Source organism: Rissa tridactyla, chromosome 2 (genome assembly GCF_028500815.1).
Source record: "Rissa tridactyla isolate bRisTri1 chromosome 2, bRisTri1.patW.cur.20221130, whole genome shotgun sequence".
NCBI classification, from domain to species: Eukaryota; Metazoa; Chordata; class Aves; order Charadriiformes; family Laridae; genus Rissa; species Rissa tridactyla.
The window spans coordinates 81,550,190-81,666,754 of NC_071467.1; the positions used below are offsets into that span (position 1 = coordinate 81,550,190).

Here is a 116,565-nt window from a genome sequence, read left to right on the forward strand (position 1 = left end):
TTCCTAGTTGTACAGATTAGTCTGTCAATTTCCAGAACTTTCACCATATGGAAAGAGTCACTTACAACTTTACAGATGTTGCACAGAGCGCAGATGGCCACACACGCAAAAACGGCGTTTGTAACATTTACATCTCGGGTACTTTAGAAACACCACCGTCTTGCCTTTAACCTTCAAAATGTGCACTCTATTATCACTGTGCAGCTACTAAGAGTGTAATTAAATTTTCTGTGTGTCTTACAGTGCTACAATAAGATTTTTAAATCAGTGATAGCAGAAAATAGGAACACAACAGGTTTTATTTCATAGCTTTTATCCTACAAAATAGTCACAATGCTTACTTACATCCTGTTGCAACAAGGTGAGATGGAAGACATCCCAATTTATCCGAGCATGTACGCGCCTCATCTCTTCCTCATCTTGGTGTGATTCTCTTTAGCAGTGAATTACATGTGAGAACTAATGAACCTGCCCCTACAAGGTTTTAGCAGTATATTCTCAATCCCATTCAAGGGCTCAGACAAAGGGCCTGAATTTCCTCTCATGTTCCCAGCAGAGTTGGAAAATCCTGTTCTCTCAATGGCAGCTGTTATCGTCAGTTCAATGTGCCCCAGTCTGGGAGTAAATGAACCTCATTGTAGCTCCACAGACCTCCACCATCATCAGATTGACTTACTACTGCTAATTAGCTCATTTAGCTGAGTGGTCAGAGCCAAGGCAGGTATAGCACCTTCGTGTCCTAGGACGCATACCAAACTGGCTGATAAAATTTCAGCGCTGTTAAAAATTACCTTTGACAATTTATGGAGAACGTGTAGCATTTCAGGTAATGGGAAGAGTAAACATATTGCAAGCTTTAAAAAGAAAGGAAGAAAATGCAGCCAGTCAGCAAAGCTTCTGTTTCTGGAAACAGAAGTACTGGAACAAGTAACTAGACAGACTTCTTGAAGGATAACAAGGAGAGAGTGAAAAACAATGTCACTTTTTTGTGAGAATAGATTATATCAGAATAATCCACTTTCCTTCTGTGATGGGTAACAGACGCTGCAGACAAAGGAAAAGCAATTGCTATTTCTTGACTTCAGAAAGGCTTTTGATGCGGCTGTTTATGACATTCTCCTTAGCAAATTAGAAAACATAACATAGATGAGTCTAGAAGAGAACAGACACAACCCACGCTGGAAAAGCCATTCTTAGAGACAGAGAGGCTACTGAAGGGCACAGTCAATATGGAAGTTTGTATTCAATGGGTTCCATGAGGTTCAAGCGATATTCTGCAGCAAGATACTGCAAATTAGTTCCTTGGGAAATCTTTCCTGGTAAGGGTAAGGATAAAGATGCTAAATGCCTCTCAAGACAGTGGCATTCTCATTAACAGAACTTTTAAATGACAAACCAGAAAAAAAGTATGTTGAAGAAGACACAGGTAAGAAGCTGAGTATTGTAACCTCTCTTAACATCCCTTTTAACTGGCTGTTTTGGTACTCAGGGATCTCTGCAAATACATCTCAAACCCTCTTAAAGGTTCATTTAGCTTAATTCTCTGACTCTAACCATAAGAAAAAAGGTGCATGTAAACTAATGCATAGTCTCTGTATATGCCTCTGTTGCAGTTTCCCAATTTCTGTCAGCTGTTTAAGGGTTTCTCAGGCTGGAGGTTACAACTACGAGCTGATAGCTTCTAATGCATTCACGGATTTTCCAAGGCTCTCATTGACCTGCTTGTAGTTTTGACCTGACAACACACAGAGTTATTGCAATCTACAGCACAGTCATATGTGAAAAAATATGTCCTTTTGTTTAATTTTAAACCTGCTGCCTGACACTTTCACTGAAGTCATTTAAACCTTATCACACACAGTAAGTAATAGAGGCATGACTTACCCCAGGCAGAGGTGCTGGAGTTACTGCTGGCAAGGAGAGAACATCCCTTGTGTGGTGTCTGTTCAACCTTTCAAGAAATGTTAGGGCACACCTGATGGCAATGTCATAGTATCAGCTAAAATTGTCCCTAATTGTCCCAACCTCATTCTTTGAATTTCTTACTCCTGTGTCTCACAAAATGAGGTGTCTCCCTATCTACAGTGTGAGTGGTTCACCTGCTGACTAGAGCAGCTCATCTAATGGAGTCACGAGCAGCAAGGAGGATCAATTGTTCATTGTCTTTTCCATGGTAGAAATTAGGGAATATCAGATGAGAGTAGTGGGTAACAGTTTCAGAGCAAACAAAAGGCAGTGGTTCTTCACACTAAGTATTTACACTGTCTGTGGAGTGCCTTCCCATGGGATTTTGCAGATGCTAAAGTTTTTACACTGGTTTAAGAGGAAATGAGTCTATTTCATGGAAAAGAAATCCCATGAGGATAACTAAATACACAGGAGACACATTTGGCTTTAGGAGTTCCTGATTCTCAAATGGTTAGAGGCCAAAAGTAATACTAAGAATTATCATATAAGCTTCTCTAGTTCTTACAGCCTTTACAAAGCACCTGCATTTGATCATTAGCAGAGAGGCTACTGGGCTAGATGGACCTTTGGTCTGACCCTTTATGGCTGTTTCTGCTCCTGTAAATTGATACAAAAGTAAAGTATCAAGTAGTGTGAAAATAGGTCTACTGTTGGATTTGTCTAAAGACAATGTCTAATAATGCATTACATATTATTTCTAGAATGGCCTTGCTGTTATATTGATGAGGCGTGTGAGTCCTGCCCCACAGATCCCAGACATGGCCACTGACAGACACAGTGGTCGTTTCTGTGCCTAAGAGGGCAAACGCGCTCTGCAGCGTGCCTCATGGTCTTGGTCTAGTGCTTGTTCAGATCAAGGGGGTTGCTGGTGTGTGCCGCATCTGCCTTCCTGCCTGCACTCCTGGGTCTTTGCAAAGGAAAACAGATGTAACAGATGTGTAAGAGGGGAAAGGGATTGCCCGTGGCTCATCCTGATACGGAATCAGGCTGCTCCTGCGAAGTTCCCCTTGTATATCCACACCACATTGTCAGCACCAGGCTTTGTAAGGTGATGTAACCATTCCTTACCACGTATGACAGTGTGGTCTAGCTGGTTAGAAGCCTCCCATCAGCCAGAAAGTGCAGATATCTTGCAGTGTAGACGTATCCGTGGTTTTTGCTAGCCACACCTATGAGGGTGTTAACATTTCTCTTTGCATTTATTCTGTCTTGGCTTCATTGTACAACTAAATTAAACGTAACCAATTTGTCACACAATTGCACAAATACTTCTGTACATGCCCTGGAAATATACTGTCTTGCAATGCTAAGCTGGTGTACAGAAGAGTGACTATGCTGCTGCATATTATCCTTTCTTGACAGTAATTTCAGCAGGCCTGTACAATGGACTTGGAGACAAGCCTTTTGCTCCTGTGTTGCTCCAAGTGTTTTGCTCCTGTGCCAATCTATTTGAGGTAGCCATTCACATCGGTAATGCTTTGCCAGAGGCTGATATCAATCAATGCACTTTCATAAACTTTGAATTATGACTATACGTGGCAGATGTAGGACTGGGTCTGTTTATGTTTGCCATAGCTTTTAGCTAAAGTACTAACAAACCACCATTGTAACATCAAACTTTTACGTTCCAGAAATTCCTTCCTGCTTGTAAGAATACAGTGTTATAATAATCATAACAACATTCAATAATGCGTTCAATAATCTTTTGAGAAGTCAAATTTTTCCACTATTTCAATGAGTAGCTACTTCTCTAAGAATGGTCCTCTTTGGTTTCATTTTCATGTTTTCGTTTGGAAATACTGACAGAAAAAATATGACTCAACAGCACTGGAATATCGGAATCTGGACCTCTATAATTGATAAGAAAGCTAAGCTTATCAGGAAAAAAAATTATAATCAAGATTCGGTATCAGGATTGACTTTCTCTAAAGCTAATATACATGGAAAATCTAAATGTGACTGACCTTAAGAAAAAAAATGCAGCTTTTGTTGTTCCTGCACCCTTAGACACCACAGTTTTGTGGAAGGGTCCCTTATAGGCACAAGCGCTTTTCCTCCACACGTGGAACACGGCTGCTTGGAGTGCTGTGGATCCTGCGTTGTTGGATGGCCACCCAACTCTTAGGCATTACACCACTGAGTTTCACAACATCATGTATTTCAGCCTAGCGGCCTGAAATCATTAAAAAGACGTTACATTATTGTAATTGTTTTGGATCATCCCTCCTTGTTAATCATCATCTGACTAAACCAGGACTACCCATGTAAGAGTTTGCAGGATCTGCTTTACACAGCTCCTGCAGCACCAACCTTTCGAGGACTGCTGTTGTCAAATGCTGTTCCCAGACAACATGGAATAATTCAGTGAGAAATGATGGAGGAAAGCCAGATGACATAAACATAAAGTATCACTGACTTTTCATTCCAGTCTTTGAACCATGTGTTAATTGCAAAAAGATGTGCAAGATTGGTGAAAATGTGGAAAATGCAGTCTGCTGGGCTATTCTGTACACTGATAAAATCTATATAGAACTAAGACATGTGTCTTCATTTAATCTTATAATTGCCAAAGGCAGATCATGGGCCTTCTCCAGTTCTCTTCACTTCTCTCCCAAAATTCATGGGCTGCAAAACCTGGCATGTTTTCTGTTCTGCCAATCAGAGAAAGACTTGCAGAACCTTCATGTTGTGACTGGCAATATCATCTCATGTTACACCAAAGGTACAACATTTATTAATGCTAGAAGAGTGTTGTATTGTCAAATTACATCCTAATTGAAATACAGATCTTGGTATGTCAAAGTTCAAGGGTGAGTTCTTCCCATTTGGCACATTCGTATCAAGAGAATTGGATATAAAGCTACCAATCTGACATGACAGTTTTACACAGGCAGCAACGACTAAGGTAAGCTTGGTCTGTACTCATAACTCTTCCACCAGGGAAGTTCTCTCCCAATTGTAGTAATACTGGAAATTAGTATGGAAATGAAAATCAAATGTTTTTACCAGACATCTAAGCCTAATCTGAGCAGAATAAGGTGCAAAGCAGTGGAAGTCTGCAGCAAAATGTCTTTTCATATTCCTGACAAAATTTAAAAGCTTCATTTTTATCCTCTCATTTTACCCCTCTTAATCATCTCACTGAAACGGGTCTTCTCATGTGTTTGCAGAACCTTTTTTATGACACCCCTATATCACTGACCCTTTGAAATATGGTGTTGTTAAATATGGTTTCAGATCAGCATGAAACAGCTGCCTTGAAGGGTCCTGGGACTGGATTTGCTTTTTTTATCTTGAGAATAACTAGTGCAACACTCTTTTTTTTTTTTTTAATCAAAAGAAAATCTTGTCTCCCTCATCATGTCTTCAAGGTCTACTATCTTCTGTCACCTTCTCCTTCAAGTACTGCTTCTACAGCATGACCCACAAGTCTTTCCTTTCTCTGGCACTTGCTGGTCCTTTTATTACTCTACCATAATCAACATAGTGAAGAAACGGCAAGTATAAAGGCAGTGACCCCCAGGAGATCACTCAAACGTCAAGGTAGTGCTCTTTGGGAAGGTATAGAGAAGCGGTGTCTGATCTCACTGAACCACCCGCATGAGAGAATATGGTTTAGCAATAGGCCTTGCGGGCAGACTCTACCCAGTTCTTTTTATCTGATCTTTAGAGCTGCTGACAGTTATCATGATCTCTCACAGGATCCTTCTCTTTTCATTCTGACTCCTAGAGCCAGATCATTTAGTGCTCAAACATGTAGACATTCATGCAGTCCTAGATCTCCTCCTCCCTCGCATTCTTCCTCCATCCATGGGCCCTCAAGCAGAAGTCACCTGCTCAAATGAGATGGTAGCCAAGGGGCTGTCTTGGCATTCTAACTGGGTCGGTCTGGCCTGTGATCCTCACAGAATCACAGAATGGCTGAGGTGGGAAAAGACCTCTGGAGGTCGTTTCATCCAACCCCCCTGCTCAAGCAGGGCCACCTAAAGCCAGCTGCCCAGGATTGTGTCCAGATTGTTTTTGAATATCTCCAAGGATGGAGACTCCACAACCTCTCTGGGCAGCCTGTGCCAGTGCTCAGTCACCCTCACAGAGAAAGCGTTTCCTGATGTTCAGAAGGAATGTCCTGTGTTTCAATTTGTGCTTGTTGCCTTTGGTCCCATCACTAGGCACCACTGAAGAGAGAGCCTGGCTCCATCCTTTTTGCATCTTCTCTTCAGGTACTTATATATATTAATAAAATCCCCCCCTGAGCCTTCTCTTTTCCAGGCCAAATAGTCCCATCTCTCTCAGCTTTTTCTCACAGGAGAGATGGTCCAGTCCCTTCATCATATTTGTGGCCCTTCATTGGATTCTCTCCAGTATGCCTATGTACTGAGGAGCCCAGACCTGGACACGGCACGCCAGGTGTCACCTCATCAGTGCTGAGTAGAGGGGAAGAATCACCTCCTTTGACCTGCTGGCGATGCTTTGCCTAACGCAGCCCAGGATACAGTTAGCTGCTTTTGTGGCAAGGGCACGTTGCTGGCTCGTGTTCGACCTGGTGCCCACCAGCACCCCCGGGTCCTTTTCTGCAAAACTGCTTTCCAGCTGGGTGTCCCCAAGCATATGTTGGTGCATGGGATTGGGTCCTTTTTTACTTTACTCTTTTTTCATACAGTTTCCTTAAAATGCATAAAAAGACTTTTAGTAACAAAAATATGGACAGGAACTACGCAAACGTGCTCTCTGAGATATGCAAGGGTAGCTTCTAAAAAGTTAGAAGACAATATTAGGGCCTCTGCTAAATCTCTGCAATTTCAGTATGTATAAGATTACAAGAATAACTGTAGTGATGATGAAAATTAGTAAACCATATAATTATTGCTATTTATTTGCTATATGTCATCCTGCTTAATTCAGTCTAAGAGTAGCACATCTAATTCTGCTAAGCCCAGCCAGAGGGACAGATGCCTAATATTTTTTTCTCAGAACAACGCTTTAGAGAGGGGCTGTGTGTTCCAGAAATGAAAATCAATATTATTAGTTTAAGCTCAGTAACTCTCTCTGCTACCTAGCTTTAAATTGCCGCAACTTACTGAGGAAATAAAAGCCTATATGGCTTCCTCAGCTTTTCTTCCAACTTTTCCTCATCCAAAGGGAGAAACAGAGTCATCACAATCAGTTTACCCACATCCCCAGACGTGGCATCATCCTGCCAGGAAACAAACAATTTCACATGAATTATAACTGATCCCATAGTTCAGATAATAAAATCTCAAGTACTTTAAGGCAGCTACTCCAATAGCAATAGGAAGAAGAAGGAAGCAGTGTGATGAATAATTCTATCTAAATTTGACTCTGATGGAGCTGGTCACTCATAGCCATAGCTTGTTCGTTGTTAGTAATTCTAACAACAGTGTTGGCTTACAAAGTAAGGTGAAATACCACCACAGGGAACTAGTTGCTTTAAGGGATGAGACTAAATTAACCTAGTTTGTAAGTTATCCATTATAAATCATTTTCTCAGCTCAAACCACGTTTTTTATTAGTGCCTCTTGTTAAATCTATTAGAATATTGGGATGATGAGTGCAGCACAGAGAGGAAGCAATATGTCTGGTTTTGTTTGTAAAATAAATGCTTTCCAAAGCTCTGTATGTGAATGCTGGAAAAGAATGCTTTTGATTTTCCCTTGAGAAAAGGGCTGAAGCATTTTTGTCAATAGATGTCCTTTTCAGATAGAAACCTAATTCATTCTGGCCCTGCTGAATGGTTTCAGAGCCATGCACCCTGGCAGCAATAATACTGTCAGCTTTAGTCTCATATTAAATTCACACTTGAGGAGCTGTAAATGATGAATTTCAGATTTCTCTAACCCATGATGCTGTTTTCAGATTTCAAGTAAACTGAAGCAAAAGCTGCTTGCTGAAGCAAGTTGATAAAGAGTCAGTCTGTCAATAAAAGTCTGTCGATAAGGGTCTGAGCCTTGGGGTCATATAGTAAAACATTAAATATATATATATAGAGAGAGTATCATTTAATCTATAGGTAGCACAAAGGCCTTCCTTTAGGCCAGCTTAAATCAGATACTTTAACACCCCCACCCTCTCTCTTTCCTTTTAGGAATATATATGTACTATATTATATATTACATACATTTTATATATACACACATTGAAGACTCCAGGAAGACCTTATAGCAGCCTTCCAGTACCTAAAGGGGACCTACAGGAAAGACAGGCAGGGACTCTTTATCAGGGACTGTAGAGATAGCATAAGCAGTAATGGTTTTAAACTGAAGGAGGGGAGATTTAGATTAAATATTAGGAAGAAATTCTTCACTATGATGGTGGGTGAGGCACTGGCACAGGTTGCCCAGGGAAGTTGCGGATGCCCCATCCCTGGAAGTGTTCAAGGCCAGGCTGGATGGGGCTTTGAGCAGCCTGGTCTAGTGGGAGGTGTCCCTGCCCGGGGCAGGGGGGTTGGAGCTAGATGGTCTTTAAGGTCTCTTACAACCTGAACCATTCTGTGATTCTATGATACGTACAGTTCAGAAATCCTTAAAGAGAACTTATGTTAGGGTCAATTAAATAAACCAAGGAGGGATCTGGTAGTCCTACTCCAAGACAACTAAGACATTGAAGTAAACTTCAGTTTTAATCCTAAACTTTAGAAAAATGGTATTTTTCTCCAGTCTGGTATGCATTGATCTCTGTGGGGGGTGGGAGGGAGGCAATTTCTTTGCCTTGCATATTTATACAATGACTGACTTGAACATTTAAACTAGAAGATGTGCCTATTCAAGATGCAAGAATGATTGCTTTACACAGTGGCCTTGAGCTCTGCATTTACTTTTCAGGAGAGAGCATCAGAATGAAAGCCCAGTGGCCAAAGGTTGGTGAACCGAGTTGGAACTGGCATGCACAGTGTTCAGCTCTGGTGAGGAGTCAGAAAAGTGAGTAAGGGGCAATTCTGGCACAAAGGGCTCAAGCACAGTTCAGAAACAGAGGTTTTCCACAGGAGAATTTGTATCCTGTTTGATGTTTTTTCTTGAGCATATTGGCATGGCTAGTAGCCTGTATACATCTTTCCTAGCTCAGCTGGCATAACTACTTTTTCTTGAGCATAACTAACTTATGAAAACAAAGGTAAGGTTTGGGGTTCTCCCATTCACCAAGGAAAACAGAAAGAAAATACACATTGAGAATATACGGTTACTTTACAGTCCTGCTCAGCAACATGTTTTTTTTCCTTCTCGGTACAAGCCACAGACTCCCCCCAACCTTTACAATGGCCATTCAGCTGATCTTGCCACCAGAGATTTCTTTAGAACCAAACACTGCAATTTATTTCTGGGGAATGAACTTCCCAGCCTTGCCTCACCATAGGAACGTGGCTGGATCTCAAGTGGGTTCCACCTAGAGGTTTTCCTTTCCTCCTTAGGCCTCTTTCTTTTCCTAGAGCTTTACCCTGTTTCTGATTTACTGGCCCCAGCATTTAGGTAGAATACATGTACACCTTAAAGTCATTACGATGAACAGTAACAAAATGTTGGTAGGTTTCAGATTGCCAATTAAGTCTAAATTAATTAATCTTACAATATGCACTATTTAATATGATTTGTTCAAGAGAAGATTAAAATAAATATGACAACATCATTGCAGCATGATCGTGGAGAGAATTATACGATTTGTTTCAGTTTTGAGGAAATTAGACTCAGTGGGAGAAGAAAAAAAATCATCAGCCATAAGAACCAGCTGTAGCACTAAAACATGGACAATAAAATCAACTCCCAATTAAAAAAAGAAATCATAAGTATGTGGGGAGATGTTTCTTTGGAGTTTAGGGCAGGGAGGGTTGTAGATCTGTGAGGACTGCTCTTTTTTTGCACATGAGAAAGATTTTTGAAATGATCCCCTTTGAAACTGAAATAAGCAGAGTAGATGCTTCACGTCAGCTTCTGGGCATCAGTCTTCGTATCTTTCCTTTTACAGTACTCAGTCCAAGCTATGATGCTACCTCACAAATCCAGCCACGAGAGGCACAAACCCAAGGTGTTTCTACTCATTTTAGCCCTAACGTCATAGAATCTGGCTCCTCACCTGTGTGTCAGAAAAACCTGGAAGTAGTGTTGGAAGATACAATGTTTAGCTGTATTACACATTAAAATGGAAAACATTGCAATTCATTCAAGAGAAAGTAGAAAGTACATAGCAAAGGCTTCCCTCAAAGCACCAGATTCAGCTAACGCCAAGTTAACCCCAAGCACTGAAGAAAGCTGAAGCATGCTCGATTGCCTACACCTATGTCTTAAACCTGGTACCAGCCAGGTTTTCTATACACCATAGATGCAAAGATTCTGCAAAGATGTTTCCTATTGTACTACAGGCAACAGGTGAGGGAAGCTCAGAACCCGGCACATGTGCAAATGCTGCACTTGCCAATCCAGTAGGAGTCTTTCCTACTCCCAACAAGGAAAACGTTGCAAGGGAAAGAAATCACAAAATAAACAAACAGCCCATTCACTGAGATGGACCCAAGCAGCATCAAATGTAGGAAACCTTCAGAATAAAGGGCTACAAAGATGATCAAAGGAATGGAGCACCTCTATTATGAGGAGAGGCTGGGAGACCTGTGTCTGTTTAGCCTAGAAAAGGGAAGACTGAGAGGGGGCCTCACCAATGCTTATAAATACCTGAAGGGCGGGTGTCAAGAGGATGGGGCCAGAAGCTCTTCAGTGGTGCCCAGTGACAGGACAAGGGGCAACAGGCACAAACTGGAACACAGGAAATTCCATCTGAACACGAGGAAAAACTTCTTTGAGGTTGCCAGAGCACTGGAACAGGCTGCCCAGAGAGGTTGTGAAGTCTCTGTCTCTGGAGATATTCAAAACCCGCCTGGACGTGTTCCTGTGCAACCTGCTCTAGGTGAACCTGCTTTAGCGGGGGGGGGTTGGACTAGATGGTCTCCAGAGATCCCTTCCAACCCCTACCATTCTGTGATTCTGTGATAAGTTTCCCACTGGAGTGCTCAGGCTTGTCACTGGTATTTGTATCATGTGAACATAAAAAAAAAAAAAGGATTTCCTATTACTGAAATCACTCTCATTCACGGATGTTTGAGGCACTCCTAAAAAGCAAGACGTATAGATATCCTGGGTTAGTTACACTGGTGGAATGCAGCATTCCAGGATTAAACATCACCACTGCACAATAATAAGGAGCACAAAACCTCTGCATCGTCGTTCCTGCTGGGCATTTTACAGTGTGATCGCTCATTCACTTTCCTCAGCCTGACTACAGACAGAAATGGAGCAGCATCAGGACAATACTTACTCAACAGCTGGCTCTTGTTTTGTGGTTTTCTCCCTCTCCACGTTTTAGCAGTGTGTGCCTGTTTCTGTTATTTCCTGATCCAAGTCCTCTCTGTGTGTAGAGATGTTGCTAATGGCTAATTGTATTCATGACATTTTAGCAGGGAATGCTTTTCAGCATGAAATACACTGTATATCCTGCATTTATTCTTAATCAGGAAGCTCAGCTTCTAAGGAAGTGTGCTGATACATCTCCTTTATTTTTATGTCTGGCACCTTACAAAAAAAAAAAAAAAAAATTGGCAAGACCTCAGTCTTTACTAGACTGAGATTTTAACTCCTTCAGAGCTTTGTGTTAGGGAAAGATGAATCAGTTTGAATAAGAAAGGCATCCGCATGCTTCATGCTCTACATATGGTGAAATCTGGTAGCCCTCTGAGGGTACAATTTAAGAGTAATGTTATTTCTGATTTCAAACGCAAGTAGGAATTTGAAAATGCAGATATCACCAACCTACTCGAAACTGAAAGACTATATCCTAAGATTTTCTAATCTGCCAGCAAGATTTCCTGATCGCGAGAACTTCGGTTGCAATGCTGAAGTTGATCTGTGTCTCTACATCTCTTGTGGTTTATGCATTCCTAGAGAGATGTACATGAACTGAGGAAACCTATTTAGCTCCCCTTTCAAGTCAGGCCTTGTGAATCTCTGAAGAGGTACCCAAAGCCCCCAAAAGTCAAAAAAACACTGGATGTTAGCAATTTCACTGGAGCTATGCCATCATATACTGGCTTGGATGTAACTGCTGAGAGAAGCAGTTAACGTTGTTTTTTGGACTTTCTTTAGAATGCCACACAGTTATTGAGAGATTAGAAAAGTATTTTTCTTAATGAAGTGAGTATCGGTGCAACCTGAGAGTCCCTAGCAAAGAATAGGGATCTAACACAGATTCTTCTGAAATCATGGGGAAATTTGCTATTGATTTCTGTGAACTTCACATCAGACCTTCAGTTAGTAAAGAGTTAAAGAAAGCAAAAATGCAGGTTTTCCTTGGTGCGATGCTGTGGTAGATCTCCAGGCATGCTGCATGCACCCACATTTTTATTCCTCTTTTTTTTTTCAGCTGAGAAAATGGAGAAAGGGAACCAAGATTCAGGCTGCCCCGGAAAGACTTCACACAACTTACCTTCAGGTCTTCCAACATTTAGGAAAAACTAATGGGAGCTGTAGGAAGCTACAGCTCCTTACCTCCCTTCCACTTGCTTAGGGCAGCAGCAGATCTGAGCCATTGCCTTTTGATTATCTAATAGTGCTGTTTCCACTGGATGATTTGCCATGCTTCAGTAATACAGTCACCTCAAATATACGTGGTGATGCATTGTCATGAGCTCATCTTAAGGCACAGATTTGGGAGGGGGAAGCTTATAGACAGCGCAAGTGCTTGCACACAGTACAAACCGTTATCCTCATAGCTACTCCCAAAATAAAGCCACAGCTCTAGATATTCTGTGCTTTGGCTGCTAATCTTATCAGTATTTATGGGAATTGCTGTGTAAAGTTACACATGGTGTTCCTTGCCAACAGATCAATTTAATGTTCTGCCCTTAAGGTGCATCAATTGTCTGAATAGTTTCCTCTTTATAGATTTGGGCAATATGAGACTGCATTTTCAGATATTCCTGGCTAGGATCCAGTCCAAGATTCACAAATACATTGATTCAGAGAAGGAAATGAAGGAGATGGGGAGGAACAGGGGAAAGAACAGACCTGATAGTCTGTGTCAGATAGATTGAATCAGTCTTCTGTTACCTGCATTGGAGGGACGATATCAATCAAAGATACGTTTGAGAAATGGCTCTGAATCACCGAGCTCTGTTTCTAAGTAACCAGAAAGCTTGCATTGCTGTGATTTTTATCGACCTTTTAAAATTCTTCTTTAGAAGTGTACTTATGATAGTGTCTACTACTCACCAGATTGGCACCTGTCAAAATGAACCTAGCTTGGGTGTTGAAGCAGGCTCCCTTCTCCCCATCCCATCCTCTTCAAACGTCAGCTTCATTCACTAATATTTTGGATGCGTTAATCTACTCGGTGACTCCTCCTCAGGATCTGGAGTGCCTTTTTTTACAATTTCTGTACCTGAAGTGGCATTGCGTTCACGAATGGTGCCCAGCTTGCATTTCCCCACTGAAGCTGATATACCATCTTCACTTTTGCCCTGTAATTTTTTATTTCAGCTAAGACTGGGAAAGTCCTGATATTTGGTCTGATTTCCCTCATTTGCACAGCGCCCACTGAGGTAAAAAAAGAACAATATAATTACTGACAAATTAATAATAGGAGGAGATATGCTGATACATACAAGATATTTGCAGGGAGTGGAGACTGTTATAAGGCATTAGACCATAAACCAGTCCAGCTAGATCTGCTCAGAAACAGACGTGTTTTCATCAGATTTGCAGAGTCTTTCAGATAGAGATCTTTTCTGCAGATTACATGATTTCATTGGAATTTGTACAGGAAATCTTCTAGAAACACGGGTCAGGGGCAATCCCAAGCACAGATACAGGCTGGGTGGAGAATGGATTGAGAGCAGCCATCAGGAGACTGACTTGGAGGCGTTGGTGTACAAGAAGCTCAACATTACCCAGCAATGTGTGCTTGCAGCCCAGAAAGCCAACCATATCCTGGGCTGCATCAAAAGAAGCATGGCCAGAAAGTTGAGGGAGGTGATTCTGCCCCTCTGCTCTGCTCTGGTGAGACCCTACCTGGAGTACTGTGTCCAGCTCTGGAGTCCCCAACACAAGAAGGACATGGACCTGTTGGAACAGGTCCAGTGGAGGGCCACGAAGATGATCAGAGGGCTGGAGAACCTCTTCTATGAAGACAGGCTGAGAGAGTTGGGATTGTTCAGCCTGGAGAAGAGAAGGCTCCAGGGTGACCTTACAGCAGCCTTCCAGTACCTAAAGGGGACCTACAGGAAAGATGGGGAGGGACTCTTCATTGGGGAGTGGAGGGATAAGAGGAGCAGTAATGATATTAAACTGGAAGAGGAGAGATTTAGATGAGATATTAGGAAGAAATTCTTTACTGTGAGGGTGGTGAGGCACTGGAACAGGTTGCCCAGGGAAGTTGTGGATGCCCCATCCCTGGAGGGGTTTCAAAGCCAGGCTGGATGGGGCTTTGAGCAGCCTGGTCTAGTGGGAGGTGTCCCTGCCCACGGCAGGGGGGTTGGAACTATATGATCTCTAATGTCCTTTCCAACCCAAACCATTCTATGATTCTATGACTCTATGAAACCTGTCTGCTTTACGACTGTTCTTCTGCCAAGCTCTGGGGTCACCCTACTTGTTGATGGACATGACAAATGGAAATGGCATCTGGAGATGCCAGAGTGACTTTTGTGTCTGTGGCTCTGGAGTTTTCTTTCCTTTCATAAAAGCAGAGACATCATTTCATGAAGAGATATCATTGATGTTCATCTCTGCACAGGACAACCCTGGATTTCACCATAACCCAGCTCCGCATCAGATGCAGAAATAAATTCTCTCAGCTTTCAACTGAGTCTCACATCTAGCTCTTCAAAATGGGCAAAAAAGCAGAATTTGGTGCTTCACTGCTTAGAAAGAGGTGAGTGCACTGCCAACCCACTTGAGAACTTTGTATTAGTAAGGGAGTAAAAAAGAAAAAAAAGCATGCCAGCTGTTGCTAAATGATATATGGAAAAATCAAACCTTTAAGATATGTTTGTGAGGTGCAACTGAACTATCTGTAATATATACCACATGCTGCCTGACATGGTGCCAAGGTTTTAAAGAATCCTCTGAAAATTTAAGACGACACTTTTCTTTTTTTCTAGTCCTTCTCTTGCTCATGTTTCATAGTGGATCAGGTAAAAAGGGTTTTCTACCATCTTAATGAATATAATCTGTTGTCCAAACATTTGATGTATTTGGTATTTATATCAAGGGGTAAATTTCATGCCAGATATTTTCTTTCTCCACAGGTATTTGCTCCCTTACATCTGTGTTGATGTTGCCTAGCTAAAAAAATGGTATCTTGTAGATGAATACATGCGTATTTCTCCTCTGACTAATTGTTGCTGCCACCAGAGCTGCATACCCACCCTCTGCTGGAAACTGAACCGTTTCCACCTTCTGGAAATTGAACTATCATTAGGCTTAATCTTGTGGCACTTTATCCACACTGTGCCTCCTGGAAGGAAAGAAATTGTTATAGGATGAAAAGGGCAGGACAATGATAAACAGAAATACTTATAAGCTCAGGGTCTGTCTTCAGCCAGATGAGCTCAAAGCGGAAAATAAGTGTTCTTTCAGAAAATACATTACAGCTTCCTCTCATTGGTCACAAAATGGCATGAGTGCTGTTGTTACCTGTATCTGCAGTCAACTGGAATTAGCAGAATGGGAAGAGCTACTTAAATGCTCTATACCGATTCCACAGCACCCCAGAAGCCACTGGAAAAACTGGCACACAGGGGAGGAAAGAAAGAGTGTGTGTGGGAGGGATGGTAAAGGAGAAAGAGAAGTAGACAAGTTAATTTTGATTTAAAAGTGTTCCTATCCATTGTTGGAGGTTACATTTCTGACCTTTTGTTATTGAATTTCACGAATGTAAATATGGACTTTCAGCTATTGCTGGAAGAGTCTGTCCTGTTTGTCAGTCCAAAGGAACTTGCTCCCTTGATGATGATGGGCAGAGAGTAGCCTCTCACGGAAACTGCAAATATAGCTGTGCTAATTTCTCCATTATGTAAGAAGCTCAGCCCAAGACACTTGAAACATATCTCTGAACTTCATGAAAATTTAGTATTTCACCAAATTGGCCACATCGTCAATGACAGGTCCATCGTCTAAAACATCTGAAAATGTTCTCAGAGTGAACAAGCACTTTGAGGTTATCAATGTTGCCTTCAACTAGCAGCACCATCACACGCAGAAATGCTTTCCGGGCTGTTTCCCTACTCCCAGCCATCTGTCACAATGGCATCCAGGCAGCCCAGAAATCCTTGCATTCGTTTCATTGATGTACACGTGCCAATGTAATAAAAATAATAAGTTGACATGAGCAGGCTATCAGAATCCTGCAAGGACCACTTCTCCTGTTGGAAGTCTCAAGGAAAAGACTGCCAAGTGCCTGCCTTATTTCCCTGTGAGGCATTTTGGTACCATGGTGATGAATGCATGGGGAGGATCAAACATTGCTTTTCTATCAGATGAGAAATCAGAGTCCTTTCAAGCAAGGAAAAAAAAAGGTCCATACCATTAAAACACTTTAAAAGTTCAAGAACATCTTTTCATTGCACAGTCTGACTGTGAAGCCCATTTACCATTATTTCTTGTTTTCATTGCCAGGATAACTACCATAAAAGCTACAGTTGCATTTAAAAAAATTTATTCCTGGAAAGACTGCTCTGCAATGGCAGTACATCAAGAACAATGGTCACGGGAAGAGCATTTAATAAAAGATCAGTCAAACGGCACATGGTGTGTACTGTGTCAGTGAAATGCAGCCTCCTCTGGGGCAGACCATGCATGCTGTTGAGCAGTGCACATTAGGAACGCTGAACAGTGGAGAGAACCACCATCATGCATCCATCTGAACAGATGGCCTGGTTTGAGGTAAAACAGAACCAAGTTTCTGTTCAGTAACTTTACTTTTCAGTTAAGCCTCTTCGAACTAACTGAACTCTCTGAAATTAACAGCGTATTTTTCAGACACTGTCTGCTTCCATACACTGATAGGACCTGATTGTTTCTAATTTATGCCAAGAAATGGTACTTTCAAGAATGGCAAGAGAGACTCTTGCTTATACTTATTGCTGTAACAACCAAGGCCAGCTAACTTCATCATTTGCCCCATTGGAGGCTTGGAAGTGGAAGAGCAGTAGAGGGGTCCCACGTGCAGGGAGGAGCGGACAGGACAGGTGTCCCAAAACTGACCAACAGGGTATTCCATCCCACCTGCCCCATGCACAGAATTGTGATCCTCCCTGCCAGCCCTGCTAAGGGGGACTCTGTCTTAGAAAATAAGATCTCAGAGCACTGGATGAACGCAACCAGCTGGGAAAGAGCCAGCATGGCTTCTGTAATGGGAAACCTCTGCTCCAGCCTGCTGGACCTCTGTGGGGGTGTCAGTAAGTGTGCGGATAAAAGAGATCCAGTTAGCCGCATAAACATAGATTTTGAAAAAGTCTTTTACAAGGTTCCACAGTGAAGCTGTTTAAAGATGATGAGCTGCCTTGAAGGAAAGCTCCTTCTGTGGATTTAAAGGATAGAAAGCAAAGTGTTAGCTTAATGCTGACTTCTTAGGATGGACTACCAAAGGGCTCACCTCAGATCCAGTGCTGGGATCAGGTTTTTTCAATGTCTTCATCAGTTCCCTGGGAAAGGAACAATGAAACCTCCAAAATCATGGAGGTAACGAGAACCTTTCTGGCAGCAAAATGCCAGTCTGATGGTGAGGACCTTGTAAAACTATGTGTGTGGGATGGGAGTAGAGACAGATAAGCCTCAGGGTAGATAAATGTATATTAAGGATCTGGGGTGAAAATAATTTAATCCATACGTACATGATGCTGAACTTGGAACCTGGCGTTATAACTCGAGAAGGATCTTGGAGTCATCACTGACAGGTCTCTGAAGATGGCTTTCGCTGGCTGCTGCACGTTTAGCCACCAAAACGTGGGGAATCATCATGAAGAAACAAGGCAGAAGGTATACTTTTAGCCTTAATAAAGACTTTGCACAACTACAACCATCTTAAGTACTGTGTACAGTCCTGTTCTCTGCATCTCAAGAAAGGGCATAGTAGAGTTGGAGAAGGTTTAGCAAAAATGAAGGGAATAAGCAGCTGCCTCCGTAAGGAGACACTAACAGAGGCTGGGGCTTCAGTTTGGAGGTGGTGGAGGTTGCTCATAGAGAACCTCTGAAACTGACCACAGGCAACAACTGTTGGAGGCACACCGTATCAGTAGGCTCGAAGATCAACTCATGGACCATGAAGAGATGCTAAAGGAAATAAACAGGGATGGCTCTTCAACGCTGCTATTAAAAAAGAATGACTGCTGAGGAAATACAAGGAGAATGGATCATTGAAAATGGCCAGGCTCCCAGGCTCTTGCTAAATAGTGTTTCTTATTGCCTCTGCTGGAGAGAGTATTGGGCTGGATGGGCCATTGGTCTGAATAGACCTTTCACAACATTAGGGTTGCTACCGGAAAGAGGATACTAGACTAAGTGGACTTTTGATCTGACCCAATTCAGATGTTCTCATGTTCCAAGAGAACTAGAAAATCGAAATAAAACCAAAAGCAAAACCAAATATGCAAAAGCCCTTGTCCAGGTAAGGCAGATCTGAACAAACCAAACTATTTCTTACTGGGGACTATCAGAACGAAGCATTGTGACTTGCTGCTCTGAAGAGCTGGGCAACTGAAGAAAAGCTCAGCAGAGGTGAATGTGCACTGTAGCTGTTTGTGAGACTCTAGCCTTACAGCCAGCTTCACTGCGTACGGCTAGTTGGAGGCCTGAGTCAAAAAACAAAGCAGTGGATGAAAACAATAATTGTCCCAACTTTATGAAGGAGCCTGAGAAGACTCAAGCTCAACTTCACCACAGTCAGACAAGGGAGGATGTGACACCTGAGTCACTTGCCTATAAGACAATCATCATTATTCAGCTGCTTCTAAGACAGACATTGGACGCTGATGCAAGGTACTGAGAAGGGGAAGGAGGAACCAGAATTTCAGGTCTCTGACCTGCATTACAAGGTGTGAACTAAAAGACTGTCCTTGCCTTAGGGAGCAGGACACTAAAACAGGACACAACAGGGACCAGCACAGCTGTGGAGGAGTAAAAGAAAACTGTAGTGAGTACAAGCAGTTGTCCTTAGAAACCTAGCCTTAGAAACCTTCAAAAATAGATTTATTTTCATGGTCTTACATCCATGGAGATATGAATTGAAAGCGCTCATAAGACAGAGATTTAACTACTGGGCTGGACAAAGGAAAGTCTGTGGTAAGCAGATTCAGGGGAACCCACTTTCTTGAAAAGATAACAAGAAAAGTGTATGAAGGAAGTGCACTTAAGAAACTGAAGCCAAAGATGACTGGAGCCTAGTGATACTCAAGGCATGCAGGACACTAGGGAAGGAAGGCTGAGAGTCTGGCGAGGTCAGCATTAGCCGAATAGCTCATTTTCAGCCTGAACTGGAAAAAACAGAAGGGAAATAAAAAATTATTTATAGTAAGCTACTTAGATTTTAGTACCCTTGATTTTTCCAAAATACAGGCATTTGACCACCGTCTTCCCAACTTCATGATGGGTATTGACAATATAAATAACAACAATGTGCAACTTGGTATGCTGGGTAGGCTTTTAAGAAGCTAAACTTAGCACCCCACTCAATCAAAAGGGTACCCCCAGGATTTCATCTGCTTACTCTGCAGTTACCAAACAGATGTGGAGGAAGAACAGATGTGAAGGAGAAACTGCGCAGCTGTTGCAGAAAAGAAAATGGTCTTAAGTACAAGTGCAGCAGCAGAGCACTGTGTGAGTTGAGAGGCAGGTGAGGAGCCCGTGTGTCATACTTATTTTGGAGTAGGGTAAGAACACAAGCAGGAGACCTAGGAGGAAAAGACAATCAAGGCTATATACAAAGATACCATGCTGCTTATACAAACTCCTCCTCAGGCTGTTTGTGGAACCCATGGAGCACTGCTGCCACAGTTTAAAGTCTTGAGGCTTTTAAAAGGTTTTCCACTAATTCTGTTCTCTCCTTCAACGTCTTGTGGAGTTTGGCCTTGCCCTAGAAACAATTGACATTTACAGTTAGAAACTTGAGGACTGAGGAGGAAAGCTGGCAAAAACAATGTATTCAGCTGTTACAGCTCTAGGGGGGGGATTATAGCGGTAGGGAGGGAAAAGAGTGGGGGCTGCTCCTTAAAGCTGAAGATTCATGGACGGCTTCGGGTCCAGGAGATCCTCAGTATCTTTGGGCAGTAGGGAGAGAGGGATAGTTAATAAAAGCTCTTGCTCCCTTCTTTGCAGAGAAGCTTAAAAATGCAATCCTATTGTATTTGTGTATACATCCTAGAGGTCCCTACTGGAGGAAGAAGGGGAGGGTTGGATTTGCCTCCTTTTGCTGTAGGGGAGGGTTTGGTATTCCAGGCAGCGGGGATTGAGATAAGACTTATGATTCCTGTGAAAACTTACTTCTGTGACACTGGGGCCTCCTCTGTTCTTCATGGCTTTTTTTCAGTGCCATGTAAAAGGAAAGAAGTTAATCCAACCATGCATGAAAATATTTTAAAGGTTTTTTTCAACTTTTCTGCCGTATTTCCCTTTTCTCCAAATTTAACAAAAAGAAGGGGGAAAAAAAAGGATTTGGAGAGAGTGGAGAAGGTGGTAGAGAGCTGCTATTGCCACCATGCACCTAGAACCAACCGCCACCAAGTCAGGGAACTGCACCAGCTGCATCATCGATCTGTGCAATGTCGACTGACTTCTATTAGTCACTACAGCAAGGTGAGCAAGATGAAGGCAATCTTTTGTAGTCTCTCTTCTGAAAGGACTAAACCTCTTCCAGTGCTGCAGTTATGTATTTTAAAGAATATGAAGTCCAATGGGACGGATTAGTCCATTAAGACAAGAGCATGGAGTTCTTCCCGTTAAAAAGGAAAATAATCAAAACCTGAAGTTTGGACTCATCGTTGAAGCCGCAGTACCAATGCACTTTAAAGTAGACTGTAGTAAGAAAATTAATATTCCTCTCCCTTGCCTTGGCACTGCTCCAATTGCATATTAAGCCTGTGGGCTTGTAAAGAACAGACTTTCCACAGAAATATATGCCACATGTAATTCAGTATGTGAGGCTGACTCTTCTGATTAACATATTAATTTTTGTCCCGTTGATCAATGATCATGTCTCTTGCCGTTCTGCATTATCTGTCACTCTCCCAGGGGTGTTTGCTTGCCAAAAGCAGCCATCAGTAAGCAAAATGCTGCCAAAATGCTGCAAAATATCTTGGGCTTTTGTTCTTGACTTCAGCCCGGATCTCAGAGGAGAAGGCTTTTCAGTGGGGCTGAGGGGATTTCCTGTAGACCCTAGGGATAACCAGGCCCTAGGCTGCATGGAGCCATTTCTCCAGGACCTCTTGGCTTCCCCTCCCCAAAAAGAGTCCCCATACTGTCTTACACCTCTGGAAATGATGCAGAGGAAAAGTTAAGGTAGTGGACAAAGCTCTACGGCTGAGCATGGAGCCTGCTTATCTGCCCAGATAACGGAAGATGCTCTCAAGTATCGCAAGTACAGCATCTATGAAATGGCACTGGCAAAAGGGAACACTGAGTCCACAACATTGTGCCTACTGTGATAAGGTATTTAGCACAATTCCCATTCACAGATAATTCAGGCTGATCAGCTGGATCAGCGTCACTCTTGGTGTTCCGCATGCTGCTCTGTTCCATTCGGTCATTAACTGCTTTAAGCTTGTTTAACCACGCTAATAATATGCCAAAAAGGTTTTGATTTACAGGGCTATCTTCTCAATACGAACATTTTCAAGTTCATTATCACTTCAAGAATGTGGTTCCAAGTGAGATAAAAACTTCAGCTCATGAACATGGTTAATAAAGCTCTGTATGCTGATGAGCTGGGCTTCTGCCTTTAGAAGCCAAATAAAAAGCAAGCCTAGGTGAATCAGCATATGCTATACTACTGAGCCATCTACATCTCATACTGTGACGCTATTGACTCCTATTTAATCATACAAGATGACAGTACTGAAAGGAGATAAAAAGGAAAAAAAAGGGCATTTGCGTGCAGGCGACAAATCTAAAAGCTGCCGCAGTTTGGCTGGGAGGCTGGGGAAGGCGCGCTGGATAGAGAGGCTATATTCCTTTAAGATTACACAGGGTTTACGGCTACTGGCTTTGGCCCATCAGGTCCAGTTGGTTATTTCTCCGACCTTGAAGCAATAAGAAGAAAGAGCCGTGAAGAAATTCACAGCTCTGCTTGGAATGCAAAGGCTGACCCGGTTTTCTTTTGGCTGAAAATCCTCGGGGCTTGACGCTCAGCTAGAGCCTAAGCGTGGCTGTGGACAAGCCGCAGGAGGAGAAGCGGAGTGGGGCAGATGGAGCCCCTGCGCGTGGAACTATGTGGAGAGCTGGGGGAGGCGGCAGCGGGGAGCGCAGCTGCACGGCTGCAACCGCGCTCTGGGACCCTTCCTCACACGGGCGAGTGCCAGAGGGAGCGTGTGAGCCGCCTCGGCACGCTCCTCCGGCTACGGCTCCGTGCAGGAAGCCTCAACGCTTCCCACCCACATGGCGCCTGAGCTAACATTAGAAGCATACGGCTTGCGCGCAGTACCAGCGCAGGGGAACGTAATGAGGCTGCTCCTAACAAATGTGAATCTCTTCATCTACTTGCCCCCGTGTGCCATCTGCCCAACTCATCCCCCGTACGAGGGCAAGCTGGAAGTAGTTCCAGGGCAAACAGCCTGGTGAAAGCAGAGGGGAGACTCTCTGAGACTCCCTCAAGAGTCCTGCTGGCATCCTTTGCCAGGATGGCATCACCACAGGTGTCCGTGTTTTCTGAAACACCCATCTTCATGCTGACTGAATAGTGGCAAAAAGAGTGGCCTGTGAGTCGAGCACTCCTGTGTCCAGAGTGGCGTCGCTATGTCAGCTGAAATGGGCAGTATGACTGGCCCGAAGTCCTGGCTGTGTCTCTCTGCCAGGCAGAAACGCAGTCATGTGGGATGAATAAGGGTGGGGTGGTGTTTATCACAGTTCACAGTAGTTTTTTTCCAGCCACGTGTCTTTCCTTGTACGTTTTGCCCCATTCCCTCTTTTTACCTGCTTACCTCAGGGCTCTCAGGACAAATTCTCCCTTGTCAAAACGTCTGCTCATGCTTCAGTGCTGTTTTCAAGCACAGGTTCAGGAAAATCATATCTTTTACTCTCCGCTTTCAGCACAAAGAACTGAGACCCAAGAGCCCCAGCATTAGGCAGCTGTCTCCACTGGATTCTGCCACTGCGTGTGCAATGCACGTGCCTGGGTCGGAAGCAGAGGTGGGATTTCTTAACGCGAGCCCATTAGCTTCGCAAGATGCACCAGGCTTTCCTGCGAGCTGCAGGAGAGAGTAGTTTCCCTCTCACGCAGACACTCTGCAGCTGTGACAGAAGCTGGATTTTGGTGGAAGCCCTCGAGGTACAGCACAGAAGCTCACAGACTCCCAATAAGCCGGACTGAGCTGCTTCCAGCCAGCTGGCTGCGCTTCCCTTTGTGGTGGTTGACTTCTGGAGACAACTTATCCCTGTGACAGAAACGTTTTTGCTTTTTACTAGCTGCACTACAGACCACCATCGCAAAAGAGGAAGAGTCTGCCCTATCCTCTTGTTGCTAGTGTGAGCTATATTTAACTTCGAGGCAACTTCTGTGTTTGCTACTGGATGTGGACAGAAGTTGGCATTTTCTGTGAGGCTGGTGTGCCTCTGGTCAAAACTGTAACAAATTTTTGGATGTGAGAAAGCAAATTCTGTCTCCAAGTGAGGCGCAGAACTCATATAGAAAAAGCAAGCCATTCTTTGTCCCTTTTGAAGCCGTTCTGAATGTACTGGGTCCTTGCAAAGAGGAGTATCTTCCGTAACCGAATGGATTGGAGACATTGTTGGAAGTAAGCTTGGCGATTGCTGCCCGAGGGACTGATCCAACAACTGAATCAGCAGGGTTTCTCTGCTTCTTCAAATACAGGACTTATGCAGACAACAGACAGCAGGAAGAGGAAAGCAATCAGGTGACGGCACGCCCCATGTTAACCAAAGGTACTGAGCAACTAAAATCTTGTTTGTAAATAATACAAATTATGTTACGCCGACCTCAAAGATCAGCTGGGGTCGGAGCCCTTCCAAAGAGCTGAGCTTTTGGGGAGAACATCCCAGTGTTTTGCGGCCCTCCAGCTGTAGGAGAGACCTTGGTCCCTACTGCAAGATTTATTTTTCCTTCTCTCTGGCTACATTTACCTCTTGCTTGCTGTAACCTTGATCTGTAGCTGTACTCCAGCAAGGGCACGTCAGACAGGAAGACGAACAGGCGTGCAAGATTGCTGAGGCTTTTTGCAATATCATCACCTTGGCCAAGGAGGAAGACAGTCTTTTGAAACCTGCTGGATACTCGTTCATAAATTGATGCTGTTGTATTAATGAAGGAATTCCAGTTTAGTCTTCAACGGCTCCATAAAATAGCTAGTCATAGCACTGTACTGAGAAAAAAAGCAAAAGCCCCAGGTACATGATGACTCAGAAATAAGAGAAGCAACGAAGTTAAAAAGGAACTAAATCAAATAAATTACATCTACCGGAGAACCAGTCACCAATTCCATAGCTGGAAAATGCTGAAGTGGCTACAGTTCATATTTTTCTGAAGCTTTTGGTTAGTTTATAGGAATAGCTCACCTGCATCTTCAACGGACTCTCAGAACATTAAGCACCTACTTTGTAAATATTATCCTCTAAAGATCCATTAGGACTCTTCTCTTGCAGGCTGCAAACCTTTACACATTTGGTACGCAGGGGTCTTGGACTGCAGAAAATCTCCTCCCCTTATCATGCTACTTTTTTCTTTTTGTCCAAACCCTTTAAGCTGTGCTTGCAGATTTCATTTTTCGCTCCGATAACCTTGAGAGGTGCTGTTAGGCAATGAATGAATTAAAACAGGGAAGATAAAGACGTGTGTATTCCTGAGAATATCCTCAAGAGATTCCCTTTGAGATAGTCGCCAAGAGGAATGAATGCTTTGGTCATGCAGACCTCGGGAGCACCCCAGATGTAACTGGTGCACAATAAAACCCTGAGAAGATTTATTAAAGGTGCAAGGTCTCAGCAAGAATGGAATGCTGATGAGGGAGGAAAGCCCATAAACTGCTCTTGTAATGTGGCTTTTAAGCCACAAAAACACAGCGCGGGATCTGATCAAGTATACAAAGGCAACCTTTGCCTTTTAATCTTCTTATGATATTTGTTTGTGTGAAGCTTTGAAAGACCTACAGGAAAACTGTTCACAAGAGCCACTGACCATATGGGCAGGTGGGGCACAGTCAAGCTCCTGCCACACGACCTAATGCATTTGTATGACCTTCAGTCCCAGGCATGGTGATTTCTTGCACTTGCCACTGGACATCAAACAAGACAGCCAGTCAAAACGGGATTATTTCCTCACAATCAATGAGCCAGTAAAATATTATACAGAATAACAGAGGATTTATTTATTCTCTCTGCTTGAGCGATTTGCTGTTAATAGCTGCAGCTGTCACGGACAGGCATATAAATGGGCTTGAAAGTTCAAGAGCCTGCATGCTGGAAAGCCTCGCTTAAGCGAGCATGCGAGAATGGGAGCCGCGATCTGCTCCTGCTGACACAAACTGCAGGAAGAAAAACGTGTAAAAAATTATTTTGCTATTAGATTTCCTTTGGTTGTCTGCTAGAGTTATCAAGGAGCTTCTTTTACTTTACTTGGAGTTCCAACTCTTAGCAGGGCTGGTGTCAAGGAACAAAGCGTAGATCTGGGGGTACTCTACCGAGCTCCGGGAGCCACTAGCCAGCTTGAGATGCCCTAGAGACAAGGAGATATGAGCAGCAGCAAAACAAGCGCACAGTGCAAGGCTACCTAGCCATCGGTAAGAACAGGTGGATTCACAAACTATTCAATGCTTGGTGAGCTCCTAAATCCGGGTGATCTTGCCGTTGAGACATGATAAATGTTTGAAGCGGGCTGACGGCAGTTTCTGGCACCAATTTCCTGTATACAGGATCCTGAGTAACTCAGGTACGCACGTATGGCTTTGGCTGTAATCCCGCCCGAAGTACCTCAGCTATTCTTAATGGCTGTACTGGGATGGCTTATTGGAGACATGCCACAGTACAGAAAAAAATGGATGATTCGTGGGGCCAAAAGACCGAGTCATTTAAAATAAAACTTCAAAGGCATCTGTCCGATTTCTATATTTAGCTGCCTCATAACAAAGAATTTGAACAGCCGGCCAATTAATTCAGAAGTAGGCACCCTCCTGCAAGCACTTAAATGTTCAAATCGGTCCTGGTCAGTTATCTGAAAAGCACCTGCTCTCAGGAGAGGAGCCTCTGCTTCAGATTACAACCGCAGATAGGTGCCCAGACCCTGGGGCAAGGTGAGACGTTGCATTGGGTCCTGTTGATTAGTTCTTGGCAGCTCCTTGCTAGAGAGTTTTGTGGCCACAGCTGAGACACCTAATCCTTTCTCTGTGCCCTGTAAATGGCTATGGGACCAAGCCGTGACTGTACTGCTCCTCCCCTCTCCTATAAAATGCTGGTTTTCTGTCAGGAACCGCATTGCAGGATGAACCATGGTGACTTAGGTGTTGGAAGAGTCAAGGACAAACTTAAGCGTTAACTTGTTCTCTCTCATGCAGCTAGGGCAGGCAGGGCTGAGCTAAGCAGACAAGCAAGCAAACAAAAATAGACTGTACAATGAACTATGGGGCTTCTACTGACACCGGTCAGCCAGCCTCTAAAGCACTCAAGGATGACGGATAGATCTCTGCACCTTACAGGCCGCTATTCTCTTCTCTGTGGGACAATGAACCTTCTACTGGTAGAAAAGCAGATGCAGCTGGCAAGTGTCCTATGTTAAAGATGAAGAAAGACAATGCCATTTACCAGGCACTTACCATACATCATTTGAATAAAGCCAACATTCTGGGTTTATCCTTGGTCTATGGGCAGTTAAAGGTAATTTCAGTTGGTACTGCTTAACACTTAGTGGAAAAAACACCTTGCAACAATTCTTCATCTGCTGTATTTTGAAAGGATGCACTTCACCAGTATAGTTTAGTTAAAATATGGCGACTTGAAGGGCAGGATTTATTGAAACACCATGATTGCAAGTAATTAAGTAGGCTAGGTATGACTGCACCTATGAAAGAAGTCAGAAAATATCTGGATTTTGGAACACTTCACTGAATATTTTATCAAGACTTTCAGTGCGTATAATGTAAGTAAACATATAGTTGCCCTACCTTTCAAAGCGTTAGTGGTGGTTAGTGCAGCAGAATTGTGCGAGACCAAAGGCAGATCTTGCCCAGAGAAAGCCAGATTGCTTTCACGTCTGTAAAGAGGGAAAATTTAAGGATGGAAAGCTACCCAAGCCAGAAAAAAAAAAGAAAAAAAAAGAAGCCAACATATCTATAGATGACGGTATAAACCTTGCCAAATCATTAACAGGCGTTGGCAGGGATAGGAAATGTAAAATCGTTTTTGTGCGGTGGGATTTGGTTGAGGTGGAGCGATGTAAGGCAAACTGGCCTTGAGGTTTACAAGCACTCCCCCTCTTCTAGCTTAAAAGAACCACAAATAACAGAGGAAACTGAGACAAGGACACCACACTCGGGCCTCAGCTGGTATTTGGGGCTGCACCTGTGCGTGTTGCAGAGCCTGACAAGAGCGTGCTGCAGAGGCAGAATCCCCTGGAGCACTGCAGCCCATGTGCCACCGGGCGCGTGCTCAGGAAGGCTCCTTTTTCCTTCCCAGCTTGCTGGAAAACGTCCCCAGCGCTGAGTGCTGGCCTGTCCTGCAGCGCTCTTCTTACACATCTGAGGTGCTTGGTTTACCCCTTTGTTGTAGAAATGCACCTTCCATTGGTCTGGTGACTATTTAATGAGCCACTTAGTTTTGTAAACCTTTATCTGGATCTTCCAGGCATGCTTTAATTACTAAATAATAATAATAAACAAAGTTCTCATTGAGCTGGCAGGACAAAGAAAGAAGTGTTCCAAGGAGAAATGTATCTAGCTACAAATTTCATTTTGTAAAAAACATTACGTTATTCTTTGTGGCCTCTAGAGCTCATAAGAAGTGTAAAGGTTTACTTCCCGCGCCCCCGCCACCTGCCCCCAGCCCTTTAACCAATAGCATTTGCTGCTGCTAATTCTGTTATTCGAGTTATTGACTGTCAGTAGTTCCTCCCCAGACCTGTTTCCTGAAGATCCTTCAAGAAAGGAACGTGAAGATACAAGGTCATCTGATGATGTGATTATGCACTTCTTCCAAGCCCCGGTTCAGGTTCACTTTTGCCTATTAACACGTGACGCAGAAGAAGCAAAACCTCTAACTGCCATACCCAAGGTTATGGAATTTACCACTGTAAATTCTGGGCAAAGAAAAAAGTTGGAAAAATAAATCCAATAACGTGGGAAGCAAGTAAGACTCCAACACAACTAGTGTAATGAATGATAGAAAATATGTCTCCGTGTTAGACCACCCTTCTTCCTGAGGTACAAAGACATAAATGTTTGTTTGGCAATGTCATTATTTAAAAACCTGTTTAATGATCTCTTTTTGCTTTTGGGAAGAGTCACATAAGTTTACACTGGGAAGCGCCGATTACTTTTAGAGGATAGTGATTCAGACTCCCTTCCTGGCTCAGCTAGTATTTATTACTCTGCTTTTAATCTGGTTCCCGAGACTCGTGCAGAAATCCTTAACACAAAGCTGGTTACAGGTCTCCTGTTACTGCTCGTATTGCTCCTGAAGTGCCCGGCTGCTGCACCTCACTCAGGCAGGGTAGTTTGGGATGTAGTGGGAGAGGCAACAGAAATTTCCTCTGTGTCAGGTTCCTGAGAAGAGATGGTTTGGCTTGCTCTGACACACGAAGGGCCATCAGTTGGTCTTCTCAACTATCCAGGCGCTGACGACTGCTGAGGATTCAGGACTTAATGACAGCCTGGTGACTGCCATTCTCCAGCTGCAGTATTGTAGGCAGCTGGACTAAAGCAATTGACCACTAAGATCCAAAGCTTTTAAGATATATTATTAGTTTTCAGTCAGATGTGCCCTAAATTTTCTCTTCAATCTCTTGTCTGTTACAGAACATAATAGTATAAACCCACTTGTGTCTCTGAAGTGCAGTTTTCCACCAGTAGCTTTATGCAGATAGTGTGGAGGAAGATGACCAAACTCCTGCACAGATGAAGCCCATTAGCACAGGATGCCCCAGTTTTGATAGATGAAAAATAACTCTTAAAAGTTGTAGCACAGAATCTCACTCAGATGCTCCTCAAGCATCAAATGTTAGCTGGGCAATGGTCCAATTCCTTTACATCTCAGCCGCTCTACGCTGTAGAAACCAATTAGGGATCGATAATGCACTATTAAAGGGAGTGCTCACTTTAAATAGATCTTTACTTGTTGACATGCAACTGCGCTGTAACAAGCTGTTAAGATGTTTTACATATCTGACTCTCCTGTGTCTCTGTCACTCTACATCCCATATGCTTCTCTCTTTCCTAGCCCCTCCCTTCCACACAATGGGTACATGTTTTTCCTTCTAGTACCACTTGGGTTGCTTTTAGATAACTTAAGTGTACAAAACAGAGGAACTATTTCCAAAAGGAGATGGCAGATGTACTCTGCCAGCTTCGCCAACTCTTTCATTCTGCTGATTCATCTGCAATGCCTGACGCAGCATCGGGACCACTTCAACATTCCGCTATTACTGGATTGACAGGGGAGCAGAACCCCAGCCCTGTCCAAAAGGGGTATACTTTTTCTATGCTTCTTCCCAGCCTTTCCTACTATGGATGCACCAGCTTGAGAAGGAATCATCTCCTCTTCTGGGAGTAGAACGTCCACCGAATTACAATCATACCAGGAAATTCTTGCCCCGGAGTACCCACTATATCCAGGGACTGTCTCAAACACACTTGGTTACCTCTAAACTTTTTTCTCATTCTGGTTGTAAGAGACAGAAAGGTCAGAGCAGGGGAGCAGGCTAGGTCATAGCTGGACACATAGCTTCTTGACATGAACCATCATCATTTGGAATTGGAAACAAAAAACTGCCCTCCGCTATCCTTCGTACATCTTCAGGATTTAGGCTAGGGAGGTAAAAGACTGAATTGTAACACTGTGAAGTATGTTTAATAAAAATACTCTCAGATGCTTTGACATAGCTAGAGTTACCTGCAAGCTGTGCAGAGTGTAGCACTGCTACTGAACACAGTGGAACATCCTTGTTCTAGCTACCCTTTGCTAGCAATGCTCTGCCTGGACCTACACAGAGACACTAACAGCAATTCATCTCACAAGTCTAGTACTAATCTTAACTCACATTAGTGGCGAGCTTGGCCTTCTCACCCTACGGGTACTCCGCATGAATATGTTCTTACCAGACTGTATTTATTTTCATAGTAAACACAATTCTGGGAAAAGCTTTCCTATGCCCTCTGCTGGTTTTCCAAGACACCCGTTTTCAGCTTACATTTAAAACTCTTCCTTTAAAATATGAGTAGGTTTCCATAACTCTCCTCCATTTTCTTCTGAGTAAACTGCAGCAAGACACAGAGGACAGAATCATAGATGCATACTATACAAGTTGCCTCCTTCAGCTTCCCTGTGACTTGACAAACCATTACAAATTTTCATTTTTCGTTACTTGCATTTCTTTCTGAACTAGGCTGTTCAGGAAATTCAGGCAATCCCCACCTTTGCATAAGCAGCAGGCTTCTTTGAGCAAGTCTGCACAGAGAACAGGAGTTTCTTTGGTTGCCTTTTCACATTGGGGAGAGCAGCAAACCCCATGCACCTTCAGCCTGAACCTTACAGCCCCAAAGTCATTTGTCAGTTATCAATTATCTCCTTGTATTTCTGCCTTCACTGCCGAGATTCCTTTAACATCTACCTCTAAGACTTTAGCAACTGTACTAGGTTATGTCCAAGACTCTTTCAGGATAATTGTCCTGTCCTTAACATAAGTTTTGGATATTCCATGAGCGTTTTCCAAAAGCTCCAGACTGAATACTGCCCTGACGCTCACTGATGACTCATACTTGTATTCAAAGCCATTTCAGGAGGCTTCAAGTTAAGATTTTGCCTAAGAAGTGTAACCCATCTATTTCTACATTTTTGTGGCATTTCACTTAGCTCTCTGTGTAAAGACAATGTAGGTCATCCATAAGCGTAAGACCCTTTGATAGTAATCTCTAACTTCAAAGAAAAGGATATGAGCAGTTCCCAATTACCAGATGTCGAGGCTTGACAAATACATGTATGATACACCCTCAGTGCTAGAAATCCATACCATAACTGCAAGTTGGGCCAGGTTACGAGTGTAATAAAGGATACAATGTCTTAAGATTCACATAGCCTGAGTCACATAGCTGAGACTAGATCTCTTACTTCTAATTTTGAGAGTAAAGCCCAATCCAGAGCAAACTCTCTAGAATAAATTCAAATGTGAGCTAGATGCAGCTATGGATACACAATGGCAGTAACTCTGCCTTGCCTGGAAAAAGGAGGTACTCATTTATCTACCCAACTTTAGTTCAAGATTTTGGACGCAAACACAGCCTTTCATTAAAATTCTCTGCTTCAGTTTTCCCTTAACTCAGATCTGTACTGTTTTTAATGTATTAGTCACTTGACTTAGTAAATGCTGCGTCAAATCTACCAACCTCCAATACTGATCAAGTTCTGTCTTCTCAGTAAAACCAGGAACAAGCAAAAAACTTCCAAGGCAGCATAACTTACTAAAAAAAGAAAAAAAGCCCAAACCCAAAACACCATGGACAAATCCACACAATAAAAATACATAGCATGCACCTCCATTGTGAAATGATCACTTTCCTAAGAGTCACATAAATATACCACTCTTTCAAGTGCTAATATACCAACAGTACTACTTTTTCTGAACTTTCTTCTTAGGGAGACTTTAGTGGATTATTTTAAGAAGTCAAAATATAGTGTTAATTGACACTCCCCCTACCACTGCCAGTGATATTATGCACACACTATTCACAGGCGAGGAAGAAAACGTATTAAAATCATGCCAATGAAAGCCACTACCAGGGAATGCAGAGTAATCCTAAAATGCAGAAGCGCAACTTAACTGTAACCAGCTGCAGCTGCCTTCACAATGAAAAGACACGCAAACAAATAGCAATTTTCCTGTGGCATACACTCACAGTGTCCAGCACACTACAGCTCGGGTCTTCATGAGCTAGGCTACACCTTTGTGTCTAAGTGCCCACCTCGTCACATGACGGTCAGAACTGGTACGGTCATGGAAGCTTTTAACATCTACACTACCAGGATCAACACTAGCGCTGCTGCCTCAGCTCTTTTACAAGCAGGTTTTCTCTACACCTGCCTGTAACAGTTCACCTGCTTAAGTGGGAGAGCGTGCCTCCACTCTAACCAATACGTGTCTTGGGTCACTTTCCTCCAAGAAGATCATACGAAACACCAGTACTCAACAGGAACAACAAAAGCTGACATCAATAGCGATTTCAGAGTTCTAATCAGGAAATCTTTAACAGATCATCAGATATTTTGACTGACATTCATCTAAACGTTTTGGTAATTTTCAGCAGCTTTTAGGTAATGAAAATTCATTAAATTCAACATAAAAAACCTGCACTATAAATTATTAATCCAGCCCATAGCTGACAAGTACAGTCAACTTCCAAGGACAATATTAATCCTGCAGTTATGTTTTACACCAGTGCAATTCTTCAAACAATTATCACTTAACCCTCCCAGAATCTCTGATCTCACATTTTCACCTCTACAGTGCCAGCTAGAAGTCCAAAACACCCAGCTAACTTATGCCTGGCATCACAAGTGAACACCTTCAATATATTCCATCTCAGGCTCTTAGATCTTGGACCTCCTCTTGGCCACATGCATTTTGCAGAATTGGAAACTGAGGATATTCAGATAAATGAAAATGCCAACTGCCCCACCGAAATGGACCGCACAGAGATGGGCAGCAAGACTATGCATGCATCTTCATTCATAGCCATGACTACTTTGCCACATTCCATTTAAGATACTTTATTTTTTAAGTTAGGTCAACCATTATTTCACTGGAAGAGACAAGCTCCCTGCTCTCCTCAGACAGGAATGCACACCAGCATACACATCCTCATTTGATAGGTACCAAGTCCATTTTAATAACAGAATCTTCGACCCAGAGACCATCAAATCCCCCTTCCCAAAACCAGTTGCATGCAGCTCTCTTGGGAACTCAAAATCTGACTTGCGCCCGGAAATGCATCTGCTTTGTAGCATTGTTACTCATTCCTGTCTTGAGCATCCACTTTGACTTCATCCTCTGCAGGTACTGCATATCACGCTGCTGAGCAAAGACTGCCCCTTCAGGGAGAGAGGAGGAAGAGAAAGAGGGAAAAATGTTTGTAAGATTACTTACTACTAATATGCAAATCAGTTAATTGTCCATTTAAATCGGCAGTTAGCTGTACGTTTTCCTTCACATACTGGGACACTTCTCACTCTTCTCTTGGGAAAGGCCAGTTCCCTCTATGAACACCCATCACCATTACCCATTACGAGAAAAGGTTGTTTTGCATTCCAGTGCGCGATTCTTTTATTTCAGAAGTGGATATAGATCCCTGCTCCCCAGCTGAAAAAGTATTCTAACTATCAAAGAGTGTTTTACGTTACATTATTAAATAGCGGGAGTAGTGGTTTTGGCAGGCAGAGAAAGGATTATTACCCTAGAAACCAACAAACCTTAGAAAATCAGCAAATATCACAAACACACGTGCTAATGAACTGAAAGGCTTGCACGGAAGCTGCACTGGATTTTAGACACAAACAATTTCCTACTACTTATTCTGCCTGGATATCAGGAATGAAAGGGAACTAACTTGAAGACAAACTACTGCATAAAACCCCACAAACGTGAAACAAACTCGACCTATTTAATTGTAGAGCGATGACGTCCTAGAGCCTCCTTCTCTGCAAAAACCTCAGACTGTCACTTACCTGTCTGACCTGTCCAGCCCAAAGCTCTGTACTGCTGCAACACCCGACCCACTGCTTTCTTATTTTTCGCAACAGCCACTGCTCTTGACAGACCAAATCGTTGCTTGTAGTATCTCATTAAAGAACGATGACCCACTCTTGCACCTGTTCAGAGGAAGGGATATCTTGTTATGCATAATGAAGCAGCTTCTGAAATGCAGTATTCAAGCACATTGTGAAAACTGTGGAAAATCCCTACGCTAAGAAATGCTTTTAAAAGGCCCAGAACCTTAAAAACTTTAGCACTATTAGGAACTCGGTGTTAACTCCTGTAAGAGCTGCTGTACTGCACTCTACCTTGAATAAAAAAAACGCCCAAAGAGTGCTGTTGTTCAAGAGGGCCTAAGCTCAAATAACAACCAGGCAGTTATCAGAAAAAAAAAATTAATTAGGGGAACGAGCAGAGAGGCAATGCTGTTTCAAGTAACCAGCTTCCCCCGGTTACTTACCAGGGAAGTAACTTGCTGACATTCAGGAAATCTGTAACTGCATAGTTGGCAGCACGTTTCAGAACGAAAGGGCTGAGGTCCCCTCATTCAAAAAACACCAAAACAAAAAAAATTGCAAGCAAGCGTGCCAAATACTATACAAGGCAAGAGTAAGGTTCTTTACTAAATTAGTTACCAGCTGACTTTCTGCAAAAACGACACTAGATAACCAAAGTTGCACTAAAGCAAGATATGGAAACTCTTGGAGCACACCGCAAGAGTCACATGTTAATGAAGAGGTAAAGCAGGCAAAGGAACCCCCCGCCCCAGTCCACATATATGTTAATGCTGAAGAAGCCGAACTACTTGGTAGTGAAAATAATGGAAGGTGAGGACAAAACTCCAAAGACACTAAGATGCAAAATCACTTTCTCCCTTGCCAAAGGAAAAACACAACGATGACCTATGCTGCAGGTAACGGCTGCAGCTGTGAGAAAGGCAGAGTAAGTTCCTCATAACACAAATCCTATGCCTACCTGAAGGAAGGATCAGCTCCATGGTGTCATCATCATAATCCAACTCTCTCTCTGCTGGGCGCTCTCCAGGCACCTCCACATCTTCCCCATCCTTGTGATCGGGGTAACTGCTCCTGTGGAAGAGCAGCAGTACATGGTTTATACATGGTGAGCAGCCACAGCTATCCAGACCCATTACACAGAAGAACTGCCATGTGCGGCTACAGCAAGCCACAAACATCATCACGTTTCACCTACCTTGGTTTGAGAGCTCTTCCCAGGAACATCCTGCCCTGAACAGAGGTTGAAGACAAGGGCCACCCTTCCTCCACCCTGTTCTATAACCCACCACGGTTCTGCTGCTGCACACTTAACAGCCACTTATGGTGAAAAGCCACCACTGTGCAGCTCACCAGCTCTGCACAGCTACTGAACGACCCCTCCAAGAAGTGCCTCTAAATCCACGTCACCATAACAGGAGGTATTTCTGACCTAAATAAACACAGCTTAGGATAAGTTACAGAAATCTCAACTGGAGGTCTCTAAATCAGAGCAGTTCTGTTTAGCTCCAGCTACTTTAAAAAAAAAAAAAAAATTTCCATGTAGGACTGGTGTTGTTGGTCACAGCAGAGGACAACAAATCATGTTGTTATGCGTATCTAGAAAAGTGGTGAACCAGCTACGCAAAATAAGCATCAGAACCAGAAACAGGGCTAAATTTTAAGAACAGGTAATAGTTTCTGATTTAATATTTAACTGTCCTTTTGCCTGTCCCCATCTGTGCTCCACTCAAACAAAAGCCTCCTCACCTAAAATCATAGAAGTCTGCAAATTCCAGGGCAGCATCTCCATCTGTGAAGAGTTTGCAGTGGCTTTTATCATTCATGTGAGCCTGTACGGCTTCTGTAGAGTAGAAGGATTTCCCTTTTTCGTTGCACCAGATGCAGATTTTCCCAACACCAATTTTCTCTCCTGTAGAAAACAATGACACTCCTATTGGTCTGAATAGAGCCTCCCTTGTCAATAATTAACATTTCTGTGATGTAGGCTTCCCAGCTTGAAAGCAGAGCCTTGAGCTCTTCATTTCCAGAAAAGCCCTGCTGTTCCTATGCTTTGACCATATGGCTCCAAGTCTGTGCATTTAAAGATTTCATATGACAAGGTATGGATCATTATGTATTCTCAATAACAAATTTCATACTTCAAATACAGCTTTCTACCTCCAAAATTGTTTTAGTCTCATCATTATCTGTAGTATTCAAGGAAGATAAATTTTTTTTCCTAGGTTATAGCTCTCTCACAAATATTGTAAACTGATGAAGGAAATACTTGTGACTTACAAGTACGATAACACAGTTCATACACACACTTTAGCAGTAGAGTTTTGTCCTAAATTTCATATTAGCTGAACAACTTTCTCAACATTAGAAAACCACATGAAACCTACAGGGTAGATGACCACATGTTTGCTCAGGGGGGTTTTCTCTCACTCTCCCTGGAAAGGCGGTGGTCCTGTTCATGATCAACATACTGAAATAGACAGCACTCATATTTTACACCAAAAAAAAAAAACCGAAAACATTTTAAGTCATACACCAGTGAAAATAAGCAATAAGAGTATAGAATTATCCTGATCAAAAATCAGAGGATGTTTACAGGCATACCCAGGTACTTGATTAGTCCTCTGAGATCCACAAGGTACTCTATGTCTGGAATGAAGAAACTGTGAACTTTTGTCATATGGGCCACATTTTTCGTGAGAGATCTTGAATGGTGGGGACAGAACAAGCAGTCCGTGACTGGTATGGCCCCAACAGCAGGAGTGCTTTCAGCTTCTGCCTGCTCCCCCTCTTCTTCTCCCACACTTTCCATCTCTTCTTCAGAGCCAATGTCTTCATCGGAATCCATATCTTCCCAGTCTTTTAAAAAGAAAAATAAATTATTTATATGATTACTTCTCCAAAGCAAAACAAGTCCCCGTTAAGTTAGAAAAAGTTATCATAGAAAATATTGCATTTTCCACTCTTGCAGCTAAGTGCCACACAGTCACTTCAAGGTGCAAAAATATACTATTGCCACTAAAACACATTTCTTTGTGAGATGCACAGCAAATCTCAAGTCTACTCATAAAAAAGTTGGCAGATCCAATATTTCTTTTCCCCTTCATTTTCTCAACTATTAACACTTTATTGCCATTTCAAAGCCTTAAATTTAATTCAGCACAGCACAAGAATGCATGCATGGTTCATTAAAAACAATACAACTCCGTCAGAATCATGAAAATACTCATTTCCAGCAGTGACTCAGCAGTGAGTGAAAACACACTCCTGTTCACACATACATCTTTAACAACAGAGAAGACCAAAGCCAGCTGCCACAGATATACTATGTTACATTATACATTAGTATATACCAAGATATACTAACAATTTTACACATTTGCAAGATTACTGCAGAGCTCATTAATGGACAGACGAACCAGCAATCTGATTGTACTGCTAGACAAGTCCAGAAATCTTTTTTAAGAAGCTCAGATCTGGGGCAGTGAGCACTTCCCAGTACTCTATTCCTACTGGTCCCCTTCCAACTGCCATGAGCACAGAGTGTTTGAGAACAGGGAACATGGTGCTCCCCAGCGTTGTAGTCTGCTAATTAGAGATATTTGCTGTAGGATATAGTTTAATGATTTTAAAAGCCTGACACTGAATTAACAGGACTTGTAGGAAACATTCCTAGACAAACACTTAAAAGGGAAATTGACATTCAGAAACCTACTGAGATTTTAGCATTAGAATTTATGACTAACACATTAATACAAAACTGGTGGAAGCCGGCTCCTTCTTTAGATGTTAAGATACACGTTCAGAGGTGTACGTTTCTTCTCCTATAGAACAGGTTCCCTGAATTGCAACTGAAATTTCACCAGCATAAAACTACTGTAACAGACATAATAACATGACACAACGGGTTCAGTAACGAAGTGGTCCCACTTCATTCATACCTGTCCCCTTGCTGCAGTTTAATCACCCCATTCAATCGCTCCAACAGATGCCTTTGGAGCTGCACTGTAAACTACAGCACTGAAAGCACCCAGGTTAAGAACAACCCTTTTTTGGGAATTCTGTAGCTCTGATCTTTTCAGTTGTCCACTTTTCAGGCTAACCTCCAATGATGAGCTGTACCTGCACAAGCGGCAAGGGTGACGCATCAGGAACAGGCAGTTGGGGCGGCCACCCTTAAACCAGTTTTAATGTAGATGCCAACATGCTGAGAAGCTATGCCACACAGTGTCAGGTTAAGGAGCAAACTTTCTCCTCTGATCTTGGTGGGCAGAGAAAAACAAAACCACCCCCACCTCCCTTCAACAGATCAGTAAAGTGATTGATGGGACAATAAGCAAATGGTCATGACTGGATTTTTGCTCATCTACTTTTCAGAAGTAGTTTTAGGGTAACCTTTTATGTTAGCCTTCCTTAAAGGAAACTTCCCCTGGAGTTTCATGTGGAAAATAACGCTCATATTAGTAAGTGTTAATATTGAACCTTCACAGGCATTAGCGTCTTGCACAGCTGGCAGTTCAGACATTAACCCCGAGTCCTTAACTGCAAGCATGGGCCAACCTTAACTCCACTGTTAACCTGAAAATTGAATCAACAGGAAGACCTTTCATGATGGAAAATGCTGTACTACTGCAGAAACAGAAGGAGGATTTTATACAAAACCAACAATGTACCTTACCCCAAGCTATCTCTTGTCAGTAAGTTTACTGCCTTACCTTCTTCCATATCCTCTTCTTCCTCTGCTTGTTGTTTGGCCAGCTTCTTGGCTTGCTGTTCAAACCACTGTAGCCGTGGAGGTTTTTCCGATCGTTCTCTACTCTGTGATAAGCTGGTGCTTCCCGTTGAAACTGGAGAGCCGCTTGCATTACTAGGAGGTAAAGGTGTCTTCTTTGGAGATGAAGATGGCTGAGCTCTGATGGCCTGCTGAATAGCTGCGTTCATTTCATCTTTGTTTACACTCTCCGGGGCCAGCCCCTTTTCCAGGTTCTTTTCATTTAATATTTTCACCTTCTTGCTGACAGCTTGAACAGCTTTCTTCTCCAACTCCAGGTGCTTCTTGGACTTCAAGTGATTCTCGTAGGCATTGAAGGTAGAGAACCTCTTGCTGCAAACTGTGCAGTAAGTGGCAGTGATTTTGTTCTGCTCCTCTGCTACTGCTCTCTGCGCTAGGACTCTCTCTTGGAAATTCTCTGCAGTGACAGGAGGCATGTCAGCAACCTTACGCTTCAGGTTGTATCTATGCCAGTCAGTTTTGTAATGGGCACGCTGAATGTCAGCATCCTTGAAAGCCACACGGCAAGTGATACAAGTGTAGGTTGCCATCACTAAAAAGTGGGGAAAAAATAATAATTATGCTAACAGAGATAAGTAACAGCCACAAAAAAACTCCAAACACAACATCCTGACAGCACCCATGTAAGGCAGCATCAGAGATACAGTTCTCCTACAGAATTAAATTTATTAAACACCAGCATTAGCAAACAGCATGTTACGTACGAGAAGGAACAAAAAAAATACAAGACTCTGATACAGTTATCAGATATTACTAATACCACAGCAGCACCAGAGCATCCCAGCTCTGGACCCTGCACTCACTGTGATTGTCAGGGCTTGGACACAGAACAAGAGGGTTCCCTAGAAGCAGCACTTTGAAAGCACCGAGCTTTTTACTGGAGATCAGAAACTAAAGGTTCTTATCAAGTTAGTTTTCTGCCAACTATAGGCTTTTGAGGAGACTAGTGATTTCTCCAAAATAAGGGTAAAAAGGGAAAACCTGCTTTCATGTTTATTTTCCATTTTCCACAGCCTTATCAAATGGAAAAAAAAATAAAAAATAAACCCCTCTCAGCTTTTTTGGAGCAGTGCATGTGCCGTTGACAACACTTTATGCCCCAGAATTGTTAACCTGGAGATGTAGCCAGTCATGCCTAGATTTAGCACTTGAAGCCACTGTTGCCACTGGTCTTCCTCCACTTCCCACCATCCAGCTGAGCTGCATTACTGGGGCTGTCAAAGGGCAATTGGAGGGCAGTGACCTGTAACTGATGCTGTCAAAGCCATACATTTCCTTCCTTTAGTTAACGAAACTTTTTTTTTTTTCTAAACAAAGTTGATGGAATCTCTTGAACACTCCAAAAGCAAAAAAGCATTTTCTAGCTGGAGACCACTAAAGTCACCCCGCCACCCCCATCTTTTAACTGATTTAGAAAAAACATAGTTTAACCTGGAAAAAAAAAAAGAAATAATACCTCAGGAGGAGAGGGTCTGAAGGCAGGCAGAGGAACAGCAGCTCCCAGAAACTACAAACAGGGAGAAGCCATGGTGAAAAACACAAATAAGCACAGAGCTGAAAGGTACTTTATGACATACTCATTCCCTGGAAGAACTGGACTCCTAATTTACTGCTTGTGTTATCTGTAATCCTACAGTGATGGAAAATACATAACAGAAAATAAAGGCCATGCTAATTTATTTTAAATACTATAAGCATCTATTATTGTAACACATGCATCTTGTTTCAGGGGAAAATGCACTCTGCCTATTGAGGGATCCCTACTGCTCCCCGATGCATTTCCCTCCCACCTGCAGAACTTTCTACCCCTTTCCTAGCCCATGCAGGTATTTTACTGACATAAAGCAACTGACACAGAATCACATTTGCTGCTACTCACAAAATCTTTGCAGAAACCTCTGGGACAGAACAGTTTGATCCAGTCTATTACAGATAGACAGCAGCTACACACCAGATCACCCTGGGGGTGACTGAAAAAAACCCCAAAAAACGAATCAGAAGAAGAGATATGTAACTGAGACCATCTAAAACCATAAACCTTCACATCTGACTACTAAGTGGAGAAATAACATCTAAAATTCAAGCTGCAAAGAGCAGAAAAAGCACCTACAGAATCCCATGTAGTTACGCCAACACTTCCCACTTCCCATCACCCACCTGAGCTTTCCCGCACCTCTTCAACCTGCAAAACCAAAACGCAGAATTTTCCCCTGTGTGGGGCTCAGGAAAACCAAACTTAAGGCACTCACGAGCCTTCAGCCCAAGGCACAGCCAAGCCCTTCAAGACAAATCTTGTTCCCCCCACAGAGACTTTTGTACAGCTGATTTTAGATACTGTTATTTGAATTTAAATCGAATCAGTGTCTGTAAGACTGACACAAGACACAAAGGCCTGACTAACAGGCAGGTGCCCAGAGAAGCTGTGGATGCCCCATCCCTGGAAGTGTTCAAGGCCAGGCTGGATGTGGCTTTGAGCAGCCTGGTCTGGCGGGAGGTGTCCCTGCCCATGGCTGGGGGGTTGGAACTAGATGGTCTTTAAGACCCCTTCCAACCCGAACCGTTCTACGACTCCACGATTATACGGACACCAGAAGTGACAGCACAACTTAAACCCGAGAGGAAAAAATACAATAAACCAAAACAAAACACGAGAAGGGGCACAGGCGGAAGCCGTGACCCTCCAGACGTGGCCCAGAGGGCGGCTCCGCCATGAGGCGGGCAACCGGCACCCCCAGGACGCGCGTCCCAACGGCCGCGCCCCGGGGCCGGGCCGGGCCGGGCCTCGCCTCACCCTCCCCTCCCCTCCAGCCCCGTCGGGACTAAGCCGCCCCGACCACCGCCAGGCCCTGCTGGGACACGCACCTGCCGCCCGTGGGGCAAAAGATCCCCCCGCGGCCTAGCTGCCGGCACCCGCGGAGAAGAAGGAGGAAGAAGACGCCGCGTAGCGCCGGGCAGGAAGGGCAGGGCCCGTCCGCTTCCGCCCGGCGCCGCCGCCGCTAGCGCCCCCTGTCGGCGCGGAGGCCCCGCAGCGCCGCCTGCCCGCCCCGCCCCTGGGGGAACCGTGGGAGCGGCGGGAACTCGCTGGGTTTTGTGTTGGTTATTGCCCCCCCCCCCCCCCCCCCAATTTTTGGAACAAACATACAATTAGATATGGTGAAAGATAAAAACTAACACATATTTATTAAATGGTTTTTACAAACAATATAATAATTCCATGTTTACAAAATAGTAATCAGGCTAGGTAAAGTGCTGCAAAATATTTTAAATAAAGACATTTTGTAGTTTTCCAGTTTCTGGTTACCCGGACGGGTGGTGTGTTACTGACTGTGACGCTGCTCGTGTGCTGAGAACAGACATGGAGACTACGGGGAGGTTGTTCAGGAGGCTCAAACCACCTGGGAAAAGTGCAAAACGAACAAAAAACAAGTAAAACGAGTATTTCTTCAAATCCTATTCTTTGGGTTAAAATTATTTCCCCTCCTCTGCATAGAATAATTGGGGTTTTTTTCATGAAAAAACTGAAGAAGGGTCAGTAGGTGTGTGGTACATAGATGGAGGAAGCCCCCAGTGCTGAAAGTGGGTGTTTTTACGCTGGATTTGACAGACTTAAGGCCGCTGATCAAATGGCGCCCGCTCCCGTCTGTCACTCTGAGGTACTAAGGCAGGGGGACATTTCCCAATGACGAAGGACCGAGCTGCGTCCCGCAGACCCTGCCGTGACACGGGCCGTTCTCCTCCAGCAGGGATGCTGAAGGCGCCACTGCAGGGCGAGCAGAAATACACCCTCCTGCAAAAATATGCCTCCCCATTCTCGATTTACTACCAGGTAACGCAGGCAGGAATCACCCTACGGCACAGTCGTACCCCGTGTCACCCCGGGGGCACTTGCCACACTCTCTGCTCTCACCCTTGTCACTGACAGCGCTGCCTTTCGACTGGAAACTGCACATAAGCAGGTATCCCGAGGAACAAATGCTTGTTTCGAAGCTCCGTGCTACCCCGTCCTGGCTTGCTTTTCTCCCTGCCCCTCTGTTCCCTTCTGGAAGACGGGAAGGTGATGGCCAGTACTCGGCAGGAAAGATGCTGTGGACCACTGTGATGGGAATTTTTAAGTAACCGGTATTTTGTGGCTGCTGACAGAATACACCAAAATGAAGGGAATACAGCAAAATGAAGGTTTCCTCGGGGGATTTCCAACTGAAGGCAGCGTGGAAGGAAGGGATCTCACCAAGGAGAGAAACATTTTCTTTTTTGTTCTGTGGTCAAACTGCTGGCAGTGGAATGTATTGTGTCCGAGCAAAGTGTTTTGTTTGTGGTTGGCTGGGGGGGAAGAGGTAATTTTCTGCAGAAAACTAAGCATCCTTCCACTACCAAAGGAGGAATATTAAACGTTACAGAATTACCTTCTTCCCATTACACAGTATTTAGGAGCTTGAATGTAATCTACTACCACGAGAACAAAAAAATAAAATTCTAAAGACAAATAAGCAATTATGCCCCTAAACTTTAATGATTCGCTTGTTCAAGTTTTGCTTTGTTTTTCTTTCTGAAAAAAAAAAAGAAATAAAAATTGAGACTCGTACTGGAGAAAAACTGATCTATTTTTCTATCTTGAAACCAGAAAATGGATCATTTACAAAAAGTCTGAGAAACTCCTCCAACTGCTTTTCCTTCTTGATCTAATCTATTATTCTAGAAGAGTGCCCCTGCGTTACGTACTTCTATAACCACAAGTATTCTTCATAAAACAACAATAAAGTGCACGCTGTTGTAATGCTGCCATTGACAGCCAGCTAGTCCGTCCCATCGATCTGCTCCAGAAGAGCCTGTGAAGGATGTGATGGCTCCCTCCCGCCGCTCCCCGGCCCCTAGCCCCTTTCCCCTCCTGGCCCCCAGTGCTCCCGCACAAGGACGCCCACAGTTGTCTGGGTGTCCTGCAAAGCTTCATCAGCAACTTGGAAGTTGTACTCTTCTAACTCTATAGATTGTCCTAATCGTGCAGCAAGGAAACGAGGCTTTGAACTCATCCGAGAAATTTAAACGGCCTTTAAACGGACTGATTTCCCAGCAAAAGCTGCTTTTATTTTTTCTCAAACTGAGAAGAGCAGGCTGGCTGGTGGAAGCTAAAAAGGAAACTTAGCAACCAACGCTTTGGAAAGTGACATGGCCATGGTTTTTTCATCATTTCCAGGAACTTGCTTTTAATGCTAAGATGTTCTAATTTCAAAAGCTGTATCTCGTGGGATCTATATCCAGCATCCACTTTGTAATGGATTTGATAATGAAGGCACAGGCTCACTTTTTTACTGGTAAAGGACAGCAAACACGGTCAATATGCATTACTGACACAAAAGCACAAGCAACGATAAAGCCAGTGTCAAAAATTCTCAGCATCTTTCCTTTCACTACACTCTTTTTGGCCATCTGCCTATTTTTTCACCTCGGAAAGAGAAACAAATTGAAGTGGAGTTAACTTCAAACACAGGTTTACCTACACATACATGTTAGTGGAAGATTTTGTATAATCTGTTGCTGTACTTCCTGAGGGTCCTGGATGACAGCATTCACCTCTTCAAATGCCAGCAAATGGAAAATCACTTGAGTAGTAACAGCAGCTGACATGGTCCCTCAACTTTGCTAACGGTTTACATCACATTAAAAAAACTAGCTTTACTTCTTCCTAATTCTTTGATTACTATTGCTTGTTATTACAATTTAATTTGTCACAGGTGAACAAAAAAGCCCTAGAAAAAGTTAAATAAGTTACCTGCTTAAGATCCCATGCCACTCACTGAGCATGTGTGGAGTTTAAACTGGCAAATAATTTAAACAAGTTATTTTTTGTTTGCTTTAAATTACGTGCCAAGAAGAAGATTCTGAGTGTCTTCTATAGCAAATAACCTCGCCGAATACTTTTCAGTATCTTAAAAGATTCAGCTTGCAACAGAACTTTTGTTGCAAGTAATGGCAGCTGTCCTGGGGAAAAAAAAAAAACAAAACAAACCAAAACCCACAGAATCTTGAATTAAGGAAGTGGCACCTAATAAAGCCTTTTTTTTGTTTTTGTTTTTGTTTTTTTTGTTTACCTCTAACCTCTGTTCCAAACAATAACTACCCTCACCTGCTCCCAAAAAGGTGTTCAGTTTACATGATATTAACTCTTAAATATAAAAATGTGTTGGCTGACTTTACATGGGCAATACTGCCAAGGACCAGACTCTATCAAGGAACACAGCAGGTGGTCAGTCAAACAGCATGCCACTTTACAACTCTACAAGCCTAAAACAGCAAAAAACTTGGAAATGCATCACCATATCCAAAATAATTCAAAGGTTTTAAGTATGAAATCAAATTCTTTGACAGTGTTGCACACATATTTAAACTAGAGTTGTGCCAATTGAAGTGTTTCATATATAGCAGATGCACTACACATAATGCTAACTGCAGGGATTCATACTTTTTGGTACCATTGAAGGAGGTGAGATTTATTTAATCTCATTGCAGTCCTCTGATAACTTACCCTCCCAGTGTGAATCATTAATTGTATTACATGGTTGGCACCCAAGAGTAAATAAACTGCCGATGTTGAAAATTTGGCTCAGGACCCCAAAATACATGGTTAGCAAAAAGACAAAAAAACCCCTCTCCCCCAATTCTTTTGAACAACTGACCTCCAACACTCATCTGCAACCAAACAGTGGATAGATAATTCATTTCCATGCTATTACATTGAGGTATAACTACCAGAAACATTAAACTATCAGTATCAGCTGATATTTATCCAGTTAATTCACTCTGCATAAGGGAAATTATTATAACACATCTAAAGGGACAGTTAAAGCTTACAGCTCAGAATTTTCTTTTTTTTTTTTTTTTTGCATTTGATTTTTTTGTGTGTTTTATGTTTAATTTCTTCTATGTTACCAGCTGCAATTTCCAGGTTAATGACTTCCGAGCAGATTTGAAAGGAAACCTGAAGATTTTTTCTTTTCCTGGGATTCTGCTTCTTGGCCTTGTGAAAGTCCCAATTCTTTCTCAATCTGCTCAAGCTCAGACTGGTCAAGCAGTTCAAAATCATCAGCTTCCTCTGTGTCTGTCTCCTCGCTCAAACTGGGCACTGCATGTGAGGGGGCTTGCTGGGCGGACTGCAACTGGTCTTTGATGGCAGCAGACACTGCGGCTGCGATGACATCCCCAGCAATTCCACTCATTAAATTAAAGGTTTGGTCACTGGTCAAAGGCAAGGAGAGCCCTGCAGTCGACGGTCTCTCTTTACTCTGTCTGGAAGCGTGATCCACCTTGAAATACGTTTGTTCTTTTTTTCGTTTTTGCTGGACGGGCATACCGATGCTTGAGTCATCATCATCATTTGTTCCAGCACCATTTTCTAAAGAAGGAAATTCTGAAAGATCTCTAGCGAAAGCTTCTTCATGATCACTAGGTCGGTCAAAATCTATTACAGGATGAACACAAGGAAACAGTGTTAGCAAACATGACAGGCTTCTTCCAAAAAAAGCAGCCAAATGTAAAAATGCAATTGGTAAATTCTCCTTTGAATACATTTACGAATCCATAGAAGACGACTAATCCACTAGTAGTCTTATGTAGTCTTAATGCAGAGGAGCTTTGTGTTACATCTAAAATAAAACGGTTTTAAGGTCGTAAACCTACTTACCACAAGTCACCTGGTATCAACGTAACTCAGAAAGTTATTTGAGGATAATATCTTTTTTAAATGGTACCCAGCTGTATATGAAACAAGCCATGCAAATCTTTAGCACAGCCAGTCCTAAATACACCAGCCACATAAAGTCCTAAAATTTGTAATGTCACAACAGGTCTTTAAACATTTTTCTTTACAATCTATATAAATTACAAATATGTCTGTATGAATGTATTACAAGCCTTTAAAACACTTGTAGAATAAAAAAGAATGTTTACATGCTTAAATAAAGATATAAAACCAATACAAACAATTAATTTATAAGTTTTTCCTTTCTTGGCCAATGCTTGTATTAAATAGGAAACAGAAAACAGAAACTCTACACATGACTAACATAGTTTCACATTTTAAAGAGGATAAAAAGCAGAATGTGAACAAATAGAAGATTAGATTTTAATGACTGCATTAATAGCATGATATTTCTTACTATAAATGCGTAAAATATACTGACCACAGTACATGGCATGTGGAAGAGACCTGAGGGAATATTTTCATCTAGTGTTTGAATGAGAAGGTAAAAATTAATCAGTTTGAACTTACTTTCTATGAAAACAAGTAATAGCAGCATTCATAAAGGCTAATGAAATGAATCCTAAAAATGCCGGGTACATAATTTTCTCCATTTTCTTTAGGAAAAACAGGCTGGAAAGGTGAGGAGGAAGGGTTGTGCTGAATGCAGAGCAGTGGCTCAAATGCACAGAGCTTTGAGAGGAGATGAGCCAGTCATCGGATGCATCCCATCTGGTCTTGCACTTGCGTGTATGTCCCATTTGCTGAAACGCTCCGTGGGTGGAGAAGAGTGGATTTTGTTTATTTTTCACTTAGCAAGGCCTTTAACGCAGTTTCCCACCTTATTCTTACAGACGAATTGGTGAGCAAACTGGGTAAGTGAACTGTAGGGTAGGTGGAAAATTGGCCTGACTGCCAGGCTCAAAGATGTGTGATCAGTGATACGACGTCCACTGGAGGCCAGTTATTAGTGGTGTCTCTCAAAGGTACTGAAGCCAACACTGTTGAACATTTTTATTAATGACTTGGATGACAGGATGGAGTGCGCTCTCAGCAAGTTCACGGGCAGAAAGGAACTACTCTGGGGCAGGTGTATTTGATATTTTGGAGGGCATGTTGCCCTCAGAGGGACCTCAACAGGCTGAAGAAATGAACAGGATAAAAAAGAACATCATGAAATTCAACAAAAGCAAATGGGAAGTCCTGCATCTAGAATGGAATAACCTGTGCAGCAGTACAGGTTGGGGGCAACAATACTGAAAGCAGCTTTCAAGAAACAGACCTGCGGACAGCAAGTCAGTAGTATACCCTTGCAGCAAGAAAGACCAATCACGTAGTGAGCTATATTAAAACAAAGTCAGAAAGTCAATGGAAGGGATTTTCTCCCTCTATTTGGAACCTGAGAGCACACATTTGGAATACTTTGCCTAGTTCTGACCTCTCCACTACAAGACAGACAATAAAAGACTGGAATGAGTCTCCTGGAGGGTCAGCATGATTATTAGGGGGCTGGAGAACACGACATATGAGGAGATGCTGAGAGAATGGGCTTTGTTCGGCCTTAAGAGAAGGCAGCAAAGGGGGAATCACGTAGTTGTCTTTAACTACCTAATGGGAAGGTATAGAGAAGATGGGGCTTGACTCTTCTTAATGGTGCACAGTGGAAGGATGAGAGTAAATTGATACAAGCTGGAACATGGGAAATTTCGACTCACTATAAGAAAAAACTTTTTCATCATGAGCGTGATCAAATATTGAAAATGGCTGTCCAGAGAGGTTCCTGAATCTCTACCATTGGAGATACTCAAAATTCAACCGGTCACAGCCCTGAGCAACTTGATCAAGTTGAACCTGCTTTGAATAGGAGGTTAGATGAGATGAACAACAATTCCAACTTACGATTCTGTGATTGTACAATGCTGTCTATTTACCACTTGAAATATTAACAAAATAATTTAAATTATTAATTTGGTTTGTAAAATGTTCAGTAATATCACCCTACTTGTCATTTACAGTGTACTTTTCCTAGAAGAGGAGGAATGCAAGATGAACAGAGCAACAAATACATGGCTAAGATGACACCAAACTACTATTGTTCTTAATCTTTGCTCAGGCAATGTGCTAACTGAAAGCTCAGTCTGTAAAAAGTAAGAACTTTAAGATCTCGTCCAGATCAAGACAAGTGCTCGAGAATCTTTTCCTAGTCTTAGTCTTCACATCTCACTTAGGCTCACTGCTGGCTGTCTCCATCAGCATTCTAGTAACCGAAACCTAATAATTCTTTCTTTAATTGGCTGTTTAGCAATTCAAAGTATTCGCTTTTTCTTCCTCAGCCTTTAGCTGTATAGCTCCACAAAACCAGTAGCACGAACTTTGCTTAAAAGGTTTGACAGAAGAGAGCGTTAAATCAGGCACTCACTGAATGTGCTGGTTTTACCCACCACTACTTATCTATTTAGACACATACTAATGTACTTTATTATTTTTAAGATAAGGACAGCTCTTACACAAGATGCATCCAAAACTACATAAAACACTGGAATTAATTTTGAATTGATTGTAGGGGAAGAAAAAAACCAACCCAAAAAACTTTTGTCCTTAAATTCTCTAATAATTTTCAGGTAACTTACATGACTGCAATTCATTGATGAAACAGATGAAGCCATTACATACCATCAGATGTGTCCGTCTGTGGAGAATACCCCTCGGATAAGTTAAAGGTCCCATTATCAGTCCAAGATACTTCTGATACATCTGTGTCCGACACTGACAGCTCTTTGGCAACAACTGCAGGACTAACCTAAACATCAAAAAGTCCCATACGTGGTAGTCTTATACTTAAAAATTCACGCTACAGGAAGCCAATGATTAGATACTGAAAAAGAAGCCTCTTGCACGTCATAGCAATATAAATCATCTCCTATTTAAGCTTTAATTGTAAAAAAAATTAAAATAACAGTATACAATACTTAAAATTGAAGCACCCCTGTTTTTGATAACTGAAAGCTGTATTATACTAAAGCAGCATAGAAAATTCCAATTATTCATTCTGAAAGTAATATCCTACTGTAATGAAAGCAGAATGAGCCTCCAAATAAGAAATATGCATAAATGTAAAGAAATGCATAAACTTGGATTAAAAAAAACAAACCACCATTATCTATAAGACAGTAAAAAATTAGCTAAATTAAAAAATCATTATCCTTTATGAATTTATCCAACAACACTCAATTACATCGGCTAGAAATTTTTATCCTATGGGATAAAATCCTATTTACTTTTAGAATACATAAACACCTTTAAAGCAATCGCTGTCAAAGTCAGGCTCTATACACTACTGATCAAATACTCCGTAAGAATTCCTATAAAACTGAATCCTTTTTATATCAACCAGTGTTCTCAGAACAATGGAAAGTCTTTTGCCAGTTATTTAGAATATTAAGTGAGAAAGGAGGTATTAGAGTGTTCTCATACATGTCTGGAAAGACAGATAATATACTGATTTACACTATCATTTAAAATGATCAGACAAGCGATGACAAAAGTATCTGATAAATTCTGTACTAACATTTCCCTTTTATATTTTAATTTGATAAAAATTAACTGCAATTTCGCTCTTGCAAATAAAAATAGCTGCCTTTGTTATTAAATTCTAGTTTAATCATTCTACAGCCAATACAAAATAAAAACAGTTTAGTAGGCCAAAGAAACCATTACCTTGAAGACCAGAAGTCAAAAATGAAGTAAGTTAATTAGTATAAGCTTAAAGACGGAGACTATGAATCACTTTTAAAGCCTACTGCTTAGTTCAGGAATGGAACACAGCCTCCCGGGCACGTTAGTCTTCCACAGAAAAGAGAGACAGTAGTCTAGATACTCTCCATTATCTATATATATTTTAAAAAAAGATAGGGCTGACTGAAAAAAAGTCACCTTAGGACACAGGGCTGATATGTCTAATTCACTGTCATCTTCTGTGGGTTTTGTTTTTGCTGTTTCTGAAAGAAAAAAAAAAATTTAATCCTACTCATGACAACAGACGTTGAGGTTCAGTGTGCGTTCCCTGTCACATAGGTTGCATAGCACAGTACATTTTCACTTGTTGACAGAGTGCACCATTGATGTAACACGCTACTAAGGTGAGGAAAACAAGTCTGATTGAGAGGCTAGATGTTTATCAAAACATATCCTGCAGCAGCCAAAGCGGGAGAGAGAGTGTCGCTCCGAAATACATTCCATCACATTTACTTACTTAGTTTCAGAAGTCTCTGTTGCTCACCATAACATAACGTTCCCTGGCAGTATATCTATCTTTTAAACTACACTGCTGGTACGATGTATGGTTGTAACATTCTGTTAAAACAGGCAGCGTAGTTATCTGAGCACATTACTTTTACAGGAGAACACGCAATTTTCTGGATAATTGCGTGAAATCTTAATTCACAAAACCTTTCTTCTTTTTTGCACCCCATTTCCCTGCTTTCGCAACATTTATACACAAATATGCATACAAAGCACCCTCTGAAGTCTGACGGAATGCTGCTCCTAACAGTTGAACAGAGACACAGATTTTGCTTCCGCTCTCTCCAAGAATAGCCTCATGAATATTTTAAACCAATATAAGCGGAAAACCACAGTCACGACAGTTGGATCTCTCTGCCAGTTTCACTTAAAAGTAGTACAAGGTGGAATAACACAGGAAAGAAAATTTTCAATGCATTATTCCATATTTCCAACAACTACTGCATTATATGTAAGAGAAGGGGAAAAGGCAGATGGTTCCTTTCATTGTGTCTAGGAACAGCACGTTGTGTGATGAACTGTTAGAAGAAATACACGTTTTAAAGCAGATATAAAATCTACTGATGTAATACTAACTAAAAGGGGCAGGCTACCTGCAAGTCCTATGGCTACATTACAAACGTTTAATTACCAAAAGTGTAGCTCACACAAAACATAAACAAAAGATAACACTTTTCATATAAACATTTTTCTTCAAATAGCTTTATTAGTTAAAATCTAAAAGTTTCCAATGTTATAAATGTTTTCAGGTGAGATAGGCGAAAATTCATTTTGAACCGATTTCTCCCCTTTCTAACTAAAAAACCCGATTAATCTGTAGCTACTATCCTACTGTAATTCTTAAATGCTTATTGAGTATTTGGGGAAGAAAAAAAATTATTCTTGAGAGTGAAAACCAGGCGGATTTAGATACTGGAAGAGAGCTCAGTCTCTTACTGAAAATTCTGTTATGTACTCATTTTGTGTTCTTGAATGAGTCTCTCTCCTGGATAAGTTTGCCTTCTCTAAATAGAGGTAAGCATTGCACACTTTACAGCGAGTAGTTTTTTTCTGAAAATCTGTAAGCAGTACATCTAATCAAGCAGGAAGAGAACCATCAGTCTTGCCTTGTTTCCTTCCATGAAATAACATTTTTTTTACCATACCCAGATGTCTGACATACTTTATCACTCCTTATAAAGCTAAGAATGGTTCAAAGCAAGAAACACCTGTACACTTGGCTTCACAGGACAAACCAAGCTGTCTGCAAGGTTAATAACATTTTCTCTGCATACAGAAATACATAACTTGGGACTATACTTATTACTCACCAGATCTCTCTTTTTTCTTCTGGTTGATATATTCCACTATTCCAAAATCTAGTTTCATCAGAACAGTCTTAATTTTCTTGCACACTTTCTGTCCAAATTCATTGCACTTAAGGAAGGGACATAAAAAGGCACACAATACTGTGATAAAAACGAAGACAGAGAGAAAAATTGTATTGGAATATTGCTTTATAAGAAGTTACTCAATAAAGATTAAACAACGCATTTGCATAAGGTAACTACTCATTTTACATAATGCAATTAATTTTACATAAAAAAGCACTGTGAAATGCCCATGTCAAACCGTTACTCTCGAATCCAGTTTCTAGCAGCCATTCCTACTCGTCGCAGAAAATACCACTGGATTCATATCAACTGACACTTTTTTTACTTCCGGTAAGGCACAATTTACGATCGCTATAACATTTATCATTATCTTGATTTAGTCTTGATTTTGATATCTCTACCTGAGAAACACGACTGTGCAACATTGTGCCAGAATCAAGAAGCTGAAAAAACCTGTAAGCTGACTTCCCCATCACAAATAGCCCTTGTCAGAACCTACATATATATGTGTATGTGTACATACGCGCGCGTGTGTGTATATATATAAAAATAAATAAATACTCCATATACAGAGACGAAGTAATGAACAAACCACATACATAAATCATGATTGAAAAAGAGACTATACTTACACAGGACATAGGAGAGGACAACTCCAGGAATGTAACTTCCCAAGACAGTGAAAAATGTACAGACGCTGCAGACTAGTAGGCAAAACTGGCAAAAAAAAAAACAAACTGGCCATTAACACTTCCACTGTTTAAATATTTAGATCATTTTGCAAAAGAAAAATGTTACACGCTAAATGAAATCTAGAATGCAGTGGAAAATGGAAGATAGTTTTTTTTACATTAGGAAATACTTTAACACATCTCGAGCAAATACCCATTAAGCAGTCCATTCTGGCTAGTTAGGATATATCCCCTCTTCTATTCTAAAAATATGCTACTTTTATTCATTTACCGTAATGGTTTCACAAGGTCATGGCTATTGCTAAAATTACTAGAAATTACTTCATCTTCATTACACAAAAAAGGCTAAAAAACACCCCAAATCGCTGACTGAAATATTATAAAGCATGCTTGCTGCATGCTTACAAACGCAAAAAATTCTGATGAATACAGTTCTCTCCCCTGTTGTGTTGCTTCATGAAACTGTTCTCTCTCACATGCTGGCAAACATTCTCTTGATGCTTGTTGGCTACTCTAGCATCCCTGTAACGACAACACCGAGCTGAATTTTCAGTATGAAACTTGAGATTCAGCCTCTGCTGTGACTGAGACATACAGTGCTTCTTTCACAACTGCACAATACTGAGTACAGAACTGATCTGTTGAAAGTTTACAGAAAGAATCCATTTGCTTGTGGAGTTGAATTGCAATAAAATGGTTAGCTCAAAGAAATTTTGCACACAGCATCAGTGCCTAATTTGCTTGTAATTATTGCAGTAAAATACTGACATGGCTTAGAGAACCAGGTCAGGAAAAAGAAAAGAAAACATGCTGTCAAAATTAGCTTTTCTAAATCAGTATTAAATATATCTTAACATACAGTTACTGTGCCATGTTGCTACATGACAAAATTATGGGACTGTGTATATCCCTTACCTCAAACACACCTACTTCTTTTAAATATAACTTTATTATTCTAAACATATATCTTTCTTTGGTATAATTTATTCATCTTCGAAATGTATTTCATCCTGTTGTTCATCTGTATTTTCAGTTCAAACTACTATTTGACTGTGGTACTACCTACTTCCCATTTGCTGATTCTGAAGGGCCTGTTTTCATGAAAGACTTTTTGGCAAAGTTAACCGAGATCAAAAGAGGGGAAAAAACCTCCTAATCTCCTTTTAAATGTCTGTATTTATCAATAAATATATAAAAAATGAAATCTACTATTGCCACGATATACTTCTACATTATTTAAATTTTTATTTGGAAAAGAAAGCTGCTTCACTTTTGGCTAGAACTACATAATAATATTCCTATTAGGAAAGAAGAAACGTTATTCATGCTTGTCTCTTCATGAACTGGGTTCTCCAGCTCAGTCTTTCCAGTTAAAAAACCCCAAACAACTAAATCTGTAGAGAATAAAAATTATCACAATAAAATATGAAGGATTCTTTTCTATCATATAATATTTGTGCAGCTACTTCTGAAAACTACAATTACTTGGAAAAAAATGGGCATGTTCAGGAACTGCATACTTTTCCTGCTTTTTCAAGTTTTTATTAAATTATTGTGTTTTAAATTTCCTTTCCACACAATGACTGGTGAAATTCCAGGAGCTCTAAGGGGAGGGACTATACTGCTATAGACTTCACAGCGAGCAGCTTTGCTCACTGATGACCTACAGGAAAAAGTTACCAAAAACTCATGACTGAGTATATCATAATGTGTACATTATTTTCCATTTTGTGCTTGCTGGCTTTTTTAAAAATCTATCTCACCTTTTTATTAAACAATATTGAACTGTTAAGTCTTACTTGGGAGTGCTTACCTTGCCAGGGTTTTGTTCCTTGAAGTGAGACATTTCTTGAAGAAATACAAATAAATTCATTAGTGTTTCTGAAATGCACTGATTTATTCTCGGTCTGTAGTCTTGCCTGGAATTGATGACTTTCCAGCTGAGTAAAACAAACAAGAATACCCAACAACGTTGGTTATAGCTCATATGAAAGCTGAAACTGGTTGAAACCATCATGTTGTAAAGCTACAGCCTCCAGCGATCCAATGGTTGCTGCTATGCTACAGAAACTTGTACTTGTTTACACCTATTTTATATTGGGCTAATTTGATCTTTTTTAATCAACCCCCCCCTGCTCAGTAGTAGCAATTCTCAGACCTTACAAGCAATTACAGAAGAAATTACTGCTTATTCATTCTGGCCATATGAAAACATAGCTGTCATCTAAATTAAGCAAGCCCAAACTTGCTTCTTAATATTATTTTTTTCTTAAAAAAATACAACACAGTACTTTTCATTGCCACAGGATGGCCATACATATTAATAAATTCAATTTCATGCACATAATCCTTGTGCTGTTTTTTTCTATTTTTTGTCTTGTTTTGCAAGCCATGATGGTCCACAAGAGTTCAGTCCTTTTAATAAAATTAAAAAAAAATGTACTGAAGAATTTGCTGAAAAACGTGAGAAAGTGTATGTTTCTAATTTGGGGCTGATCAGTTTAGACAATATCCAGTTTAAATGACCACACTGTATACCTTTTTGGAGTACACAAAACATCTACCACAAAGATGTTTCATGACACAACAAATGAAAGGAAAAACACACACAGGCCAGTCAATGTCAAATAAAACTGGCACAAAGTACGGAAGCACCACAATGCAAATATTCAGAATATGAAGTAAATTCTGCACCAGTTTTATGAAGTTATCTTTTGCATAATTCAATGCTCAATACACACACTTTTGATCACAGTGAATGCAAGTTAAGCCATAAACAATCCCACAGTCATTTGACTCAGATACATAATTAAATGCCCGACGCATCACTGCATTAATAGTAACATTTTGTCATAGGTGGCTCAAATTACAGGATAAGTCAAAAACTACAGTATAAACAAAAATGTATTTACCAGGGTTGTGTACAGCAATAAGGATATACACACAGACGGTCAGATCAAACTGTCAACTCTTATTTCCAAATAATTACTCTTCTATTTAGCTACTAAGACACCAGAAGGCCCCTGTTAACAGTTCTCATCGTTATTCAGAATGCAAATGCCCCCTGATAGTTCCCTGGGACAACTTAAATTTTAGCAAGCATCAGTAAGTGACTGATAAGATTTTTGCTGTATGACTGCTGATTTTTACCCTGTATGAACTTAGTGTTCAAAAGTAACATTTAAACATTTGTTTGAGTAACACGACACAAAATTTTAATTTTTTTTGTAGTGAACATAAGACTAAAAAAAATAATTATCTATCATCACTTGTAAAACTACCTGTAGTGATTAAAACCTTCCACGTTAATATTATCCTTGCTCAACAACAGATTGCTTAGTCATTTTTGTTGGCACATATTGTAAAAGTTAAAAGCCATCATGAGCACTCAGACTTTTCTCAGTTGAAAGCTGGTTAGTAGGTTGCTTTTGTCTACCTTCTCTACTGAGGACACACATATGTAATCTACCTTTGCTGTACTGTATCTTATTAGCTATGATTCATTCTTACTAATAAGGCACCATTATGTTTTAGGATATGAACTTGTTGATGTCTCTCATTTCCTGACACAAGGCAAGCCGTGAAGATTGTAAAGTTTTGAATATGTTTGTATTTTTGAGAGCCACCGGCAATATCAATGCACAGGTACCACAGCCCTGATGTCCACCAGCTATTAAGCCTCCTGGCTCAGGTGTTACTTTGGAGTTTGTTCCCGTGAGTGGCAAACAAAACGGTGCATACTTAAAATCAGAGTACTGCTTTTCGGTTTGCTTAACGCCTAACATTTTTCAAAACAGATGTGGATTCCTATATAGCAAATTTAACCCTACCAAAATAGGCTTATTTTCCCTCATAAACATTTTGCACATTCCTTAGAATTAGTTCACAAACTTTCAGGAACACACAAACTAAAAGCTGTTTTTTAGAAGTGCTTTTAAAAAAAAATCCTCCCTCATGTTATTTTTACTTTTTCAGCCTATAAAGCAAAAGCCTACAGTAATGTTTTCATACGGGCATGAGTTCACACCCGACTTGTACCAAGAACTGCAATGCAGATCTTTCCAGCAAGAGCAACCAGTTTATTTACACAGCCCAAGGAGATAATGGAAAATGGATCTGAATTCTGGAAATTACTTACTTCAAAGTTACATGTATAACTGCGCTGGACTACAAGAGATATATTGATTTTTTTCTATAAAGATAAGCTTCTGACTTGCTTCTCATTGCAGAGCTGGGTCTATGTGCTGATATTGCACAGTGATCTCTCTCACAAGGCAGCATGCAAGATACGCTAACATAGCACTGAAGGGATCGTTATTAAAGGGTCAAGTGGCCTAAATTAGGCAGACACGTTGATCAATGAATCATGATAGAAAGTGAAATAATCTAGTCCACACTGTATATTACATTATACCATCAAATGAAAAGAAAAATTTGGGATTACACTGTTACCTCAGATTTCTGGTCAGATTAATAACAAAACTAGGAAAATGATATGTAACTATATATATAATGTCTGTTTCACTTTATTTTCCAGCTAAAAAAAAGTCTCTATTTATAAATTTTCAGTTGTATAACCCAAAAGATATGTCACTTCTATTTACAAACTATTATAAAAGGAAAAAGCAAACTCTGAATTTCAAATCCAGTGTCTCAGCAAAAAGAACACCAAACTTCAGTTCTCCTTAAGATCTTTAATTAACATTTTAGCCAAACCCCAGACAACATGTCTGACATACAATTCAGCAAGGGCTAAAGCCACTTTTTCTTACAATTACAAATTCTTGCTCTCATTTCTCTTAAACACATGGGATAAGAGGATTTGGGCTTATGCTGAATTTTACACTTTGGTCCAACTGTTGCCCAAACTTAAATTTGTGAATTTTTACATACTTATATCAAAGCCAGGAATAAGTCATCTGCTCCCACATACATGATACCCACTTTTATTCTACATAATGGAGGTTAAACCACCTTCTTCTATTTTCGGATACGTAATCTGAACAGCTTCATTTTTGTAAAAAAGTCAGGAATAATTATGGTCAAAAATGTCTAGTTAAACTCACACGGAGAAACTTCATCTTTCTCTATGCCTGTATTTAACTACTGTACAGCAACTTCACCACGAGGTGGTGACACAGCAACGTCGGTATTAGAGCAAGGTTTGGGAGCCATTTCATACAGACCATAAATGGCATGCATAAGAGATTCATATTCAAACTATTGTATGCATAGTGGAGCGCAGAACATGACTTAAAGAATAACTAGTATTTCAATCACAGAGAAAAGTTCAAAACCCAAACTGTTGCCTTATTCCTGACTTTATTATAGTATAGTATTTATAGTATTGCAGTAGTGATTTGCTCTTACATTACCAAGTATTCAGGGTGAGGGTCTCCCTCCCCCTTCAAGAAAAAACCATAAACAGTTTAAAATAGTGTACCTGAAAGTCACAGGATGAAAGTCTCATGTCTTGGACTAGGTGACTTTTGTCAGACAAAATGCAACGTATTTTCCACCCATGCATGGCACTGCATGCAGGTATTTGCCTCTGACAGAGGACATAAATAAAACCATTAAATAACTTATGAAGAACATGAGGGGAAGGATTAGCAATATTACACAGACCTTTTGTCCACCTCCCATCCACAATAGCGATTTCCATTTCCATCCTCTCTGATAATTAGTGGCTTGAGAAAAGTAGTATACAAGGGTTTTCTCATATGAGAACTGCAGTTTTTATGGATAGGCTACTCTCCTTAAGGAAACATTGCTTCCAGCTTTTGTAAACCATTCTGCAGCATTAATAGTATGTACTTTAAGAGTTGCCTCTTTATTCTGGTGTTGAAAACTACTACTATGACAGTATTGTGAATTACAAAGTCATTTTACAGACTTTACTCCTATCCTTTATTTAAAATTGTTGACAATGAAAGTGGTACTTTGTAGGAGCACAAAGAGAGAAAATGGATAGGCCTGATGCCTACTATCAAAACAGGGCTTTGAAATACATAGGATAATTGTAGATAGTTGGCTTACGAACTTTAAGTTAATTCCAAAAACGGGGAGATAAAAAATAGAAGCAGAAACTACAATAATAATGCAATAATAATTTTCATATATGCTAACCACTAATATAAAGACAATATAGATGAAAGAAGAGGAGATAAAACAAGGCACACCAGGACAACTAATAACAATTAAAAACAAACGTGTGTTATGCAGAAAAATGGCACATTTGCAGGGAAAGTTCTCCAGAGTTGCTTGTCTTGGTTGTCAACAATGCTTTCTTTTGCCAAGTTTAAAAGATGTTGAAAGTACAAGCTGCAGTGCAGATAAAATATATTGCTAGATACTTTGGCTCTGTGGTCTTCATGTGGTGCATTGACAAAGCAGCCAAGCAAGAAGAGCACATGGTACAGGTGAAGTTTGCTTTAAAACGTTACAAACCCACTATTAAGCTTGCTCCGCAAAAGAATACTTGGCAGTTTCTTGTAGGCAACACAAAAACCCGAGACACTTGTGTCAGTTCTACTATAACCACACTGTTCTATTTTACAAGGAACACAAGGGACTATTTTGAAGCCTTATTCTGATCTTAGGCAACTAGAGGTGTAAGAAAGTCAGCTTGCTGATCTCCAGTGCAACAGTCAGATGCACGTGCTGCTGCTTCTTGTTCACACCTCCCAACAACTGCCAGCCCTGGTAACATTGTCCCTTCTGTCCCTTTTCCCCAGAGCCCACTTGAGTGGCAGTGTTACCCACAGGCCAGAGGGTTGAAACCAGGGGGTAGCAAGAGACCATGATGAAGGGTGAGCGAGAAAGGAAGGATGTACAACATGGATTTGTATGTATGCAAAGATAGAGGGGTTATGTATGTCATGCACTTGTAGAAACAGAAAGAAACATTAAACTTGCGTTAGATCAAAAACTGACAGACACATAAGCACAGAATGGTAGGGGTTGGAAGGGATCTCTGGAGATCATCTAGTCCAACCCCCCCCGCCAAAGCAGGGTCACCTAGAGCCGGCTGGACAGGAACACGTCCAGGTGGGTTTTGAATGTCTCCAGAGACAGAGACTTCACAACCTCTCTGGGCAGCCTGTTCCAGTGCTCCGTCACCCTCAAAGTAAAGAAGTTTTGCCTCATGTTGAGATGGAATTTCCTGTGTTCCAGTTTGTGCCTGTTGCCCCTTGTCCTGTCACTGGGCACCACTGAAAAGAGTCTGGCCCCATCCTCTTGACAACTGCCCTTCAGATATTCATAAGCATTGGTGAGGCCCCCTCTCAGTCTTCTCTTTTCCAGGCTAAACAGACACGGATCTCTCAGCCTTTCCTCATTAAAGAGGTGCTCCAGTCCCTTGATCGTGTTCAGAACCCTGCGCTGGACTCTTTCCAGTAGTTCCCTGTCCCTCATGAACTGGGGGCCCAGAACTGAACACGGTACTCCAGATGTGGCAGAGTAGAGGGGGAGGATGACCTCCCTCGACCTGCTGGACATGCTCTTTTAATGCACCCCAGGATGCCATTGGCTTTCTTGGCCACAAAGGCACATTGCTGCCTCATGGTCAGCTTGTTGTCAACCAGGACTCCCAGGTCCCTCTCCACAGAGCTGCTTTCCAGCAGGTCAACTCTTAACCTCTACTGGCACATGCGGTTACCCTATACTTGATCTTGTTGAGCTTCATTAGGTTCCTCTCTGCCCAACTCTCCAGCCTGTCCAGGTCTCACTGTATGGTGGCACAGCCTTCTTTGTGTGTCAGCCACCCCTCCCAATTTTGTGTCATCAGCAAACTTATCGAGGGTGCACTCTGCATACACCAGACAAATTCATTTTTCAATGATCCCAGTAAAAGAGAAAAAAGGAAAACCAAAAAAGATATGTGAAGTGATGCAGATGATGAATGTGGAGCGCATGACATCAGTCAACCAAGAACATAAAAACCTACTTCAGCATAATATTAGCAGAGTTACTTAGAGTACCTTAATAAATGACTTAACTATGAACCCTATACTTCCTGCCAAAACAGCTTTTGGGACTTCTGTCAAGGTGCTCCATTGATGATATGAGCAGCCAACTCTCTCTGAACACCTTCAAAGTTTTTATGCACAATTTAAAAAGAATAAAATGTTATGCTCCCATCGCTTATCCTGAATTTGATATACATAGTACTACACTTTTATCCTAAAACTACTCTCGATAAGATTGAAGGTGTTCAGAGAGAAAATTAATTACTCATATCCTTCTGACTACCTACCACATCATTTCTAAAACTGAGCAAATGCATAAGCTGTTACCTAGTAGCTGCAAAAAAAAAAAACCCAACACCCTCCCGCCCCAGATGCTTCAACCCATCACAGTCACAAACTCTGGCCAGAAGAGTCAGTGGCATTACATTCTCTAAAAATGACTGATGGTGTCATGCTCTCATTTTGTATCTAGACATCTGTTCAAGCAAAGCCCCGTCACATTTCTCTCAGAAAGGTCAGTAGCTCTCATGTTACTGGTTTAAAGATCTCTTCGTGATGTGCTGGATTTTTTTTTATTATGTGTACACAGTTTTGTATGTATCTTCACGTAGATACTCTACTCAGAACTGCAGCAGTGACAAAGTACACTAGGATGTGGTGGATCTGAAGGACTGCACCTACATAAACAAAGAGTTCGTAATTATAGAGCTTCTAAACCTTCTTGATTTCCCAACTGTAACCACACACGCTTGAAACCTCTGCAGACTCTGTAATTTTAAGGGTAACTTAGAATGTATTACTCAAGGTGGAAGAGCTGAAAGTTACATTCCCAAAGATATGTAAATCAAAACAGCTAACAGCTAATGTGGGTATTTTGTAGTATTTTAAAAAGTAGTATCTAGAGCTTATAGAATGATGCAGCTGTAGGGGAGGTGAATATCTAAAGACAAACCTCATAAGCAACCAGGAGTTAAGTACGAACTTGACCAAATGAAATCAAGTGTGTAAACTCTTAGCAAAACCCAATCAAACAGGTTTACCTTTTCAGAGCTTTCTCACATGTTTCCTGTGAGGAAAAGAATCACCACAGCACAGAAGGGAGTGATTATAAGGATGCAGTTACCCTTCTTTGAAACAAATGTTTTATACATGAAGACCTATGCCAAAAATATATTTTAAAATTTGTCTTCTACATTATGCCAGTACAGAGATAACGGATATAAGGTATTATTTAGATTTAAAAAGCTTGTGAAAAACATTTTAAATGGGTTTTTTTTGCATTTAAATTTCAGGTGACTACATACTCAAAATGAACATAATCTTCCCTCTCCCTCTCCAAAGCGTAAAATAGTGTAAAAAGCACATTTTACAGTTAAGTGTATTAAAATACCGAAGGCAAAACCTCTCAAATCTACTATTGAACTGTGTGTTAGAAAACAATGCAATATTGATTAGCCTTATTGAACTGCAGTGTAACAAATGCGTGTATGTTACGTGCACTACATGGAAAGACATAGTAGGTAGCAAGCACTGCTGAACTCACAGCATAGCATCTTAATGACCTATGTGGCTAATTTAAAAGGTGATTATGTAGAATTGTGCTTTATCCTGTGCCACTTTTGGATGCTATGCAATCATTAAGTATACTAAAATAATTATATTTATGTCATGTAGCTATGACCAAGTCAACAAAACTTGCAATTTAAATGAATCACTGGGGCACCATGTAAAATCCTGCTTGCTTCAAAGAGTTCCACAAAAGGATGCTGTATCACTGAAAGAACGAGGAACCCGGGAAGTATCCACAAATACACTCCATTCTCAAACTTTAAGGACAATCTTCATCTCCAACCTTTTTGCTACAAACTCTATGAAGCTTTTCAAATAGAAATTTCTCCAGCTTGTAGATACCTGTATGTACTTTAATTCCCATTGCTAATCTATAGGCGCTGCACAGGTTTAGGCTTTCACCAACATGGCAAACTGGGGCCAACATCCTTTAACCAATTGCATTTGACATGCCTTCAGTGTTAAGGCTTGGACACACCTGGAATCCCTAACATTTGCAAAGTTAGATAGATTTTGTTTTTAAATCGAAGCTGGAGAATGTAGTTGTCAACCTTAAAGAGTAACTAACAACATTTCCAAATCCAAAAATCTCCTTTAATTATCACCTCTCCTGTAGTTCAAATCCATAATTTCTAAGAACTAAATGAATTCTGTTAACACCTTGCAACATTGTTTCTCAAGCTTTTGAAGTGTTTTCTTTCTGACCTCATCTGTCTTCATGGGACATTTCAATTTTCTGCTTTTTATTAAAAGTGAGTCAGTCCAATTTGCCATTACTGTGTTTTTTTTCAAGGGAAGGCGTGCAATAAAAAGGTGAAAAAAGAACTTATTTCACAGCCTGCAGTAACATCCATGCCCCATTTATTTCTTGACCGTGAATATTTTTTTGCTAATATTACTGTACAAGCAATATGCTTAAATTATCAGCATTTGATGAGGCTGGATGTGTTTTTCTCAATGGACTGCACAGCAGACTGGTCAGAACATGTGACTTTCAACAAAACATAATATAAACAACCTTTCATCCCTGATTATGCTTCTCGCACAGTGTGTTAAACTAAAGTCATAAATGGTATTTTCTTCTCTTCAACTGACAGGGGAACATTTTACCACTGGTGTACTGCTAAACAGTATCAATTCCATAAATGTAGGTATTTTTTCTCATATTACTAGTCAAAAACAAGCTTTTCTGAAAACGAAAGCAATCCTATTTTTACAAAAATACACTTGAGTATTCTGCAAAGGGACAGGGAAACTCATCTGGTCCTACAGGTTGCTAAAAAAAAAAAAAAAGACCCATTACTACCAGGATGTTATTTTGGAGGGGATGTGTTCATTTCTTCAATTCAAATAGAACATCAGTCATCTTATGAAGTGTTCATAAGGAGCTGTATTGTCTTTCTTTAGCTGATCAGATACAAACTAATTAACTCTAACTTTTTTTAAGGTAATTCCAGCACACAAGTTCCTCAACACAGCAGATCATCCTAAAAGTCATTGCTTTTTGCTGAAAGTCCCGCTCAAATAAACAAAATATACTCCAACTAAATTTAGGGCATTTCATTGTCCAACTCCTCTTTTAAGCAAACTGATAGGTCAGGTCTCATGGGAAGCCCTTCCTTTGACCCGTACTACTCTTGTCCATCTCTCCCGAGAAGAACACCAGCTACTCCAGTTTGAGGTCATTCAAAACATGAAATGTGATCCGATAGTCAAGTGCTATTAGTTCAAAGTCATGACTTAGTCAATAAGTATACATTTCTTAAACATCTCTTTGCATGAAAACTGAGTGTTCCAGTGCCACATAAATACTACTACAGATTTGCTTTCTGTTTAGCAAAGACTATAACGCTATTACTATGTACTGTTGTCTTTTTACCAAGACAGTATAAGGGCTGGGAACTTCCAGCCCAGCTTCCTATTTGTACTAGAAACTTGTGATGCAAAAGAGACATTTTTATTGCACTACTTTTGTCCAGAAAAGTAAGGAAGTCTTCTTCCCATCAACAGGAGCATAAAGTTCTGTTTGCAGAACTTTAAACAGCTCTACCCAGCTGCTGGAAGCAATTCTTTCACATTTATTTTTCTTCTGCAAAGACAACTCTTTTAACCCTTTCTCACAAACTCAATTATTTTCCTCCTTCAGCCTCCACATTCTTCAGCTGGGATACTCCTAGTTCAAGGCCTCTCAAAGTCAAACGGCTAGGAAAGACGAGCTGAGCATTCCTTGAGTTGCAGAGCAGCTGCACAAAAAAGGAAAATTGGATTTTCAAGTGCCAGACAATACTTTTAACCTGCAAAAACATGAAAATGACTTTGTGTGTAGCATTATAAGGCATCTTTAACTCTTTCTGTGCGGAAGTTAATTCTGAGTCTTCTCAATGGATTTAATGTATTTAGTATGAACAGGGGATCACTTACTTTGATGCATTACTGCATTACTGACAGTTCCTGGCATGAGCTAACCACTTGTTGCCCACATTTATGCATTAAATTCAATCATAAAAGGAAATAAAAAACTTTCCACTTTATTAACTCATACTAGCAGAAAACACAAATATTCTTATATAATTACAAATCAACATGCTTTGAGTAATTAAATAACATGCAGATTTGACTTTAAACTGGATCCCCATTTCTGTAAGTCCAAGCACATATTGAGAAAGATTGTGCACTGTAAGACTGTAGTTCAAAAACTACTGGTTCGAAATAACGTAGCTTTCTCTCCTATTTTTATTCAAGTCATAAAAGGTTCCTGGCTAACAGTTTAGTGCACCATCTTTTTGAATAATAGGCAAGCGACAGTGATTAGAACAACACAGGCATTGTTCTGATAGAGGAAGTTCCATGTTGGTATCTGAAGCACCTACAACCAGGTGCTTCCACCACATCAGGACTGATTATTCCTTTTATACATTCTTGATCATCGTTAGGTCCCTCGTGAGTTGTCAATCTTCTAAATTAAAAAAAAAATATAAAAAATTATACCATCTTACACCAAAACTATAGGGGACCCGATGATAAAGAATTACTAAGGGGAAACATTGTCCTTATGGTAAACTATTTTCAATCCTTTACCTTTGACCACATCTTTTCTTGCTGTTCTTGATCTGCTACCGCCCAGGATCATATGACAAAACAAAACACGATATGAGTAGGAACCTAATCTTTGCAACTCAGCTTTTTTACCAGCCTTACTAAGAAGTATTTGTGCATATGTTCCTTTGTTTATTATACATTTAAATTTACAGTATGACTAATAGACTATTGACCAATGCCACATCTTTAACTATGATGTTATAATGTTCATGAAATACACTTATGATGCAATATTACATATTTTCTGAAGTAGGACATGAACTCAAGAAGTATTTGTTTGTATCTGAGAAGGAGGTACAAGGAGTGCAGTGCACTGAAACCGATCAGGGAACAAAGCTCATTCTATAGCTTCTACAAAAATACCACTGCCCTCCTTTTTTATACATATAAAGCAGTAGCTTTAATTCAGTGTGTCCTCAATATTACCCCGTTATCAGTGCATTTACATTACAATCTCTTCTTTTGCAATTCTAAAATTAATTGCTCCAGTACAGTTCCCATAGCTCCTACTTCTATTCCTTCCTACTTAACCTGGACCAAAACATTCTGACCTCCACCAAATCTCATTAGCACTTCTGTAGGAATGTTCTCCAGTTATATCCTATTTTTTACCACCAAGACAAAAAGGCAAACTGATTCCAGAACATCAGAACCTTTTGATTAAACTATTTTCTCAAACCTTTTTGCTCAATAGCAAAGACAGAAAAGGATGAGGGACTAGGACCAGGGCTAATTAATTTAATGACAGTTTCAGAAATGATAAATGGGTAGAGCTGTCCCTATTATCATGCTTTTTCAGCTTACTCCTTTAGAAATGTTCTTCCTTTTTGTTTAAAAACAAATAAACAAACAACTTTGATTCATAAAAAGAGAAGTCTCAGAGGTTTAGGCCTTTACTTCTGTTTAACTGCCAAAGCTTTCCGCAAGCCTTTATAGAGAAAGAATTGTGAACAAAGGAAGTTAGATATTACAAAGCTTGCACGTTTTGCATACCAGTTGCATCCTTTTACATACTGGTAAACACTACTGCTTTTTTTTTTTTCCAAATCCAAATTTCGAAATTTTTTTTTCCAAAATTATTCTTCTCAGCTGGCAAGATTTTCTCCCATCTTGATTTAAAAAAACCACAACACATTTTCAAGGAAGGACATGATACATTTCCTTTACAAAATTAATTCAAAAGGAAAAAAAAAAAGGTGATGATGATCTGAGACCTCTTTTTTTTAATGTGTCATGCATATTGGTGTTTTCCTATATTGAAAAATACACAATTTAACAAACTGGAGATCCAGCTAAACATTTTTTAATGAAGAGCAATTAATACTTTATTGGCTATCAGTAATGAGTCAACATTTCCTTAAAAGAAAAGAACAAAATGCTACCTACAATTACTTTTAATCTATATAGTGTCTATTGTGTCATATATAGAACACAACTTAGATGCCTGCAAACGGAAATGCACAGGAGACCCCACCCTTGCAGAGACCCAATTATGCCACTGGGGATTCATTCACCCACACTCATCCAATTAGGTGACCATGCCTGAATACATTGATCTACAGCAGACAACCTGAAATGTCTTCTGTATTTCATCTATCTCACAACAACATATTGACATACATATTGGAAAAAAAACCCCACATAAACGTTCAAATTTAAATCTAACTAGAAGAAATCAAATCTCAATCCATAATGAAATACTCACTTCTGATTCTTGTGATTTCTTAAATTTGCCTCTATATTCTGGCATTTTGTTAACTAACTTCTAAAAAACCAAAAACGTTTATTTCCACATACCTGACAAATATTTTTTTTGCAATATCAAATACTCCATTAACACCATTTTAGAGCAAATATTTTGATTAACATCAGGGCAGTAAAATTTGCAACTATGGAAAGACCATGTGGACTTTAAGAAGCCTAAATTATAAACTGTCATAGCCTAACATCAGTAAGATCTACTTTTAAGATATCTATTTTAAAAGCTGTCTATCTAGCTAAATTTAATTAGTGCATTTATTTCCTAGGAATATGCTGGATCATATTTGAGAAAATAGTATTTGTGAAATTGTTATTAATTCTTCTTCTCCTGTCCGTTGGTCTTATAAGCTAATTAAGGTAAAAGTTAAACTTCAGAAAGAAGGCATACCTCAAAGGGACACAGTGCCCTGTCTCACAGTAATAAGTTATGGTTCTGTCAGTAATGTGGCTCCGACGAAACTATTTGTCTCTCTGACATTTCAAGGCTTGTAAGTTGTGCCACGGTTGGGAAAAGTCACTAGGTAGAAACCACCCAGTATTTTCTTCCCTTCAGCTTCAGTTTAAGAAATGGCTAAGAACAGTACAATTTAACCTCTATGCCGACATTAAGATCTAATACTTCTCTCCTAAGAAGCCTTAGGTTAGCGTTAGAGGCGAACCCCTCGAGAATTAGATGATCTGTTATAAAACAGAGCAAACTGATGTTAGGCTGAGACCTCAGGAGCACACAGATTAATTACACAAAGCCTCGGTCCGTACTGCGCTGCACGAGAAGGCCATCAGAATCAACGTACAGTACCTTTCATCTTGTCCCAGATCCTCACTGTCTGGCATTTCAGATGCAAAGGAATTATCTCTCTCTCTCTCTCTCCCAATCTAGATAATCCAGGCAACGATCTTCTAGTCTGTTTGGTGTTTTAGAAGCGACAACCCAGGCACCTGTCCTGTTTGCTGTCAAGAAGAGCGCTCCTTGCTCAGAGAGCAAATGTTTACAAGACATCCTAAGTGCCTGCTGGTCTTGAATGAAGTTCAGAGTGTTCGGCTTTGATTGGCCAAGGCTATAAATAAACAGGTCGTGACTCACCTCACACACTATGACGGGGTGTTTAGTAGCAAGCACTGCCAAAAGCAAAACAGTTGGTTGTGGTGGTTTTTTTTTTTCTTTTAGTCATGTGAGGGAGAATCACCACCCAGTTAGTACATTTTATTTTCCTGCTTCCACTGGGAAATATTACTCCATGTCTCCCATTCTTCTCAGGCGTAAGTAAGCAGCAAACAAAATGATAGGAAGCTAAATGACACAAACTTTGAAGTAACACGCTTACAAATATAAGAGCAAAGGGCCTACTGCAACTGTAAAAATGTCCTCTTTTCCCTCCCAATAAAGGTCAGTCACAGGCTGTCAGAAGGGCAAAATTCTCCACTGACTAAATTCACAGATGAAATAAAAACTTCATAATTCTTTTAAAATAAGGAATAAGAAAATAAGTTGTCAATAAAGAATAATGCATTGCTTTTAAGCCCTGATTATAAGCTTGTCTGCCACAAGCAGTCTCAGCTGTCATAGGGATACTAGCAAACTGTACTGGAAATGAAATTTTCATCCTCAAAATCAAAGTATGCTGACAACAGGAGATTTTCTGCCAAAATACTTCTAATGCCTCTGTGAACAACCTAAAGTGAATTGACAAATTCACTTTCCTCGTATCACTTCTTGCTGCCTGCATGACAGGGATTCTGTCACTCCAGCTACACCAGCTACATCTCTATTAATTTTCAACACCCCAGCAACCTTATCTGTGCTGATGAAGCTTTGTAGTGCAGCCCAAGACTCCAAGGATCACATACGTAGCTTGTTCAGCACGCTGCTCAGCACTGCTCCTTCATGTGGCTTCCTTCCTCCATTAAACAGCGTGACCTATTGTTCTTAATATATTTTCAAACAAATATTACATCTAGAGATCTTCACACCGCAACCTATTTTTCTAGGAGGGAACCCAGAAAGTTTTAGACCTGCCTCTACTGCATGAGATAGCAGGAATTGTCCTGGGGATGTCACATCTTAAAAATAAATTTAAAAAAAAAAAAAAAAAGGAAAGCTGGAACAAAAGGTATGTCAGATTAAAACCCAGTAAGCTGTATTTGGTGCGCTGTGGGTAATGCATTTGGGTACTGCATTGTGGGTAACTGGAAAGCGGCTTAACTTTCAAAACTACAAAGGATTCTATCCTTTCTTCTTATTTTAATATAAAATGCTTCAAAATGACTAGTAAGATCTAGATAAATATAGCACAAATTCCCCAAACCGTTTAACCATAGATCTATTACTTTAATTTGCATGATTTATATTTACTGTATGAGTATCTGAATTAATAGTATGATCTCAGGAAACAGAGAAAACCAAAAGAAACAGGAACGCTGGCTGTCTGTGAATGACAACTTCCTAAGCACTGGCCCAAACATTCCAGTTAACTCCTTTTTCCTTTTCTTAATTTCATCCAATCTTCTGTATTCATACCTTTCCTCAGTCTTTCACAAGACACGTCTTTCCTGAAGCAGCTTAATCACACTGTACTTTTAAAAGAAAGGAGAGAGGAAAAAAACAGGAATAAAGTCCTGTGTTTAAATTATGCAAGGTAATATAGAAATATCCATTAATAACCGTGCTGCCTTACTCAACAGAGATGTTCTATGGTCACCTATACCTGCATATTCCAATATCATTCCCTCTTCTTTTTTCTTTTTCTACTTCTGATAGTTATAGGTGAAATAATTAGAGCTGAATTTCCTTCAAGCCTCACCCTGGAAACAACAGAGCTGTTAAATTAAAAAAATCTTAATTAATAAAGTTATTGTGTGACAGCTTCATTTTCAGATTAAAACTCTGAAGTCCTCTAGTTAGGAAAATAATCAAAAGAAATAACTGAAATCTGCAAACACACAAAAGCACCACTCAAAATTTAAATGTAGCATCAAAAATGAAAGCAAGCAAAACTAAACCCCTTGTGCAACTGGAGTTGCTTTTGTTTGTTTACATACAGTGCAATATAGTCTTACATAGCCACATGCATTTACTATGTAAAACGCCTTTTCACAGAATACTCCTTTTTAATGCATTTGATGATCACACTCAGGAGCTGAAAAGCCTTCAGTACTGTCTGTCCCTGTATTTCAGTCTTGGACTCGATGTACTCCAAACTCTTCAAGTACACTTTGGATTGTTCATTTCTTTGTCATACTCTGCAGACAGTGCTCAGTGCTACAGCAGAAAAAAAGGTTCACTGTTTACTTTTACAATTCTTTAGAACTCTACCCCATCCCTCAGTCAGGTAAGGAGGATAATATCACCTTATTTACTTATTGATAAGCAAGTCCTGGAAAGATTAGGTTCAAAAGTGTCTACTAAATGAGCACCTAACTGAAATGTCAAGGACTTGTTAACTTGGAAGTTGAGCACTTATAAAACACTTCAATACTCAAAAACTAGTTTCTACTGATATCACTGTTCATCATTTTTGCAAATCAGACTTCAGAACAGCATGGGCGCATAATTAGCTGAACCGCAGTCACACTAAAGTACTTTGCTTAGTATCACAAAGACGACTATCTATCTAGGACATTCATCTCAATTTTTTGATCACTCTGAATTCTTTCGCACCCGAGAGAATTACAGTTTGTATTGGCCCATCAGGAGGTTTCCAGCAGATCAAGCTCCAGACTATTTCACAGCTGCATGAGATGGAATGACGTCTCCAAGTACACTTGGGTGGAACAGCAGCAGGTGAGCAAAAGTACTGTACTGAATCCAGCCAAAGGGCTCCTGGCATCTCCTACTGTGTCCAAAAGCACAGCCTAGGGAAAAATGCTTTGCTGCCTTCTCCAAATAGTCTTCCCGACTCCAAGTTGTGGCTCATCGGTTTCCTTAACCAGCAGCGATGTCTGTATTTTTAGTTCTGACTGGATTTCCATCCTGCGGTAGCATCTATAACATCTTGCGGTAAGGACTTGTGCAGCTTAACTACATATGGTTTAAAAACAAAAAAAACCCCAACCAAACCCCACCCAATTTTCTTTGCTGTGATCTGGCCACTTCAACTGATTTCTAAGAAGTCTTGTACTGGAACAGGTAGATGACAGTTACCTCCCGTTAGCTTTTCACAGCTCTTTATCATTTTTGCAGAGCATTATCATAGTCTTTTTGATGGGACTGCAGAGTTGAAAGGTGCAGCTGCCTAGAAAAGAGCTTGCCTAGTATTAGAATTGCTAAAAATCAGTTTTAAACTTTTTCAACACGGAAAACTCAGAGTGACTAGAAATGGCAGAACCGAGGATGGAAAAGCCCTTTCCCTGCCCAAGTTATTTTTCAGGGAGGTTCTCACTTCCTTGCTTAGTTGCAGCTAACGCCACAACTTTCTGAATTGCAGAGGATTTTGGTCAGTCCTCTCTGTCCTTTCCAAGTTCCTCCTTGCCACCTCTGACGCCTCAACTTACAGGACTAATCCCTGCTCCTCTCAGCAACCTCTTCGAGCTTCCATCTTCCAGCGTTCCTGTGACTCTCTCACTTCTCACATCCAGCATTTTCTGAAATTTTCCCTCCCCTTAGCTCTGCTGGTTCCTCAATAGAAGTAACAATCCCTTCCACCTTACATTGAGTTCTTCCCTCTAGCCCCATTACTTCTGAAAGTAACATGAAAGCTCTTGACTTTGTAATCAAAAGGAAAAAGAGACAATCAATCATGTTGTGCTCTTGGCAGCTAATTCAGCTTTAAAAGCCCTATTTTGCTCACTTTTTCATTCATATAAATTCTTACATGCCCTCAAACATCCTCACTGTTCTTTTACAAACTCCTCCTACATTTACTATAACCAATTTAAAGTGGGAGAGATCAGAAATATACACCATTATTCCCAGTGAGAGCGTTCTATTGGTTTACACATTTTGTCCCTTTTTGTGAGGTGTTCCTCATTCTCTGCTGGCCCTCATTACCACATTTTTACACACAGCTTTCCAGAGTACATGATCTTTTTTATTTTATTTGGATAACTTCAAGAATCAATCCTTCTTACTTCTGTTCATCTCCATTACCCTGTTCTTCAACTAAACAAACCGCTTGTAGACCTTTCTCAAAACTTCCTTGATAGCTGGTAAGTAATGGCTCTCTTTTACCTTCAGGTATTAAGATGCCCCAAAAGATGTGCTGGCATGCAGACCATATGCCAGCCTGACATATTGCTTGATCAAGGAATCTTCCCAGTTTTGCTCTTGCTGAGTACCGATTTGGACTGAACATGTATCACAATTATAAAGTAAACGGCCTTCCCCCCAAACAGTATAGACATCTGTGCAAATTCTTCCTTTTACAGGCAAGCACCAAAGACTTCAGGGGGACCCACCAGCAAAAAAAGGAAAATAAAAGCTACATTCTTGCCAGAGACAAGTGTGGCAGTGTGCTCCCCCCACCCCAGCCCAAGCCATAACCACCAGTGGGGGTCATGATGGCTGCATCTAACTTAGGCTGGACTTTGTGGGATGGATAGCAACATGGTAGCCAAGAGCTGTCTGGAACAGGAACCCAGATGTCTCACTGGTATGCAAATATGACTATAAATCAATCATCTTACTCTATAAATAGTGGACAGCCCAGGGCCTGTTGAGGTCTCCTGCATAGCAGCGGGCTGCGTGCCAGGGTGGTCTCCCCTTGAGTAGGGACACCTTTCAAGGTTACACCTCGAGGTTAAGCGATTCCTTGCCACAACGGATTCTCGGTAAGTGATTAATAGCATGCTGAACTTTGAAGCCTTAGCCAAGTGATATGGAGGATTGATTGCTCATATATAATCCTTTAAACATAAACTGTTGACCAAGTTTGGGACTAGAATTGGATCCAGCCACACCTAGACTCCTCTCTGAGAAGTTCAGAAAAGAAGGGGGTCCTCTCTGGACCTTGTGACTCAATGAGAGGGTCTCCCTGAGGCATCTGTCTGACCCTGTCCTCTATACAGTAAATAACAGTCTAGTTTGCCATGCAATCACATTAAACCACCGTCGCATGTAGCACTGAACTTTGTTAACTCGCAGTTTTATATGAATAAAGTATATTGTTGCTTCTCATTAGTGAAATGTGTGACTCCATCCGCAACAAGTAAGCAGCCTTACTGAGTAGCTGAGAGGATCGGAAATAAGTATCAGATGCGCTGTTTTACGTATTCGAATACTGAAGATGCTCAAGGGCTTTAGCAGTTGGGTGAAACGCAGTGTGCTGTCCATGGGGAGTGCAAGGGTGATGATCTGGCATTGTGTGGTAGATGGTGTAGCTCACCCAGTCTGCAAGCTTTCAAAGATTTTGATTAGTCAGTCTGTGGCATGCTTTATCTGGTCAGACAGCTCCAGAACTAGTCACAGCCGCTGCTGCCTTCTGCGTCTGTTTGTCTAAAAGAAGAGTAACATGGTGCTTTGAATGTGTTTAGCCTTGTTCTAATTATTCAGCTATGAACAAGTCTCACTTCTGGCAACATGGATGAAAAAGTAATACCATAGTGTACACTTGAACAAATCCAAAAAATGCTCAACTGATTCATGGGAAAAAAACATACTCCAAAAAGCACATATAGTTTAGCTCACATTTCCAGAAAGAATGGGAAGTCTAGTATTTTACTTCTTGTAGATCGTTTATGCTGACATTTTCAGTAAGACCGTGTGTTTAAAAATTACCATCATTGTCAAAGGCATGTTTAGGATTAAAACTAATTTGAAATGCATGTTTCTGCAATTGAAAAATTCATGTTAATAACATAATTAAGTCCCCAAAAATGGAATGTTCCCCCCCCCCCTTTTCAATGTAGAAAACCAAATATGCCAGTCACATTTGTGTGTGTCTGCAGGCATGTGTACATTTATGTATTTATAAGCACACACACAAAAGTATACATTTTACTGTATTTCATCAATTTGAAGCGCACACCCAATTTTGCCATATTTTCAACATCTAAATTTGCTGAATGATACCATGCTTTCCCAATTCGTTCTGACCATGTAAAGCTGACTTCAAATTGCAAATGCTTATTATATTTACTTAAGTTTGGGATCTCTTCATATACTATGAGATATACACAGGAGGCTCGTTTTAGAGACAGGAAGTGTTTCATACAAGCATAAATGAAAAATCAAGATAGACCTGCTGAACATGCTCAGTTCGTTGCGGGAATATTACAGCAGGTGTAACCTCAACCTGGTAAGCAGTGTGCTAAAAAAAACCCTTAAAGACGCCTATTACACACAAAACAGTTTCATATTTATCTGTACCTAGAACTAGGAATGACAAAAAATGAATTAGAAAAAAAAATACAAATCTTTCAACAGAGACCAACAAAAGCAAGCAAAATAAGCACTCAGGAAAATTTTTCTCTCTTCATGGAACCCTGCATATTACACAGAACTCTTCTTTGTAGTACCTAGATGAAATAAGTAACTGTTAAAACATTTTTTAAACCACAAGCTGCATATTCAGGAAAAAAAAAATCCCACAGCATTCAGGTTTGACATTAAAAAAGTTATGTAGCATTCAAAAAGCTGAATAACATATTGCATGCAAGAAATATGTACTTGGTAGAACAAAGGACATGAATATGTATTTTTAAAGAATCATAAAAAATTGAGTATGAAAGCAACATGACTATTAACAGACAGCAAAACCTGGTTTGTGTCGTCAACAATGAATTGTCACTGTGAAGTATTAGTGTTTCATCATAAAGCACACATAATAATGCGCCACGGTGCACGAGAGTATTTCCAAGTTTTTGAACACAAGCAGAAAGAGGAGTTAAAGGAAATAAGAGACACTTCAACTGCAGTTTAGAAAGCAAATGACTATATTTTAGTCGCATGAAGATAGCAAATCTACTTCTGGTACAAATACAATAGATCATGCTGGATTTGTGTGACAAACAGAGAAGAGCTGGAGACAGGGTGGTAGAAGATCTTACCACTAAGGGTGAAAATCTCAACTGCTCTGTGACTTTCTGGCCATGGGATCTTGTTAAACAGCTATAAAAGAAACAGATTTTGGAGGGGAAAAAAACCCCCACATCGTACATCACCTAGCAATAATCTGAGCAATTTCTAAAGATAAATGAATATTTTTCCAGACTTTTCAATAGACTCTTTACATACTGTTATATGAAATGATTTTGTTTATTATACCACATTTCCTATTTACCCTAAGACATACAAAGGTACTTATGTACTAGTTCATCAATAATCATGATCTGTAATTCAGTAAAGACACATTAAAATGCCATTTTTTTTCCCAGGTACCCATATTATGCAAGGTTTTGAAACCTGCCCCTCCATCTGTCTTCCACCTGTCTTTCTTAGTTCATAGCAATCTGAATCTGTTATATCTCAGCAATTGGTTTCTTCCCCCACTGCAAAGAGATGAACTGTATGAAAGGCAGACCAAATAGCAAGCTCAAGCTATACAATAAAATCAGTTTGCATTGAACAAATCGGTCAAAAGATTAAAAATAGTTAAGAATGCATGAAGAATTGAAAGTATTTTTCAAAAGTGTTGATACAAAGAGTTAAAGCACAAACCTGACGTTTCTTATGTTTTCTAATGTGTGTTAAACACAGCACAAAATGCCAAGAAAAACAGAATCCAGCAAGCTACCAAGAAAAGGAGAATATTTAGAAGACAATTCTATATGTAATTCAATTAAGAATGTAAGAAGTTGCTCAGCTACGTAGAATCTCTAAGACTATTAGGACACTCAGAGCCACGTACCGACAATGCCCATGTCTAAAAGATTTTGCTGGTATGCTCACAGTTTGCTAAGACAATCCACCATCATTTTGACGCTGCTATCAACCTACAAAGAACATGATATGAGCCAGTTCTCCACCTAATCATAGAATTTTTTATTCTGTGCAATGTAAACGAATCTCACCAGAGAGTGGTTAGTGAAATTGCAAGCCACAACTAAATCAAAGATACAGAATCACAGAATGGTAGGGGTTGGAAGGGGCCTTCGGAGATCGTCTGGTCCAACTCCCCTGCTAAAGCAGGTTCACTTAGAGCAGGTTGCACAGGAACATGTCCAAGCAGGTTTTGAATATCTCCAGAGAAGGAGACTTCACCACCTCTCTGGGCAGCCTGTTCCAGTGCTCCGTCACCCTCAAAGTAAAGAAGTTTTGCCTCATGTTGAGATGCAACTCCCTGTCTTCCAGTTTGTGCCTGTTGCCCCTTGTCCTGTCACTGGGCATCACGGAAAAGAGTCTGGCCCCATCCTTTTGACAACAACCCTTCCCTCTCAGTCTTCTCTTTTCCAGGCTAAACAGACACAGATCTCCTAGCCTTTCCTCATAATAGAGGTGCTCCAGTCCCTTGATCATGTTCATAGTCCTGCGCTGGACTCTTTCCAGTAGTTCCCTGTCCTTCTTGAACTGGGGAGCCCAGAACTAAGCACATTGCTCTCCTCTCATCCACCCAGCCAGTGATTTCATCATAGAAGGCTATCAGGTTGGTCAAGCCTGATTTCCCCTTGGTGAATCCATGCTGACTACTCCCAATAAACTTCTTTTCCTCTACATGCTTAGAGCTGTCTATCACCTTTCCAGGGACAGAGGTGAGGCTGACTGGCCTGTAGTTTCCTGGGTCCTCCTTCTTGCCCTTTTTGAGGACTGGAGTGACACTAGCTCTCCTCCAGTCCCCAGGCACCTCTCCTGTTCTCCATAACCTTTCAAAGATGATGGAGAGTCCAGGTCACCAGGCCTGAATTAGACCTTACAAGCTTAGGGGTGATAACTGCAGGACTTCAAGTACATTATAATGGAAGTTAGTTATATATTATCCATCATAGTTATATATTATTAATAATTTTCATTCACATCAGCCCTATTCTTATGTCCCAGCTCAAAGACCCAAAGTTCTTGATTAATATTCAGAATTGCTAGGCAAACACTTTCATACTAAGTATAACTTCATCTTGATTCCTTCAGGGCCACAGTCTTCTTCAATGCCTATATAATGAAAGTGAGACAGATTAAAAAATTATACTGTTAACTTTTCTCATCAACTTGCTATCTATTTGTTGGTTTACCATGTGACAAGAGATAAAATCTCTAGTGTTTAACATGCCTGATGGTAAAATTTCAATAATACATTCTCTTTGTTTAAAAAGAGCTTTTCTCATTCGAATTATCTTTATTCAGTCTCACTATAGTAAACTATGCAACTGTGGCATAAAAAAAATATTAGATTGTCACTGATGTGACTCAGTTTCAAGGCCATATTTTTATCTGATGGAGCAATTGGTAATTTATATGTTATCTGTCACTATTTTCCAACTTCAACACATGTAACGGCACATTAGCAAATCTGATACATTGTAATGAAAGCAATGAAATGTAAATTTATAGGAGCAAAATTTAAAGTATTTACAAACTAAAATAGATCAGGGAAAATAATGTCAGAGTGCATGCCATTTTAGAAGGCATGTACTTGTGTATGTAGATCAACTAGCTTGCTTTAAAAAAAAGAAAAGCAAAAATATAGGAACACCTCACCACAGTTCATGTTGCCATTTAATCTCACATAATAGACCCACCATTTGGAAAAAGAAACCAGGCATAGAACCTTGTAAAATGCTAACATCAAAACTTAAAAGAAAATACTCCTGCATAATATCACAGGACAACGTACAAGGGTAAGATAGGCAATAATGAGAAAGAGCAGCTAGAAATACATTATACAAAGCAATGGTATGCTTCACACAATGACAATTCATACACGTACACAACTGCAGACTGGATAGGATGGTTAATTCTGAGACGCATTGATGAAAACAACACTAACTTTATGCTGGAGTGACTGGAGTGCCCAATTTTTTAGCAGCGTTTCATTAAAGTAAATACTTGTCAAACCACAATCGCTCTGCTCGTTTAACATCCATCCCACTGTGAAATATCTGCAAATTTAAAGCTATGGAGGCCAATGAAACACCATACAGCTCCACAGAAAAGGCGAGGGGGCAGCCAAGACTGCAAAAGAGATCTCAGCTCCCTCCAGCAATCACACCACCCCCAAAAAAACCCACAGAGCTAAATGGCTCTTGGGCTAACAGAAGTCAAGAAGGAGACTAGGAGTGATGATCAGTGAAGACCTGCAGCCTAACCCGTTTGTCATCAAGGGCACAGGCAGATCTGTGATTTAGAGGAATCCCCTGAACTGGTTGGGCAGGCGCTGCCAGAACACTCAGCTAGAAGCGCTGAGCACCCGATAACCTTTGCTCTGCCTTGAGAAGATGATAATATGCATGACATTTTGCTGAGAGGCTGACAGCACTACTGGGAAGGCAAATAAACTTCAGTTATCTAGACTTTTGTCTCAAAGTATAAAATGCATAAATTTTCCTTTCCCTGTTCCTTTACTATTAATTTTTATTTAAATTCAGTCAATTTTATAAGGTGGTTTAGAACATATGTACAGAACACCTTGTTTTGCACAGCACAATAGCAGCTCCTGTCATCATTAAAACTTCATTTTCCCTCATTTTTCATGGATGTCTAAAGTTTCCTAAATAAATAATTTTGTTAAACTCTAGGAAATACTTTTCAATAATAGATTTTGCTGAGAGAAGACTGAAAACTTAAGCTTTCAATTTAGAAGTTGGTTATTCATGCATGTCTTTTATCTATATACATCTGTAAAACACATGATACTTTGTCACAGTTTTTGCTGTTGCGTTTGGAATCTTCATCTCCGAGATACCTATAAGAAAGCATCCTTTGCTTTGAAAAACCTTCTCTGCTGATACACAAATCATAGACTATCTCAAGTTGGAAGGGACCCAGAAGGATCATAGAGTCCATCTCCCTGGATGTTCCTATAGAGGAGGGAGGTAGAAGGGTCAAAAAATAACACTCAGATTTTTACTTTAGTCCAGCAAGGTGAGTTTTTCTTATTAAAAAAAAAAAAAGGAGAAAAAAGCCTCTATTTGGGAGTATTCAGAACACTTTAAATGCATCATCTTTCAATGACTTTTCATGTGTCCTGCTTTTCTCTCCACCTCATTTCAGTGACTGTCAAAGAAAGCCCCTGAAGACTAATATTCTTTACAGAAAAAGCCTTTTTAGTATGTTTTTTGTTGGATTACTGGTTGATGAAATACATATTTTTCAAGGTACATCTGGAAGTGTTTTGAGCAAAGTATTTGAAACTTTAAAAAGAATTCTGTGTTCTTTTCAGAAACTTTATATTTCTATTTATCATCAGATTAAGGAGTTTTCAGCTGAATTCCCATGCTACACATCCTAAGAAATTTGTCTGCCTATGGTGAACTCACAATGGAAACAGTTCTGTTCCTGTACAGCCCTGACATGGTAACTTCATACAGTAACTGTTCAGACACATCTGGAGTCTTTGTTATCAATACACAAGACAGCAGTCTTAACATGCTCTTGTCTCGGTTTGTGTTCTAAGAAAACAAATACATTCATTTGGGTAAAAGTTCTTTAAAAAAAATACTGTTCTAAACATTTTTAAGATCAGACATGCAAAACTCAGATATTACTGCTTACTGCTTTGATTGATTTTATTACTCTGATCTCATACCTAAATGCATAGAAGCAAGTTCTTAAGGTACACACTGACCTTGCAACTTCCATGGAATGTGGTGGTAGCAACAGACACTCAGTCTAAAATCGGTCAACAGCTATCTCACATACCCTTCCGGGATTTCTCAGACTTGAACATTTGTATACAATTTATTAACAACGTATACAAATTCAGAAATAAAAAGATGTATTTATTTCAGTCCTGCCATGTCACTTAATTGAATAAGAAGTCAATGCTTGTAATGCTTTTAACAAGAACAGCCATATCGGGTCAGTGAAAGGTCCATCTAGCCCTGTGCCCTGTCTTCAGACTGAATACCTGGGGATACCTAAGCAACAGAATAAGAACATGGGAAAATATGTAATGATACAGCTTCCAACAATCTCCAACGCAGGGACTTTCAAAGCCAGTGGTGGTGGGTTTTCATTTAATAGCCTTCAATTAATTTTCTTTGAACAACTGTCCTGTAGTTTATATTTTTAATCCACATATAGTCCTAATGGTCACAACAATCCTGTTTTTTAAAGCTGAATTACATTTTTTTAATTTTTTTTCCTCATCCTTTTGATGCCTTCTCATTCCAAGAGCGTGAGAGAGAAGGCATGTTCCTTATGGTATCTTAGAGACCCCTATAACATTTAACCTTAATTATTCCTTTTCTCTTTTGAAAAGTCCTATCTCATTTACTTATTCTTTATATGGAAATAGTTCCGTATGTTTGGTCTACCTTGTTGCTCTACTCTGGACTTTTTTTCTCCTATATCTTTTTCTGGGAGGTAGCAGATCAGAACCACACACAGTATTCAGGATGTGGAAATAAAACAAATTTCTAAGAGTGGCACGTGGCTGTGCTTACTTTTGCCCTGTATGTACTTTTTACTGATACTTAACAGTAGATTTAGTCTGTTGATCAATGATGGTTTTGTGAGACCGCATCTTATTCATGAGTGGTTAGAGTCACCTTCAGACCTTATTATTTTATATGTGAATTTAGGACTGGTATTCCTGCATAACTTTAGAGTTACCTATGCTGAATTTCATATATTGTTTTACTGCAAAAGAATCCGTAAGGATCTTCTGAAATTCTTCACAGTCGGTCCTTGTCTTCATTTCCTTGAATAATTTGGTACCTCCAGCAGGCCTGGCCATCCCATAATGCAGTGCCTTTTCAGCATCACTTGTCAGTACATTTCTCAGAATGATTCGAGCACATAGTGCTGCAGGACTCATTCTCCAACCTTCCATTAACATGAAGGTTAGCCATTTAGTCTCACTGCTGTTGCCTGTATTCCATCTGGTTTTTTTGTTTGGTTTTGTTTTTTTTTTTTTTTTTTATTCATGGGAGAATCTTCTCTTGTATTCCAGAGTTAGTCACTTGCTTTTACTAATGCCTTTTGGAAATTCAACTGGACTACATCAGTCTCTACTCAGCATTGTGTCACAGTCTTCTTGTCTGAAATTATTGATACAGATTTTTAAAGAATGTTAATATTTAAAAGTATTTTAAAAATTACTTCTACTACTTTCATACTGGATATTTTTATATTCGCCATGAAATACTCTTAAGCATTACCTCACATTATGAACTGACCTACAGTAACATCGATGCCTCAGCTACGTCAGTGATCTATTAATTGTGCTACTAATCCAGGCACTCGGTAAAAAAAAAGGCTGAACTTCTGAAAGCGTTATCATTCTCCTTATATCAAATCTGATCTAGGAAAAGGAAGTGTGCGCCATATGGTGCTATGACTATAACATTCAGGTGGACTTGAGAGGATTTGCATGGTTTTGTGCTACAGTAAATATTTATCTCTGAAAATTGTTACTAGGTTGGTCTCCTGAATAGGTCTGATCATCTGTATTCAAGGAGTGGGGAAACTTGCAGTGCGTGAAAAACATGATGAGCATATGCTACCCTCTATTTTCCTCAGTGTAAAAATAAGAGACGTGTAGCTTTATACAACTGATTCCCAGTGTTATTTAGACTCTAAAACATCTTGGAATACTACGAATAAAAAAAAACAATTAAGGCATGAAATAGATTTCAATAGGTAAACATGCAACATCTCTTTTGCCAGCAAAAAGAAAAAAAGGAGACTTAAGGAAGGAATATCATAATGTCTGTGTCAAAAGAGCTGAGCTGTTTTACTCAACTGTATGTCGAAACACCTAAAAGAATATAATATGTTATTCTGCTGATAGGCTCACATGCTTGAACAAAACTGTGTGCCAGGACATTCCTTACTAAATTAGTGACTAATCAGATGTTGTGCTGGGAAACACACCCTCACGTGTTACAACAACCCAGGCGTCTGCAACATAACAAAACAAAAAAAAAAAAAAAAAAAAAAGGACGACTATAGGTTCTCATGCCCCCTGTAAATAATTTCCATCATGCGTTTTGTAATCTAATGCTTGTATTTGGCAAACCAGATGCAATTAAAGGTCAAAATCCAACTACTATATAAACTCAACTCTACTTACTCTGATCCTTCTCCTGACTGTCACCATTCTAAAGATTCCAAGCACCGATGTCTTCTTCCTTCCACGGCAATAACTAGTATATATTTATAAATACCTTGTTTCACTAATCATAAATGTTTCTTCCTTCTTTTATCAAGTTCTCAAATTAAGATAAACTGCCTGTTTCTTTTTCCCCCAAATTTCCAATATGCTTTATAAACTGTTCAGAATTTTAAAATTAACTTAATAGGCTGTTAGGAGACCTGCACATATTTTTTCCTTCTGAAAAACAGCATTTTTACAAAACTGAAAATGTAACTTCTATATTCTTGCTGCATACAGGGAGCATATTGTATATGGAAAACGATGTAGCAGTATAGAATATTAAATCTTTGTTCCTGTTGTTGAGACATAAGACAGTACAAAATATTATTTAAATAATTCAGTTTCTCAAACCAAATAATAGTACAGAAACACAAGCTTCCCAAGCAGAGAAAACAGATACCAATTCAACAATTTTGCATTGTCTGCAGAATGACCTGAAAGCTGGTCTCACAATGCTGAAATCAATGCTTAGGGACAACAGGCCCCACAACCATTTCTGTACATCATGCATATATATTCTCCTCATCAGATTGATGCCGATTTGTGTGGCAAGAAAAAAAAAAAATCTGTGACTGGCAACAACTGTGACAAGCGATCACGGAAACTGGGATACAAATGCCTCTGATAAATATACCTATAGCAGGTTTGGATATTTGATTCAGTAACTTTTTCGTGTGGAACAAACCCTATTCTTCTCCTCAAAATTACGAAATAACAAAAGCAGCATTTTTGCCTACAGGAAACAGATAATATAGCACAATATTTAAAGGGAAAAAAAAGCTATTTGTACTTGCAGGAGAAAAACATCTTTTTCACGTTTGTGTTTGGCATAAGCCATACCACATACTTTTCCTGCAGTCTTTAGTGGTAATATAAAAATACAGCACATGGTTAAACTTGCTACCTGTTTTCATGGAGGTTTTTTTATCAAATATGATTTGACTTCTGTTTAAGTAAAGCAATTCCAAAATGAAACAGTCTGGTTTTTTTTCTTAATCCGAAAAGCAGTCTCTATTTAAAGTAACATTGGGGGCTCCCTGAATGCTATAGTTTATAAATACCCTTTAAGATGACAAGTCAAATGACTTCAGGATTGCAAGTTATCTCTCACAGTTGTTCAACTGTTAAAATGGAAAGTGGTAAGAATAGAATAAAAATACCCATGGTGAAAATGTTACATGTGCAATGGAATAAACATAGGGAGTCGGACACATGGCCATTTTAACATTAATCTTTCCACTTTAAATTTACTCTCTACCCTTTAAAAAGGTCAGTTTGCCGACTTCCCTCCTGATGAGCAATATGAGGTCTGTCATTCTGTTCAAAGCTCCACACTGATCAGAAATGCAGTCTGCCTCTACTCACGATCTCTCTGGTATTTGTTGCAATGATATTCTGCTGCTTTAGGCATTAATAATAATTCCATGCAGCCCACCTAATTATAAAAAAACATTTTAAAATATACACAAAAGGTGAAAAATATGAACATTACATTTGCAAGCATAAGAAATCTCTGAGGCAGGCAAACATACCCAATAGCTCTGTGGCAATCAGACAGGTTGTTCCTGGAGTACGCGACAGTTACATTTATTTTATGGTATAAACGTACAAAGAGTTACAAAAAGGATGTTTTGACTGTATGTCAGTTTTCTGTTCTCTTTAACAGGGCTTGGTACCTTGCTACTCTAAAATAAAGTACTACTGCTTTTAACCAATTCAAAGATACAACAATATGCAGCTAAGGTCTACCTGTCTAGACATTTCACTAAGGCTGCCTAAGCTCTTTGAAATCTTTTAACTAGAAGATAGCCTTTCTAACTCTGAGAGTGGCCCTAAAAAAAAGTATATTGTTTAGAAGGAACTGACTTTTTTCCAGTTGCACTGTCTGCAAAGCCTTGGAGTACAGTACCTCCACTTGAAAATAAGGAATTAAAGACTGCACTCCAACCAGTAACCTTGTGTTAGTACTAGTGTACCGATATACAGCTATTTCTACACAGTCACAACTACAAATTGTGAGACATTTGACATGGATTCCCGCCACAAATTAGAAAATCACAGAATACTGAATACTTGTTCAAAAGTATTTATGGATTAGGGATAAATATTCAGGGTGAGGGCTGAGAGAGACAGGGAGTGACCAGCTCTTCTGTTCAGAACGATGCGACTGCATCCAAGTCTTCTCCTTTCCCTGTCTGAGCCAGGCAGAAAGGCTTTTGCTACCCTTCAAGAAGCAGTTGATAACTTGAGCCTAAGTTTAACATGGGAGTTGAAATACACCTGTCTAAGAATGAACATTACTTTTTGGCTGACATTTTAAAAGAGTATGACCAAACCTTTTGAATCTTTCAACTGTAAGGATCTTTATCTAGGATACGAGGGGTCTTTGTCACTTCCCCCATGTACACTTTATTCCAAGTTTCACTTTCTTATTGAGGAAATACCTGTCAATCACATCCTTGGACAGGTTTTCTTATAATGCTATTTAGGCTGGCAGCCAAAATAAGAGTGTACCCTTCTACACCCTGCCTCTGAAGCATGCTATTTATAATAAACACTTTGTAAATATAAACAAGTCAAAAAAAAGAAACAAAGCAAAGGGCTTTATACTGAAATATATACTGCAGTAATACTTAGAATCGACAGCAATATATAAAGTGTGCCTGCCAGTAGCTGACAATTTCCAAGCAGCTTTGAAATATTAATAGGGAGAGAATAACAGATGCTGTGGTGAGCATGAGAAAGCTGATCTGCTCAAAAATGGTCAGAGAACAGCATTTTTTTTTATAGTCAGGAGGTACCCAAATATTGTCCCTTTTCTTTTAAGTCATTTGATACTCCCTGTGGTGGTCTTACACCCTACAACAAGCAAAGATTAACTGCCTGCTTCAAGAGGCGTCCCTGAAGACAGACAGAAAAAGTGATCTGAGATTGATGTTACCAGCACAATTCCTCTGCAGTTTTTCAGATATAGGTTTTCTATAGAGATGTTAACAGGCTTAAAAAAATCAACCCACGAAGATAGGATAGATGAGTACTTTAAGAGAAGCTTACAACTTTCCTTGTATGTCCAAACTGTGTCCCACAACTCAACACACAAGAAAGTATGTTTTGTTTTCCCTGTAATTAGACTTTTAAAGCTTTATTTCTGCTGCTGAAAAATACTGGTGCCAATATTGCCATATCAGTAAGAAACATGAAAATATTAAGACGTGAAGGACACCTCCAAACTCCCTTGCTGAAAGCTGGGAAAACTTGGCAAACAGTGCGCAACTGCACTGTGCAAATCAGTAAATTCAAATGCAGCACCTGCCACGCTTGCTTTTGTCTAAGACGGAAGGGTAGATCTAAGCACTTGTTACTGAGATAATGAAAGGTGGAGAAAGGGCTAGGTGGCATGGGATAGCTCCTGAGTAACACTAACCAGTTTGGCCATTTGCTCTTTCTGAATCTCTGGTTTGTTTCTCCACTCACCTCCTTGATGGAATTTTCTATATTCACTTTATCACCTTTCTTTCAATTCCCATCAGCTTCCAGGAGCTGTTTTGTTTTCTTAGTGCTAGAAACAAGCTGAACTAAAAAAAAAACCAAAACACCTGCAATTCTACATATCTTGTACTTAATGTTTAGTTAATACTCTGATCAAAAGAAACATTTTATCATTACAATAAACATAGCAATAAAAAAAGATGTGAGACGGCCTAGATGATGGTAGGCAGCAGCAGGGAGGTTGCATTTTTTTCCTCCAGTGATGATAACACGGGTATTATGTGACATGCCAGCGAGCATGACACAGAGCTACCAGAACTGGGTCAGCTCAGAATTAGCAGTTCTTAGGTAACTCACCAAGTACAAATCCACCTGGCTGTGCTCACAGACACCTTTAACAGAACTGCATTATTGACACAGCAGATCCAGAAGCAAAACTCTCATGAATAATTGAACGGTGACTGCAGCTCCATACTTCAAAAAATTAAACATGGAATAGAGCTGGCTTTACTATATGTTGAAAACTACTGAAGAAAAACTGTCTTATGTTTAAATAAAAAGTGTCAAACAAAGGCTGTATTTCCATCCTCCCATCATTATGAAGCTAGCATTTTTCAACTAAGTGTAACAATTCATTTTTACCAATGAGTAACAAAGGGTATTAATTACTGAGTCATTTTTTGCACAGGATGCATACCCTGCAGTTTGCAATGACTGCATTTATGTTAGGTATTTATTTCATACATTTAATCATGATGCAGTGACTTCACTTGAATAAAAGTATTTCAAGCCTAGTTTATTTAAGCCTAGTCAAAATACACGTCTCACTGTGCTGGTGCCCAGATGACCTATTTTCCAACATGGAGGCAAACTGGCAAAATGCTAGGTGTAAGGATTTCTAGAAGCCTCCACATGAAATCTCCTGAGGCTCTTCCATGAAATTACTCCTCCTGATTTATTCAAAGAATAAATGTATTTATATATTTCTCCCTGAGAAGATACAAACAGAATGCTAAAAAAAAAACCCCAAAAAACCAAAAAAACCCACCACAAACTTTCAAACAATATGCTTAGAAATGATTACTGAAATCTCCTGTCTGTGAGAGATTAGCGAGACCAAAAAAACAACTGTCAAACGAGACTATGTGAGGTGTTCTTGTGAATCTTGAATTTTTAATTAAATACTTGTATAAAAACACTTTAGTTATCAGAATAAAAAAAAAATTCTAGAGGTAAGCAACAGGAATCTTCTGAATGACTTCCTAGTATCTCAGTGGTGCAAAACCAAAATATACAGTATGTAAATCTTTCAGATCTCTCTAAATAGAATAAAAAGTTTAAAATAATTCTTGATAATTTTGACTACTGATGGGCTAGAGGAAGGAAAAGGACTGCAGGACAAATGAAGACAGTAATGAATTTCTCAAGGAATTATGGTTTGTGAAATTAAAACTAGAAAAAATAGGGCAATCCAAGCAATTTCAGATCAACTGCTCTCACTTAGAGATACTGACCAAGTCAGTAACACAGCTGCGAAGCTGTTAAAGCAGTCAGTGAGGATTATTCAGTATCCAAACAAGCAAAAAAAGAAGGCTTATTTCTTTAAAAAGGGTACCTAGCCCATCCTAAAGAAAAGATGGAAGGATACCTCTCAACTGTTGCAATGCTTTTGAAATTCTCCTATATGGCACTTAAAAGCAAACTGCAAAAAATACGGCTTATATGCAATCCCCATAAGATAACCTCACATTTAATTGAAAAGCCATACCAAAGGGCAGGTGTTAGAAGTGTCTTGTTATATGAGATTGATATGTCCTTAGCATTTTCATTCGGTATCTGCACTAATCCTTCAGATGAGCGAGCGGCAATACCCCTGGGAGGAGTGGCAGACACTGTAGAGGTTGTGGTTTAAGCCAGAATTGAATCAGGGTTCAAAGAGGAGCTAAAACTGGAAAATGGGATGAAACAATCAAGGAGTTCAAATAGAAACAGGGTTCAAAGAGGAGCTCGAAGTTTAAAATGGAATGAAACAATCAACCAGCCACACTCATCAGGGAAATACTGTATTTGACAAGCCAAATGCACGGACGCGAAACAGGAAACTACTTACTAAACAAGCAACACAGTGAAAAAGAAAAATGTTCCCAACAGAATATAAGCTACTTGAGTTATTTGCAGTGGTCGTAGGAAAAAATAAATCTATGCCTGGGATGCATTTACAAGACATTTATGGTATACAGCACAATTCATCTCTTTTACTTGATGCTGATAAGGCCTCGGTTTGGGCATTATGCTAGGAGCAACACAGATACTCAAAGATGAATGATAAAAGTTTCTGAAAACATAACTCATGAGTCAGCAAATATTAAATTGGGTTGATGGAATATAGCCCTGTTAAAAAAAAAAAAAACAAACAAAAAAACATCCCCAGTAAAATTCTGCTGGTCCTTTGTGTCTGCCCTTACTTCCTCAGAAGCTACTCTTGAAGCCACAAGGATGTTTAACCTTTATTTTTTACTAATACAGACAGAAAGCAAGTAAGGCTCACAGAAAGACGTATGCAATGTTTGTTTGGGAATAGTAAAGCAGTTGGACAATCCCAACATTTTCTCCTCATCCCTTCCATGCACCCTCCATAATGAAAGGTGAGTTGAGCTCCTGCAGACGAGGAAGAGAGGAAGATGTCTTGTGATGGCTAAGGCAGAATCACGTTATAACAAACCACTAAAGAACCACAGGAAGTGTGCCTGACTTCAGAAGTTTGCAAACCTCTCCATGTGATAAGAAATTGGTTATATGCAGCATGCATTATTTCTGTGAAATATAAGGGAAAAAACAAGCCAAACAAACCAACTATTTCTACCAGTGAGATACGTAACACCTACAAAGGCTGCGCCATCTCCTTTGTTTCCTGTCGCCTTAAACAAAAAAGAACCAACCAACCAACAACCAAGGATAGGCGTGTAGGAAAACGTCTTAAACGGTCTTCAGACTTTAAGTATGACACTTTGCCAAAGTTACAGCCTGTCTGTTTAAGTTGGGGGTTTTTTTTGTTGTTCCTGTAAGAAAATGAATACACAGAAATTTTACCAGAATGCTGACTTTACCATTTATCAAATATAAAAATAAACTCTGAAGAACATACTACCCAAGAAGTGAGCTAACAATTTGGAAATAACTAGCCAGAAAGCAGGAAAAAGTCACACAATATAAAAAAAAAAACCACCAAAAACCAAGCATCAAGACGTTTTTGTAATGTAGACAATTCTTTCCATAATCTGCGGGGAGTTTGAACATTAATATAATACATGCCTTTGTGATTTGTAAAGAAAAAACACTGTGCATATTGCTAGCTATCCGATTTGTGACAATGTATTATTATGCAAAGGATCATTACCACTTGATATTTGAACAGTACAGTGGCTACTGAATAAATAAGATGGAGGTTTAAACTGCAAGTAAAATTCAATTTCCATTTGCCAACACTACAGTTTCACAAGTATGAATCTACTTTCTGCAGGACTGCAACCACTTTTTTACATTAAGAATATTTGGGTGAATCATATTTTTAAGCAGAATTATTTGAGGTATGTTATTCAGCCATATGTATATTCCAGCACAAACTCACATGAATGTATGAGCTGAAATGAACAGAACAGCAAACATTACAAAATACCAGGAGTGGAAGTCTTTGAGTACACTAGATGCCTTCAAGATTATACTGAAGCAAATGAAGAAGGAAATATTTGCACTCTGAAGCCTATTTTTACCTATTTATCTATTAGACTATATTCTGTCCTCTGGCTTCCTGTAGGTGCACAGGAACTTTTTTCTTCAGTCTACAGCCATGTGAAGAATGGATCTCACCTGGATGATCAAACTGAGAGTAAGGGGCTGCGCAACAGAAGCTGATAGTACTGTGTTTTGGTACTGACTGGCCTTGACTTATATTAGCTTTGTTCCGATCTACGACATCAAGGAAATGGATTAGCAAGCATAAAACAGAAACACCGTTTAGATTTCCTAGTGGAAAAATACCTCTTATTTCCTAATCCGCTCATCGACAAAGAGATCCCTTTGCAAAACCCTGAAGTATGGAACATTTTTTTTTGAGATACTATTAAGCAACATGTCCTCAAGGTCATCTGAATACACAATCATACTGTGCCAGAGATTAATTTCAGAGAAACTGCTTGCATACACAAAGAGACAGAGGCAAATCTAGTCCCCATGCTTGTTTTTCGAGCCCTGCAGTCGTTACTGCTGTGGAATGGTATTCCAGGACAGTTGCTGGAAGAGTCAGCTTCTTATTTGTAAACATGAGCACCAGTCAATGGCATCTTTAAGACAGACAGGCCTTCAGACCAGCAGGGAATAACAATACAAAGGTTGGTAAGTGCTCTAACTCATCTCACAACCCTAGGCTTACTGTATATTCAGGGGAAACAAAAAGTCACCATTAAGGTACAACGTACCTGACCAGTCTATAGACATTTCATTTAGGACAAGATGAATCATGCTATATATCTCACAAAGTATTTCAAGTCTTTCTCCATTGGATCATGAAAAAAGACTAGTCAGACTACATCAGAAATCTTCAGGCAAATGACCTGTAGATTGTCTTATGCCAACCCAGCAAGCAAAGCATATGCAAATCAGAGGTATGTAAAGCCTCAGACATAATAAATGAAGCATGGTAATTGCATGAAAGGGGGAATTGTCTCCTTTATCTTTAGCGATAACATGAGAGTTTTTTCCCCCATCGCTGTCAGTTGCTTAGTTTCTTCTCGGGCTGCAACTGGCTTTTTTTTAGGCTTGCTATAAAGGAATAATTTTGAATGAACATTAATTTGACCTCCTTAAGTTTCACAACTCAAGAAATGAAGGTGTGCCACAATTCCCATGCATATTCTAAAACATCTGCTAGCACTGACTAGAGAAGCATCAGGTTTCAAAGAAATCTTGCTAGGAAAGGAAGAAATAGAACTGCTTTATAAAGTAAAAGAAAGTAATTTGACAAGTGACCTTCTCCACTGCTCTTTTAACAGTTGTTATCCATTTTTGAAAAAAGGTGAAGATGTCAGTAGATAAGTTCTTCAGAAAAAGAAGCAGATTCAGAAACAGAACATGGTGCAAGAACTTGCTTCACTGAGAAAGGTTCCGCATGAGACGTCATCTTGCTTCAGTTTTAAAACGTTTAACTTAAAATAGTACTAAATGACTTCACTAGAAATAAAAACACAGGTCTTCTTACATAGACACATTTTAAATGTGAGACAACCAGTATGCTCTGTTTGGGTTACAGCAATGAAAAAGAAGTTAGGCTACGCTTGCTTTAACTAGTCAGCAGTCCTCAACAAAGATCAAGAGGGACCAAAAGCAAGTGCAACAAATTAACAGTATCTTTATTTGACAGACTCTGATCTCTGATGCTTGGAGTGTATATGCAGCAGAAGGGATGCACAAAGCACACAAATGTTGAAAAAAATGCAAGTTTCCGAACAGTGGTAATCAGTCATTTACCCTCCAGCTACCACAAGCTCTAACTGCAAAAGTAATAGTACAAAGCATGTCATGTCACTATTAAAATCATCATAAAGCTGTGCCACCATTTATGAACCATTATAGTGTGATAGCAACTGTTTGATATTAATTTCCAAAACCAGCATTACATAACACAAAGGTAAGGCAGGAAACCAGTCCGTGGAGATCATTTTTTACTTTCTGACTATATCTGTTTTGATAAGCAGGGTGTGGCAATGTTGTCAGGCACTAGAATTGGTCAGTTATGCAGTTAAACCATTAAAATAGCTCTTGGCACAGTTTTGGCACATGCCAACTACCACTTTCCCAAACAACCCAAGGCAGTTTCAAAGTTGGCACAGACCAGGAACCCTTCCCAGCCTGCACAGCACCATTCTGTGTGGACTGTAAGGCCGTTAAATGCTACAGACACAGTTGTTTTGTGCCTGTGGGCCTCGATGCCAGAGAATGTGCACGAACACATTTAATATATTAGAATAGGCTTTGCCTCTCACCCAAAGTGCCACGGATCTACTAATTTTTTTCTTCTGTATGTTAAGCTTATGATTCTCTGCTGAGTCATGTTTTTTGTGAACAGACAGCATGGGGATATGTTTGACACAGCTTGCTGATACAAGATAGCATGAAATGTTTTTTATATCCAATTTTGAGTAAAATGGAAAGCAACCATGCACCCAGCCTCAGTATGTTACAGCAGTTCTTCCAGTTTCAACTGAATCAACAGGCACATTTATGTTAGTATTCAGAAAAAAAAGAAAATAAAAAACACCCACCAAACACCCATCCACAGTGCAAACAAATGCAAAGTCTTTATATGAACTTATAAAAGTTCTAAATGAAAGCTAGGGTGCAACAGTTGAAATTTCATTTATGCTAAATAATCTCTCTGAAAGCCACCTTAACACCAGAGGACTGTGAAATGTCCAAAGCAACATCTATTTTTAGAGAAGGTATGCAAGAGCCAGAGGACTGCAAACCAGTAAAGACTCATCTCTGTTCTGTGCAAACTGTCAGTAAATCTAATAAAGGACACACATGCCTGTCCTATGATACGCTGTAAAGGACATCACATCACAAGCCTTCTGTACTTTCAAAGAGTCAACCAGCTTCTACAAGAATGCTGACATCTGTAAAAACTCACCTGTATTTCTGAGAAGGCTTTCAACAAAGTCTCCCATCAAACACTTACTGAGACTAAGAAGTCATGGGATATGAGAGGAATTATTCTGGTAGAGAGGGATACCAATGGCAAGGAACTGCAGAACTCTAAACAAGTATCAAGTGACTATCTTGACAAAAGGCAGATGAAATGTGGAGAGATTCACATAGGAAAAAAAAAATAATCTTAAAGTCACATCGGCTTTAAACTGACCTTTACTACTCAGAAGCATAATCTTGAGATGATTAAAAAATCCATGAAAACTTCAATTCAGAGCTCAGCAGAAGTTAAAAAAGCCAATGAAGCATTGGGACTTACTGAAAAGAAGAGAGGGTGTTTTTATGAAAACGTATAGTCCTATACCGATGTATAGTCCAAGGTCTCCCTGAATGCTGAAGGCTATTTCTAATCCTGTTCCTCCACCCCAACAAAGAAGACAACAGAAAGGGAAGAAGAGTTCAGAAAAGCACAATGAAGATATCAAAACTACAGAGAACTTCTATTTTAGGAACAATTAAGTAGTCACAGACTGAACAGTACAGGATAGAGTTTTATAAAGTCACAACTTGCTGAAGAATATTGAGAGTGATTGCTCACTATTTATTCCAACACAAAAAAGGTAGAAAGGTGTTAAGAAACTATTATATAGCATTAAATAAACACAAGGCTGCGTTCACAAAACACATAGTTCAAGCTGTGGATAGCTGAGCTACAGGATGTTGTGAATATCGTAAGTTTGTAAGAACAAAAGCAATGGAACAAATTCATGGAAGGTCCACCTAGAACAGCTGTGGGGGTAGGGGGGAAGACACTGCTTCTGGTACCTACAAGTCCTTTAACTGGAAGGTGCTGGAGGCTGGGAAAGTACACCAGGAGAAGCACCTTGCAAGCTTGTCCTGCTTTTATACACTACCCAAGGCCATGTCTCTCCTGGCTGGCCACCTTCAGAGAGCAGATATTGGGCTAGACAGACTTATGAACTGACCTTGTGTTCTCACCATTACGAGTTACTTTACATAGAGACATACAATGCTTGTCTTTTATTACCCAATAGCACAGACATTCCCACAGAACAGCGAGTCAAATCCAAGATTCTGGACACCTGAAAACCCTAACCCAAGTACTATTTATAGTCTTTTCCTGAAGACCAATCATTCTGATTTTGGGACCTGGACCTGAGGAAAAAAAAAAAACTGGTCTCGGACTGCAGAATTATTTTTCTTGGAAACAAAGGGCAGTTAAAAACCTATGCTTCCTTCCATTCCATGAGCAATTTGATTTTTTTTTTGCCTAATGTAAACAGGTAAATTCAGATGTAAAAAACCAAAAAGATAGTAAGTTTTATGTAAAAATCTCTCACAAGGAACAAGATGAAAGAATGAAAGTCACACTATGTATTGTGCCACAGCAATGGCTCCTCAGTTAAAATCTTTGAAGCATTGCTGGTCTACACAGATACACTGATTAGTTTTAGAACAATTTTACACTGCTCAGTTCATGAACTAACCTGTTACCAGTTCCATATAGCTCCACTTCAGGTTTGAAAGAAAGCCTGAAGATAGTGCATACCTGGAGAAGTTTAGAAAAGACTGCACATCTGAACTGCATTCTGTAACTGCCATGGTATCAGTATCTATCCCTAGGCAGAAAACAAAAACTCGCATCTTCCCTTTTCAGCTTTGCATTACTGTCCCTTCAGTGTCAGGGTGTAAAACAATAGCATGCTAATGGATGTTCATAATGCAGCAGTTGCTTTTAAATGATGTCAGATATACAATAATTCTTGGTGGTCTGTTTAGAAGAATAATGCCTGAAATATACAAACTTGTATTCTGAAAATGGATTATTTGTAAACTGTTTAGAGATGTTGCTTATATTACAAATTAAATCAATTATATACTCTACACTAACAACATGATACAAACATTTGACTGTAGATTGAGCCAGCCGAATGGCAAGTCAACAGACTTTACGATTACTGATTAATTTCTACTCCTACGGATATCAGCTAGTATTTGAAATTATAATGATCAATTACTTGTGTTGGCTACTACAGAGATAAAGGGAAACCCCAGCAAGCTTACCTGCTTCTAGACAGCACTGGTATAATGACATTCTTAAAGAAAGTTACCTCCTTAACCAACACAGTGTTTTTCCCTAATAATCAACTTTAAAGAAAACACCAATTCCCAGAAAACACAAAACATGACAATGCCAGTGTAAGAAAAAGCATTTCTGAAAGTATTTTGATATGTTACCGTATACTGAAACTCAAATCAGAAAAAGCACACTTTTTACAAACTTATTAAAACCAATGAACAAATGTTATTAAAATTTAAAAAGATGCTAAGATACAAATAATTCTATTTTAATTGGAGGGAAAATACTTTTTTTTTTTAATTCCAGACTAGCTATAATAAAAAAGATATTAAATAACCAATGTATTAAAAATAATATACCTACTTGTCAGTGATGGTCCTCCAAAGCTGCGCACCTGCAATTGTGGGAATGTAACATGAAACACAATGCACTAAACCAGAAACAATATATTTTTTTTTCTTTATTCATACGGAATGTTCAAATTTTGGACAAAATGACTAAGGAAGTCTTTGTAACAGTCAAAACAGGAGGAGTATAATTAATTTAGAGTAACAGTTCTTGAACTGTTTTCTGTAAAGTTAACATACCAGTTAAAAATATAAATGGAAAAACCTCAGTATTTTATATTGCTACATTTTCACATGGAAGGAGAAGATAACTTATGCTTTGCATCTACAAACTGACAACCACTTTCTACATTCCTTATGAATCTGTAATAGTCTTGCCACCTAGTGGCTGGCTGGAAGCGTGACGTAACTACACAGAAGTGGTATACTGGGAAGAATTTTTTTCTGCTTTTTGCAGTGACACTTCATTGATTTCAAGTCACTACCACAAGATTTCTAAAGTATTACTTCAAGAACCTGATTGTTCTTGAACTCTGTGTACAATGCCATCAAAGGCAGTAGTAAAATAAAAAAAGTTAGCAATAGTAAAATAATCATTCTGTATGCTGGTATACATAGGTCTTCCTAGCCTCCTCTCTATCATGAATAGTGAAATAACCACATAGAAACGGGACTGAAACACAAATGAAGATGGGATGGTATTACTCTCTTAGCTTGGTCAATATTGGTACATCTTGGATTTGGTCAGTACAAAACTATCAGTAATTACGGCTAAGAGAGAACTTAGGTAAATCACTGCCTTCCATCTAGTGAGGTATAAACATTAGTGGCAATTTATACAACAAGGATCCTAAAACTCAAATTCTGCTAAGCTTTTTAAGTTGGCCTCTGAGCTTGCAATGCTCAAGCAGGAAACAGAATGGTAATAAAGACTCTGGAGAAAACAATGACGATAAACCATGCTTCAAAAAAAGGTTGTGAATAACTGCTGTTAACTATAGCAGGGAACAAAAGGCTTTGGGAGTCAAAAATGATGTGGTAGTACATCACACAGGAACAACATGCTGCTTCTACACCTATTTCCTGCTTTTGCACTATATGCAGGTGATTTTTCAAACATTTTGCATGGGGATTCAACACAGACGAAATAAGACACTTTAAAAAAAAATAGTATCATCTTCCTGACAATGAAAATTACAGACTAATGACAAGCATTTTGCCAAAGATTTTCAAGATGGTAATGAACTACAGGATAGCAATCAAAAAAACTAAAAAAACCAAAAACCACCCCAGCCACCAAAGCCAACAAACTCAAAATCCCTTTCAAACTTCTTTGTATTCACATAAGACTTCATACACACTGGAAACTGAACACTATCTGAAGTAGAAAAAAATACTGCTCGTTTCTTATTTCAACTGTGCTATGATAGGTCCTTTCTCAATCTGTTTACAAAGTGACCAACTTATATTGGGTCTCCCAAATTTTCCAACAATGTTGTGATTAGGAGAATGTCAGAAGAAGTAGAAACGTTTAGGAAAACCATCTATTTTAGACAAAATGCATTTTCATACCTAGCAGTTATGAAACAAGAATGATTGTTCACTGATACCAATTATACTCATTCTAAAGTCTCCTAATGCCTTTTCTACAAAATACAGCGAAACTTCACTGAAAATGGTTATAGATCATCATAGATATATTAATTTCTCTCTGAAATTAGCTAATACTTCTAGAATAACCATAATATCGAAGTGGATTTAGTAGTGAACTAACAGGCTCTGAATTGCAGGTGTTTAAGCAAGGATCTCTATCAGTATACTGCCTTACCTTTTATCCTTGAGAATACCAAATCCTTTATTATCTGAAGAATTAGCACTCCAAGTATTATGAGAGAAGTCAGATGATACACTCTCCAAGAGGTCAGTGCAACAAACCTAGAATGTCAAGAAGAAATAAACATTGAATACTTTTAAACTTATTGTAAGTATATGTAGACTGATAGCTGCTATTAGTACTGAAAATAAAGAGAAAAAAATAGACTGATATTATGTTATTGAATTTAGTTTCTCCCCACAACCCTTTCACAGGAAGCAAACACTGACTGCTCCAAGCATGGCAGTCTCATTTAAAGATGCAATTGCTGAACATACATTGAGTTTGTAGCAGATTTTTGTCCACACCTTTATCTATGCACAGAGGAAGTATAGAAAACAAAATATTTTAATTTCTGCATAGGACACATTACTTTTAAAAATTAATTATGGTTTTATTAACATAAATTGTTTTGGCACAACAATTTTATTTTTTATTCACTTACAAAAACATTAGGCATTTTCTTGTATTTCCTATAGGACCTATGTTCACACAAGACTTTTATACAAAAGATTCTTTCGAATGCAAAGATAAGGTAAAACTCTGTCATTCATGGTATATGTCCAAACCACAACAGTATAATATTCAAACTTGTCTTGAATAAGCTTTTGTGAATTTTGTTTTTCATTACATAAAAATTTTAGAACATGTCAAGTCAAGTCAAATAGACCTAGACTCAGAGTGTATTATTTATAATCATCTCATGCACTGCTGACTTTGCTATCTAGGTGTGTCTGGATATTAGCTCTTCTATACATTTTACTGACAAATATCTTAACTCATAAAAAAGGATCCAAAGTGTATAAGAATTAAAATTCAATTAAATGAAAAAAAAAAAAAGCTGAAGTATTTTAATAGCTTGTTTCAAGCACATTAAGACAGAGATCTGAATACAGATAATAAGCACATTAGTATCTTTTTCAAGCTAAAAGCAAAAGCAATTAACTTTAAAAAAAAAAAAGCTGAGGATAGCCAAAACCAGTAAGAAGCCACTGTCCAAGGCAGTGGATCAAATGAGAATACCGACAGAAACAAATCCATACAAAACTGGGAGGTTTCCAAGAAACCTCTGGGATCTGAAAACAGGGCAATTGGCCACCTAACCAGTTGCTGCTGCAGAGTTTTTCTGCAAGAAAGAGGGGGAAGGGAAGTGAAAAGGAGTAGCAAGCACGGCCTCTGGAGGAAACCAAGCAACACCCTTTGAGCACACCTGGATTTTTAAAAAGAAAATTAACTTCTAGGTGTTTGTAACAAGCTCAGGACACACCACAGTTTTGGAAAACTGCTCCAATATTCCTTGCAATCCTCAAAACCCAGGATTGTATCAAAGAAAATGTCTGTGCCACTGATTTTCCTGTTTAACACAAACTCATAATGCCCAATCACCCTGAGCAGACCAGGATATGATTTCCAATACAAACAGATAAACTAACTCTGAAAGTTTTTCTCTGAATATGCAGGGTTTCTACATCTGTGCAGTCTGAATTATAACACTACTCTATCAAAAAACGCAGTATGAAATCAGTACCTCTGTATAATTTCAGCCAGCTCAAGAAAAGCAATAGAGATGTTTAGAGGAAAAAAAAGACCACACTGTAAGCTCTTTCAAAGCTGCCCAAGCATAGCTCATTAAATCAAAACTCCTAACAGCTTTGCATTATGCTGTCCCACTATTTTTCTTGGTGATAATCTTCACCATAAAACATCCTTGATTCTGTTTAAGGATCAAGTTTAACTGCACTGAAGACTTTGCTTAACCTACTTATTTAACTTGTTGATAATGGAGAAGAGAGGGAGATGCGACACTAGAGAAAAATCAAATGAAGAATTTTTCTTACAACTTCTAGGCATCAGAAGCTTGTAATAAATGCTACCTTTAAGTTATGTGGGCTTAATAATGTGCCTACTTTACAGGTTCTTCATGGTGCTTATGCATTAATACTTTATGGAATCAAACATTATGCCCCAATTTAGCAGTTATCATTGGCCAGTCCTCAATGGTTTAAAGAAATACACCAATATTTGTGTATGTGCATGTGAATGCGTGTGCATACATACGGCACACATTTTACTAGTTCTTAAAGGTAAGATCAGGTATTTACTAAGAAGGTTTAGCCTGCCTTTCAAAGAATATACAGAATATGTTTGACCTACTTTATGCTCACAATTGAACCACACTCCTAGTTTCACTGCAATCACAGCTGTCACCTGCTGTTAAAAAACAATTGCACTAATGCAGACAAGGATTAGCAAACAAGGATTAAGAAGGTAGCATCCTCTCTGAAAGATGTTTCCAAGTCATGTCATTTTGCCTTCTCCATACTGCAGTCTTTCTGATCCATAGCTTTGGGGGAAAAAAAACCAAAAACAGCAATCTAGCTGGAGCAGCTAATGTAGTAGCCAAGCAAGAGCTTGTCACTTATTTGAAGAGCTTTCAGTTCTTCTGACTGGATTTCCCATGCCCTAACATTATTAGCTGTCACACTCCTTCTCTGCTTCAGTACTGTTTATTTAGACTGTGCTGTTTGCAAGAAAGGCCACCTCTTAAGAATTCATTCACAGCCAGCGTGCGTCAGCCCTCAGGTGCTCCAGCAATACGGATTAGAAAAACTGTTTGTGAGCCATATGTCAGACAGATCTACGTCCTTGAAACCTTAACTGGTCAAAAGCTGTTAAGGTCCCCGTGTAGTTTTTTTAATGTCTATCATAAGCTCATCAAAAGGTTAGTCCAGCATGCTGGGATCTGAAAACTACGTATTATGCTAACCGTGCCAGGATTCAAAATTCTTATAGAAATTAACAACATGATGCGTAGCAACCTGACTAACAAAAAGTTTCAGTGGTATTTTTGCTTATTATTAGGAGTTAGGGCTCTTTTCCCCCTTCTTTTTTAAGGAAAAGAACAGAGATTACTGAAGTATTTCTAACACACGCATGTATCTGACAACTAAAAGGCTCCAGAATGATATTATCATATACTGCACAAAGATATTTCTGTTTAGTAGAAGAATCAATAGCTATACCTATTCAGCAAACTTTTATGCTCTCTTTTTAAGCAGTAAACAAAACAGGCTGAAGTTCCAATTGTTGAATTTCTTCTACAAGTGCTGTGGAAGTAACAATTATTCTGTGGAAGAAACAGCAGTTCCTAGAGACATGAACAAGATTTGTCTCCCTATGAAATTCTGCAGAATTTTGAGAGATAAGGTTAAAACAATGCATAGAATTATGTATTTTACATAATGTATGACAAGGGGGCAAGAAACTCTGCTGTAGACAGTGTGGGACTGCACAAAAATGATCATGATATGCCATGGGACTCGGTCCTCAGCACTGGCTGAATTAGGTATCCCCAGCACATGAGAGGCCTTCACTCACACAGCTCCAGAGACAGGATGCAGCCATCTGGTTTTGGGGCTGCAAGAAATGCCTCTTGCATGGGCTGATGACAAGAGTGGCATCACCTGAGAAAGAGGTCTTCTGGTTGATGTATAGAGCAGTCAAGTGAAGGAGCTACTGGAGGCAGTGAGCAGATGGCAGACCACTATGGAGTATGATCTCCAAAAACATGACTGGGTAAGCAGCTGAGCAACTTGATCTAACTGGACCTAATTTGAGCAGGTCAAACTAGCTGACCTCCTGTTTTCCTTCCAACTTACATTCTTCTATGTAGGAAGAATGTAAGCTTGATGGAGCCAAGCGGGCTACTGAACTCCGCTGTGGGAGACTGAGAAACCATGATTATAAAATGAAATAAGGGAGATATCAACTATTGACTGTGAGGATAATTAAGCAGTGGTTGTCCACAGAGGTTGTGGAATTTCCATCCTTGAAGCCTGTGAAGACAAAACCCTAAGCAATCTGTTCTGAGTTAAGTACTAATCTTTTCCAAGCTGGAGGTTGGACCAGAGACCTCCTGAGGCCTCTACCAACCTGAACAGTATTTTCATTCTATGACTACTTTAGTCTATTAAAAGTGGCTGGCAAATCCTTTTCTGTAATATGCTGAATTTAGAACTTTAAGGCGTAAGAGTTTCTATTTCTTGGTCTGGCTGTACTGCAGCTGGACTGAAATGACTCTAAAATGCACAATTAAGAGTCAAAACGCAACAACTTTCAGAATTAAAAGTCAAAATTCTTCAACTGTATAACTCTATCGCAATTTTAAAATAATGGATATATACAATATATACATATATATACAAGTGTGAGATTTACCAAAAAAAGAGAGTACACCATTCTAAAACTCCACTGAGAGCTACTCTACCTGATCTTCAGCATTCCAGTCACCTTAATTTCTTCCTACCTACAGACAATTACAGGGTACAAAATCATTTTCTTAAATCCCATAATGCAACTTCTCTTAGTAAGTCATGCTTCTTTATTTTTAGTCACACAAATAAATACACATTGCCATTAATCTCTACTGCTTATTTGTAAATTGCTAAATTCAAACATAACCTTTTCAGAATTTTGGCACTTTTCATATTTTGCTAAAATATGATGTTTAAGTTCAAGAATTGTGCTCTGACTAAAAATAAAAAAAAAGAACATCCTTTTGACAAGCTTCCCATAGCTGTGAAGGTCAGATGGAAAGAAAAGATGGGACAAGAAATGCAGCTGAAATCCCAAAGGCAAAAGCAAGACTGTACATAGTAGAAGAGCAACACATTAAAACCAATGATTAAGCCTAATCTGGTTAGAGAGCTCCTATACTTGCTCCTGGAGGTGATATTAACTAGTACCACATCACCTAAATAGAGAGAAGTACCCTAAGGTACCCCATCCTTCTTATCTTTTCTCCAGCTCTTTATAGTATGGGATGCTTGTATGTCAATACTGGCAAGATATGTTAACTAGCACAAGTCATTCATTGGATCTGTTATATCAAGAAGGAGCCAAGCCAGCTAAGAAATTTCAGATGCAAACACTGTCATACAATATTGCGGTCTGTAAACATAATGAACACTTATAGGGCATGGCAAAAACTATTTTTAATTGTACTTGTGAGATACAGGGAAGGCACAGACCTACTAAATTGCTTGAAAGCTTAAATCTATCAATTTGATGATACAAGCCTCATTTCAGCCGTGAATGTATATTTTTTTACCACATTCTAGAATTAGGAATGACTTGTACTTTGCAAACACAACCTGTAAGAAAATATTTCATCAAGAATTAAACAAATTAGATTACCAGCAGCCAGAACCATTTATTTCTAGAAAGCCTTATTAGGTACACTTAACCATCTATCCTTAGATGAATTCCAGAGATAATCACACAAATACATGAAAGCTGTGAATAACAGACATGAATATAGAGCTTTGCTTCACCATCACCTATTTTGACACATTTACTGTCTGCATGAATGATTTGCAGATTTTAGTTCAGTGCTCAACAAACACATTTGCATCTTAAAAACAGAGCCCAAACTCTTCAGAGTATTTTTGTGGTGTTCTAAATAGTGCAGGTTGGTACATACTTGTTGCCTCATTAAACACTAAGGTCAAAATCCACCAACACCTTCCAGCCATAGTTCACCCATACAACAGGTCTTTCTGTAAGACACTGCTACGATGCACCACTGAACAGAAGCCACTCAACTGCCAATAATGGATATGGTTCTTTTTTTTTTATCTACTAATTTTAAAAGTATGTCTGCTCCTACTCTTAACAGGGAACTGCCCAACACTGTTTCAGACAGATATCTACAATGATGGCATGTAGATAAGAAAAAAAAAAAAAAGTGGTCATAACTGTTTCCTGGTGGTAACTGTTTACTGCTTGGAAGCACACGGAGACCATTCTTCGTGGTTACTGCTGGAGCTATCAGCACCAGTCTGGCTGCAACAAATTCTGACACTTATTTCAAGCAAGAGGTTTGCAGAAGGGGAGTAAAGTTAAATTTTCTTCTAAATACAGCATGAAATGCACTTCCCGAAGAACACTGCTAAAATACACTGCAAAGGCAGTATCAGAAAGCTTGTTCTCTTACTGATCACTGGCTCAATCATTTTGTTTGCCCTCTTGTGAATCAAGGGGCAACAATATACATTAAATTTAACCATATTTTCTTTAAAGGTAATTTAACACTGACTCTTCTAATTGGAAAAACATCCCAAAGCAGGTTTGCAAAACCTGCTCTTTACATCTATTAAACATATGAATTTACAACTTCTATGTGAATTGCTTTTAAATGTAAATGATTTTCATATTAAGCTTCTGTAAATACCAAAATGCAGTATCTGTAAATATTAAAATCCAAATGCTTAAGCATTCAACACATTTGAAATCCAACATTCAATAACGCAGCATTTTTCCTGTTGTTCCTTTAGTACATCTTGGTCTGAGCCAAAGTATTTAGATACTTATTCAAGTATTACAGTGCAAAAATCCTTTCCCCGTCCCTGCACAAAAAGAGTAAATACCCACTTACGGCAGAACAAGTTATGCATGCTTTTTTGGTAGAATCTATTTATAGAATAGAACTTGGTAGAATCTCATTAAATTCGTATCATATTTAACTGTCAGTTTGCATGTCTGAAAGATACACAAAAACTGTGGTACAGCAGAATCCCTGTTGCAGAGAGTAAAATACACAAATGTATTTTGTGACGTGTAATATATGTGCTGTCAAAAATTTTAGAATGAACAAAAATTTTATAAATTCTGCCTAACAAACCTCCTCGCCAATACAAAAAGCATGATTTGTTGAATAAAATCATTTCAAGAAAACACAAAAAACATTTACTCCACATCTTCCACTTTGCAAAGAAATGACAGCATGTTAATCCAGATTTAAACTATGCACACCACCACTTTGCGTGCCTGGCAGCTTGAACTCAAATAGCTCTATATCTGTTTAGCTGAAAACATGTGAAATACTGTAATAGAATGCTTCTTAAAATATGTACATTAAAAAACATTTAAAATAAATTTTAATTTAGTGGAGAAAAGTGTGAGCCTCTGTAAAGGCATAAATTAGGAGGAAGCATTTTTTTTCCATTAAAGTTTTTTCTAAGTAAGAATGCCATCCAAGAACTTAGATATCTAAGACTTTTAATAAAATATTTCAACCAGAATAGAATGAAGAACTGCAAAGCAGTTGATTTGTGACTTACATGCCAACAGCAATGAGTTTTCCATTGGATAGTGCCCATAAGACTAAAAATTCTATCATTAAGTACATAAAAATAAATAAATAAATAAATAAAACCAAACCCAAACAGAAGAGGCATGATTATTATTCTAAAACTTGCAGCATTTTCTTCAATTCTTTCTTTGTTAAGACAAAGACAATTCAGTCATCAACCATTTATCCAAGAGGCTTATTTTTCAGGTTTTAGTCAAAAGATTAGGATCGTATTTGTTCAGCCAGAAAGCACAGATCAAATCAAGCCTGGACAGCTGTTCTTTAGGAAACCTGCTAGAAGTTATTACGAATAAAGATTTTGGAGTAATAAATAAATCCCTTGTCATAAGAAACAGACTCCCACAAACTTAAATTACTATTACTTTGACAGCCACCTGCAGAAGTGGTAGTTCTGTCAGGCTGCAGGGCAAAAGGCAAAGACTGCTGGACAATTGTAAAGAATTACATGATTATTAGCTTCAGTTAGTTATATATAGGATAGGAATTCAAATTGCATATTCTCTCTAACCCAACTAAAAGAATCAACATTTTAAACTTATAAATAGGTCTAAGTAAAAATTAAAATACTACAATTCTCTAAGCAAAAATATTAAAAAAAAAAATCTTTAAAATACTTTGCGTTCAAACAAAGAGAAATTTGCTTATAAGCTGGTAAATTTGGAAGTATATTAGTGGTCTGGGAAATAGGGTAACTCAATAATAAAATGTGGCATTGCAAAATTATCTCACACTGTTTGCAAGGAAATGTCTTGGTGAATGCAGTAGTTAGAGTCATGTTTCAACACTTGTGGCTTGTGGATCAGATTTACTGTAACCTATTGCATTCAGATAGGCGTATAAAATAAAAAATTGAGAAGGAGAAAGTTAAAGTGACCTAAATGACATACCTTGTGAGTCTACCATGACATCAAATGCTACCTGTTACATCAGTGAAAACAGGGGATGATATTTCCATGGAAGTTAAAATTATTTTGAATTAAACACATAACATCAAATAACCTGGCTTCCTTTATTTTTGCGGAAACATGTCCAGATGACCTTAATTAACCTGTACTCTGGCAAAGTACAGAAGAAATCTTAATCCCATTTTCTCATACAGTAGCAGGAGTTTGATGTTAAACAATTCAACTCTACCATGCTGCCCTAAATCTCCTTTTCTTTAATGCTCTCATTAGTCCTGTAACATCTACCATGGAGCATAGCATAACCCCCTAAAACTTCCATTGTTCTCAAAATTCTACTTACTATTTGAAAGGTCTCATTATTTTGAGTTAATGCATAAAGAAATTGTCGTTTCTCTCTTAAGACAACTGCTTTAGACACGGAATTTGTAAGTTTTAACAAGACAGAATAAACCCAAGCCATGCTGCAATTCGTCTATTCTCCTTTGTTTGGGATTTCCATCTTCTGCAAAGTCCTCAGCCTGGATTTGGTCCTAAATTGCTCAGTAATGCTCGCTTTCCCTCAGTTCCTCAATTATCCCATTTGATTTCTTTCCTGATTGATCCTGTTTTCTTCTTACTGGTTGAAAAATGCTGTAAACTGTCCAGGTTTTTATGTAATGCTGTCTGGCTCTAAAACAATGTCTATTTTCATTCCTGTAAACCAATCTCTCAGCCAAAACAATGCAAACTGTCACTAAAAAGCTGCTGAGATAATGGCTTTAAATTTTTTGCTAACTACATTAAATTAATTTAACTTTCTGTTACACTTTTCTAACTCCAAAGCCTTCAGAAGTTTTAATAATTCGCACTGGAAAAGTGAACATAAGCTTAAAACTGCCTAAGTGAAAACAAGTAGACTCTAAAATTACATCATAACTTGCGTTGCTATCAGAATTTTAGCTTTACTTGAGAAAGCGTATTTTGGAATATCACCTTCTAGGGAAAAAAACCAACCAAACCCAAACCACAAACATTTTTTTTTAAGCTTGCAGAACAAACAAACAGCAAATTACTGTACTGTAGCTGGATATAATGGAATAATCACAATACCAGTAAGTTTCAAAAGGTTGGTAAAAGGCAGCAAATTAAGTAAATTAAGACTATCAGACTAGAAGACACAAACTAACAACCATGTAAGAAACCCATTCATGTGGATGCACAGTGAATTTCAGAACTGCCTATGCCAGAATTTTTTTCTTATCTTTTCTGATAATGAACATATTGTAATTACAAAAGAAATATGTCAATACATAACGTATTCTACTACCCTTATTTAAAGGATAAAAGATAGAAACTCTTATTAGAGTTTGAGGCAGGATTACAATCTATCTTAAACTATTTACTTGTATGTTATCCTGAGACTTTGAATTTTCAGAAGGTAATCCCAAAACAACTAAAAAGGGCGCTATAAGATTACCTACATAACAAAGATAGCTGAAGACTGAAATTTCCCAAATTAAAATCACATATAACATCTGGCTGCTATAAGAAAAACATTTTGTCACAGAAACATATAGATGTGTTCTCCTGACTCAGGAGATGTGACAAATTTAAGATAGTGATCTGAAGGTCAACATCCTACAAACTGGTCTCAAAATGTCAATACCCCCTCTTACTCCAAACCACTTAATTGTTATGCATTTTTCTTTATGTTTTGATCTAACAAATTTCTTTTATTCCAGTTCTCACTTAATTTAGTTTGGTAACCTCCCTCCTGTCCACGGCCACTGATGACTTTTCCACATATATTCTAAATGAAAGCAAGTATTTTGAACCAAATATTTTCTTGTTATGGATTTAAATTTGGGTAGAATTAATTCTTTCTGTATTCATTTTGCTCAGCATACTCTCAGATTTGAGTGTGGTTTTGGGAAAACTTAAGTCTGAGAGGGGAAGAAAAGGATTCTGAAACAGCTGAATTACTATGTAAAGCTGAATTAAAGCAATCGGGAAGAAAATATTCATATATTGCCATTTGCAATTTCAGTATCTGGACTCATAAAAAATCCAGAGTTGTTTAAGTAAAATAAAAAGCTGAATTTACATAGCCAATTAAATCTATGCAGAGTCTCTGAATTTCTTACTAATGACATCTGGTGGCATGCTGGTAATGAGTGGTTTGGATGGATAAAAGCCACATGATCCTTGTATGAGGACTAAGTGAGTCATCCTTAAAGGACCACACAAACTGCTGAGGGAAAACAACCACCAACCTCACTACCCCCAGGCAGTACTGCTACACTGACTGAAAAACACTAGTGATCACCACACCAGCGTTCTAGGAATAACATCCTAGCAATAAGAAGACCACCTAATACAGACAAGACTAAGGAGAAAGTAACATTTTGTAAGCAGTGGGCTTCCTAAGGTTCAGGATGCCAAGTTCACTAAGATGTGCTGTTTGACTGAGCAGCTCCCTGAGGACTGCACTTCCAGTAGTACCCACAGTCAATCTTGATAGCAGGCAGAAACTTACAGTTCCCTCTCTCACACACTTGAAATGGAACATAATGACAGCCATACCGAACATACATAGAGTTATGAACAGCTATACAAATGTGGCTGATGCATGTCTAATAGGTCAGTTTCTTTCTCGCAACAAAGAATAAAAATCCAGATGCAGGCATACACTCTGTATGCACACTGCTCTAAATATGCAGAAACCTTGCTTTATAAGCAAGCTATCCATCAAGATGTAGTAGAGTGACACCACTTACAGTTTGTGTGCAAACACCTGAAAGAAATGCTTAGCCCAGTACTATTTCCTTTGGTCAAAAATTAAATTAATGAAGAAAAAGTACCCTGAGTACTTTCTTCATGGTAAGCATTATAATTTCAAAGCCGAGATTTCGTGTAAGAAACACTTTAGTAACAAATCTTAAAGTGAATTGGATACTTCAAACCAAACCAAAATAAACACTTCAATAACAAATCTTAAAAACAAACTGGATACTTGAAACACAACAAACCTCTAAACTCTGAATGTGTTTTTTTAACTAACATTTAAATAGCAATTACATTTTATATCTGTAATACCCTTCCTACCACAGCCTTTACCTGATGCAATGCACATGGTTAGTTCAGATATAAGAAATATTGTTTCCTCTCTTGATCAACTAATTCTCCCATAAAAAAAAAAAAATATTCATTAGGCCCAAGACCAAACAAAACAAAAAAAATCTGAGCGTGGATGGTGACAAAAGACACTATTTTTAACGGTAGATTTGGCCAGCATACCTGTCTAAATCAAGGAATGATACTTGTCTTTTACACAGCTGGTCAGTTAATTTGTTCATCCAGTACAATAACATCATATAACAGACCTGCAGTAACACACACATTTGTATATCAAAAAACATATAAAAATAATCCAATAAAAAATTGGATTTGGGCTAGCAACAAGAACAGCAAGCGGGGTAATGCAAAAAATTTGTTGCACAAGGAGACAAACAGAGAAAAGATCTATTACATCTTAGTCTTTCTTACTGCCTCTCTTCCCAAGAAACGCTATGGAAATTAGTCATTTAGGCAACTGGTGAACAGAGGCAACGGAAGCATCTAAGGATGACCTTGTAGATATTAACGTATTATGTCTGAAACATATATCTGCAAATATAAAACATACCTTTGAAACAAATATCTGCAAACTACAAAAGACACCTAACAGCGCAGAATTACTAAAAATAAACTTGTCCCCCTGACCTCATAGAAATATTTAAGATGACAGATTGGGAGAACAAAAATGAAAAGCTGCCACTAGACCCCCTACCCCATACACACACACAAAGTAATAATTAGGGTAGATACTAACATAAAATCTAGGATTGACTGTTAATATTTGTCTAAGAATAAACATAAAACTGAAAGTTATCAGCCTGCAGCCTAACACTTAGAATACCTGGACTAAGCCTCTGGCACCAGCACAGAGTTTCTCTGCTCTTGGGCAAATCACTCATTTTTTCAGTACTGTGTGTGTAAAATAGGAAAAAAAGATCTTATTTTCTCATGTGGTATTTTGACTTCAGTTTGTAAACTATCTACAGCGGAAAAGTAGACTCTGTATCACATTTCAGATGATTAGGTGCTAAATAATATATATTTAACCCTTGTTCATTTTAAAGATTTTCAATTGGGGTCGTTTGGGGCGAAGGGCTTAAAACTGTTCACGTTGAACAAATAATGGAAGTGATAAGCAACGGATGCTTTTTCAATAACCAGAATTATTTTTTTCACTTTAACTGACAGCCCTATTTCATTCATTTTTGAGAAAATTTTATTAAATGTTAGTTCACTAAATATGCCAGTGTATATAAAATCTAAATTGCATTACAATTTGATACATTTATTCAAAATATTAAAGCAAAGCATATTGCATCAGCTTTTGTAGGGTCTGAACTTTCGTGCAGTCTTTATGTTAGAAAACAAAGGAAACTGAAAAATGGTAGAGTACAGTACTGCCCAGTCTAAGAAGGTCCTAAAGTCAAGATCGAGTTGCTTTAAGCCTTGTTAAGGAGCCCATGATGATTTGTTAGAAATATTCAGAAAATGAAGGAAAACAAAATGAAATTAAATTAGTAAATTTCTTGTACTTACAAGACAATTATTTCAGTAGTAAACACTGAAGATGCATTTATATACAGTACCACAGTTAGAAGATTTTTAATGGGAGATTAGAATCAGATAGATTTTTTTTTTAAAAAAAAAAAAGGATTTTGCAACAGGACATCAGAGAAATAGTTGACCCTCAGCAGCTCCTACTGCAACAGTTTATACATGAAGTGTTTTGAATGGCATACATACAAGAATTAAACTAACTGTGAAGGAAAATACAGTGCCACCAAAATTAGAGGGATGGGAGGAAGGAACTATCACTACTCTTCCAACATTTGAAAAACTGTAAAATTAAACTTCACCTCCCCTTCCTCCCTCTTCCACCAACACTATTGCCAACATAGTGAGAGACGTCTCCCACCCAGCAATACAGACTTCTCAACTTTGAGGAATACTGAGATTAGAGGCCCTACGCACTGGGAGTCCAGCTACCTCTGCATGGCAATAGGGATACTTGCAGGCACATGACAAAGAAAGATGAAGCAGTAATTGGGAAATGTTTCTTCAACCTAGGCTCCAGCCAGCACAGAGCCCGCTTAGGAGAGACTTCACAGGCAACAGGAGCAGACTCTCGTTCCCAGTCCTGAATCAGTAGGGACTGGCTGAGTCATCACAAACCAGGCTGACCAGTTGGACCTCAAAGGAGAAAAGGAAAAGCAGCAAACACACTGTGCTGCAAACGCTCATGATGCCAAGACCAACGCAGGGAAATGTGAAACTAGATTTAAATGACTGTTTCATTTTCAAAGTGTCAGATTTCATAGGTTTGCTAACAAGATCTTCCTTGATTTTCTTCAGTCTGACACCACAGAAGTTCACTGGCCACCATATCTGCCTCTACATATTTCCTAGTTTGTCTCCAACTCTCAAATCTCCCTGGCACTAAGATAGCGAGCTTCCTGCTGAGGTAGACCAATACCATCAAAATAAAAACTATCCTTGCCCTGACTTTTGCCATTGTGACTCATCTTGACAGTAAGAAAGTAGAGTGAACTATAAATTTTGATAAAATAAGTTCAAACACTGGTCACATAGCAAGTTGCCATTAAGACTACCAAAGGAGATTTTTCTATAGGCATTGCATAATGCATGCACTATATACCTTGCTTATGATCGAAACTGGACAAAAGGATAGCAGACAGGTTGCCCAGCAGCTACTATTCCTTGAGATGCAAAAACGTATTTTGTTAGATGCTGTCCTTGAAAATATTATCAGACTGCTAAATGCCACACAGACGTTTGCTCACTCCCCCTCAGTGGGATGGGAGAGAGAATTGGGGGGAAAAAAGGGTAAAACTCATGGGTTGAGATAAAGACAGTTTAATGAAACAGAAAAGGAAGGAATAATAATATAAAACAAATGATGCACAATGCAATCGCTCACCACCCGCTGACTGATGCCCAGCCAGTACCTGAGCAGCGGCTGCCCCCTGGCCAACTCCCCCCAGTTTATATGCTGAGCATGATTCCATATGGTATGGCCAGTTTAGGTCAGCTGTCCCGGCTGTGTCCCAGCTTCTTGTGCACCCCAGTCTCCTCACTGGCAGGGCACGAGAACCTGAAAAGTCCTTGACTTAGCATAAGCACTGCTCAGCAACAACTAAAACATCAGTAATGTTGTCAACATTACTGTCACCCTAAATCAAAAACACAGCACTATACCAGCTACTACAAGGAAAATTAGCTCTATCCCAGTCGAAAGTAGGACACAGAGCCATGTCGCAAAGAAACACAAAGCGTTATGACCCTTCCAAATCGCTGAAAGAACAGATGATCTCTGATGTATGCAGAAAAAGAGAGCAAAACCATGTAACTTCCTCAATGAAAGGATTTACCCTGGATATCCGAGACCAGGATGGATAATAAAAGTCAACCTGAATTAGACATCACACGCACCACTCCTGCAACTAAAGAGCATAAAATGATTTCGAAAATATTTATACAAAGAGATTTTCTTGTGCAGCACAAAGCTTCAAAAAGTTCTCTTTCCATGACTTGGATCTCATGTTTAAACATCCCACTGTTAGGGTTATAGAGAACTAAGTGGAGTTTGCAATTAATCCACCTCTTTGCTTGTTTGCCACTCATTTGCTTAAGAGGAAAGGAGGCAGTTTTAGCCACAGGAGAGGAAACACAATTCCATCTTAGAATCTCAACAGTATTATTACACAGAGCCCTAACACATAAATTGCTCTACATGAACAGGCAGGCATCCAGCAACATTTTAGTAGACCAGAAAACAAAAAATGTAGGCATCGCCAAAACCTAAGATCAGGGGAAAGTCCTGAAGAAGTTTCACGCAGAAAGCCAAGTTTTTCCTACAGAAATAAACAGAAGAGTTGTTACAAACACAACAATGAACACGTCCCTATCTTAGTTTCTACCTTTTTTCCCCCAAAACTGTATCTGACTACAAAAAGCTTAGTCAAAAACCAAAAGAGAACTGGTGCACTGCAGTAACGTTCCCGCTGTCCCCACTCCACAAAGCCTCCACTAACTAGGCCACCAACCTGGAGAAGCGCGCACCCCCAAAACGAACTCCGAAGTAACGGACCGCAGCAGCAGCGCAGCGCTAATGACAGGCTCAAGGCCTAATTTCACGAGGGTTTCACAACTCCGCAGAGAACGGCAGGCCCACCGCTCATCCCCACGGCAAGAAACACAACTTCTCGGCGGGGCGTGCCTCAGCCGCCCAGATCTGCTCCCAGCCCGGTCACCCGGCGACTGTGAGAAGCATGGGGAGGATGGGGAGGGGGCTGCAGAGAGCGGACACAGCGGGTGAAGGATCCCGATGAAGCAGGTGCACACAACGCAAAGAGCCATACCCTGCCCCCGGGGGCGGGGGAGGCGATGGCGCAGGTGAGAGCGAGGGGAGCGGGTCAGCACCCCTCAAAGGGCGGCTGGGGGACGGGCCGGGGAAGGGGGGCGCGGGCCAAACGCTCCTCCCGGGGGGGCGAGCAAAGCGCAGGGGTGCGGGAGCAGGCGCCCGTCGCCGGGCAGGGGCTCTCCTCTCCCGGGGGGAACGGTCCCAACCCCGGCCCCAGCCCCGGTCCCTGCCCCGGCCAGGCTCGCTCACCAGAAGAGCAGGTTGGCGCAGACGAAGCCGCCCAGGCTGTGTAGGGGCCGCTCCCAGCTCAGCGCCGCCGCGATGCAGCAGCCCACCGCCAGCCCCGTCTCCCCCAGCAGCGCCGCCGCCGCACCGGCCGCGCCTGACACCTCCGCCGGCTCCGCATCCCCAGCCGCCGACGCCGCCACGCTCCGCTCCTCCAGGTCCCCTGGCCGCTCCCGCTCGCCCCCGCGCTCCCCACCCGCCTCTGGCCCGCAGGACTGCGCGGGCTCCACGCTCGCCATGGTTCGGTCGCGGCCGCCGAGGCTGCCGCTGGGGCGGGCGGGGCCGGGCCGGGCCTGGCCGGCGGGAGGCGGGGCCGGGGCGGGGCCCAGAGCGCAGCCGTTAACCCCCCACCCCCACCCACCCCCACCCACCGTCGCCGCTGACGTCACCGCGAGCCACGCGCCAGACACCGGGGCGGGGGGTGGGAAGGGAACCGCCCTCCGGGCAGGTGTCACGAGGGGTTGCGCGTGCGCGTGACAGGTGCGGGGGGGGGGGGGGGGGTGGCGGTTGGTGATGGTGATGATGATGGTGACAGTTGGGGCTGCGCGTGACTGTTGCCTGGCCGTTAGGGCCCGTTAGCCGCGGTGGCTCCCCTGCCGCTCCGCAGCTACTGTGTCCGGGCCTCTTCCCCGCCGCCGTCCGCTCGGTAGGGGGCCTGGGGCGGCTGGCGGTGGGGATTACAGCAGGGGTGGGTGCTCCCAGCGGCCGGTGCCCTCTGGTGAACGGAGGGCTCGTAGGCGCACACCCAGGCTGTGGAAGTAGCCGGGTAAAAGCGTTGAGGGTTTTGGTTGCCCGCTGGGGAACCAGTTGCCGCCTTGGTTTGGGAAGTGGTGTGGTGATGCTGTGAAATCTACCAGAAGAAGTTACTACCGAAGCTCCTTCATCTCCTCCTGTATATCCCACAGCCAAGCAACAATGTCCAGAATCCTCCCCAAAATGGAAATAAATTGTTGTTGCAGTGCTGGAAACTTCTCAGACCATGAAGGACGCTACAGGAGTTTGGTGGCTTCCATCTGCATCTTTCCTAAGTATCCAAGAAACTTGAAAACATATCCTGTGTTGTCCTGTCATCTGTACGACTAAGTATCTGTCCAGCCTCAGGCTCAAGATGGAAGCTTGACACGGTCTTTAAGGTGATGATGTGCATCATAGCAAATGTGATTATTAGGGAGATGGATTCTGGAGAGGGTGCCTGGTGAGAAACATCACTCGAGCATCTGTTGCTGAACAGGAGCAGCCAAAAATCAGTATCAAAGAACGTGTCTCACAGTATAAACTGCACAAAATTAAATCATTTTTATTACAAGAGCAAAATAACAAGAAGAATAATTTTGGATTGGGAGTTAACATCTGTTTCTAGCTTAATTGAGTACCCTCTATTAGCTTGATCTTTTTATGGGAAAAGGAGTCATACTCACTTTAAGGTCAATGTGCCTTTTTTCCTCTGAGGTAAAAGAAGACAAAATAAGATCACAAAATTAATTAAGTTGCACCGTTAACCGTGGGTTGCAAATCTCGTGTGTGTTTTCACCAGATGTCCTTGGGAAGGAGTTCTGTTACTTATCTGATTCCACATCCTTTATGTAGTATATGAATTGTACCCAAGAGGAAACAAACAGAGCATCATTCTACATAAGAAATTAAAATTTTTCTAAAGGACATTTTAGTTTTATGCTAATTTGTTACACTACTATGCTTTTACCTTTTGAGAACATGGGGCCATGCAGACCTGCCTGAATAATAAGCCTAGCTAAAAAGTGATGGATTAAATGTTGTTTATGAGAGAGCAAAAGGAAAGAGACAGGCTCCTCCAGTAACCCAAACCGCACAGATGGACAGGAAATAGTTGCAGCAAGACTGGAGAAACACCTTGTTCCTTTGCTTCAGTTTTATGCTGATGGATAAAACTTTGCCCCAAGAAGACTCGGTCAAAAGAGAGTGTCTTCCCCATGCTGGAGAACAGGCGCTGTCTCATGTGTGTGCAAGCAGCTGCTTACAATTACTGAGCACTTCTGTTGGTGGTGTGTGAGCACTTGATGCCTCTCTAGGGGGTGTGCAGTGGTTGCCTACAGATGCTGATTCCCTGGTTTTGGGAGTGGGAGCAGAGGGAATCTTACCAGTCCATGGGAGTAAAAATAGGGTCTTCTCACAAGGAAAAAGAGGTAGGGAGAGGAGCACAAATAGGGGGGTTTCTCCTGTACTTATCCTTTTTTCAGGACATTGTAGGATGCTGTGTTACCTATGCCAAGCTGCTGTTGCAGCGAACGCTGTCCATAACTTGCCAAAACCATCCCCAGCATAGCCAGCGGCAGCCTGCTTTCCCTTGCTGGCATTCAGTTATTTCAGTAATGTGGGCTGTCCTATTCGGCATCTAAGTCTAGTTAACTCCAAACAGTTACTAGATAAGCCTGGAAAGAAGTCAGGTATTCCTTGTGCACTTTTAAAGTGACTGTGGAATAGGTTAAAATGTTTGAATTTGTGGTTAACCAGCAATAGATCTTGATTTGTACTGAGCTTGTGAAATGTGGATAATGGCAATATAATCCTATGGCCCTAGGGATTAAACCATGACAGATTTTTGGCGATCCGCCCTTACCAATATTCCGCTTTTGTTTTTAAATATTGGAGTATGGTTGTGTCCCCCCCGCCCCTAATTTATATTCTATACTGTACTTCCTTCAGTTGCAGGAGTTCAAGAATCCTCCCTCTCCTCAGAAAAGAGGGGGCTGGAATCCGGGAGGGGAGGATGAAGTGGGGTTTCAGTGGGCATGGTAGACCATAGATGTGGGAACTCTTTCTGATTATGATTAAACTTGCATCCAGTCTAGGTTACTGGCCGCTGCTTTCCTGGCCTATACCATGAATAGAAATTAGTGAAAAGTTCTTCCAGAATAGGTTTTGTAGTTTAGCTAATGGGAAAAATGCTTCACATACTGATGGACACCAGCTCTTCTTTCATTGGTGATAGTTACTGAGTTGGGTTTATATGAATGAGCTTACTGAAAGCACTCTGGTATAGACATCAGTGTGAGAGAAGACATGGATCATTCATTCCCAGCCATTGAAAGTTTATATGTCTTTTTCAGACAAAATGGTAGTAAATATGATGTCTGGCTTTGATCTTTCTGTGTTTTGCCTGCCAGGGTTTAAAAGGTTTGTGTGAAGTTTGTGAATTTCAGCTGGGAAAAACTAAGACTAGCAGCCAGTGCACAGTTGCATGTGTGAGCTGTAATGCGCAGAATTAGACTAGGGACTGCAGTTCTGGTGTCAGGGACTACAATGAAAGGGTGGATAAAAGCTGAGGAGAAAGCTTTCTAAATGGTTTTATCAGAGGAGCTTACAAATATCAAAGCATTCTAACACTTCTGAAATCTGTTTAAAAATTCTGATGTCAGCATAGAGTAACATTGTTGAATTCAGTTGAGGATTTCAGTTCAAAATGGTATGACTTTCGTCTCTTTTTTTAAAAAAAAGTTGTTTCCATTTGCTTCATTTCATCACAGGATCACAGAATAAGTTAGTTTCAAGGGAATGTCTCAAAGATGTTTGGTCCAACCTTTCTCCCCACATACATACTCACTCAAAGCACCTTGATTGTTGGCTATGACAAATT

General features: G+C 39.9%; 2 protein-coding genes across 6 annotated transcripts; both read right to left on the reverse strand.

The window, feature by feature from the left end:
• Positions 1 to 33,133: 33,133 nt before the first annotated feature.
• On the reverse strand, positions 33,134 to 41,921 carry ZNF622 (zinc finger protein 622). 4 transcript variants are annotated; one of them, XR_008464755.1, is made up of 10 exons: positions 41,800 to 41,921; positions 40,817 to 40,907; positions 40,394 to 40,444; positions 38,861 to 39,469; positions 36,750 to 37,004; positions 35,895 to 36,057; positions 35,107 to 35,219; positions 34,592 to 34,673; positions 34,104 to 34,247; positions 33,334 to 33,470 (listed from the first exon to the last, which is right to left on the reverse strand). XR_008464755.1 is itself a non-coding variant. In XM_054190805.1 (9 exons), the coding sequence occupies exons 4-9, from the start codon at positions 39,465 to 39,467 to the stop codon at positions 33,343 to 33,345; spliced, it is 1,410 nt and encodes a 469-aa protein (XP_054046780.1). In that variant the 5' UTR covers positions 39,468 to 39,469; positions 40,394 to 40,444; positions 40,817 to 40,907; positions 41,800 to 41,921; the 3' UTR covers positions 33,134 to 33,342. The 4 variants fall into 4 exon arrangements, 3 of the variants coding, with proteins under 3 accessions (XP_054046780.1, XP_054046781.1, XP_054046782.1); XM_054190805.1 differs by lacking the exon at positions 34,592 to 34,673 and having other exon boundaries at positions 33,134 to 33,470; XM_054190806.1 differs by lacking the exons at positions 34,592 to 34,673; positions 40,817 to 40,907 and having other exon boundaries at positions 33,134 to 33,470.
• A 165-nt stretch (positions 41,922 to 42,086) lies between these two features.
• Positions 42,087 to 113,213, reverse strand: RETREG1 (reticulophagy regulator 1). Of its 2 annotated transcripts, XM_054190802.1 has the most exons (9): positions 112,917 to 113,213; positions 97,088 to 97,194; positions 95,276 to 95,306; positions 54,850 to 54,976; positions 52,977 to 53,061; positions 52,282 to 52,419; positions 50,603 to 50,667; positions 49,343 to 49,469; positions 42,087 to 46,390 (listed from the first exon to the last, which is right to left on the reverse strand). In XM_054190802.1, the coding sequence occupies exons 1-9, from the start codon at positions 113,189 to 113,191 to the stop codon at positions 45,879 to 45,881; spliced, it is 1,467 nt and encodes a 488-aa protein (XP_054046777.1). In that variant the 5' UTR covers positions 113,192 to 113,213; the 3' UTR covers positions 42,087 to 45,878. The 2 variants fall into 2 exon arrangements, with proteins under 2 accessions (XP_054046777.1, XP_054046778.1); XM_054190803.1 differs by lacking the exons at positions 95,276 to 95,306; positions 97,088 to 97,194; positions 112,917 to 113,213 and adding an exon at positions 68,235 to 68,700.
• Between the last annotated feature and the right edge of the window lie 3,352 nt (positions 113,214 to 116,565).

Bases quoted from the DNA above. Each gene is read 5' to 3' on its own strand.
- RETREG1 (XM_054190802.1), bottom strand. From the start codon at position 113,191: ATGGCGAGCGTGGAGCCCGCGCAGTCCTGCGGGCCAGAGGCGGGTGGG. The intron at 53,062-54,849 runs GTAAGCACTCCC...TTTTTTTGCCAG, and splicing joins AGGAACAAAACCCTGGCAAG to TTTTGCCTACTAGTCTGCAG. The intron at 52,420-52,976 runs GTAAGTATAGTC...TTTTTATCACAG, and splicing joins TGTCCTCTCCTATGTCCTGT to TATTGTGTGCCTTTTTATGT.
- ZNF622 (XM_054190806.1), bottom strand. From the start codon at position 39,467: ATGGCAACCTACACTTGTATCACTTGCCGTGTGGCTTTCAAGGATGCT. The intron at 37,005-38,860 runs GTAAGGCAGTAA...TCTTTTTAAAAG, and splicing joins AGAAGAGGATATGGAAGAAG to ACTGGGAAGATATGGATTCC. The intron at 33,471-34,103 runs GTAAGTGACAGT...CTCTCCCTGAAG, and splicing joins GGGCTGGACAGGTCAGACAG to GGGCAGTCTTTGCTCAGCAG.